General features: G+C 41.7%; 1 protein-coding gene and 1 pseudogene across 5 annotated transcripts; both read left to right on the top strand.

The window, feature by feature from the left end:
- Positions 1-32,153: 32,153 nt before the first annotated feature.
- Positions 32,154-132,143, top strand: LOC148029960 (uncharacterized). 5 transcript variants are annotated; one of them, XM_087686241.1, is made up of 12 exons: positions 32,154-33,102; positions 72,482-72,507; positions 72,627-72,707; positions 103,283-103,399; positions 125,631-125,719; positions 125,835-126,133; positions 126,219-126,295; positions 128,169-128,225; positions 128,318-128,385; positions 130,682-130,788; positions 130,905-130,978; positions 131,229-132,143. In XM_087686241.1, the coding sequence occupies exons 1-12, from the start codon at positions 32,184-32,186 to the stop codon at positions 131,310-131,312; spliced, it is 1,998 nt and encodes a 665-aa protein (XP_087542367.1). In that variant the 5' UTR covers positions 32,154-32,183; the 3' UTR covers positions 131,313-132,143. The 5 variants fall into 5 exon arrangements, 2 of the variants coding, with proteins under 2 accessions (XP_087542367.1, XP_087542366.1); XM_087686240.1 differs by having other exon boundaries at positions 72,440-72,507; XR_015692113.1 differs by lacking the exons at positions 130,905-130,978; positions 131,229-132,143 and having other exon boundaries at positions 72,440-72,507; positions 128,305-128,385.
- A 10,754-nt stretch (positions 132,144-142,897) lies between these two features.
- The window catches only part of LOC148029959 (adenosylhomocysteinase 1 pseudogene), a 4,325-nt pseudogene continuing 3,043 nt past the window's right edge, over positions 142,898-144,179 (top strand).

Below are 144,179 nucleotides of genomic sequence, written 5' to 3'. Positions count from 1 at the left end.
TATAGTTATTGAAAGACCCAAATATGACATGCTTAAGTGCAAAAATAGCATATTAGACCACTTAAAAATGGGAGTGCCAAACCCAAAAACATTACGATTGAGGATTGGGATGAACTGGATGAGCTATGCAAGTCCATAATCATTTGATCACTCTCTAAGCACATTCACTACAATGCTATAACTAAAAATCAGACTGCATATGAGCTTTGGACATAGATTAAGAATCTTTATGACAAGTAAAGTCCTGCATCTCAAATGTATTGGTTGAAATACTTGATAGAACTTCACATGAAGGAGGGAATTTCTATGTTTGCACACTTGAGTGAGTTTCACTCCATCATAAGCCATTTAGCTTTGTAGGAGATTGAGTTCAAGGATACTTTGCATCCTTTATTTCTACTTGGTAATCTACCTGAGTTTTGGGACACTTTTTGTATTGTTCTATGTGCTAGGATGGGGCTGAAATTGTAGGATATTGAGAGTGCCCTCTTGACAGAAGAGGTGAATAGGGAGAATATGGATGCTTTCCATACGTCACATGCATTAACTGTGAGAGACCAACATGATGTAAATGGCCGTGGTAGAGACTCTAATAGCTATGAGTCTTGGACACGTGGATAGTCTCACAGTAAGTCCTGTAGCCATAAGTCCGGTCATACTTGTCATTATTGTAGAAAAGTAGGTCATATTCAATCATAGTGCCAAAAAATGCGCAAAGAAAAATGCAAGGAAAAGAGAACGGGTAAAGTGTAAGAAAAGAATGATATATTGTGCCTAGCAAGTCTAGTGTTAAGATTACGGAGATTAATGTGGTGTAGCGTGATGTATCAGACGATCTTATCTTGGCAGCTTTTTCTTTGGATGCTTCATAGCTAACTAATGCTTAGTCAAGATATAATCAATGTTGGTTGTTGATAGATTCAAGGGCTTCCTTTCATGTGACCCTTCATAGAGAGTGGTTTCACTCCTATCATAGTAATATGACTGGATCTGTTCGTTTGGGTAATGACCTAACATCAGAGATAGTTGGTATTGGTGATGTCTAGTTGCATTTTGGTTCAGGAAACATGTTTACTCTTCATGATGTATGTCATGTACCAGCTCTCACGAGAAGAGTCTTATCTTTGCTGGCACCTTGGGTGATGCAGGTTATGCTGTCACTTTTGATCATTCCTTATGGAATTTTACTCGTGGAAATCTTGTTATTGCACACGGTACTAAGTCTAGTCTCGAGGGGATCACTCATGAATATATGTATATATCACGTGAGTTCAAACTAAAGGGTTTTAAAAACACCATTTTTATATATTATTTACATATAGAAGGGTGTTATATAAATGGGTTACTTATAGATTAAATAACAAAGGATTATATTTTATTTAAGAAAACTGCACGGATAAGGATATTTATAAATAGGCCTTGAATGCACGTGATATAGAGGATATATATAGAGTGAACTTCCCGAGAGTCTAGTACCCTTTATCCTTTGCTTGTATTTGGGTTAGTTGACCATGTTTTGGTTGTGGTTGTAGTTCCACATGTATCTTTTTGGCATCGTTGCCTTGGGCACGTCTTTGAAAGGAATGAAAATGCTTATTAGTTTTTCCAGTATCTTTCACCACTAGATTATAAGCATTTTGAGTCTTGTAATCATTGTTTATATGACAAGTAGACACATATTATGCATAAGAAGTCTAGCATGAAGCGCTTGGGTGAGCCTTTGGCTCTTGATCATTCGGATGTTCCATGCCTTGTTAGTTTCGCTAGGTGGTGCAAAGTACTTTGTCACATTCATTGATGATTACTCACATAAGGTTTGAGCTTACCCTACTAAGCAGAAATTGGATGTCTTGTCTATCGTTCTGCTCTTGTTGAGAAAAAGTTTGGCTATAGACTGAAATGCCTAAGGTTAGATAATGGGGGTGAGTATGTCTTGAAAGCTTCTGAGCAGTTTTGTGATGAGCAGGGTATTAAGCATCAATTGATTGCCCCTTGCATCCCTCCCCAAAATGGTATTACCGAACGAATGAACATGACAATTCAGGAGAGAGTCCACAGTATGCTTAGCCATGCAGGCTTATAGTAATACTTTTGGGGGTACTGATGCAATTACTATTGTCGTAGACTTGATTAACCGGTCCCCTTACACTACTATTGATTACCATGCTGCAAAGGAGATATGGATTGAAAAACCTCCATCATATGCTCATTTGCATGTCTTTGGTTGTGAGGCATTTTGCCATGTTCCCAAGGACAAGCGCAATAAACTAAATCCTAAGTTTGTGAAATGCATCTTGCTTGGTTATGTGGGGATGTAGGTCAGATGGGCTATCACCTATGGGATCCACATGCTTACAAGGTTATCCATAGCCATGATGTAGTTTTCCATGAGAAAAATGTGCATAAGTAGCTTGAGCAGGTGGTTGAGGTACACACGATGATATTTAGGAGGAGCCTCTTGCTCCCTTAAAGCCAACTAGACAACTTGTAATAGTAGCTGATGCTCTAGTGGCCTAGGCTCCACTTGTTGTGCAGGATCTGCTTTTTTGAGATGCTCTACTAGAGCTAGACATTAGCCGGAGCACTTTACGCTCTCTATGGGTTATATTATGGTTTGCAGGTGACCCTCTCTCTTATGATGAGGCCATGCACATAGATGATAGTTACTCATGGGACATGGCTATCTAGTTGGAGTTTGACTCCTCATGATAGTTACTCATGGGACATGGCTATCTAGTTGGAGTTTGACTCCTCATAGTCAAACCATACATGGGATTTGGTTCCTTTGCCTAGTGGCAAGAAGGCATTGCCATGCAAGTGGGTATACAAGCTGAAAAGTATCCCTCAATGCCCCAAGCTTGCTTATAAGGCCAGATTGGTAGCTAAAGGTCTCAAATATGAATATGCTATTGACTTTGATGAAGTCTTTTCTTTTGTGGTCTTGGTACTAGCATTGGTTGCTCAGCTAGATCTGGACCTAGTTGTGATTTTGGTACTCTATGTGGATGATATACTTATTGTTGGTAGAGATCTTGATGAGTTGGATGCCTTGAAAAAACAGCTCAAGAAGAGCTTTGAGATGAAGAACATGGGATAGGCCTTGCATATTCTTGGGATGCACGTCACTTGCAATTGCTCTAAGGGGCTCATTTATCTGCATAGGAGTATGTCTAGAAAGTCCTTAAGCGGTTTCATATGCTGGATGATAAACCTATTGGCTATCCTCTACCTTCTCATGTGAAGGTTAGCCAGGTTGATTGTCCACAATCTTGTCTGTAGTTTGATGAGCAAATAGCCAAGAGGCCAAGTTTCCTTGTGCATCCATCGCGGGTAGTTTGATGTATCTCATGATAGCCACTCATCTTGACATAGCATTTGTAGTGGGAGTTGTGGCACACTATATGGCTATACTTGGCAGATGACATTGGGATGCTATCAAAGGTATCATGAGGTACTTGAAGGGCACAACAACTATGTGCATATGTTATGGTGGCTAGGATACAGGAGTTGTGGGGTACACTGACTCTAATTATGCAGGACATGTAGATAGTAGGAAATCCACATGTGGATATGTCTTCTCCTTTGTTGTAAGTGCTATTTCTTAGATGTCTAGGATATAGAAATGCATGATCCTCTCTAGTACTGAGGCCAAGTATGTTGTAATCACCGAGGCTTGCAAAAGGATATTTGGTTAGGCTGGCAGACCTTGGTATTACTGATATGGTCCCTACACTGCATTCAGATTCTATGGGTGTTATCCAATTAGCCAAGAAATTAGCCAAGAGAGGTCGTTGAGGACAAGTCTATTGACATTGTCAAGATCTCAAACAATTGACCAAAATCCTGCACATTTGCTTACAAAAAGTCTCTCAACGAAGCATTTTGCCTAACTTAGGAAGTTGATGTGTGTTGGATGAGATGCCATCGTTCCTCATCCTATTGTACTTATGTACATTTGTACTTTGTCATATTCTCTCCTCAATAGGGGCACATTCACCTTTAAGTGAGAGGTTGTTGGGGGTAAAGGCGCATGTGCCTAGCCACCCATGTATTACTACACTAACAGTACTACCCACACACCTATACATTGCAGGGGCCCATCACTATCACTTCATTCTTTATTCTTTTAGTGATGTTTGATTAAAGATAAGGCCAGTCACACATTGTGACTATTGGAGTTTCCACATATTCTCTCTCTCTCTCTCTCTCTCTCTCTCTCTCTCTCTCCACCATAGATCTTGCTTCTACTTGCATGCTTCCACTCTGGGCTCACTCCTTTCAACTAGGAGACCTATTGATGAAATGCTCTATTGTCTTTATAGCTTCAACCCAAAACTCATTAGTGAGACTAGCATTAGAGAGCATAGTATAGACCATTTTTTGAATCATCATATCTATCTTCTCAACCAATTGTACTTTTTGCAACATAAAAGTGAAGCATTTGAAAAGTTTTTGGAGTTTAAAGACATGGAAAAAAGGAAATCTAGGAGCTTTATAAAATACTATATATTGGATAATAGGGGACAATATGTCAAATGGGTTCTCTTACTATTTGAGAGACAATGGGATCAAAAAATAGGTGACATGTAGGTATGCACCATAGCAAAATGATGTGGTAGAAAGGAAGAATATGATTATTGTGGAAGTAGTAAGGGCAATGATGAATCAAATGCACATGCCCTTGACTTATTGGGATGAGGCAGTACATACTGCAATCCATATCATGAACATGGCACCTATAGCTTTGACTCATCACATGTCTCTATATGAGAAGTTGTATAGAAGGACACCTACATTGCATACCTTAGGGTGTTTGGTTGTGTATGTTATGTACATGTCCTTGATGATTTGAGGAAAAATATGGAACCAAAGGTCATTAAATGGATTTTTCTTAGGTATCCGTATGAGAAGTAGGGCTACGAAGGTTATGATCTTGTCACTTATTAGGTTTACATAAGCAATGATGTGAGATTCAGTGTGATGAGCATGAGTCTTGGTATCAACCAAAAGCTATAGTTGAGATGTATGTCTATGAGAATAGTGATGATGATGGGTATGTAAATAAAATTGTAGTACATAATGCTCAAAGAATTTGGCATGTTGTGTCTAGACCTCAAGATCATGAAGAAAGTAGTGTTAGTTATAGTTCATGGAGTGGCAGGTTGAGGAGTGTACAAAAGAGGATAGGAATTGCACAAGGAAAAAAGACAATGGATGAAATTTTTGAGGATGAGTCTACAGATAATAAGTTTGATACACCATATGTAAGAAATCTAGGGATAAAGAGTGCAAGAAATTATATTCCACCACATGTAAGAATGGTTGAGACATTGTTTAGTGCACCTCAATTGAGGAGATTGGATAGAATGAGGCATCTAATGGATAGATTGACATGTAATGCCTCCATGAAGATGCATTATACATACATGGGATTCTATGTTGAGCATATAGAGCCTACTTGTATTCAAGGGGTAGCTACAAACAAAGATTGAAAGAATGTTATGGATGTGGAAATGGATGCATTGACAAATAATAAGTCATGGGATCTAGTTGATTTGCCTTATGGCAAGAAGGAAATGGAATGCAAGTGGCTGTATAAAGTCAAGTGCAAATCTAATGGTTCATTGGAGAGATATAAAGCAAGGTTCATTGGAAATGGTTATGCTCAAACATATGGTTTGGATTATGAAGAGACATTTAGTCCAATGGCTAAAGATGACTACAGCGAGATTGATCATTGCATTAGTTTCTATCTATGACTAGAAATTATTCCAAATATATGTGAAGAATGCTTTTTTGAATAATGCATTGGAAGAAGAAGTAAACATGGATCAGCCCACCAACATGATATGTACATCCAAAACATCCACATTATGTGTGCAGATTGAAGAAGGCATTGTATGGATAGAAGCAAGCACTAAGAGCTTGTGGTGTGAGAGGATCAACAAGTTCTTATGCAGCATAGGATTTCAACAAAGAATGGGTGATTATTCACTTTCACTTTATGTCTAACATATAGAAGATGGAATGGCTGTTGTGATCATCTATGTCGATGATCTCATCATTACAAGTACTCTAGAGAGAGAGATTACTGAAGTAAAGCATGGGTTACATAAAGAGTTTGACATCAAGGACCTTGGTTTATTGAGGTACTTTCTTGTCATTGAATTGATTAACACTCCATGTGGAGTTTGGTTAGTGTAGAGGTAATACTCATTAGAGATGCTAGAGAAGTATGGAATGACCATGTAAGCCAAGGGTGGATACACTGTTAGATCAAAACATTAAGATGGTGGATGATGGACAATATGTGGAGAATGGTTGGGAACCTAATCTACCTAACCATAACAAGACCAGACTTTAAGTTATTCAATGGGAATCATTATCCAATCATGTAGAAACCATGCAAGTCACATTTGGATGTAGTGAGGAAAGTCTTGAGATATGTGAAGAAGATAGTGATTTTTGGCTTGTTCTATGAGAAAGGGATCAAGCCTACATTATTTGGACAGATAGATGCAGACTTGGTAGAAAGTATCATGGATAGGAGATCCACTAGTGGCTATGAATTTTCATTTATTTCAGCAATGGTAAGTTGGAATAGCACAAAAAGTAACCCACAATTTCTTTATCTAGTACAAAAGTTGAGTAGAGATCACTAGAGGCTATGCATTTTCATTTATTTCAGCCATAGTACGTCGGAACAACACAAAAAGTGACCCACAGTTGCTTTATCTAGTATAGAAGCTAAGTATAGAGGCATTGCATTGGCAACATGTGAGTAGACATGGTTGAGATTACTATTATGTGATATGGGGATAGAGATAGATGGTTGAATTATATTGTGATAACATAGTAGCATTATATTGGCAAAGAACCCAATCTACAATGCAAGGAATAAAGTATATCGAAGTACACTACCATTTTATCAAAGAGAAGACTATGGATGGAGAGATAGACTTGGTGCATGTCAAAATCAATAACCAAGTCACAAATATCTTTACCATTTCATCAAAGAGAAGATTATGGATGGAGAGATAGACTTGGTGCATATCAAAACTAATGATCAAGTCACGAATATCTTTACCAAAGCATTAGGTAAAGATAAGTTTGAGTACTTTGGAAGTGAACTTGGGATATTTTATTTGCAAGCTCATTTTGAGCTTAAGGGGGAGTGTTGAGAAATAAGACATAGACTAAGTCATATCCTATGCATGCATAAATAAAGTAGAGTATGTGTGTGAAGTGACTTAAAGGTCAAAAGATATCTATCACTTTTTAGGGCACTTTGTGTATACTTAGTTTGACAATGAGAGAAGGATAAGAATGAAGATGAAGAAGAAAAAAAAAATCTTGAGCATCCATATCTTGTGCCATTGCTCCTTCGATTGCACATCCTCTTCTATTCTTTTTAGATTCACCTTTGTAGTCATTGGAATTAGTGGTAGTTGACCAATGATCGTCTAGACCCTATATGTCATAATGTTATAATCAACACCTTCATTGAATAGGGGAGTTACTTTGTGAGATTTCCTTGTTATTAGAGTGACTCTTAAATAAGTTGCAGGTATGGTGTTTCCATCTTTAGGGTTGAGTTTCGGTGATTCTAATCACCTGTTTCGGTAGTGCCATTGGGAGTTCATGCAGCAAATATGCTAGTGGATAATATGTCTTGATCCAACTTCAATTGAAGAAGCCTATGCCTCTGTTGTTCAATCAAGCTCAACATTGATGGTTCTACTATTTGCATGCACTTGAAAAAGGCCTAGGCCTCAAACTTTCATCTTTTGTTTATGTCCCTTTATAAAGTAAAGCAATACTAAGTTGCCCTTCTTAAAATTTGTTGTTTTTTTATTTTGTTTAGTGGTGGCTAGTCCAAACTTCTTGGCCTTCCCAACATTCCCATACAGCCATTCCCAAGCTAGGGACAAAGAATTCAATTGGCACGATTGTATCAATGTACCATAGGTCAATTTAAAGGGGATTTGGCTAGTCATAGTCTTGTAGATTGTGTGATGAGGCCATAGCGTTGCCATCAGTTTATTATCCCAATCACTTCAAGAAGCAAATAGTATTTTGGTTAGAATGCTTATGATGGTTTTTTTGTAGCTTGAGCTTGACTATTTGCTTGTGGGTAGTATGGAAAATATTTTCAGTATATAGTCACGAATGTGGATAGCAAGTGTGTGATTACCTCATTAATAAAGTGTGTGCCTTGGTCGCTCATAATCTCAATTAGTGTAACGTGCACGTTTGTCCGCTTGCGGGACACGTCTTAGCAGCCCATCGGGAGGAGGGTCTAGAAGGCTCCGCCTAGCACTCCCAGGGAATGACACAGGGTTTGCGATCTAGGTCTTCCCAAGTCTGCCCCTAGCGGAAGTGTCCAACCATTTCCACTTGGGATCGAATTGAGGACTTTATTATCTCAACATTTGAGAAAAGTTCCCAGCTAACTGGGACCACCCTTCTGCACGACAGACCTAAGTCATGTCCACCGCACTTTCCTTGGTTTGCTTAAGTTATCTAATTACCTAACACATTACGTTTTGACATGCAAAATCAGCTCCTTTAATTAAACAAATTAATCACGGGTCCCTTCACGTAACTTAGGCACTAACACAAAAAGAATGTCCAGCAAGTTCCTTTTTCTCAAGCATCTATATTTATCATAATTTCGGATTGCATCCAACATCATGCCCGAAGGCCATTCCGGCAATCTACAGGATCGTTGTTCCAAGTTCCGCCCGTAGACTAGTACATGGGCCTCGAGATCCCATCTCGAGTAAAGTCGGCCTCTTGTACGGGATCCGAAGGCAAGGGATTTACAACCAGAGCCTCCCCTAGCACCCAAGCGTCCTCCTGCTCCAAGCAGTACCCACGGAGAGACCTCTCGCGGTGGGTTAGGTCCATATACCCGGCGCGGCTAACAACCCCCTTGGATAGGACCAAGCAAACAGTCGAAGGTAACTGTTCCTGCCTCTGCCTCCAGGCTTTCAACCTGAAGCATTAAGTGTTTTTCCTTGAATTAGTTCCTTGAGCAAAGAGATCGTATAATGCACCTAAGTACAAGCACGAACATTTCGGAAGTCACTTGAGCGACCGACTGCTAAGGTGTGACTCTCTTTTTTTCCCGGATGTTCCCAGCACCCAATCTTAGGTCTTTTCGCGACTTGGCGAGATTCCAATGATTTCAACAAGAGCAAATGGTCTTGGTAAGTTGACTTATATTTGCCCCTTTTCCTTGGGTTTTACCTTAGGGTATCTTAGTCCCTAACTCAAGCATTAGCTGGTTAGTCAAGGCAACGGACATGCCTTATTCACAACCCAACCAAGGGTCATTTAATCTCTAATTCCAACCAAACTCAGTTTAACACACATGGCAACACATGATTCCTCATTTGAACTTTCAAGATGCTGTCTAGATGCATGTGATCCTTCCAATTTTCTCAGTGCGGTTCTATGCAGGATTTCCCAACCATCATGCACGTTGTGCGTTAGTATAGTTGTACCTCTAAACGACTTTTATCTCTCTTTATTCCTGGCAATGAGTACGTATTTCTAATGCACCGAATCACATGTGACTTGCATCTATGAAAGTCTAGGGTTTTGTCTAACGATGCAAGTGTATCTTATGGATGGAAATTAACATTTCATGTGTTGCTTTTAACCATGTTTGCAAAATGTGAATTCTAAATGACTGTTCATGCACTAAACTGGTTAAAAAGCTATCATTTTATGTGAAGTAAGGCGATAACCCTATCATTTTATGTGTGTAGAAGCTATCATTTCATGTGAGGTAAGGCGATAACCTTATCATTTTATGTGAGTAAAATCTTATGCGAATTCAACCCTACCATTGCATGCAACTTAGCTCTTAGTATAAACAAAACCTTATGCATGACATTAATCCTTCCATCCCTTTCATGAGAAATAATTCCTAAATTAAATTTTTTAACGCTTAGAACCTTGGCTTGATTCATGTGTGCTGCGTTGGTCGTTTCGCTCACCCCTCCAGCATTACTGGTGGCTTGGGCACTTATGCTTCCCGTGACTTTTTTCTTGGGAGTCATTCACCTTGCGGAGGTTGGGCAATCTGGTCCTTAACGGTTTCGGTTTGACACGTTCGATTGGGAAGACCACCGGATGGGGTTCGTTGCCAGGAGAGTGATTTGGGTGACTTGTAGCGGTTACTCCCTTTCTCTCTCTTCTTCTTCTTTTCCTCCTCTCCTCCTTCTTTCTCTCTCTCTCTTTTCTTCTTCTTTGTTTTTCGTACTCTCCTACCCCTCTCCTTCTCTTCTCCTACTTCTATCTTATTCCTCTACTCTCTCTCTCTCTCTCTCTCTCTCTCTCTCTCTCTCTCTCTCTCTCTCTCTCTCTCTCTCTTCTTTTCCTTCTCCCACTTCTTTCTCCTTCTGTTCCTTCCTCTTTTCCTTCTTCTACTACTTCTTTCCTCTCTCCCTCTACTTCTTCTTCTTCCTCCTCTACCTCTCTCCTTTCCCTTCTTCTTCTCCTCTCCTCCTTCTCTCCCTCTTCTTCCTCTTCCTCTTCCTCTCTCCTACTCCTCTTCTTCTACTACTCTCCCTCTACTTCCCTCTTTCCAATCCTTCTTTTCCTCCCTCCTTCTCCTTCACTCCTTCTCCTTCTCTTCTCCCTCTCCCTCTACTTCCCTCTTCCCACTCCTTCTTTTCCTCCCTCCTCCATCACTCCTTCTCCTTCACTCCTCCTTCTCTACTCTCTCTCCCTCCTTCTTGCTCTTCCACCTCCTCCTTCTTCTCTACTCTCTCTTCCTCCTTCTTGCTCTTCCACCTCCTCCTTCTTCTCTACCCACTTCTTCTCTTCCCTCTCTCCCTCCTTCTCCTTTCCTTCCCACTCCTCCTTCTTTCTCTACCCACCTCTTCTCTTCCCTCTCTTCTCTCCCTCCTTTCTCTTCCCTCCTTCTACTTCTTATCCTCCCCTCCTTCTACTTCTTGTCCTCTCCTTCTTCTTTTCTCCTCACGGCTGGTCAGGGCGGCAACCAAGGAGGCGACGTGTTTGGGGGGGCCCGAAAGTGTCAACCAGGGAGGGAGGCTGTTTATTTGGAGGGCCCAAGGAGGGTCCCACGACTTCAATCAACAGGGGGTGACGTAAGGAGGGTCGTAGCCTCCGTCGGCTGCTAGCTATCATGTTCTTACTCCTTCACTTGGGCCCGCAGCTAGTGATCAGGGTAATGGTGGTTGTGAACATAGCCCAGTGCCATTCAGCAGCACGGTGGTAACTAGGGTGGGGCCTAGAGTTGAAGCCCAAGACCGTTCAGCAACACGGAAGGAAAGAGAAAATGCCAGTCAGAGGACCAGTAGCACCACCAGCGAGGGAGAAGGGGGGAAAAATCCTTAACTGATAGGGGGAAAAAAAACTCGCTTAGATGGCCCGGGGGGTGGTACAGCAGCAGTTAGAGGGGGTAACGTGGACGACGTAACCTCCTCCTTCTCTGCCAGGGGAGGGGAGAAGCCTCCCCCTATATAGGGGAGGGGAGGAGGTAGGTGGCATGGCCACCCTCCACCTGGAGACTGCATGCCTCCCCCCCCATCATCCACCACTCCCACTCCCTCTCCCCCTCCCCCGACTGCTGTCGGCGGGGAGAGAGGGGGAATAAAAATTTTTTGAACTTAATGAAAAAAAAAATTCCATTTTCCTTTAGGGGAGGGGTCCTATGGCCCATTACAATTGGGCAACCAAACTATGAGATCACTTGATCCCATAAGACTTTTGCTATTTTTTGTGCATTGTTCTTTTACATGGCCCTAGCCTCAGCCAATTTGGTTAGGTAATCAATAGCAATGATAATATACCTAGCCTGCAAGTATTAAGCTATAGGACTTATAAGCCCTACAAAATCCATTCCTGACTTTTCAAATGGTTGTCATGCAATCACTGGTGTTAGATCCATCATGTTCTTTTTTATTGGAACTTTTGTTCATTGACATTCATCATAGTGCTTGACAAACCTTGTAGTATCACGGAATAGAATTGGCTACCATAGTTGAGATTGCAAGATTTTTTGAGCCATAAAGTCTCTATCAAAGTATCCCTTGGTAATTCTTGTGTGAACTTTAGTGAAAAATTTGTGTATCTCATGTTTGCAAATGCAACATCTCGAGAGGCCATCTTGACCTAATTGATACAATTGTCAAACAATCAGTTGATAGGGTTATGCTTTGATTATGAGTTAGTGAAGTCAAGTCTTTTCAATTGATCAATCATGTATTCCATTTTCCTAGATCTCAACAGCATCATTAACCTAGTAGGGTGTGAAGTTAGCTTTAAAGAGTGTAATCGAGTAAAAATACCTTTAAAAGGCTAAGTTGTAACTAGGAAGTATATTTTTACCATTTTACAACATTTTTTGAGGTCTCAACCTTCCACCATCTAAGAGGGTGCATACTCTTGGCCACCATAGCTTGGGTTGCATACTATGCTGCAGCCTCTCATCACTTGATTCTCAGTCACCGTTAATGGTAATATCATTTTGCCTAGCCGCCTTGGCTATGGTTTCTTTCACTCATGGTACTCCCACAGGGTCAAACATGGCACTTACAGGTTGTGGACAAGTGTAGGAAACTTCTATTTAGAATTAAATATACTATTACAGAAAATTCTCTCCTAACACATATTGAGAAATTGATAGCTAAATTTGAAGAGGGGATCCTAAGCTTTGATTTGAATCAAAAAGTTTGTCGATCCAATATTGGAAGCTGAACTTATTGCTGATTTACTGTGAGTAGGTACATTGAGACGACACCCAGACAGCATATAGGGGGACACTGTTTACCATTGTTTCACCTAAAGTCTCCAACCCAAGTTGATATCTTTTGAAATATTTTTATATCCCCATATAATAAGCTTTCCACATAGCTATTAAACATTGGGATTGGTGCTAGATTATGAGAGAAACATGGGATTTATTGACAAACTATCTACTACTACAACACTGTCTTCTAATGGCCAAGAATAAGAAGAAAGACCCTATTATTGAAGCATTGAATGAGGGTGTCAGGAACTTCTAAGAGGATCAAAATTATACAAATGCATGGAGCCAATAATTTTGAGCAAATAGGTGAGGACCTAAGCATTGGAATTGCTTATAGCACACATCAAGAAAGGGAGGACACACATGCAGTGAATGATTACCTATTATTGTCAAAAGTGTTGGAACATGTGAATGAAGGCCTTTTTAAAGAATTGCAGACTTTGAATGAAGGCTTGAAACATATGAATTAAGGTTTGTTACAAGGGATGGCACAAGTAAACAAGGGTATCTGTGATCTATAGCAAATCAACAAATCTTTATTCCAAGAACTCATTTCAGCCATAAAAGAAATTGGGAGCAAGCCACAAATGGAACTCCAAATTATTGAAGATCCACATGCAACCCCTCTTGTTGGCAATTCTTCCCATCCAAACAAAGAAATTTCTCAGCCAGCTATGCATACTTTTAAAAGAGGAGAACCATCAAGAGTGAGAGGTAGCCATCACCCTTCACAAGTCCATGATTTTTATACCACAAGGCCTCAGTTTAGTAGCCTAAAGGATAGTCTTAGACATGAAGGGGAACAAGATAACAATCGATGGGGTGATAATTATCATGGATGCAACCCATTTTACAATTCTTTTTACCATCAGTCCTGTAATGTTCAAAAAGGAAATATAGTTAACAATCAAGTTCATGAAGGTGGAAGAAGTGATGAGAGAAGATCAACCCATGATCTTTCAAATAAAAAGCATGTTTCAAATGGTCAACCCTCATCTTATGGTTTTTTGGGCCACCTACTTTGAGGTAAAACTCATGGAACAAAGATTCATGGAAGCAACATTCTTATGGATAGCCATCTTACAATGAAAATGAGGAATGGATTAACAAGCTTGAATTGTACTTTACCCTTTATCCTCGAAGTGATGAAGCCAAGATTTATTTTACGGCTCTTCATATTGAAGGTTATGCCCATACTTGGTGGCATTACATGCACAAGATTGGGCAAAACTTTCTCACTTGGGAGGAGTTCAAGTAAGCAAAATAATTGATGTCTTCGTTTTCCCTTTGGAAAAAGAAAGGCTTCGAAGAAGATGATATGCATGTGCTCAAAGAGGAATGTCCATTAGAGAATACTCCAACACCTACTTAAATCTCTCTATGTATGTTGAAGTTATTTCAGATTTTGATAAGTTGGATAAATACATTTTTGGCCTTGATCCTACCCTATCATCGAAGATGAGAGCTCAACAACCAAAAACTTTACATGAGGCCATACAATTAGTTGAAAGATATTCCTTGAAATACAAGAGAGATGCAAGAAATTTCCAGCAAAGGAATGTAGGCAATAATTTTTCCAATCAACCTACAAATTATAGGCAAGTTTTTAGCCAATCAAGAGATACATTAAAGCAAGAAAACAAGGGTTATAACAGTCAAAATAGTTAAGTCCCAATTTTCCATATTGTTTATGCCTCTAAATAGAGTGAAAATTATTCACAAAAAGATGGGAAAATTTTAGAAATGTGGCTGAGACAAGATGCAAAATTTCAAGAACTGAAAATGCTGCTAAACTATCCCAAAACAATTCTAACAGTGACTTTCTTCCTCATGACAAGCTTAGAGAAATGTATGCCAAAGGATTATGTTTCAAATATGGGGAGAAGTGGTCACAAGCCCATAAGCTAAAATGCAAAGCCAAGAATTCAAAAATCAATATGGTAATCACTCAAGATGTTGAAGTTGAAGAAGAACAAGAATATGAGGGAAATCTATTGCATGTTGATGCTTACCCAATGGTCGAAGAAATTCATGAAGAGGATGCCACTAATGAAGAATTCTATGATCCCATGGATGGGTTTCCATTTGATCCGAGTGACACTCATGATTATCATTCTCCCTTGTGTACTATTTCACATGATGCATGGACTGGATGCAAAGGGGAAAGTGCACTTAGACTCAAAGGTATCATTAATGGCAAGGATGCACATATTTTATTAGATACAGGCAGCACTCATAGCTTCATCAATACCAAATCTTTAAATGGCCTGAAGTTGCTACCCATTGACATGGAATCTTCCTTGCGGATACAAGCTGCCAATGGTGCATATGAATCTAGTAAAGAAGTGTATCCATGTACTTCAATTGAACTGTTGCCCTCAATGCACAATACATGTGGATTTGATCACTTTGGATTTGGGGCCTATTAACATTGTTATTGGTTGAAAACCGTTGGCAAATTTACTCTAGATTTGGAGCAAATGCAAATGGAATTTAATTACCAAGGATAGAATATAGAATTAAAAGGCATAGACCACAAACATATAGAACCATATCCATGAAGAAATTCCAAAAGGAAATCAATGACAAGTCATGTATCTTCACTCTTTTGCTTGCGAAAGTAGATGAAGAGCAATCATCAAATTAACCACCTTCTTCTACAAAGAAAAGGGATCCTAAATTGGAAGAGTTATTGGAGGAATACAAGGATTTATTTCAGTTACCATCATCTTTACCTCCAAAGCGAGAGTTTAACCATCCTATTGATTTGTTACCCAATACAAAGCCCATCAACAAACCTCCCTATCACTTGTCCAAGTTTGAGGGGGAAGAGGTGGAGTGACAAGTCAAAGAATTGCTGTAAATGGGTTTAATTCAACCAAGTCAATCATTGTTTGCGTCTCCCATGCTCTTAGCCAAGAAGAAGGATGGATCATTTCATATGTGTATTGATTATTGCAATTTGAATAAATCAACAATTAAGAGAATAGGTATCATAATTTTTGAAATGATGATCTTTTGGATAAACTTAAAGATGCAAAGGTCTTTACCAAAATAGATATTCGTTCAGGTTATCATCAAATTCAAATGAAGGAAGGAGATGAGTTTAAAATAGCTTTTAGGATTGAAAGGGGATTATACCACTTCTTGGTTATACCATTTGGATTTTCCAATGCACCTGCTATTTTTCAAGTCCTCATGAATAAAATATTGCAACCCTTCCTATTCAAAACAATCCTTGCTTTCTTTGATGGTATCCTTATCTATAGCAAATCTAAGGATGAGAATTTGAAGCGTATACAAGAGATCTTTGACACATTATGAAGACATACACTCTTTGCCAAGTGGCAAAGTGTTCATTCATGGAGGATAGAGTGGAATACTTGGGTCATATTATGGGAGAGCAAGGTATTAAAGTGGACCCCAACGAGGTGAAATGTGTTAAAGAATGGCATACTCCTACAAATGCAACCTCTTTGAGAGGATTCCTTAGGTTATCATCCTTCTATAAGAGGTTCATCAAGAGTTATGCTCATGTGGCTTCTCCATTGATGGTGGATAGGCTCGAAAAAGAGGCTTTCTCTTGGGACTCCATAGCCGATAAAAGTTTCAAAGAGTTGAAATCTCTTTTAATTTCAGCACTTATCCTTGTATGCTTGGATTTGTCTAAGGCATTTATCATATGTGCGAATACTAGTGGAAGAGGAATTGGGACTATTTTATATCAACATCATGGAGTCATAGCTTATGAAAGCCGAAAGCTTGATGAAAAGGAGTTTAAATTACATGTTTATGAGCAAGAGATATTGGCAATATTGCATGTTATTAAAAAGCGGTATCATTATATCTATGGCAACTATTTAAAGGTCAAAAGTGATCATCATGTGTGTGCTAAAATACTTCCTTTCACAACCAAATTTGCCTCCCAAGTAACGAAGATGGTTAGCGACTATTCAAGAATATGACTTTGAGATATCTTATATAGCTAGAAAAGACATTGTGGTAGCAGATGTCTTATCAAGAATGTGGGCATGCTCTCTATCTCTACCATTTCAACCATGCATAAGGATTTGATCCATAACATTTAAGAAGAGTATTTGCTTGATGAGCAAGCATCCAAAATGATGAAGGAATTGCAGCAAGGCAAAGGAGAAGAGTATCCAAATTATAAATGGCACAATGGTCTCTATGGTATCAAGGACAGGTTTTCTTGAGTCCTTAATCACCTTTCAAATACCACATTTTGCGAGAGATACACTCTTCACCTTTAGTGGGACATCATGGTTTGTTCAAAACATTTGATAATATCCATAAGAGCTTTTATTGGAAAAGGCATTTGGTGAGATGTTAAAGACTATGTCATGAGTTGTCTTCTGTGTCAACAAAATAAGGATTCCATGCTCTTATCCAATGGTTTGCTTCAGCCAACCACTACCTATTCCTTATGGGAAGTTAACTGATATTAGCATGGATTTCATAATGGGATTCCCTACAACAAAACATGGGTGAAATAACATTTATGTAGTGGTATACCAGTTGACTAAATCAAGCCATTTCATTTCAACAAAGGCTCAATTTACAACAAAGCAAGTGTGTTAGAGAGTGAACTAGAGAGAGAGAAAGAGGAGAGAGAATATTGCAGAAGAGAGAGAAATACTGCAGGAAGAGAGAGAATAAGAGTGACGAGGAGAGAGAAAGACTAGATTTGGAGAGAGAAAGACAAGAAAGAGGGAGAAGCCATAGAAGTTGTGAGCAAGATGGGAGAGAAGGATTGTAATTGTATTAATGTATCAAAAAAATATATGAAAATTTACATGTCCTCTCCTTTTATACCAATGTCAGTGTGACATGGCATAATATCAATATTATTTACACTAAATCCTTATTTCCACCTTCTTACAATCCATCCCTTCCTAAAAGTTTTTGTCCTAAAAAACAAACCTAGAAGACTAGAAAAAGATGGATAGAACAGAGTACTACTCTGTTTTTTACAGCTTTATAAATGGAAAATGAATGAAGTATGACCAACTATATGGAATGAGATTGAAGAATGGAAGCAAGCCTCACCTATATACATGATCTGGAGTACTTCAAAAGTATATGGAGCTATAAAGTCTTCAACAAATAATCTCAAAACAAAGTAGACAGCTTGCTATGTAAACAGACTGTGCTGGACCAAATCTGCCATAACTTCTAGTAGAAGTGTCCAAATGAGACGTACAATATATCAAAATGAAGCTCTTGAAGAGTACTTTAAGCCCATGTAGATAGCTTAATTCTGAAAATTAGGTACGATAAAAACTGTTCTAAAATAGCATGCTGTCATGATCCTGTCTGCATCATCACTAGCTCCATAATCAATAGGCTTCAGTCACCAATGTATCCCTTAAGAAAGGAAACTCATCCAATATAGAATCAGGCCTCCAAGAAGCTTCCTAAGGTGGTAAACCTCTCCATTTGATCAAATATTCCACGATAGAACGAGATCAAAGCTTCTTCTTACACTGACCTATAATAGCCTTTGGGATGTACTGAATAAGACCTTCTTCATCAATAGGTGGCAGCTCATCAACTATATCCACTGGATCACCATAAAAGGGATTGAGCTGACTAACATGGAAGACATTATAAATCTTTGTGGAAGAGGGAAGCTCTAATCTGTATGTCAAATCTCCAATTTGCTTAAGGATCCGATAAGGGCCATAAAACCTGTGGGCAAGCTTATTACTAAATCCATCTTTTAATGTAGAGTACTTGGACTTGGGCACCTTTAGCAAAACCAACTCTCCTTCTTGGAACTCCAAAGGTCTCCTCTTCTCATCAGCATACATCTTCATTTGATCTTGAGCCTTCCTAAGATTCATCTTACATTGCTGAAGAAGGGTCTGCATTCTTTCTAACTCTTCCTTCCCATGAGGATTGATCCTTTCATTAAAGATGAATGTGGGTAAGGGCACCTTGTAACCATACAAAGCCTCAAAGGGTGAAACTCCGATACTAGCGTGAGCAGAATTGTTACAAGCAAACTTAGCCAAGTGTAACCAAGAATCCCATGACGTTTGGACATCATAACAAAAATGGCGAAGATAAGTCTCCAACCATTTATTGACTCTTTATGTCTGTCCATTAGTTTGAGGATGATAAGCCGTAGATGGAGCCAATTTAGTGTCCATAGATGTAAATACCACCTGCCAAAAGTTACTCATAAACTTTGAGTCTCTATCATGAACAATCACCTGCGGTAATCCATGTAGTCTAAAAATCTGCTCCATAAACTGACTGGCCACTTGAGAAGCAGTAAACTAAATCTTGGTTGGAATAAAATGGGCTGCCTTGGTGAGTCTGTCTACCACCACATATATACTATTCCATCCCTTCTTGGTAGTAGGTAAGCCAGTAATGAAATCCATAGTGATATGAGTCCATTTACCTGTAGGAATAGGTAATTGGCTGTAACAAACCTCCTGGCTTATGAGTACTGTCCTTATTCTGCTGACAAGGCATACACTTCATAACAAAGTCCTTGACATCTTTCCACAATCCTTTCCAATAGAAACTTTTGTTGATCTTGTCATAGGTTTTGAAAACTCCTAAATGTCCAACTAGAGGCGAAGAATGTAGTTCCTCCATAATTTTCCGCATAAAAGAAGAGGTAGAAGGAATAACAATCTTGCCTTTCAACCAAATAAGGCCATTTTTAAACTGGTAATGCGAGTTTTCTTCCATAAGACCTTGCTGTAATTTCTAAAAAATATGGCTGAATTCTTCATCCAGAAGATAAGCCTCCTGTAATTATTCAATCCAATCATTATGCAATTCTGTCATAGCTAAAACTTTGTAAGCCCACATACGAGAAAGAGAATCAGCCACTATATTATCTTTGCCCCTTGTATGAGTGATGTCAAAATCATAATTCTGTAATGTAGCTACCCAACGACGTTGCTTTGGAGTAAGATTGGACTGAGTAAGGAAATACTTAAGTACCCTGTGATCACTGTGTACTCTAAATCGACTGCCATACAAGTAATGGTGCCACTTCTTAATTGCATGCAAGATAGCTAACATCTCTTGGTCATAAATATTCATGGCCATTTCTTTATCTGTAAGCTTACGGATCTCAAAGGCAATCACTCCATGCTCCTATAGCAAAACAACCCCAATGCCACGGCCACTAGCATCACACTGTATAGTAAATTCTTTGGAAAAATCCGAGCATACTAAGATAGGAGCAGAGGTAAGGAGTTCCTTTAATTGGTTGAAGCTGTTATCTGCAAGAGCATCCCAAAAGAAAGCTTCCTTCTTCAACCTATGAGTCAAAGGAGTTGCAATGGCCGTATAATGCTTAATAAATCATCGATAGAATGAAGATAAACCAAGGAATTCTCTAAGAGAGGTAGTAGTAGTAGGTGTTGGCCAATCTTTTATACATTGCATCTTCTTGGGATCAACCTATATTCCTTTTTCACTGACAATATGTCCCAAGTATTCCACTTCAGTCTGCATGAAAGAACACTTCTTCTCTGTAGCAAAAAGCCTATGATGTCTCAATACATAAAAAACCCTCCTCATATGTGCCAAGTGATCTTGTAAAGTCTTGTTGTAGATCAGAATGTCATTAAAGAACACCAAGACAAACTGAAAGAGGAAAGGTTATAAAATGTTATTCATCAAGCTTTGGAAGGTAGTTCGAGCATATGTAAGCCCAAATGGCATCACTAAGAAATGATAGAACCCACGATCAGTCCTGAAAGCAGTCTTGACTTCATCACCCTCTCGCATGCGAATCTGATGATACCCTGACCTCAAGTAAATCTTCGTAAAAAATCGAGCCCCCTTAAGCTCATCAAGCAAATCATCAATCCTGGGTATCAGATACCTGTTCTTCACTGTGATCTTATTAAGATCCCTGTAGTCAATGCACATTTTGAAATATCAATCTTTCTTTTTTACTAACACGACTGGAGATGCATAAGGTGAAGAACTTGGCTCAATGAATCCCAGCTCAAGAAGTTCCTTGATTTGCTTGGCTACTTCCTCTTGTTCACACTTTGATCATCTGTAAGGTGGCTTATTGATTGTCTTTGAGTTGGGCTCCAAATCAATGGGGTGATCTACTGCTCTCTTAGGAGGCAATGAAGTAGGTACCTCAAACAAATCTCTATACTCCTCAAGAAGAGCTGTCAAGGCTAGATGGTTTGCTGAATTATTGGGCTGATCTTGCATTTCTTTATTCAAATGCAAAACAAATATTTGTGAGTGCCTCTTGTACTCCCTTTTGAGTTGTTGAATGGTAATAAGCTGAAAATTTGATCTACTAGGAATTCCTTGTAAATGGATAAGTTGTCCATTGAAGATAAACTCCATATACAACTATGAGAAATCCATAGTGATCCTGCCTAATGTCATCAACCAATCACAATCGAGTACAATGTCTATAGGCCCCATTTTCAAAGTGATCAAGTTTACTTTTGCTTCAAAATTTTCAGCCAACTGTAAAGAAAACTGTGGGCATATCTGTGTGCTGATTTCCTCTTCACCATTGGCCACTTGAACTCTAATGGGCTGCTATAAATCTGTCGGAATACAATTCAGCTTGTCCAAGATGGACTTACTCACAAAACTATGAGTACTGCCACTGTCTATCATAATGAACACTGGCTTTCCACATATGCTTCCCTTCATACGAAGTGTATTAGGGCTCTTAGATCCTGTCCAAGCATCCATAGAAATAGAACAATTAGTGGCAGCAAGTGGCTCATAACAAGTCCCACCTGGATCAAACGGAACACTTCCACCTGGATCAAAAGGAAAAGAGTCGGCTGGATCATATAAATACTCTTGCCCAACTTCTTCCTCAAGATCTTCATTTTCAGCATTAAGTGCAATTGCATTAGCTTCATCCATGTCATTTTCAAAATCCTCAAAAACTAACATACTCTAAAGCTTGGGTTTGACATTTTTGTATACACACTTTGAGGCATGATCAAGTATATACTTTTTCCCAAATTTGAAACATAAGCCTTTCTCCTTTCTTTCTTTATAAAGATCCATAGGAATAGATTTAGGATTTGTATTGGCTGAAATGGATTTAGGCTTGCTGTCCCCTTATTTTAAGTCAACTCTTGGACTGTTTCCTGTCCTGAAATTACTTTGAGGTATAGAAGCATTGAATGGAGGATAAGTTAGTACCCGTAAGCTCCAATTTGGCACATGATTGCTGCCATAAGTGTTACCAACTTGCCCCTGCTTAAAAACAGTCCTTGGCTGTCCAAAACCAAGCTGAAATGAAGATTCTTTTCTATACTTTCTTCCATAGCGCTCCACAAGCTCAATAGCCTTAAAGAGGGAAGTAGGATTTTGTGCCATAACATCAACTGATAAAGATGGCTCTAAACCATATATATGCTTATGGAGCTTAGCCTCATCACTGATGCTTTCCACATACATGGTTAGGTTGAGGAATTGGTTAGTGTACTCTCTTACACTTAGGCCCCTTTGTTCCAAACTATACCATCTCCGTGCTAATTTCTCTTTTTCAAGAGGGGAGACAAATACTTCAGCCATAAGTGCCTTGAAAGCTTCCCAATTCTCTACAAGTATGTTTTCTTTTTTTATATACCTCCACCAAGTATGGGCAAATCCCTCCAAATGCAAGGAAGCAAAATGAATATTCATGTTATCAATTTTAGGGAATATGTCAAAGTAGGATTCCATCTTAGAGGTCCACTCCTCTAAATCAAATGGTGAAGATGACTGACCATTAAATTTAGCTAGAAAAATCTTGTCCTTTAGCTCTCTTTCATGAAATGGTTGCTGTTCCAAAATAGGCTGATCATGAATACCATGTATGGAACCCCCAAATTGAGACGAAAATCTCCCACAACAGGTGGCTGAGAACCACTATGTAATCTTCCTGTTGGTAGAAAACCCCTAGGAATTTGAGTATTCAGCCCAAAAGCTTGGTAATTAGCTTAATTCAAACTGCCCAAATAGTCATCATGTCGTTGTGAAGTCTCTCCTACTTCATACTAGCTATTTGGGATGCCTCTTCTTCCAATAATCCCATGTCCATTACCATTTTGGTTAAATGACCGAAGTGGGACTGAAGGCTCACTATTTGAATAAGCTTTCTCCTTAGCTTCTTTTGATCCCATTTGCATTTGCATCCATTGGGAGAATTGTACCATAAGTTGAGCATTAGATTCCACCAACTTATCAATAGAAGCCTTTGTTTGAGTTGATAATATGGCCTCATGTCATTCCCTATGTCTTTGTTCATGGATGCACAAGGTATTATTGAGTATACTGACTTCCCCTTGTTGTTGAGGCTCTTCAGGGCTCTCTTGAGGTGTATTATCCAACATGGAATCCCTGACTTGCTGAGCATAATCGTCCTGGACCTTATTTTTACCCTTATGTCCCGCCATAATAGTGCAGTCCCGCAGTACCCCCTGTTAGAAAAATGGCTATAACTTTTGCTAGGGAACTCCGATTTCAAAACTTCTTAGTTCAAATCGGAGCCAAGAACGCCCTCTTCGAGATGAGCTATAGGACACTATAATAGATTTAGGACAGAAAATTTTGTAGCTAGATTTCTGAGTCTGAACTGTCCAGGCCTGCACCCTATCTAAACCTGTAAGTGCCATGTTTTCACCCTGTAATGCAAGATAGTAATCCCAAATGGTTATCAAACCCTGTAGAAGGCTGGATAGGACTTGCGGGTACCCTGTAGTACCTGCACCTGTACTTCAGTAATGAAGGGTGTACCTGTAACCACCTATAAACACCCTCTAAGTGCCCTGTAAATTCGTTGTTTTACCCTGTTTTGAACCTATAGGTACTTGAGCCTTTGGAAAGTCTTCAATCTTCAATTCTCCACTCATTGTACCTGTGTGAGGGATAAAACGGCATAATGCTCGCTTTTGTCATAATCCCTACCATATCATGGGGGATAAGGACATAGAAGCAAATTTTCTTGTTCAATCTCACTAGAATAAATAAATGCATTCCATTGTACTTTGTCCTGCTCTAGGAGTGAATACTTCCATTTTGGCTATCTTGGCCATACTTTCCAAGGATTCATGGTGAGATATCTACTTGCATCTATGTGATCTAATAGGATCCTCTAAAGGCATCATGGTCCACCTGGTGGGCCCATGTCTTTTCTATGCTACCGACCACTCAAATAAGGACTTTGAATGTTTGTGGGGGTAGAGGCTCCTTAAACTTATTGAGCACCTTCTACCGCTCTCTCAAACCACTCTCCATGAGGAGTCATATGGTTAGATTCCCCTGAGTCTATAATTGCACTGCCTGCTCTATGAGCCAAAACTGCAGAAAGTTGAACCAAATTGACTGCAATTGTGGATTTCTTTTAAACTTCAGGAGATAAATCATTATAATCTTGTTGTACTAGTCTTCTTAATCTAAACCCATTTACTGCTGGCTTGATTATTTCACCTTGCAAAGTAGCTAACACAAAAATTCCTTAACACATCTTTTACAACCTCATAAGGGCTAGTATACCTCAACTTTAGCTTTCCCAAATGCTTTCCAAGCTTTGAATTATACACCATAACAAGATCTCTCTGCTTAATATGTTGGTTTATCGATGTCTATATGTACGCATGCGCTCACGTGCACACATATTTTGAATGCTACATATATAGGCTCTATGCATTGAACCTAAGACTATATGATTTTTGAAAAATATACTTATGTTACAATTTGTGGAGGGGAATTTTTAGAAAATGATTGTATGTCTCTACAAGGGAAACTAAAGAAATATCAAATTAGAAGTAAGAACTGTATGTAAGCAAAAAGATGCATTATTGTCTTGACACTATTTGAGAGAGAGAGAGAGAGAGAGAGAGAGAGAGAGAGAGAGAGAGAGAGAGAGAGAGAGAGAGAGAGAGAGAGATTGCAATCTCTTTGGGTTTAGAATTTGTAGAGACAAGGATGCTTCAACAAATGGAACTCCTTGGAATCTAAGATGTTTTTAATGAATGGAATGTCTTGGTACTATAGGAAGTTGAACCATTCTAAAGCTCCTTGATTTTTTAAAAAACTTTGCTTCATATAGCACCCATTGCAGGGAAAATTATGCATATTGAGCATGCCTTGATTCAACTCCCTATATTACTCTTTTGTTTGTAAGTGCGAATGTGCAAACACAAACCCATATTATTATGTTAGCATACAATGCATTTTGAGATAAGAAGATTCATGTCTTGAAAGATGTGTTGAGATTTTTAAGAAATATGAGCGTTTATTTTTGTGTTTAGAATTTTATGCTTAACAAGTTATAAGCCATTATTTTTGAAAGGCGTACTATGGTTGGAGAGATTTAGAGGCATGTTATTTATATGTTTTGAGAGTGTTTATACTATAATAGAGACTAAAGTCAATATGAAATTAGAGTTTAATAGCATATTTATATTGAAAGCCAAAGAAGGTAATGACATAATAATTAGATATTTGATTTCTTATTCTTTCAAATCCAAAATGGGAAGAAAGGGCATGCATGAGATTGATTATATTAAGGAGTATCTACAACATCAAATTCCCTAGTCTCACCTTTGAAAAAGGTGTTTGTGGGCAATCTTAAAGAGTGTGGTCACCTTTCAAAGGCACTTGAGCACAATTAATATATCAATCACACATGACTAAAATGGTTATTCGCTGTCGCGAAGTGGCAAGCAAAGTAACCGCATGGCAACTTCACTCAATAATGCATTTTTCCTCTTTCTCTCCCCTCTTTTTCCCCTCTGTTTCTAATTTTTTTCTTCTCTTTCTCTCTCTTTTCTAATTCCCTATATCTAAATTATTTTTTCTCTTTCTCTCTCTATATTTTATTTTAGTTTATTTCCTCTCATCTCCTTGTTCTCTCTCTCTCTTATTGAGCGAAAATTTCTCTCTCCTCTCTCTCTCTCTCTCTCACCTTTACTTCTCTCCCCTCCCTCTCTTTCTCTCCTCTTTTTTCCTTTTTGATTCTCTCTCTCTTCATTCTCTTTAAATGTTTTTATTTTCTCTATATTTCTCTTTTAAATTTTATCTTTCCTCTCTCTATAATGCTCTCTCTATGTTCATATTCTCTCTTCTTCTTCTTCTCTCTCTCTCTCCCTGCTTTTTTTCTCCCCCTCTCATCTCTTTTTCTTCTCTCTCCTCTTTTTCCTTTTTATTATCTCTCCGTTATTTTATACTTTCTCTCTCTATAATTCTCTCTCTGTGTTCCCCTTTCCTCTCTCTTTTTCTTCTTCTTCTTCTCTCTCTTCCTTCCCCCCTCTCTCTACCCTTTATTTTAGTTTATTTTCTCTTATCTCCTTGCTCTCTCTCTCTCTCTCACATCAAACGTAAAATTTTCTCTCATTCTCTCTCTCTTTCTTTGCTTTTCTTCTCTCCCCTTCTCTCCCTGATTTTCTTCTCTCTCTCTCTCTCTCTCCCCCCTTCCCTCTCTCTCTCTCCTCTCTTTCCCTTCTCTCTCCCTCTCCTCTTTTTTCCTTTTTTTCTTCTTATTCTCTCTCTCTCTCTCTCTCTCCATTCTCTCTTTTAAAAAAATATTTTCTCTCTCTCTTTCTTTTCTTCGCCCTTCTCTCTCTCTCTCTCTCTCTCTCTCTCTCTCTCTCTCTCTCTCTCTCTCTCTCTCTCTCTCTCTCTCTCTCTCTCTCTCTCTCTCTCTCTCTCTCTCTCTCTCTCTCTCTCTCTCTCTCTCTCTCTCTCTCTCATTCCCTTTTTCAATCCTCTCTCTATCCCTCTCTCTCTCTCTCTCCCTCTAAAAGTATGTGAAAAACTATGTCAAAAAGTTTTTTAATTAAAAGAATTCATTCAAAATATTTAATTAAAAAAGAAAAATTTTAAGAATATTTTTAAAAAATATTTAATTAAAAGAGAAAAAATAATGAAAAGAAGTTTAACTTACACTACAAGAATATAGGGACATAGCGACAGGCAATTGTGACGCATATTAGCGGCATCGTTATTCGCAAATGCGATGCATATTAGTGGTGTCGCTATTTGCAACGCAAATAACGACGGTACTTAGAGAAAAAAAAGTGGGTGAAATCTGAGCGTGGCATTTTGCCACAAAGAGTGAAAGAGAGAGCGAATGAGATCATGCTTTTAGCAAGGAGAGGGAGAGGGAGAGAGAATGAGAGAGAATGAGAGCTTCTCACCACCACCACCACTACCGCTGTTGCTGTTCGCGAAGAAGAGAAGGAAGTGCATGAAGGAATAAGAGGGACCGTCGCGAAGAGGAGACAAATAATCCATCCTTGGGCCTTTTAGTGAGTACATTGCCCCCTCTTGGTTTGCTCTTGTTCTTTTTTATTTTCTTTTGTTTGTTTTTGTTGAGAATGAGGTGCATTGGGGGTAAAAGAGATGAAATAAAAAAGGGAGAATAAGAAATGAAAAGGAAGAGAGCACGAGAGAGAGAGAGAGAATAAACATGAAAGATAACAAAGAATGCAAGAAAGAGAGAGGGAGGGAGAGAGGAGAATGAGTAAGAAAACATGAGGGGGTGGAGAGAAACAAAGAGAGAGTTTGTCGCGAAGAGGAGACGAACAATCCATCCTCCTCTTGGTTTATTCTTGTTCTTTCTTCTTTTTTTAAATTTGTTTTTCTTAAGAATGAGGTGCATTGAGGAAGAAAGAGAGGAAATGAGAGAGGGAGAAGAAGAAAGGAAAATGGAGAGAGAGAGAGAGAGAGAGGCTTGCATAAGTTTAGGGATATAAATTTATAGATTTATCTATTAGTTAGTTAGTTTAGTTAGATACTTTGCTTTATGTTGTTTAGATTGCTGATCAATGATTGAGAGAGAGAGAGAGAGAGAGAGAGAGAGAGAGAGAGAGAGAGAGAGAGAGAGAGAGAGAGAGAGAGAGAAAGTTATATTAAAGTCTTCTAAATACCAAAACTGGCCTATGAGGCAAACTGTGATACAACTGATGAGGTCCAACTATCCAAAATAAAAGTGCTGAATGAAAAGCTAAAAACTGGAAACTGAAAATACAGTGCTGTGAGTGTGATAAGTGTCGTGTATGTGTATGTGCGTATGTAGCTCTGATACTCCAGATAATGGCTACAAAAGGAGAACAAATGTCGGTTGAGAGAGAGAGAGAGAGAGAGAGAGAGAGAGAGAGAGAGAGAGAGAGAGAGAGAGAGTTGCATAGTTTAGGGATATAAATTTATAGATTTATCTATTAGTTAGTTAGTTTAGTTAGATACTTTGCTTTACGTTGTTTAGATTGCTGATCGATTGAGAGAGAGAGAGAGAGAGAGAGAGAGAGAGAGAGAGAGAGGTTCATATTTTTAAAATTGTTATCTATTTAAATAATTGATTAGTAAGTTAGTAGGTTTGTTTACAATTAGTAAGTTTAGATTTATAGATTTCTAGTCATTTTCAGTTGATTTAAGGAGAGAGAGAGAGAGAGAGAGAGACAAAGAAGAGAATGAGTGAGAAAACAAAAGGGGGTAATAGATTTATAGATTTATCTATTAGTTAGTTAGTTTAGTTAGATACTTTACTTTAAATTGTTTTACTAATCAATGATTGAGAGAGAGAGAGAGAGAGAGAGAGAGAGGTTTGCATTGTTTAAATTATTATATATTTATATAATTGATTAGTAAGTTAGTAGGTTTATTTACAATTAGTAAGTTTAGATTTATAGATTTCTAGCCATGATTTCTAGTTGCTTTAAAGAGAGAGAGAGGGGGGAGGGAGAAAGGAGAATAAGTGAGAAAACACGAGGGGGTGGAGAGAAACAAAGAGAGGATTTGTCGCAAAGAGGAGGCGAACAATCCATCATCCTCTTAGTTTGTTTTTATTCTTTCTTATTTTTTTTTGTTTGTTTTTCTTAAGAATGAGGTGCATTGAGGAAGAAAGAGAGGAAATGAGAGAGAGAGAAGAAGAAAGGAAAATGAAGAGAGAGAAAGAGAAAGAGAGAGAGAGAATAAGCATGAAAGATAACAAAGAAATGGAGGGAGAGAGAGGAGAATGAGTGAGAAAATACAAGGGGGTGGAGAGAAACAAAGAGAAGGGCAACAGAGAAAGAGAGAGAGGGGGTTGATATTGAAAGGGGTGGAGTTCGAAGATGGCTTGAGTGTGTAGAGGAGGCAGAATCAGGTAACAATAACAAAAAGAGAGGAGGCCAATAATTCTTTGAGAACGAGGTGGACTTATTTTTTTGTGGTGACATGTCTATCGACTTTCCAATCTATGCAAAGTTGTGCTAGGAGATTGACATGGGACCATAGGCTACGTCATACTTGTAGCATCCGCCTACACAATTCATTGATGAATCATACTCTAGAATATGCATTTTAAGTAGCATAATTTTTTTTCAGAGTTATATTACCGTGCTTTGCTTGAATCTTTATATTGACTATGCTAACATCACTTTTTGTCTGTGCAGGTGACATTTGATGATATTTTGGAGAGCACGATGAGTCGAGGCATGAGCAACGAGGAGTTGTAGGATATATTTACACGTGTCTCCAGATTAGATGGCTTGATTCAGAGATATGGCGGATCAGGAGCTGTCTCGGACACCATCAGGCTGTTTCGTTAGATCTACAACACGCACTCTGATGCTTCGATTTCTAGTAGATGAGGTCGACGCTCCAAACTTGGGCCGGATGGAGAGAGTGGTATTGGTGGATGTTATGAAGATGTGGATGTAGTGAGCCCGCGGTTGGCTCAAGATACATGTGCTACTCCTCGCTCTTATGCAAGTTCGAAAGAGGGTGGCTCATGTGGTTGTTGTGGAGGTACCGATTTAGTGTCTCCGTCTCGTCGTTCTGGTGGAGTTGCATTACCCGTAGGATTTGTCACACCTGTGGGGACGTCTACTCCAATGACTTCAGCTTTTGCTTAGCCGTCCGCAGGTGGCACCTCTATGGGTACTACTCCGAGAGATATTACCCCTGTTGGTACACTAGATGTACAAGGGTCTCTTGGTTATGCACAAGAGCTTGGTCATAGATGGGAGAGGACTCATCTTAGACATACCCCAAAGGGGTATGGATACCTTGTAAATGATAGGGCAGGAGTCGTGATCATGAATGATGAGGAGAGGAGGGTGATGGCTCGTATGAGAGAGTTGTGCTAGCAAGTTTTTCAGCACAACGTCTTGGACCATCGGAAGAACATATTCGAGGGGAGCAAGGACTGCATAGTAGCATCTTTGCATGAGGAGTTTCTGATACTCATTGTGGCAGAGAGATTTTCCACAGGCTGGATGATGGAGCCCATGCATACGTACATGTCCCACAGACGATTGGATGCACGCAAGGTACTCAAGGGTAGTGCCTCAAAGCTCGAGTGGCTCGATGCAGATGACTAGCGGAGACTCAGGGAGGAAGCTGTAGATTCTCCGGGACATTAGAGACAACAACGCAAGGCAGTGAGGGCACGATTGGAGGCAGGGGTGGTTCATCATCTTGGGAGTGGGTGCCATAGGACTTATCCGGAGGACATTGTAAGTTTTTCTTTTGTTTTTCTCACTTTCTTTTTTGCAATATCACTTGTACTAACAATCGTGTTTCTAATAGTTGTATTTTGTTTTCTTTGTAGCACTCCATTACAAACCGCGATCCTATCAGCCTAGAGACTCAATATGCAGAGAGACATGGTCTCACTACATTGATCGATAAACTATGCATGTGGTGGCCCAGTAAGTCACTCATATTTCTTGTCCCTAGTTACTATTTTTATTAAAATGCATTATGTATAGTGGACTGATGTGCAATTGTTTTTATTTTTGCACGCTCTGTTCAATACTCCTTTGCGTCGGGACGAGCTTTCGAATGACGAGGATCTATAGCTCACGCTTGGATTCATGGAGTGTATGTCCTCTTCCTTTTTGGTTCTGTGATTTATGTAGGCATCTTCTATATACTATGTTATTATCACCCTTTGTATCTTGCCATGATTCCATGAGTTTTCATTAGTGATATTGCATATATTTTATGTTACAGTATTGTGGGTTCTAGTACATTTTGCACTCATTTTGACGACCGTTATACACTTAACATGTAATCCATTTGTAGTTGCCACAAATTTTTTTCTCTGTAACTGTCGCTATTAATGTCGCAAATTTATTTGCACGTGTTGCTATTGACGTCGCAATATGCGTTGCGAACCATCGCTCTTGGCGTCGGTATTGCGACACAAATAACGATGGTTCTATGGAGATGATAATACCGATGCATTTAGCGATGGTAGGGGCAATTTTTTTAATGAACATTTTCGTTTCTTTGAACGTCGATATGAGGCCTATATCTTGTAGTGTTAAAAAGTTAAGCTAATTGAAAGAGGGGGAGAGAGAGAAACTTTTGATTTAAAAAGGGAAAGAAAAAGACATCTCTCCACTTTTCTTCTCTCCCCTCTCTCCTCTATTTTTTTTCTCTCCCTATTCTCTTTTTCCTTTTTTCTTCTTCTCTCTTTCAAAATTTCTCTCTCCACTTTTTTTCTCCCCCTCTCTATAATTCTCTCTTTCCTCCTCCTCCTTCATCTCTCTCTCCCCTTTTCTTCTCCCCACTTTCTCCTCTCATTTTCTTCTCTCCCTCTCATTCTTTTTCCTTTTTCTTATTCTCTTTCTCTCTCTTCATTCTCTCTTTATTTTTTTCTTTTCTCTCTTTAATTTTTCTTCTCTCCTCTCTCTCTCTCCTTTTTTATTCTCTCTTTTAAATTTGATCTTTCCTCTCTCTATAATTCTCTCTCCTTTTTTTCTCTCCCCCTCTCTCCCCTCTTTTCTTCTTTCTTTCTCTCTCCCCCCTTTTCTTCTCACCCTCTCTTTTCTCTCTTTTCCTTCTCTTCCTCTTCTTTTTTTTCTTTTTTTGCTTCTCTCTCTCTCTCTCTTCATTCTCTCTTTAATTTTTTTCTTTCTCTCTCTTTTAAAATTTCACTCCTCTTTATAATTTTCTCTCTCTCCTTCCTTTTTTCTTCTCTATCACTTTATTGCCTCCCTCTCTCTTCTTTTTCTCTCTCCCTCTTCATTCTCTTTTAATTTTTTTCTTTTGTCTCTTTTAAAATTTTATTTCCTCTATAATTCTCTCTCTCTCTCTCTCTCCCCCCTTTTCTTATAGCTCCCTCTCTTTCTTTTTTTTTCTTTTTTAAATTATTTTTTTCTTTGAAATTTTATATTTGTTCTCTCTTTCTTATTTTTTTCTTCTCAAAAGTAAGTTAAAAAAAGCCCTTTGGAAGTTCGATGTTTTTCAAACCTACAACCAAAATAATATATTAGTAAGACTACTAAGATATAGTAAGATATTATTTGTTATTCAATCACATTATTAAAAAATTTTGCTTGGAGATTTAAATACCTTCGAAGTTTCCCAAGCTACAATAGATAACTACTTCGAAGGGGGGTTCTATTAATTGGAGCATTCATCGACCCGATGCATGTGTGACGGAATGGCCAGCCTGCACAGTTCAGACGCAGATCTCGACTTCCTCATGGACAGCTTCCCTTCGATCTCTCGGGACCTCATCGCCTCATCTTATACCGAGGCTCAAGGCAATGCTTTCATTGCTGCCGAGCTCATCAGTCGCCTCTCTCTCATAGAGCATCCGTCGCCTTCGCCAGGATCTGGTCGCGTCAGGAAAACAAGGGATTCCACAGGCATCAGGGAGACATTGTACAGTTGCATTGATGCCTATCACAGAGATGCTGTCGATGGACTCTCTCAGGGAAGCAAGAGCTCTTCAGATGACTTCTCAGCTGTGCATGACAGACAGCTTTCTCGTAAAAGCAAGGCCGCCTGTGAGTCTTCTGTCCACAGTGAGGATGTCAAATGTCTCGCGCTTGGCAGCAAGGTCAAGAAAGCGCATCCCGGTGATACATCATCTACCAGCGTTGTCTCGGCACGGCCAAGCCCGGCCATCCTAGAAGAGTATTTTCCCGTCTCACCTCCCAAGAATCCTTGGTCTGAGCGCACAATGCATCCCTTGGACAGGAGTGCTTCCTTTCTGTGTCATAGCCACATGAACGAAAGCAATGCCTTCGGAGAAGAATATCCCCCTCTTGGCCAGCCAGAAACCCGGCACAAAGTATTGCCACAGGCAGTGCAAGCTGGCTTCCGAGGCCATAAAGGTGCCTCAGTGGCCTGTGGTCTTGTTCCCAATGCTCGTAGGCAAAGGAGTACTGATCAAGTGCTCAAGTACTCCTACAGCAAAGATCGTGCCAGAGAGAATTCTTGCAGTAACTGTGATACATTGTGCAGTGAAAATACTTTGTGGCCCACAGAAGCCGAGGCATATCTGCTGTCAAAACTTGGAGACGAGGTTGAGCTTGGTGTTGAAGCTGTCAGAGATATTTTGAGTATGTCCTTTTGCAGAATGATGTATGTAATTGTGCAAGTATAGTTTATATGAGTGCTTTACGAGGTGATCTTGCCACAATGAGTTAAAACCATGGTATATAGTCTAAGTAAGCGTTCTCAGCTATGGAGTGTGTTAAGGTTGGAGATGCTAATGAGAGTGGGTGCAAACTGTTTATTTTGTAAAGAGACTGGCACCATGTGAAGCAATAGGTTGCAAAGGGAACACCTTGATCTGGTATTGTGTGTGGGAACCTTCAAGCAAGTTTCCCATGACACAAGTAGAGTTACTCAAGGTAACCCTTTAACATAGGCATATGCAAACCTTTTGGTATTTTGGGCCGATTTTGCTTGTTTATAGATTCCTTATCAAGGTTTCAACATTAACAGATTTCCATGCATGGGACCACTTATTTGTTCAAGTGTTTTGATGGTGCTAAGAATACATAAAAATAGATGTGAAGGGTTATTATATGTAATCACATTTGAAGCTAATATTCTTGAGAGCAAGTGTAGGATACATTGTGGGTATTGTAAATGTGGTGGTGATGGCTTTTGGATTTATTAATACAAATATCATCTCAATCATATGATCTTTTAGAAAAAAATCACTATTTTTGCCATTCACATAAAGTGTGTATTTATAGAGTTCTTAAAATACTATTTTCAAGTGTTGCTTATGCTGTTCTTCATCTTTTGAATGAACCAAAATATCATCAAAGAAAGTACTTGTAAACTTTTGATGTGCTCTAAAGATTCTTTTCATCATTCTATTAAAGGTTGCAAGAGCATTGGTGAGACCAAATGAGACTAAATCTTTCTTCTACACTAAGTGGGTTGGAGAGCAAAAATATGAGGAATTGAGTCCCATTAGACCCTTCTTCAGGAGCTCATTCACTTACTTCATAATCTTCAAGAGCTCATTCACTTGCTTCATAATCTTCTCTTATTGTGTTGGACTCGCATGATAGAGTGGTCTATTTAGTGTTTGCAAAATAATCTTTATACTCCTTTAAGAATCTCATTCACTCCTCATTCATATTGGAGATGCACTCTTCGATTCTAGACTTTTTGTTAGAATCATTGACAAAAATTAAGTATGAGGAAATAGAATTTTTTATTGCTTCATAAATTTATACATGGGATAGGGTGGGAATAGAGTTTCCTTTAAGGCGAGGAAGGATAAGTAAGAGGTGGTAAAAGCAAAACAACTTTGTTATGCCAATGGCAAGCCACCTCTCTCTTTCTCGTGAGCATGTGCCAATGATCGGAATTGAGAAAGAGAAAGTATAACATTGACCAAAGTTAATGAACACAAGAATACAAGAACTTTGAATGAATATGCAATGACACCCATAATGTGAAGCATGAGATATACAATATCTTATAACCAGGGTCCTGATACAATGATTGCCAATAGCAATGTGTCTAGTGGCTAGCCTTCCCATCTCCAAGGATGTAAGATGATACTGTGATACAAGAATGCATTTCAGTGGTGTATCTATAGAAGCCTCAAGACAAGATAAGAGAAGCCCTAAATAAGTTGCCCAATTGCTTTTGTCAGAAGCCCAATTGAAGACTAGAATTCTGTGTTTAATATCCATGATATATATCACTCTCTCGGACCATGGGTGATCAATGTGATAATATATATAATGATGGGAACCATAGAAGCCCCTAGGGACCACCAATAAGCTTGATACACTCGTAATGATTTGCTTGAAGTTGTGACGTTATAATACATACAAACAATGATGATCTACAAGGACCATGGATGTCCAAGCAATGGGTGATCAAGCTACCATTGGCATTGATGTCAATATCGGTTATAGTGGATCCTTGATTGGACAAAGTGGAAATAGTTGAATTTTGATGCCTATCACAAATACCCTACGGAAGTACATCATGGCCATGGATTTCTCTCCTTTAACCACATCCGTGGAAACCTGTGAAATGAATGGCTTCTAAGGTTTCCTCAAGGAAGGTAAGAACTTGGCCTAATGAGGAGAAGACTCCATGCTAGTCCAGAGTGTGAAACCCAATCAAAGAAGGATAACCAAGATAAAGAGTACCAAATAATCCAAGTTTCCATTTTGATTAATCGGTAGGTCTTGTACGGGTTAATGCCAACTTGAAAAGACAAGTTAAGAGTAAAAATGCCACATAAGACCATGAACACGCATACCTCAAAACTTCATGTTCTCGTTATGGCCTTTAATACACTAGGTCACCTTTTTTGAATTCTCTTTGCTTGACATGCTTGTCAAACTAGGCCTTCTATTTATCTTTCTTGCAATTAAGTTCATGTGTCACTAGTAGCATTGTTCCAGATAATCATTCTAATTTGATCAAGAGGTTAGTCCAAGCCTCTTGACCTTCTTATCATTCTTGCACAACCACTCTTAAGCTCGAGGCAAAGAATTTAATGGCATAATGATATTGCTATTGTATGTTAACTTAAATGGGGTTTGGCCTGTGGGTATAGTGTGTTGGGCCATAAAAGGATTCCCACTACCAAAAGATAGGCATGCTACAGAGGAAAGTATAGGAACATTGTAGTGAGTGTCACCAACATTTGCACCAAAGGAATTCTCCACCATCCCTTGGATCAGAGGATCTCTAGGGAAAGAGAGTGTCATGCGGACGTGCATTTTTAATGCTTAGTTTTGGTTTTTTAAGTTATGCATATGTGAAGTGTAGGTTGATTAACTCACAATGGTGGCCTAAGGAATCCAAGTGAATAGTGGGTGACATTGGCAAAAGTGGTACAAAGTTATGCTGGACAAGTACTTGTGGGTACTTGGTGTCAATTTGGGTCTAGGCCATTAATTGGGCCATTAAATAACCATTGGTGACATTGTGAGACTAGGCATTAATTAATTAATTAATGCTACTCTAGGACCAATTAATGTTGGGGCCGTTAAATGTCCCATGGGGGTTAGCACATTAATTGTGAATGGGCACTAATTGATTAATTCTTAGAATTTGAATTCTGAAAATTAATCAATTAGTGCTGAAAATTAAGACTAGAAGGCTGTCAAGTGGTAGAACAGGTTGCCACTTGTCAAAATTACCCATGTAAACTGGGAAAGAGCTTTTTTGGGGGGCTGGCTGAGGGTCATTCCAGCCATGCTGAGCTGTGTGAAGGCTGAGAGAGACAGAGAGGGTGCTGGTATAGCAGGCGCCAGCAGTCCCAAGGCATTTCTAGCCAGTACAAAGGTGATTCCACCTTGCTACAGCCATTAGGAGGCCAAGGAGTAGTAGGTGACAGCTTGGTTGGCCTCTCTAGAGCAGGGAAACAGCCATTTGGGGCTTCGGATTAGCACGCGACAGCATTAAGTGCTGCCTGTGGTTAGGGTAGTAGCTGGTTGAGGCACTTGTGCATGGTAGAATTGAGAAGTTTCTCTCTCTACAGCTTTCTCTATCATCCTCAGACAATCCCTCAACAATTCTCAGCCATGTCCAGCTTGGGGTGAAGAACATTGATCAATTGCAGAAATTGCTGTTGATACCCTAATTTACAGCAGAAATTAGGGTTTCCACAGCCAGATCCATGCTCAATTGCTGAAGACCTAAGTATTTGGTGTAGTGGTAGGTGAAGGCATTAATTTGCAGCTGATTTGAGGATAGACATTCTCAAATTATTGTGGTCCACATGCAAGAGATTGAAGACCTAAAATCAACCTTCAACAATCAAGGAGCAAATTGTGCTCGAACAGAGTTGATTATTTATGATAGACATTTGCAAACTCAGCCTTGATTGTACATCAAGGGGCAAATTGTGCTTGAGCAAAGCTTATTATTTATGATAGACATTTGCATTGAAGATTGAAGGAGATCAACCTATATCTAAATGTACTTCAACCTTATACCAATACAAGGCATTGGTCGTTGGGGCTAATTGGATGTGTCCAAGATTAAGTGGTAAAGAGTGTATTTTCAGATTTGTGTATTTAATGGTGGTTGTAATTTGAGTCAAATTAGGTTATCACTACCCTTGTCAAGAAAGAAGACCGGTTTCAATGGGCTTAATTGCTTTTGATTGAGCACTTGATGTAGAGGGCAACTCAAGAAGAGACGATGACTCATCAAGCCTATCATCTAGGGAGACAAGGAGTGCCCAAGGATTGAAGTTCATAATAGTGGCAGTAATGGAACAATCAGATAACTCCTTGGGTGTACCAGGAGTAGATGGTCTTGCCACCTTGTGAGTAGTGGATCTATCCTTCTAGGATGGAGGATGACCCCTTCTAAGTAGTGGAGATGGGACAAAAGTATCCTTGCCTAACATGCTCAAGTTTTTAGGTGGGGAAGAGGGCCTAGTCTTTGGTGCAAATTGCCTTTGGCCTTTGATCGACATTTGTTATCAAAATGGCCAACCTTTTGCCCATGTTGATAGTACTTGCCCTTTTTGGGGACGTTTTGCCAATCTGGCTTCAATCTTGGAGGGAAGCTACTTTGCTTCTCACTACGTGACTTAGTCTTGGTGTTTTTATTTCCGTCCCTTTTTTTTACCTTTTGGGAAGTCAAGGCAGGCCCTTACAGAATATTGGGGTTTCTTATGAAAATGATCGAACAACTGAGGATGACACAATAGCTAACACTTAAACTCATAGCAGATGGGTAATTGGGATTGTAAGATAACTCGTTGAATAAAATTGAAGTATTTGGTGGCAATTCATTCATAAACAAAGAGACTTGATTATCAATTGACTTGGATAAGCCAATGGTGGCGAATTTAGCAAGCAGTTGCATGTACTCCATCAACTTGACAGTTAAATCATCCTCTCACAGATTTTTGAGCTTTTGCTCATGGTCAAGGTTAATACGTCAAGTACAATTGCTAGCCACGTAATGGTTGACTAGATGTGCCCAATGTCGAGATGCAAGATCGAAGTGTTGGAATTGAGAGTGAAATTGGGGTAGAGGGTCTTGGATCAACTTTGTAATGAGGGGGAGATACATGAATTACGGGGACAATATCAGTCATATCGACGGTATTTAAGGTGTAAGAGGGTTAGGTTAGTCATCATGAATTAATCAATAAACTCTCTTTTCACCTTCACAACTTCCATGGCTTTCTTCTTGTTCTTTCTCTCTTTCTCTCCCTCTTTCTATCTTTCTCTCTCTTCTTCTAGTCTCTCTTCTCACCACTCTCTTTATAGATTAATGATGTGTATTACAGGTTACAACTTCTAGAGCATTGGAGAATTTACAATGCTTTTCATATCCATATTCTAAAGCCTTACGAAGAGCCTCCACCATTGGAACGTGTAGTAGAGGATGCACCTGAAGTAGATGAATAGGAGGAGATACTTCAACCAGAGCAAATAGTCTTTCATATGATCAGAAAATAAGGAAGAAATATTTCTAGAAAATTATTTTTGAAATTTAAAAACTACTCTCATTTAGATTTTAAATGGATGTCAGAAGAGTATTTTAAGACTATCCAAAAGTACTTGTAGCTTATGAAGAACCTGCAGGATCAGAAATACTTCAAGCAACGTCTTGAGAACAAGACAGATTTTAAGAGGGAGGGATGTAACAAACCTTTTGTATATCAATTATTACCAATACATATTGGCTCAATGATTCTAAATTAATCTGATGCTCAGGTACTTTGAAAGGTGATTTGTATTATTTAAGTATTTCAAAATATTATTTAAATGCTTATCTTTCTATTTAAGGGTGACCAATGGTTAGAATGCCCTATAATTATACTTGGGTCGTCATTGATGAGATGCGTAAGAAAAAGTAAAAGTTTAGTCGGGTGGTCAAATTGACCACCTCAGATAACTAAGACTTTTATACTCAGACACTCACATTGACTAGAAGCTTATATAATGAGTGGTTTCAGAAATTGAAACCAGATGCTCATGATTGAAGAAACAAATCATAAACCAATGAACCTATATAATGAAGCTCTCCAAAAGCTAAATTTGGTAGCTCTTAAAATTTAGGAGTTATTATTTTTAAAAGTTACTCAAATGGAAATTCTGTTCGCATCAAAGGCTCTAGAATTTCACAAGAAATAATTTTGTCTTCAGTAGCTATCTTAAATTCTTAACCATTAGAGAGATTTTTAGAGTAGAAGGTTTGGAAGCTTCTTTCTCTAGAAAAGTGACATGTGGTATCTAAAAGCTGACATGTGTCATTTTGAAGAGACAAGTGTCCTTACACTTGTCATTTGTAGCCTCTACCTTTCACTTTTAAGCACCTAAGGCCTATACCTATATATTGGAGGTCTCTCTCTTTGTTTGGGACAAGCTCTCATACTGAAGTTTCAGTTGCATGCTTTGTACTCTCCTATCTATCTCGCACCCAAGAAACACTTTCGACTTAGCTTGATCTAATCCAAGCACTAAAGAAGAGAATCAACTTGCTACTTGGAGTTTACAGAAATTAGGGTTTCAAAACCCTAGTTTTTAGAATTGCAACAAATTAATCCTTTTGTATATGGTTCAAGCATTTGGTGTTGCCTATGGTTTTGTTTCAATAAATTTCTGAAAAGGGAGAGGGGCTGGTTCCTCTCTCAACGTGGTGTCAACTCTTTTTTCTCTCTATCTTCTAATTTTCATGTTGATATTTGATCTAGTTGGTTAAGTTCAAAGTATTGTCATTCTCACATTCTTCCTCGCACTTACAGCTTTACGGCAGGGGCAGGAGTGGACGGTGACGTAAGGTGATGACTCGCTCGGCAAGTCTTTCTCATCTCTAGGTCAAGGTTAGGCTCCAGCTTTGTAGCCTTGGTGATGGTTGCAGGGGTCTCTCTTCCCGGTTGCTAGTATAGGTGATGTGGTCATCCCTCATGACTCCATTGCCAAAGAGGGAGTGTGAGAGGCTAGTAAGGTAGGGCTAGTTAGCGGAGCAAAAATTAAAGAATTTGAGGGAGATTCAAGAGGCCAGTTAGCCCATATTAGATTTGGGGCTTAATTTGTGTTTCAAGGTACAGACTGAAGGTCAATCCCCAAGCAAGCCAAGGGGCCAATTGGTTTGAAGGCTTGCTAGTCAAATTTGATAGCAAGAGGCACTTCGATTAGTGGGGGAGATCAAGGAATCTCAGTTGTATTCTATTCATTTGCAATACAAGCTAAAGAAATACTTTATGTGAATTGTTTACTTCTTGTAGCTATTATTAAATTAGGTTATTACCATTCTATCTAAGGCGGAAGGTTATTTTAAACACAGATTTCTTTCATAAAACTTCATCTTGTATCTTTGGGGCAATCTCTTTCCTTCTCTCATACATATCATTCCATATGCCTTTCACATTCTTTCAGCCCCTCTTGGAATTCCTTCACAATTTGTTTTTTTCACTATTTTTAATTGTCTTTTGCATTCCGTGAGTTTTTTCCTCAACTTCCCCAATCGCTCCCCCTCCCCACCCCCAACACACACACACACACACACACACACACACACACACACAGTATACCATGTGCGTCATTCCAAAGGTAAATGGCGGGATTGTGAAGAAAATACTCACATGGAAACACAAATAACACCGTATGACGAAGCACATACTGATAGAAGGACACAGTTAGGGTTAGGGTAACTTAGAGACAATGAACACAAAGAATGAATGAAATGATATGACTATTGAATATACAATGCTCATGTAGCAGATACACTATGTAGTGAATGAATATTGTACCTTGAACTCTTGTATCTCAAGGATCAGGGCAAGGTTAATGAGCTAGAGAGTGTGTCATACTTCGAACGGATCTTGAATTGCAGCAATGCAGTCTCTGAGTGTCAAACACTAGCAAATGCAGCCAAGGAATGTTAAATTTGATGTAGATGGTAGTGTAGGAGAGAGAAAGACTAAAAACGCAGGTGAGGAGAGAAAACAGTGAACATAGGTGAGGAGGAGAGAGAAAACAGCTACGACAGGCTAAGGAGAGAATCTACAGCGATAGTTGAGAGGAGAGAGAAAATTTGTAGGCCGGCAGCTGGGATCTGCAAATGCAGCAGTATGTTGATGTGGCAGACTGTTCGATAGTTGGATGACGAACAGCAGCAGTCACCTGGCTGGAAACAATAGCAAAATGATGATGGAGGGCTGTAAACAGACGTTAGATGAGTGAAGTCTGCAATGGATAGCTTGGATTGCAATGTTCTTCGTGAACGGGGTGTGGGCAGCAAGCTGAAAACACCTGAAACCTGTAAAAACGAGATCAACGCTGAATGGAGGGTAGCATATCTATTTATAGAAAGTTTGGGCCCTCCCAAGTGGGTTTGTGCTTGTGGGATATAGACACTCTCTAGGAATGCATTTCTTTTAAATAAACAAGGTTTCTTCCTAAATTAAGCATGTTTTGGGATTGTTTAAGTGAAGCTAATGCATTTTTAGTTCAACATCCCCTCTTAGGCCCAACAATGGTGCCATGAGAAGTAGGCCAGCCAAGCTTCCTTTATTTTCTTTAACTTTTAACCCAAGGCGTTCCACCCCAAAGCAGCCAGAGCATTGGACAAAGGGTGCATGTCGGCTACCCAATGGCCTACTAAGACTACAAAGGCGATGGTTATCTTATCAAGGGAGCCCAAGTGATCAGCCAAGAGAGACTAGGGCATTGGACAAAGTGTGCATGGTAGTTGCCCAGTGGCCTACCAAGTCCTTCAAAGGCGAATGGAATCAGCCATGGATTTTTTTTTCTTTTTTTTGAGGGCTTTGTAGTGTTGATAGATTTAACATTAAGCAAGGTTTTCAAATAATTTTTCGTCCTATTGAGTGTTCGTGCCCCAAACAGAAGAGTGATAAGGGATGGTCAAACCGGAGATGCTCACAAAACAAACATACTATCCCTACCATTATTGGGTGTCGGTGAAGAAGGGAAATGGCTAAGGTGGGGGTTGACACAAATATAGCAAAGATGTGAAGCAAGCAAGATAAGCAAAGCAAGCAAGTAAGCTAGGGAGAACTGCCTTGGAGATTGCCATATGCATTGCCACGAGTGCCCTTTTACAATCATGTCATCCAGACAGTGCGGATGAAGTTACAAATGTCCATAAGTACAATACAAAAGAATAAATGAATGAATGAATGTCTAAAAATTATAAGCATCATTACTGTCACTATCAAGAGAAGTAGCCGCTCTCTCTCAAACTGGAAGGGAAATCTTGAATCTACTCATCTACTCTATCAATATAGTAACCAATTTCTATGCAATAGTATATGCATAAAAATGCTTCAATGCATAGTGTTTATGAGAGCGCACAAGCATTTTTTAACATAAGAAAACAATAAGTGGATGTAGCAAACAAGCTTTTACATCATTTCATGACTTTTAACTACGTATTGTATTGATGTTGTACACATCCCAAAAGCATCGGGTATTCCTTACTTACGCTACTTCTGGGTACATATTTCACACATAATTGTCCTAAATATGATATGCAAATAAGAAAACAACACTCAGTATTTTTCATGAGAATTTAACATGTTCTTTAATTTAGATCACTATGCATGGCATTGTAGTCAACCCTATGCTACCAATACACATGTTTTGCGCTTGAAAATCTTTAGTCATTTTATTCATAAAAAATCAAAAAGCTCAAAAAAACCAATATTAAGTGCTGATAAAATTTTTATATATTCTTTTACATTAATTTAAAATAAATTTTCAATTGGATTTTATTTGTTATAAATACTAAGCCAGCTACCTATTGACCGCCTACATATCGTAACACTAATGAGACACCAAGTGGTTCCAAAGGCTGCTAATGCTTACCATAGCCGTTGACATGCTTGAGGAGCCCTCCATAGAGACTAAAAACATGTCATAAACCATTTCTTTCACATAGCTCTTACCTCTCTCTGTGTTTCACCTATCCCCCTTCTCTCATAAGAATAGCCATTATGCAAGAGGAAAGGAAGGAGAGAAAAATAATTGTTTTGAGAGAGGAGAGAGAAAGAATAGAAAATCGGAATTTCCATTTCTTCAAATCAAGCCATAAAACTTAGATGAGGATGTAGAGGATCGCAAGGAATCTTCATTTTTCATATTTCTCATGACAAACGATGAAAAATCTGCATGCAAGAATTATCAAAACCCATGAAATATGACACCCACTTTTTCTTGCTCTCTTTTCCTCTCTCTCTTTGATTCTTGCATGAGAAATTGCATGCAATAAGTGCGCCTTTAATCTTTGCCCATGTCCCATTAAAATTGTTCCATACACCTTCAAATCTTGGCCAATTTTGGGTCTCTTAGGCTACCCGGATCATATTTCTCCATAAATTGAGGTCTCAAGGCCTCAAAATCTGTCCAAATGCACGGAGTTAATATCAAAGTTATGGTTGGATGCTTCTTCATTATTTGTAGACTTGACTTTATACTTTATTGCATCTCAAACTTCAAAATACTCCGTCTTGTTCACCTTAACTGCTTTGCACCACGGACCACTTTGGAGCCTAAAATCTTCATTTTCGCTCATAGATGCCTTATACATTTGCCTAAATTTGACCAAAATCCCAAAAATCGCGCCTTTAAATCCGCCTCTTAGGGACGGCTAAGCTTGTTATACCTTATCATTCAGGAGGGATTGTTTGGCTTAGCGATATGCTTATGAGGATGACAAGGATTGGGGTCCTCTATCTTGGAAGTTGCTTTGATTGTGGCGGTAAGAAGGTTACAAATATGAGAGTTTGGGTGATGCTGATATGGATATTTGATCCCATTGGGCTACCTTGAAACTAGACGAGAGAAGAGAGGTGAAGAGACCAAGAGCACACATACAAAGGCAATGGAGACTTGAGTACACAAAGAGATAGGGTTGAAATATTCTTTTTCTTTCATACACAAGAACTAAGTCTACAATATAATAAAAGACTAATATGAAAGTACCACAACATATGTATATGCACTCACTAAGTGTAAACTTGCTAAGAAAAGAATAGGTGGTACAATAAGTATGCCATAACCAAGGGTAGACTATATGGGTATACTCTAGTTGTAGAATCACTAATGTATCTTCATGTTGGTCACCTAACATGCCAGTGAGTAATATCCTACCATATCACCAAGGTGTATAGTGGATACTAGCTCGTGTAGAGCTTGACATCTCAACACTCCTCCTCAAGCTCGTGAACTCTAAGTATAGTCATGAAGCGTTAAAGCTTCTCAACCCCCAAGGCTTTAGTGAAAATGTCAACAGATTGATCCTCTGTGCTGACATAAACCAAGTCAGTATCACTTGCCAGAACCCACTCCCAAATGAAATGGTAATGGACCCCTATGTATTTAGCCCACACATGATACACTGGGTTCCTAGCCAATTAAATGCTACTAAGGTTATCACAGTAGATAATAACCTTCTTATCCCCGTGCATTTTCAAATCACGATTCACTAAGTAACTTATGTAACCAAGATATCTCACATGCTACAATTGCAACACCTCTGTACTATTAGACAAGGCAACTATCGGCTGTTTCTTGTTGCTTCAAGTAACAACAACACTCCCAAAGAAAAACATAAAACCACTAGTAGATCTCTTGTTTGAAATACTACTAGCCCAATCTATATCTATGTAACCATGCAAATCCAATGGTATGCCTACATCATAAAATAAGATATAATCCAATGTGGACTTGACATAGCACAATGCGCATTGCACTACATCGAAATATGGCTTTTGTGGAAGTTTCATAAACTAGCTCTTCAAAGCAACTATGTAGTTTAGCTCTGGCCTAGTGATTGTCAAATAGATAAGATTACCCATAATCTTTTGATACATCAAGCCATTCTCAATCAAGGCATCCTTATGTGTACTAACTTAGCATTAATATCCAAAGATACAGAACTAGGCTTGTAATTAGCCATACCATAGAAACAGGGAACGGCCGTTCCGGCTTGTAAGAACGGCCTAACGCATTCCAAACCCTCCAAGGAGGTGAAACGGCCAGGGAACGTTCCCTGCCGTTCCCTGTTTGGAATGGCCGTTCCAGGCCTGTTGACTAAAAATTGACATTTTTTTCCTTTTTTTTTTTTTGCTTGGATCACAGTCCTTCTACCACATATTCACCCATCTCCATTGCCTAATGTGCACACACTAATCTCTCTCTCTCTCTCTCTCTCTCGGGTTGAAGATTCAAAGTGTCAAGACAACCCACAAGCTAATTAGGAGTCCATGCAAAGTTCAAATTTGATGCATTATGAACTCTTGCAAATTAGAATCAAATTTCAGCCGATCCTCAATTCCAAGGTATTCATCCATTTATATTGTCTAATTTCAAGGGAAATTAGGATAATTGAGGCAATTCAAGGCAATTTGGAGCTATGGGGGTAATCGAGTCAATTTTGGGACATTTGGGTCAATTTCATGCATTGACAAGTATTGGGGCAATTAGAGGGACATTCTTTGGGGCAATTTGGGTCATGCAAGGCATATTTGGGGCACTTAAGACATGTGCCGTTCCCCCCGTTCCCGTTCCCCGACCTTGGACGTTCCCCCCGTTCCAGGGGGTCCCGGTCCCGTTCCCGTTCCCTGTTCCAGGTAACTATGAGCCATACCATACTCCTTCAACATATCCAATGCATGCTATCTTTGTGATAACTCTTAAAGGTGGTGATAATTAGTGATATTGAAAGCAAGGGTCATTAATAGCGCATTAATGAGCCAATGAGTGTAAGAGTAGTTAAGATCATTGGTACAACACATGGACAGAGAAAATATCGTAGCAGGCAACAGGCTATATAAAGGAGAATCTTGCTTAAGTAGAAGACTAGAGAGGGACCAAGGGATCAAGGCTCAACTGTTAGTTCTTTAATGTGTTCCTTTAACTAGTCCTTGGTATCCTGAGTGCTACAATAGTAGCAGAGTTGTCTCTTTTATATATTCTCAATCATGAGTTTTAGCAGCAGTACTGCCATCGTATATGTATCACTGGTTGTCTTGAGTCTATGAGACTTTGTTGTTCCTCCATTGATTGTTCCTAACTATTTTATCATTATCATTTCCGTCTCTATTGAGACTGTTGTACTAGTTCCATATAGCAATATAAAATTAGGAATTTCTTTGGTTGAGTACTTTGCATCTGTTCTCATTGTTTTGACTATGTCAAGTTATGTACACTGGATGCTGACTGTAGACTAGGATGTGGGTATCCACCTATGTTGGCTTTGAGTATGAACTCTACTTTGTGGTGGTGGTGCTTGGATACGATTACACATGGCAACCATGATTATTGTTCCTCGATGTGCTAAGTTGAATGCATATACGTTTGAAAGGTCCGATCGATGTAGTAGACCAAACATGATGGTCTAGGTCTGATCAATACTAAACAATATCATCTTCGAGGCTCCTTCTATCCTCAAAGATGATGCATCCAAAGCGCAACAACCCTCTTCACAGTTTGTGAAAGTATTATTCACATTTCACTTCATAAACTCATAGCACATCTGTACTTTTGTCTATTACTCCCACTACTCCAGTAAACCTAACGAGTTGTTTCTTGGCTTTTGTTCAATCAATTGCTAAGGCCTTCATTTGATAGTTTAATGTTGCTTACACGGCTAACTTCCCTGGTCAAGTCAACGAGCCTCACAAGTTTTCTCTATTCGAATCTTCAATGTGGAAAACGACTGCGGCTTTGGCTAGCGGCAGAGCATAGATGGTCAATGTAACCAGCCTTCCTTTCATGGATGGGTGGTAAATCCCTGATTACAACTAAATTACAGTAGCAAACAACTAATACAAATCTGAAAATACAAATTTACCTACTGATCTTGGACAATGCACACCTGATAGGCTCCAAAATTGGCGCCCCTTTCGGTATTTCTTTAGCTTTATTGAAGAAAAAGTTGATTTACAATGGGATTCTTCCAATTCTTTTTGGTATTCCAACTCCCCTTGCTATGATGAATCACCAATAAGTCTTTAATCCGATTTGCTTCTTGATTCGGGCAATCAATTGGCCTTCACCCGCTTTGATGGAAATGGAAAATGCCCCAAATTCAATTATTTGCTGGTTCCTCCACTTGAATAGGCTAAAAAGAGATTCAACCTTGTTCAATCCAAGCCTTGGAGCTTCCAATTTTTGGCACGCTTCCCAAGGCCGTTGCTAAACCCTAATTTCTGTTGTAAATTAGGCTTTACAGTAGAGAAATTTGCAATTTCTCAGTCTCCAAGGGTCCAAATGCTGAGATCTTCAGAGAAAGGCTATGAAATGGCTAGGAGATGAGAGGGAAAGCTGTAGAGAGAGAAAATTCAGAGTTTTGTCGCGAAGAATGATTGAAAATCAATCAAGTGCAGCTGCTGCCTTGCCATAGCAGCATGTAGATTCAAAGTACTGAAGAAAATCAGTCATTTACTGCTGTTGCTTTGCCTCAGCAGCTTGTAGATATTGTCTCTTGTTGTTGATTGGTCTTCTTTTGCCCTTGACTGCCTCAGAAGGTCTTCCAATGGCTGCAAATCAGACCAGTAGCCTCCTCTCTCTCTCTTGCAAGCTGAATTTATAAAAATGCTTCTCTCTAGCCTCTAAAGACGTTTTTCAGTCTTGCATGGGCATTTTTGACAAGTGGCAATATTTCCAAATGGTTTTTTCAGCATTTTTCATAATTAAATATTAATTTTCAGTCTTTAAATACTGAAAATTAATCTAATAATTATTTTGGTGCCCTGAAAAATAATTTGTCTAGCCAATAATTAAATTGGCTAGGCAACTTTCATTCCCGAGTGTCTGTGCGCCATCTTCGACCATCAGATTGGCGTTAGTCACCATTAAACTCCACTTCTCTAGTGTTACACCAACTGACACTTATGGCCAAATGGATGACCTAGGCCAACAACTGGCACTAGATACCACCCAGTACCTGTGTGGTATAACTGATAGCGACTTTTGCCTTTGACATTTCGTGATTTCTTTGGGTCGTGGGCTCGTAAATTTACTTTAATCCCAATTGCACCTTACATGTGCAACATTTACTTAATCATGTGATTAGAAATTAATCCACATGTTAAGTGAGGTTATAAAAATACATGTCCTCATGACAGCCCTCCCCGTTGAAATCCTTGCAATCGTTCTTGATTGCACTGCCAAATGCATCAAAAGCAAAGTACTACACTGGAATTTTTCATAGGGCATCATAGTCAACACAATATTGCGCACTGCTGTGCAACCATTCCATATGCCCAACATATGCCGAAAATTACCAGCCAACATAACATGACATAAGACACAAAGAATCTCAAAAACATTGCTAGATTATCATGTGACACGGCTATTTCTCATGAGCTCAACTTATCTAGCAAGACCAAACCATAGCATAGCATAACCAAGCATAAACCATGGCTAAAACATCAATGGCATCATAACATATGCTGTTGTCCATGAAACTAGATGTAAACCATTGAAAACTAAGCATAATCTGATCATAAACTGATCACTCGCTGATCTGAGAACTGATCACAAACTGCTGCAAATGTGACCCCAAACTGGTCACAAACTCATTGCAAAAACTGACCAGTAATCAGTGCAAAAACTGATGCACAACTGATCCAAAAAGTGACCATAAACGGCTCTCAAGCTGATAAAAAACTGAGCCGAATACCATTGAATATTAATGATCATATGCTGAAAACTAACATTCGATAATCAGCCCCTGATGATCATTAACTGATGCTACACCAAGCATAACCAATGCCATACTAAGCATAACTGATTACACCCTGAGCATAACAGATGCAAATGTACAGTTTCAGAGCTGCAGTGAAAACCATACCGATTTGCATACCAAACATAGTGACTAGTACATTAAATAGTGATCTCCTGGCAAACATACTGTTTAGCTACAGTACCTTGAATGTATGCTGAATATATCCGAGATCCACTACATATGAGAGCTGCCCATAACTGGAGGAGTAGAAGTGCTACCTCCCCTTTGAGCATCAGGCAATACTCCGGACCCTTGCTCTGCTGAACCTGACGGAGCCCGAACTAAAGTTGGCTCTAACCGAAAGGCATTTAGGTAAGGCTGTAACAACTGAAGATGGTGTGCCAAGTCATCCTCTTCCATCCATTTGGCATCCATAGGTGAATAATTTTGGAATTTCACCAAGTATCTCCTGGAAACTTTACCTTTGACCTTTCTTTCCTTATGTGCCAAAATTTGCTCAGGTACCAAAATCTCATTTAGCTCCTCACCCTCAGGCTGAATTTCAGCAGACATATCCTGTGGCACATCACCATGAAAAGGCCTCAACAAACTGACATGAAAGACATTGTGTATTCGCCAATGTGGAGGTAGTTTCAGCCGATATGCCATATCGCTGATCTTCTCCAACACCTGGAAGGGCCCATAGTATCTCATACTCAACTTCAGATACAATCTTTCTCTTCCTTGCATCTTTTTCAGCCTTGCCTTTTCAAAACACACCAATACATAATTATCCTCTGCAAACTGCAAAGCACGTTTGTGGCAATCAACTGCCCTTTTTTGCTTTTCTTGTGATCTCTGAAGTGCATATTTTATCTTTGCATAGGCTACATCCAAGTTTTCCACATAACGATCAGCCTCAAAGATCTTATTCTTAGTTTGCAGAATAGGTGGTATCTTCTTGTCACCCTCAACCACTTCAAATGGAGCTTTTGCCCATAGAACTATGCACTATATTGTTGTAAGCAAACTCAACCAAGGGCAAATATTGCTCCCACTGTGTCTTGTGGTCTGAAACATAGCACCTCAAAAAATCTAACACTGTGGAATTTGCTTCCTCAGATTGATTGTCTGTCTGCGCATGGAAGGATGATGAGAATTTCAGCGTGGTACCCATATTCTCAAACAAGCCCTTCCAAAATAAACAGGTCATCCGGGGGTCTCGATTACTAACGATCGACTCTGGCATACCATGATACTTAAAGATGTGCTGCAAAAACAATCGTGCTATATGATTACTCTTTATTTGTGAGAGTGCGTTGCGGAAGAGGGAATACAAACACTGAGAGAGAGAGAGAGAGAGAGAGAGAGAGAGAGAGAGAGAGAGAGAGAGAGAGAGAGAGAGAGAGAGAGAGAATAAGGAAGAGAAATCTGCACTGACTGAATGAATGCTGAATACAAATGGGAAGGTGGAAGGAGACTGATCAGTCCCTGCACGCAGCCCACAGCGTCAGTGAGGGCACTAGATCAAGCTGATGAAGTTGGCAGCACCACCACGGGGGAGAAGGAGTGTCAGAATCTGCAAGAAGATAAGTGCTAAGTGGGGAGGGGGGCTGCCTATAAATAGGCAAAAGGACAAACCCTAACCCTAATCCTAAAACGGGCGCAAACCCTGAATATGCCCTAAAATGGGCGCCCCACAACAGTGACGAAAAAAGTGGCCGGGCAGCCAGTGGCTGCCCACTAAAAGACGCCAAAAAGAAATACACATCCTAAGACAGCCAGTCAAGAGTGACTAGCCTCTCCCATCATAACACATGATAGACATGTCAGGGCTTCTAATGTCCTCGTCTGACTCAGACTGAGGCTCACAGGCAGGAGATGACAAGGCATGACAAACATGATTGCTAACACCCCCTCTCAGATCTTGGATGTGGCTGAAGGTCGAAGAGGAAATAGATCTTGGGGTGGTAAGAGGAATGCTAATGTCGATGAAGTCCGTCGATGTAGACTGCCGCTGAAGGAGCTCCTCACGATCCTGGGAATCCCCCTCTAAAACACTAGGGGCCAGGGAATCCACAGCGGCATCACCGAGATCGTCCCCCTCTGAAAGGGATGGGGGGTATGAGGGAACCACCGGAGGAAAAGATGGGGGATGGGAAGGAACCTGTGGAATAGAAGGTGCACAAGCAGGAATGGGTGTAGCAATAGACTGCCTCGGAGGACTTTGCATCAAAGAAGGGGAATGGAGCCTGTAAAGCCCGCTCTCGTGCCAACCTGTAGATAAGACAGCTCCTGTAAAAGAATCCTCAATAGCAACGGCATGCTCGGTGAAGATCACTCGTGTGCCAAGCCTTGTAAGGCCATAAACTGAGAGGAAGGGAAGGCCCAAATCCGAAACATGTAGGGCCTGTGAAAAGGAGCTCGAAGGTCGGGGCGGTAAACAAAGGCAATGTGCCAACGCCACTAATAGGCACCGATAAAATGTCACCAATAGTGACTGAACCCTTTGATGCACGGAGATTCTGTAACAAATCACCTTGGGGAGTCATATGACTCGAAGCACCACTCTCCACTAACCAAGGCTGCGCACAAGACACTGTAGCCACGGAAGAAGAATCCTCCTCCTAAGCATGGATATGAAGAAACACTGATTCATGGGTAACAGCTGGTGTAGAGGTAGAAGAAGGCTCCGATGTAGATCCACCCTTCGCTCCCGGACGAAGGTGAGGGTACTTCTTCCAGCATTTCTCCTCGGGATGTGTCCCTTTCCCACAGTGTGGGCACTTCGGTCTCTTTGAATCTGAGTCAGAGCCTGAAGAATTGTCCTTCTTCTTAGCCTTTGACTTCTGCTGCTTCTTTTGTCCTCCCGAACCTGCAACAAAGGCTCTAGTGGAGTCGGATCCACTAGCACTGACCTCTTTGAGTCACTCGTCATGCTCCAAGACAAGTGGGGATAGCTCCTCCCATAGAAGCTTCTCATGGGTCCTTGATGCAAGAAGGCTGGTGTAGAAGACATCAAACCGAGGCGATGGCAGCTGAGTTAAAAGAATCATAGCCATGTCTTCAGAAGATATCGTCCGACCGAGGGAAGCAAGCTCATCCCTCATATCCTGTAATTTGTTGATGTGGTCCTTCATGGAAGGACTATCATCAATAGCGAGCAGCCGCAACTTCTTTTCGAGAGATATCCGGTGGGCAAACGTCTTCTGGTGATAGAGAGACGCGAGCTTTCTCCACACGTTTTGCTGCAGTCTTCAACCTGTGAACATGAACAAGGACAGAATCCTGCAAACTCAGAAAGAGGAAATATTTGGCTCTAGAATTGCGTCGATCCCATAAGGCTGCACGATCCATAGATGTCCCATCTGCGGGATCCACCTTAGGCCGAGGAATAGGAACAGAAACAAGCTCCCAAAGATCGAAGGAGTCCAAGATACACTCCACCTTGCAGGACCATAGAGAAAAGTCGGAGCCATCCAATCAGTCCTCTTTGGGCAGCTGAGGAAGTACGGGTACCTGTACAGGGGGTACCAAAGGTTGCATCTTCGGCCCACTGGAAGGGGCTCGCCGAGATACATGAATAGAAGGGGGATGGGAAAGAGGAATAGACTCCGGACGACGGTCCTCGTGATAGAAATCACGCCTCCGTTCAGATGAGTGTCGAGACAAAAGCTCGTCAACTGAGTCATCAAAGCCCGTAAACTGATGAGAAGACATCTTCCAATCTGCAAAACACTAAACTCCAAAGAAAACTTGCCGATGCCGAATAATGACCAGCAGTATGGTCACCAATCACCAAAACGCAGGCGGGGGAGGCCTACAGACACCCGGAGCTGCAAAACGCAAGGTTGTCTGATGAATAGCACCAAGATAGAAGCCGCCAACATCAAAATGCAGCCTGGGAATAGGTCGCGAGCAGGAAAAGAGCCACCTAGAGATGGAACGACAGCCTGAACAGCAAGGTGCAGGCTGGAGGAGTGTCGCCCAGCTGTAGGAGTGGCCGCCCTGACTGAAAACGCAAGCAGAAAGTGGTGGTTGATGACGTGGCAGCCTCTAGAGGGGGGCGCCTGCAGCAAACGCAAGGTTGGTGACACGTGGCAGCCTCTGGAGGGGCCGCCTTGATTGTTGGGGATGAGGCCAGCAGCAAACGCAAAGATTTTGGGTGATCTCCCGCGTAAATCTCAGCTCCATGTACTCTCCTTCGGCTTTGATACCATGTGAGAGTGCGTTGTGGAAGAGGGAATACGAACACGGAGGGAGAGAGAGAGAGAAAGCAGAAAATAAGGAAGAGAAATCTGCACTGACTGAAATGAATGTTGAATACAAACGGGAAGGCGGAAGGAGACTGATCAGTCCCTGCACGCAGCCCACAGCGTCAACGAGGGCACCAGATCAGGCTGATGAAGATGGCAGCACCACCACGGGGGAGAAGGAGTGTCGGAATCTGCAAGAAGACAAGTGATCAAGTGGGGAGGGGGGATTGCCTATAAATAGGCAAAAGGACAAACCCTAACCCTAACCCTAAAATGGGCACAAACCCTAAAAATGCCCTAAAATGGGCGCCCCACAACAGTGACGAAAAAAGTGGCCGGGCAGCCAGTGGCTGCCCACTAAAAGAGACCAAAAAGAAATACACATCCTAAGACAGCCAGTCAAGAGTGACTAGCCTCCCCCATCATAACACATGACAGATATGTCAAGGCTCCTAATGTCCTCGCCTGACTCAGACTGAGGCTCACAAGCAGGAGATGACAAGGCATGACAAACATGACTGCTAACATTATTTTCTTCCCCACTGGAATGAAATGGGTTTATTTGCTAAACCTGCAAATGATAGTTCATATCCCATCATTCTCTGTAAGTGCCTTAGGAAGCTCAAAAATAAAGTCCATTGCAATGCTCTGCCAAGGCCTATTTGGAATAGCCAAGGGCTGCAATAGACTCGGCATCTTTTGCCTATCATGCTTTACCGTTTGACATACGATGCATGTCTTAACAAATTGTTCTACATCATACCTCAAAGCTGGCCAATAAAAGAAATGCTCCACTGCCTTGACCGTGGCATCAATACCTCCGTGTCTTACATACGGAGGAACATGACTTTCAGTGATAACTTTAGGCCTTAAGTGCTTTGTGACACAGTCATCCATGCATCATCAGAAATCCATCTCTTAGCACAAAGTGTTTATGCCTTTGGCCATTGCAAAGCTGATCATAAACATTAGCAAAGTCCGAATCAGCAACATATTGCTCTTTCATGGCATCCAACTCAGTGTGATAAACCATGCTGATGGCTGAAATTTGTGGCTTGCGTGACAGTTCATCAGCCACAGCATTCTTTTAACCATCAATATGTACAATCTGAAAATGAAACATAGAGAGAAAATTTGCCCATCTCATATGCTTCTTTCCTTTAGAATCTCCGTGATTTTCTAATTTTCTAGCTTGCTGCCTATTGGGACAGTTCCTTGCAATGTGTCCCTCCTGTTCACAAATAAAACATTTATTTGCAGTCATCAATTCCCTACGTTGTGCCAATGTCTTCAAGCCCTTTCTTTGTTGTTTTAGCCTCTTTTCAGGCTGATTTTCAGATCTGCCCATTTTCTCAGCCTTAAATAACATTTTATTCGGCTTCTTTCCACTCTCTAAGAAGCTCGAATCCTTCCCACGCAGCAAAGCATCGGCTGTAGCAATAGTCTCTATAAGCTAAGACATGCTAGACATGGTGGATTTAATGCAAAAATCCCTGATTCCTTTGGGTAGCCCACAAACATATTTTTCCACTTGCTCATGAAGGGGTACGAGGCGATAAGAAGTAATAGGCAGCAAGGCATCCCAAAACTTCTTATTATATTGCTCCAAATTCTTACATTCGTTAGCATCCAACTTATTCCAAGCTATCATGATGTCTGCCTCAAAGGTACTTGTCAACCAATTCAATGCAAACATTTGCTTGAATTGTACCCATGTTGATGGTGCTCTACCTTGCATCAAAAGAGTGGACCACCATTGTAATGCATTCCCTTTCAAGAAAGTGGTTGCCTTTCGAATCTTTGAGGACTTCGTGAAGTTTCCCCCCGAATAGGTTGCATCAAACTGCTGAATAAAAGCAAGTGCTTTCAGCCTATCTCGTGCACCACAGACTCAAACTTCACCCTTTGCCCACCTTCATCATAGTCCTTTGGTGGACCTATGGGAGTCAAGTTATCATAAATGGGCTACTGCAAAAAAAGTGCATTGGCTGTATTTGCATAAAAACCAGTACTATCTGAAGCACCTACATAACCAGCACCAAATCCTTGTACTCCAACAGTCCTTAAGGGTGTCGATACATAGCCATATGACCCGCTTTGTGCCCCAAGCATTATGCCTATGCTGCCATACATAGAGTTAAGCATTCCACTTGCATTACCGAGATACATTGGGTGTTGTGAGCCATGCATTGGCTGCTGCATATCATAGGGATTTATGCCATACATTCCCGTATGCGGTGCTTGTCCAATCATAGCATGAAAAATTTCTTTGACATGTGACTTGGCATCATTATCGTGGAATCTTGCATCCTTTCCACGCTGCAATGTGTCGGCCGTAGTAGCAGTTTCTATAAGCTGAGAAATGCTGAAAACAGTGGACTTAAAGCGAGAATCCCGAATACCCTTTCGCAAACCATAAATATACTTCTCCACCTACTCATGGAGGGGTACTGTGTGATAAGAAGTAATTGGCAATAATGCATCCCAAAACTTCTTATTATACTAATCCAAGTTCTTGCAATATTTGGAATTCAACTAATTCCAAGCTATCAGAATGTCTACTTCAAAGGTACTTGGCAACCAATTTAAAGCAAACATTTGCTTGAACTGGACCCAAGTGGTAGGTGACTTCCCTTGAAGAGGAAGTATAATCCACCACTGCAATGCATTTTCCTTAAAAAATGTGCGTGCCTTGCGTATCTTAGATGCCTCTATGAAGTTGCCTCCTCGGATAGGGTAGTAAATACCTGATTACAACTTAAGTATACCAGTAAACAATAAATGCGAATCTGAAAATATAAATTTACTGACTTATCTTGGACAATGCACACTCGATTGGTCCCAAAATTGGCGCCTCTTTCGGTATTTCTTTAGCTTTATTGAAGAAAAAGTTGACTTACAATGGGATTCTCCCAATCCCTTTCGGTATTTGAACTCCCCTTGCTGTCCAAAGTGACCAGCAAGTCTTCAATATATTTTGCCCCTTGATTCGAGCACTCAATTGGCCTCCTTTCACTTCATAGACGATGGAAATGCCCGAAATTCAATGGTTGTCTAGTCCTTCACCTGAATTCAGCAGAAGTTTATCTTCGGCCTTGTTGAATTCAAGTCTTGGAGCTTCCAATTTTTGGCACGCTTCCCAAGGTTGCTAAACCCTAATTTCTGCTGTAAATTAGAGTTTACAACATAGAAATTTGCAATTTCTCAGTCTCCACGTGTCCAAATGCTGAGATCTTCAGAGCAAGGCTATGAAATGGCTAGGAGATGAGAGGGAAAATCGTAGAGAGAGAAAATTCAGAGTTTTGTCGCGAAGAATGACTGAAAATCAGTCAAGTGTAGCTGCTTCCCTGCCACAAGAGCATGTAGATGTAAAGAACTGAAGAAAATCAATCATTTACAGTTGCTGCCTTGTCTCAACAGCTTGTAGATTCTGCCTCTTGCTGTTGATTGGTCTTCTTCTACGCTTGGCAGCCTCGGAAGGTCCTCCAATGGTTGCAAATCAGACTAGCAGCCCCCCCCCTCCCTCTCCCATGCAAGGCTGAAAAACGTCTTTAGAGCTTGGAGAGAAGCATTTTTATTAATTCAGCCTGCAAGAGAGAGAGAGAGGAGGCTGTTGTTTGATTTGCAGCCATTGGAGGACCTTCTGAGGCAGCCAAGGGCAAAAGAAGACCAATCAACAGTAGGAGATAGTATTTACAGGTTGTTGAGGCAGGGCAGCAGCTGTAAATGATTGATTTTCTTCAGTTCTTTGCATCTACATGCTGTTGTGGCAGGGAAGCAGCTACACTTGACTGATTTTGAGTCATTCTTCGCGACAAAACTCTGAATTTTCTCTCTCTACAACTTTCCCTCTCATATCCCAACCATTTCACAGCCTTGCTTTGAAGATCTCAGTATTTGGACCCTTGGAGATTGAGAAATTGCAAATTTCTTTGCTGTAAACCCTAATTTACAGCATAAATTAGGGTTTAGCAACCTTGGAAAGCGTTCCAAAAATTGGAAGCTCCAAGACTTGGATTCAACAAGGTTGAAGGTGAATTTATGCTGAATTCAGGTGGAAGACTAGCTTGCCATTGAATTTGGGGCATTTCCATTATCTATGAAGTGGGTGAATGCCGATTGAGTGCTTGAATCAAGGGGCAAAATAGATTGAAGACTTGCTGGTCACTTTGGATAGCAAGGGGAGTTCAAATACCGAAAGGGATTGGGAGAATCCCATTGTAAGTCAACTTTTTCTTCAATAAAGCTAAAGAAATACCAAAAGGGGTGCCAATTTTGGGGCCAATCGGGTGTGCATTGTCCAAGATAAGTAGGTAAATTTGTATTTTCAGATTTGCATTTATTGTTTGCTGCTGTAATTTAGTTGTAATCAAGGATTTACCACCCCTCTACGGAAGGAAGGTTGGCTACATTGACCATTTATGCTCTACCGCTAGCCAAAGCCGTAGTCATTTTCCACATTGAAGATTCAAATAGAGAAAACTTGTGAGGTTCGTTGACTTGACCAGGGAAGTTAGCCGTGTAAGCAACATTTAACTATTAGATGAAGGCCTTCGGATCCCCATTAGAAGATCGAGAGAACTTGTCGCGAAGAATGATTGAAAATCAGTCAAGTGCAGCTGCTGCCCTGCCACAACAGCATGTAGATGGAAAGAATTGAAGAAAATCAATCATTTACAACTGCTGCCCTGTCTCAACAGCCTGTAGATGCTGCCTCTTGTTGTTGATTGGTCTTCTTCTGCCCTTCGCAGCCTCAGAAGGTCCTCCAGTGGTTGCAAATCAGACCAACAGCCCAATCCAAAGATGAGATGTTGAATACCTTGTATGTCCAAGGTCTCAATAAGCCAATCCAGAAATATTTTGCTTGTGATGACTTGTCTGGTAGTAGTATAGACCCATTTTACAAGAAAGCCCTTAGATTAGAATAATTTTTATGGAAGGAAAAGTCAAGAAAAGGAAAGAAATCCAAGCAGCCCACAAGAAGATGCTAAGACACATGCTGACTAAAACGAGGCTTTAGATGTACCTATAGTTAGTGCTTGGAAAGTGGGGAAACAGGACTCTAAGCCCAAGACTTTAATCCTTCGGTTTGGGGACATGGAGAAAAAAAAAAGACCTTCGCTAAGAAGAGAGCCCTCAAAGCTGAGAAGATTCATTTGGATGAGAATCTTACCCCAACACAAATAGCATATCGTAGAGAATACATGCGCAAAGTATTGGAAGCTTGGAAAGAGGAAAAATGGGCTGTTTACAAGGATGAATGGATCATCATCACTGATAGGACTGCAGAGCGGTATAAGGCCTATGAGACACTTAGGATGTCAGTATGGAATTGTAATGGAGCCCTACGCATGGATATTAGTTACTTTGAGGATAGCTTCCGAAACATAGACATAGCTATGTACACGGGAACACACCAATGTAGAGGTAGCTGACTAAAAGACGTGCATGGATACATGTGGGAAAGTGCATTTCATCCAATAGCTAGAAAACCAAGAAGTACTAGGTGTTTTGGAGGTTGGGCCATGACCTCAAAGGGACGGTGCATGTAACAAAGAGAGATGATGTGCACGATACTTATGGATTAGGATACATGCAAGAATACGACGGGATATATCCATTACAATAGGCTACTTCCCTCCTGCATACTCGCTCTATGCCACACGGGATGGATCTCCCTTTGATGTACTTTATGAGAATATTACGAGATATGATAGCATTGGGGACTTAATATCAGTGGGAAATTTCAATGGACTCACTGGAGATAGATAAGAGTGACTTCTATATGTATGATAATGCCATGTTGAAAGAGATTGGCATAGATAAAATAGGCCTATGCAAGGAAGCCTAGGATAAAGAAGTGAGTACCTATGGAACACATCTATTGGCTTTGGAAAGTGCAGATAGACTAGCCATCTTTAATGGTCTACCACAATGGCCAAGATTTGATACTTTGACATGTTGGAATCATAAAGGAGGGGCAAGTACTGTGGATCACATGATAGGCTCACCATATTTATTACTTCAGTCTTGTTTACTGAGGTTCCTTTATTCTTTTTTACTACCTCAATCCATGGGCTGGCCTCTTCTATTTGCTTCTGTGTTGTCTTTGCCACTTGTGCCCATGAATGAACCTCCCTCTCACATACCTTCAGTGCCTCTTTCTCTTTTTGTAATTCTTCTTGCACATTTATTTCTTTTGTCTCAAATGTATTCAATTCTTCCCTCAATTCCAAGATTTCATATTTGCAAGCATCTACCACTTTTTGCATTTCAGTTTTCAGTGTGTGCATTCAAGACATTATTTATGCTTGCAATTCATTCTTAATCTTTATTTGCGTATCTTGCATTTCTGCCTTTTGGTATGCTATTAGTTTGGCCTTGACCCGCCCTCATTTCTTCTTGCACATTTATTTCTTTTGTCTCAAATGTATTCAATTCTTCCCTCAATTCCAAGATTTCATATTTGCAAGCATCTACCACTTTTTGCATTTCAGTTTTCAGTGTGTGCATTCAAGACATTATTTATGCTTGCAATTCATTCTTAATCTTTATTTGCATATCTTGCATTTCTGCCTTTTGGTATGCTATTAGTTTGGCCTTGAACCGCCCTCATATTTCTTTTTCCAACTCCTGTTTCATAATTTGTAGTTCAAAGTGAACCATGAGATGAATTTCTTCATACTTCCTTTCATTCATAGTGCTTGAGGTCTTTCCATGCCTATTAGATCCTGGGGAGACGATGGACCCTACGGCCATACGTCTTGTATCGTGTGTTCTTAGAAGGGATGTTGAACATTGCTTCCATGGATGGTTGTGTCAATTCTCGATCAGATTCATCTCCCAAATATTCATTTTCCACTGTTTGATGCTTTCATTTGTCTGCATTATCTATCCCCAATTGCAATCACACAGTGTGCCAGACCACTCAGCTTGTACTTTGTACACATCAGAACAGGCTAGTAGGCCACCACAGCCCCAAAGACACTCAGCACTTGCTGTCATAGTCATAGTCACTGCCATAACAGGCGGTGTCACTTTCAGGATAGTCAATTGCTGTTCCAGTGCCAGCATCACATGACGGAGAGAATGATCCGTCACTAAAACTGTATCAAGTTAGTCATCACATCCCAGTCACTCCATTCCTGTCACTGCAATACTGTCACTGTATGGGGAGACTGCAAGATGGTCAGCAAACATGTGACCCGAGTCTGTTGCACTACTGTTGAGTATCACACAGCATATGACTTCTCAACAGTGTATGATCTGCCAATTGTGTCAGTTTGAGTTGCTCCGTCATGACATCATTCACAGTATTCAACTCCGTCTAAGCATTCAGTCACAACCTGAGACTTTCAGTCATGAATGCATCTCATTTCATTACGATGAGAACATTCACGGTATTCAGTGCCAACATTTACATTGTAGTCAGTCATGTGGGGACGTGGATCAGCTGGGCATGGATGATGAGCTTTGCATCTCTCTGTGGCTGTGTCTAGGGTGGTCCTGTGTGGAGGGGCTGCCAGTCGGTCTGGTGAGGGCTCTGAAGTGGAGGGAGTAGTTGATGCTCAGGGTGGAAGGGAGATCTGGATTCTGATTTGGGCAGAGGGCATTCAAGGATGGAAGGGAGATCTGGATTCTGATTCGGGCAGAGGGCATTCATGATTTTGAGGAAGGTAACAAAGCAGGCAAGTGCTGCAAGAAAGCTGTTGGTCTGATGGGCACGAGCACTTTGGAGTTTGCGTAGCAGGGTGAATGTGCTCCTCTGTAGGAGTTGGGTCATTTTATATTTGAATGTACTCATGATCCTGAGGGATCAGAGTATCATATGAATCTAGAGGATGAGATGCATATGCAAGAGCATGAGCCTCAAACTTTGTTCTAGGAGCAACACGTAGCAACTCTTACGCCTATTGGGCAAACTGGAAGTAGGAAATTTATATGATGGCAAGCTTGTGGATGAGCTTTGTCCTTCCATGCCTGCAACAGGTGTGATGGATAAAAGTTCGTTTTTTGCCTTACGATTTGATGCTCGGGAAAGATTGCTTCCATCAAGGGATGCTTTTCATCCTCAGCAAAAGTAGTATCCTTCTCGGGCATTCAATTGCTGGTTTGTAGAGGGATAATCTTGTGGATGTCATTCACAGTGACATGGAGAGGTTCTAGGCTGGTAAAATTGTAGATGCCAAGGGGAAAGCATTGCAGCAATTGTTTCTTCTTGCTTGTTTATCATGAGGATAGCATTATGGAATGTCAAGGGTGTCTAGTTTGGGACCAAACAATATCAACTGTGGAAGACTATTTTTGCTTTGATCACTTATTCAAAATGGATGAAATGTAGAGTCCAGGTTCTTCACGATGAGCAATATGCGAAATATAAACTGTTGGTTTGCTTGGATGCTTTGTATGATTATGCTTGCCAAACTCATCAGTTTTTTGCTTGTCTTTACCGAAGATATATGCACGAGAATATTGTGCACTTGTTGGATACACAGGATGTTGTGCTCACTGAGCCTTAGTCTATAATACAAATGTGTCCAGAATACTATAAATCTTTGTTGGGTGTACTAGCAATTGTCATAGATCAGGTTCATGTTGCTCATCATTATATATTAGGCATGGTGGGTGGCTAGGTGAGGCCTGAATGGGCAGATTTTATGGAGGCACATATTACTAGGCAGAGGTCAAGGAAGTATTGTCCCATTTTCCGTGCAGGAAAGCCCTAGTTGGGATGGCTTGCCTAATGAACTCTTTTTTGCATATGTTGACAAGCTTAAGGATCCATCGGGCTGACTTTGTCAGCAAGTTTGGACATTAGGTTGCATGCCTTCAGATTGGAAGATTGTAGTGCTTTGTCTATTATTGAAGATTCCCTCCCCCCAAACTTTGAAGTAGTGGAGACTTATTGTTGCTATGGGATCCTTGTATAAAATCTTTTCTAAGATCATCCCCAATAGATTGCAAAAAGTATTTCCGCAATTGATTCTCTTGTAGCAGTATGGTTTCGTTAATGGCTGGAATATCATGCATAACATTCTCAATGTTCAATTGGGGATAGATTATGCCAAAGCCTCTGGAGAATAGGTTGTTATGATTTGGCTAGATATCAAAAAGGCTTTTGATCATGTTAGTTGGTCCAATAGTTAATGACTATGACGGGTTATGGTCCTGGAATGACATCTCTTATTGATACCATCAGCATGTATGCAATGATGCACATAACGCTGAATGGAGGAGTGATTGATGAGATTTCTCGTTCTCACTCCCTTCATCAAGGATGCCCCCTTAGTCCCTTGTTTACATTAGTGACACATAATGTTCCCCTTGCTTGCTTGATAAGTTGGCTATTGATCGTGAGTTTGTTGGATTGGATCTTCCAAATGGAGAAAAACTTTTGGGATAGTCTAATGATTCATTTGTATTTCTTAAGGCTGAAAAGTTCAATTTGGATAGGGCAATGACTACTTGGAGCCTATTTGGTCCCACTTGCGGCATTGCAAGTCAATGCATAGAAATCCACTCTCATTAATTGAATGGAGAGTGATTTGAATGATTTGGGTTGATAGGGGGTGTTGTTTATAGAGGAGAGAGAACTTGATACTTGGGTTATCCCATCGGGTTGGATATGGATCGTCGTGCTTTGCTCGAATGGATGTCTTCATATATTCATGATAAGTTTGTGTATTGGAAATCCTAGGGTTGGCCTCTACATGTGTGATTGAAAGTTGTGCAAACAATCATGACTACCATGATCTCTTATTTCTTACCTTGGATTCCTTGGATGCAAAAGTCATTGCATGAACTAGTGCAGCGCATATGCGTTATGCTCTAGAAAAAGCAAAGAAATTAGTTGGGTCAAGTGTGGGTCTCCATGCAACATGTTACTGTGCCAAAATGGTTAGGTGGTGCTGCCTTGATGCTTGTTGGATGTCAAAATTCTTATGACAGCCTTGTGGTTTGCACTCTTGCAATCCTTATGTGCTTAGCACCATTCTTGGATAGATATTGTCATGTTTTTTATTGAGGATATTGGCGTTGAGCATGAACACACTAGTTTTTAGGCCTCATGGTGGAATGTTTTGAATTCGACACAACCATTGAAAACTTCAAAGTCTTTTCTTCTTATCCACTTGATTACATCATGCCACATGGCATGAGATTGTTCACTTCATTGTTTGGCGCCCTCTTGATTTTAGAAAGGAAGAAAATTCTTTACAAGCAGAGGTTTTGGCTATGTCCAAGTTGTTTGATTGGCTTGACAAGCACATGCAAAGGGATAAATTTAACAGGATGGCAAGATTGGGCTTTAAGACTATTTAGGACGCTGCTATTCCAGGTCAGTTTAGGGTTATTCTTTCTGCTGTATTCATCAGTACTTTCGGGTATCTCAAGGATACAAGCTGATTTGGTCGACCTTGGAAGACCAACTTAGGAGGCATTCTCTCTTGCATGCTTTTTAGCCTTTATCACCATTGTTGGATTGGGATTTTGTGAAATTAGAGGACTTTCTGAAATGGTCAGCCAATTAGTTTTACCACAAAATGGACAATAAGAGATAGGTCATCGAGAAAGCAAATAAAGTTTGGATTGCTTGTGACAATAGAGCTAAGTGGCGTGATTGGCCACTTTGTCTATGGAAGTCTAAGCTTCCCTATCATATGGGGGACTTCTTATTGGGGTTCTTCCCACTAGCGATGTGCTGTGTGATTTCTGGTGGCAGATGCGTTTTTTAGACTACTTATGATGAAACCCTTGTTCATCTTTTCATCATTTGCTTGGTTGCTAGACAGGTTTGGGACTTTATTTCAAGAGTATGGACCTTGTTGCGAGATTAGAGAATGCCCATTTGTTCTTGGGTTTTGGGCAAGATGCTGTCAATGGCTAGGTTATAGTCCCATCATCCCAATTTGTTTCATGGACAGGCCTTTAGCACATCTAGCGAACTCACAATGCTTTTATCTTTGATTTGGCCTTGGGCATTCATGGTCATGTGTGCTCGTGTGCGAGGCTTGCTATTATGGCAGATTACTTTCATGCCTTCGGGTGGCTTGATACTTGGAGAGGTGCTTGCTTCAAGCGTGGATATTGTTTGCTCGACCCCTGTTCTGCCCACTTCATGATCCCCTTTTTTATTCTCGTAGTGTAGTGTTTTCTTAGCCTTTTGGCTTCATGAGTGTTTGTTGTCGGTCTTTGATCATGCTCGGTTGGGTAGAAGGCCTGATGTGAATATTTCTTTTACATTAATTCGAACTTCTTCATGAGAGAGAGAGAGAGAGAGAGAGAGAGAGAGAGAGAGAGAGAGAGAGAGAGAGAGAGAGAGAGAGAGTGTGTGTGTGTGTGTGTGTGTGTGTGTTGTAAAGAAAAATACCCTAACACAAAAACATAAACAGAAACCGTACGACAAAGCATAGATTGATAAAAAGAACACAGTTAGGGTTAGGGTTAGAGTAACTCAGAGACAATGAACATAGTGAATAAATGAAATGATATGACTACTAATAATACGATGCTTATGCAGTAAACACACTATGCAGTGAATGAATACTGAACCTCGAACTCCTGTATCTCTAGGATCAGGGCAAGGGTAATGAGCTAGAGAGTGTGTCGTACTCCGAACGGATCCCGAATCGTAGCAAGGCAGCCTCTAGATGTCGAACACCAGCAAACGCAGCAGTGAGAAACTGGATCTGATGCAGACAACAGTGAAGAGAAAGACTAAAAAACGGAGCCTGCAGGAGAGAGAAAGACTAAAAACGGAGCTTGCAGGAGAGAGAAAGACTGAAAACGCAAGCAAGACAACCTGTAGAAGAGAGAGACAAAACGGAGCTGGTAGGAGAGAGAAAGACTAAAAACGAAGCTTGCAGAGGAGAGAGGAAGACTGAAAATGCAGGCAGGACAGCCTGTAGGAGAGAGAAAACTGCAGTGACTGCAGACAGGAGAGAGAAAACTGTGAGGGCGGCAACTGGAGCCTACAAACGCAGCAGTTTGCTGGCGTGGCAGGTTGTACGACAGCAATGCAGATGAACAACACTTAGTCGCCAGGCAGAAACAACAGCAATCAACGTGTGGAGGGCTGGAAATAGGTGCCAGACTGTAGGGAATAGTGATGGATAGCAAAGGTTGAGATGTTCTCCGTGACCGGGGTGTGGACAGCAAGCTGGTAACACCTGAAACTTGCAAAAATGAGATTGTGAAAGAGTGGAGGATTGGCTGCTAATTTATAGAAAATTAGGGTTCTAGATTCTCTTCCACATAACTTTCTTGATCCGCTCCTCATTTTAGGGTTTTGGATAAAATAAGCCTAAAATAAGCATGTTTTGGGGCTGTTTAAGTGGCTAAGTGCATTTCTTAGTACAACACCTCTTAATTTTGATTTACCCAAGGTGTCCCATCCCAAAGCAGCCAGGGCATCGGACAAAAGGTGCACGTCGGCTGCCCAGTGGCCTACCAAGACTACAGAGGCGATGGATATCTTACCAAGGGAGCCCACGTGATCACCCCAGAGAGGTTAGGGCATCGGACTTGTTGGCTGCCCAAGGGCCTACCAAGGCCTATAAAGGTGGATGAAATCAACAATGGACTTGTTTGTTTTGTTTTGCTTTTGTTTTTTTTTGAAAAGTGGTTTGAAAATATATAAGTAATATAGGGGCAGGGCCGATTAAGTGACAGATAGGAAAAGATAAAGAGAGTTTTAAATCCAAGTTAGTCACAAAACTAGCAAGCCAATTCCTCGCATTGACGAGGATAAGTGCCTAAGGATGATACAAGTGAGTGTATGTGCCAATCATGTGTTGAATATGTCAGAGGCAAAAAAAACGATGGGCTTAGCAAGACAAGCAAAGCAAGCAAGCAAGCAAGCAAGCAAGGGTAGGGAAACTGCCTTTAGGAGAACTGCCATGAGTTATGCTACGAATATGGTGGATCCTAGAGTCGACCACTCCAAAAGACCGAAAATGGATAAATGCGCACAGATGCATGTTGACATGAACAGAATCCAATGCATAGGGTAATGCAAAGGGAGATGCAAGATGTCATGCTCATGCAGTACGCTATACAATGGTGCCATAGAGAGATTCTAGGGTAGGTGAAATATGGATCTTACATTTTCATAGATAAAAGTGGGCATTTAGAGTGTAGGAAAATCAACATGAGAACCCTATTCTTGTACGCAAGGAGAGAAGCAAAACCAAACTCGGGGAGGAGGTGTGGAGGTCCCCAAGCCAAAGCTAAGCTCCTTCGGTGTGAATTTTTCGTGTATCTATATGCATATTCATCTCTTTGCTGGATTGCTCGAGGGCCAGCCGTCTCCCCTCTCGCAAGCCATCTCCCTCTACAATCAAGAGTAGGAGCCGCCCCCTCTCAAATTGGAAGGGAAAGCAAGAGGGAAGCACCCTCGCCCCACCAAGGTGAAGAAGTAGGGGAGGGTGTACCCAAGCCGATCCTGGGTAGCGGATACTGAAGAACCAACCGGTCGATCGCTTTGGTCAAGATATCAGCAAAATTATCTGATGAAGGCACAAACTCTAGGCGAATAGTGCCTAGCTCAACTTGCTCTCTGGAAAAGTGGAAGTGGACTCCCACATACCGTATCCATGGTGTGATGATCGGATTGCCCGCAAGGGCAATGGCACTTTGGTTGTTGCAGTAGACAACTGTGGGAGAGTCACATGGAAAATGAAGCGCCGCCAGTAAACTCCTCAGATAGATGGCCTTGGTGGTGCCATCGAAGAGATCCCGGTACTCAGCCTCGGCCGTGGAAGCCACCACCATCTCTTGCTTGCGGCTGGATCAAGAAATGGGAGCCGTGCCCAAGGTAAAGAGGTAGCCACCATGGGAACGCTGGGTGTCAGGATCTCTTGCCCAATCAAAATCAGTGTACCCCTGCAAACATAAGCCAGAACCATATGTCAAGCCATAAAAAAAAATACACCGCATATAACGCAACACACGAAGACATGCAATCCAATGTGACATCCTAGGTACTGTGAAATACTGATTGAGTATGCTAATTGAGTAAGCTAAATCTGGCCTAGTGTGAATTAACCAAAGAATTTTTCCTACAACAGAACGGTAGGTGTATGCATTGAAGGGGTGTCCTAGGGTATCCTTCGACAAGTGGAGAGTAGGATCAATAGGCGTGGCCACTGGCCGTGTCTGATCCGAAGTGTACTGTTCCACAAGCTGAAGTGTGTACTTCTGCTGTTACACAAAAATACATCCTCTAGAACGAACTACCTCCATCCCCAAAAAATAAGACAACAAACCAAGGTCTGTCATTTCAAATGTAGCTTTAAGCTTAGCCTTAATTTCCGCTATGGTAGCAGAATCTGAACTTGTGATGAGTAAGTCATCAAGATATAGCAGGATATAGCTAACCTCCTATGGAGTGGATCGAATATATAAGTTCGGGTTTAAGGGGTAGAATGGTATCCATGAGTCTGTAAGAACTCATCCATTCTATGGAACCAAGACCGCGGCGCTTGCTTCAGCCCATAAAGAGCTTTTTGCAAGCGGAATACCGTATCCCTGGGGTTCCTTGAGGGAAAGCCCGGTGGCTGCTCCACATAGATTTCCTCCTCTAAGTATCCGTTCAGGAAGGTACTCTTGACATCCATCTGATGTATCGGTCAGCTGTGGTGAGTGGCGAGCGCGAGTAGCAACCGAAAGGAAGTCAACTGTGCAGTAGGGGCAAAGGTCTCTTCATAATCAATGCCGTGCTTTTGTCAAAACCCTTGCACTACAAGGCGAGCCTTGTACTTGTCTAAAGTCCCATAAGCTTTTAGCTTTGTTCGAAAAATTCACTTTGTCTCGATGACCTTCTTGTGGCTCGGACGATCCACCAATGTCCAAGTCTCATTTCGGTCAATACTCTCTAGCTCCCTTTCCATGGCCTCTCGCCATTGAGGGTGTTGAAGAGCCTCCTGCCAGGTAGGAGCAAGCCAGACAGATCTTCTAGGTCCCTCCGGAGTGGAATCCGGTGATAGGATCCCCGAATCCCGCATGGTCTGCTGGTACGAGTGAGGTAACGGGTCTCGTGAAGGGGGCTTGGGAGGTGAAGAAATTGTGGGAATGTCAGGAGCGGGAAGTAGACCAGGCTTGGTAGACACGATCTTTGATGATGTAGAAGGAAGCGGATTGGAATCCGGTGCAAAAGACTACACAATATCCCTGTCGTCAAAGACAACATCCTGTCTAATGATCACCTTGTTTGTCCGAGGATTGAACAAACGATAGGCTTTCGCTTTAGAGGAATATTCCACAAAAATAAGGAGATCAGCTTGGGAAGTAAGCTTTCCTATCTTGTCATCAGGCGTATGTGTGTACACACGACACCTGAAGACTCTGAAATGGGAAATAACAGGTCGAGAGCCAAAAAATGTCTCATACGGGGTCTTCTGAGGAAGAGCCGCAGTTGGGCTCCGGCTGAGGATGTACACTAAAGTGTTAACAGTCTCAACCCAAAGGCGCTTAGGAAGCTCTGCTGTGAACAGTATAGAGCATGCCATTTCCATGACTATGCGGTTTCTACGCTCTACGACTCCATTGTGAGAGGGGGAGTTGGTAGAGGTGAGCTGGCGATAAATGCCATGCTTCTGTAGAAACTCGGAAAACTCGTGGGAGATAAACTCACCACCGCTATTACTCCTCATGCACCCAACACGATGACCAGTCTGGTTATGAACCAACAACACCTAAGTAGAAAAATATGTGAAAGCATCTGATTTATGCTTGTTGACTTGTGACTGGGAGTTTCCTTGAGAATCCCCAGATTGATTTAACTTTTGAGTTTAATTTTGATTTTGAGTGGAGGTTTGGTTTGGTTTGCCCTTCCCTTGTTGTCCTTTCTGAGAATGAGCAAGAAGAGCCCCCTCTGAAGAGGAATTCATATGAAACTGATCGAACAACCGTGCGTAACGCAACAACTGACACTCAAATTCATAGAATGTAGGCATGGTAGGCTTTGAAACTATTCCTTCTACAAAATTGAAGTATTTCTTGGGGAGTTTATTTAGGAACCATGTGACTTGATCGTCAGAGGACTTGGGAGTCCCCGTAGTGGAGAATTCAACGAGCCAACTTGACTTTCAAGTCATCCCGGTCAGTGATTTTGAAAAGCTGAAGCTCATGGTCAAGATTAATACGACGGGTCCTATCTCGAGCCACATAGCGGTCAGTCAAGTGTGCCCATTGCTCTGACGCTAAGTCAAAATGTTGAAACTGAGAATGAAACTCTGGCAATAAGCCCTGCATCAGCTCGACAATAGCGGAGGCATTCCTAGCCTTCCATGAGCGGACGACCTCGTATGGAACAAATGCGAGATGGGTTTGGGGTTCCAACGTCTACACTAGATCCCATAGGTTCTGTGAATCAAGGACATGTCTCATCAAATTTGACCTAGTAGTAAAGTTTGACCCATTAAAATGAGTCTTGTCATTAAATGCATTCTTGGTAGAAGATGAGCTAAAATCATGAGGTGTTGGGTGGGTGGAGTAAGATGATGGTGGGAAAGATGGTGGAGGCGAGAGTGTCTGATAAGAGTAAGAAGGAGGGGGAAGAGGTGGGTAGGCAAAAGTAGGCTGTGAGTGTACAATGAGTGTCGATTGATGCAGAGGCTTTGGAACACGAATGTTTCCATAAGGTGCTGGTGTAGGTGGAGGCACTGGGACACAGTAGCCTTGTCCAAAGTAAGGCTGGGACACAACATTATGACCAGAAGGTCCACTAGGCAATGCCATGGAGGCAAACTGTGGAGGCAACTGATCTACACTCGGGAGAGATTGAGTGGGATATCCAGACTGCAATGATCCCAAAAGTGTGTATGAGGTAGGTGGAACACTACTCGGTTGAGGGAAGGATGAGGTCTTAAAGGATGTGCCTATGTTTCCATAACCCCTTGGAGTGATGTGCAGTGCGACATGAGGTGTCTGAAATGGAAATGTAAATGGTGTAAATGGGAGTGTTGAAGTAGCGGAAGGATGTGGTGGGATGGGTGGGTTTTGAAAGTGAGGTGTATGAGGTGCAGATTCTTTTTGTTTATTTTTATCATTTAAAGACTGAAAATGAAACTGTAAAGATGATGATACACCATATAATGAAGGGAAAGGAACACCAAATTCATTCTGATTATGTGAAGTAGACGGAAATGAAGGAAGGATAGAAGAAGAGTTACCTGACTTTTTCTTATAATCCCCGCGACGTGTGTTAACATACAAAAATTGGTCCTCTAGAGGACCTTTTCCGTAGTCAAGAGACTGGACTCTTTCTTCCACATGATCTCTACCAATATATTGCAAAACAGAAGAGGTAAAAGAAGAAGGCACAAAAGACGAATTAAAAGTACCTTGTACCAGAGAGGACGGAGGAGTCTGAAAAAATGGAACATACTCCGGATCTTGCTCTCCAAGAGGGGGGCCCATCCCTGATGGAGGTCTCGACGGCCCTGCAACATCATCAGACTTACGTGCAACATCTGAAGAGTGAAATCCATGCATACCTTCATTTAGAAGCTTTTTTTGAAGGGCAATCCTTCGGTCAAGCTTCTCAATCTTCTTTTGTCGATGGGCTATGATCAGTCTATATTTCTCAGAGGTCAGCTTGCCTATCTTTTCTTCCATGTACTCAGATGTTTCTCCCACCATGTCGGAACTTTGTGGAGCAAGCTGATCGGCCTACTCTCGCTCGGTTCTCGGCATAGGCTGATCTGGAGATTGAATCGGTGTTGATGTGTTCTAAGTTATTTGAATCTATTGTTGTTCTTGCTTCTTGCGAAGAGCTTTCAAATCAAAGGCCTAGGTTTCTCAGAGAGTACCAGGCTCTGATACCATGTAAAGAAAAATACCCTAACACAGAAACATAAACAGAAACCATACGACAAAGCACAGATTGATAAAAAGAACACAGTTAGGGTTAGGGTTAGAGTAACTCAGAGACAATGAACACAGTGAATAAATGAAATGATATGACTACTAATAATACGATGCTCATGCAGCAAACACACTATGCAGTGAATGAATACTGAACCTCGAACTCCTGTATCTCTAGGATCAGAGCAGGGGTAATGAGCTAGAGAGTGTGTCGTACTCCGAACGGATCCCGAATCGCAGCAAGGCAGCCTCCGGATGTCGAACACTAGCAAACGCAGCAGTGAGAAGCTGGATCTGATGCAGACAGCAGTGAGGAGAGAGAAAGACTAAAAACGCAGGCAGGACAGCCTGTAGGAGAGAGAAAGACTAAAAACGGAGCTTGCAGAGGAGAGAGAAAGACTGAAAACGCAGGCATGACAGCTTGCAGGAGAGAGAAAGACTGCAGTGACTGCAGACAGGAGAGAGAAAACTGTCAGGGCGGCAGCTGGAGCCTGCAAACGCAGCAGTTTGCTAGCGTGGCAGGCTGTATGACAGCAGTGCAGATGAACAGCAGTCAGTCGCCAGGCAGAAACAGCAGCAATCAGGGTGTGGAGGGCTGGAAACAGGCGCCAAACTGTAGGGAACAGTGATGGGCCGCAAGGGCTGAGATGTCCTCCGTGACCGGGGTGTGGGCAGCAAGCTGGTAACACCTGAAACTTGCAAAATTGAGATTGTGAAAGAGTGGAGGACTGGCTGCCAATTTATAGAAAATTAGGGTTCTAGATCCTCTCCCACATAACTTTCTCGATGGCTAAAATAAGCCTAAAATAAGCATGTTTTGGGGCTGTTTAAGTGGCTAAGTGCATTTCTTAGCACAACATGTGTGTGTGTGTGTGTAATGTTAAGATCTTTGACGCTTTTGTAAGCTCTAGAGAATCTTATCAATCTGAACATGTATAAGATTCTAAATTATTCAAAAAGAACTAGGCTCAAAGTTCACATGCAAGTGTGTTATCCAAGCATAATTGTTCAGGCACCAGCGTTGACCTACTAGGGAGGCTCTTGGTTTCATGCTTGGAATTGTGTGTAATGGGTTTGGTACCATAATAGAATTAAAGAAGTGGTTTGAGTTGAGATTGACCTTCTTGAGTATTCTGCTGTTGTCTATTCTAATAGTCACAGAACCAATCTTTCAGATTATTCATGTGGCTGAAAGATTAAATGAACAGCGCCTTTTCATTTGCTTCACATGCACGTTTTTACAAAGCCTTAAAAGTTGCTACATTAAGCAGCAATAATCGAATGGAGGACTTGGTTTAGGTCCTTCCCAAGCACATAGCAATGTAGAATGGCTATATGAGACTTAGTAATATAGGAGAAACCAAGACTTAACACTGGATTCTGCAGGGCTTATTCTTCTGGTTGTATCCATGTAGCTTACTAGTTTACCACGATTTTCTGTTGCTATAAGTCTTCTTAGCACAGAGTCTGTCTATTATTGAAATTTACAATTTAAAGCTAAGTGATGAGTGTCAACTTTTACAATCACTGGCAAGCTTTCTGTCAAATAATATTAGTTAATGCATCATAGGGAAAGTGTTGCTGCAGCTTTACTTCCTGAAAAGATGTGAATGCCTCACAGGGAAACTGGTGGCCATATCAAAGTATTGTATTTTGTTTGCAGGCCACTACAAAGGGGATGTGGAAAAGGTATGCTGGATTGCTGGATACTAATTCCTCAGCAGAAGTCTCCTTATCCTTTCTTTCAGCTAACAGGGATTTCAATCAATAGATTACTTTGTCAAATATGCCAATGTTTTCTCGTGCAGACACTTGAGGTTTTACTTCAAATGAAATCAGCATCCTTATCTGAGACTGTTGATGATTCGAAGAAAGAAAATTCAGTTCAGGTGCGTGTTTTCTTTGTAGCTTGTTCTTATCTTATTTGTGGAATTTTTGGAGCTCTCGGAAGTTGACATTTTTGTCAGCAGTCTAGCTTGACATGCAGCAGTTTTTTATAACACACACACACACACACACACACACACACACACACACACACAGCTGAATGCTCACAATGGAGGGTGTCTCCCCTTCAAATATTAGCTGAGAGGGTGGGCAAGAGGTATGCTGGCATTTTTCCAATGCCCACATAGGATTATAGCTTACAAGTGAAATGAACAATAAAGCTTGATCACATTGGGAGCATCCTGAGACACTCTATCAAGGAGGAGAACCTTGATCACATTGGGAGCATCATGAGACACCCTATCAAGGAGGAGAACCTTGTAAAGAAATGCTTGGAAACTTACAGAAAAACGCAGAATGTATGACAACATGATGAACCCAGTTTGTAGAATGCTCAATGGAGATGAATGATATGAGAATGATACATGGGGGTCTTGAACCTCCTTGTCTCAAGGAACAGGGCAGGGGTGAGCTGAGATGGTGTCAGAGATGCTGAGAACAGCTCTGAGAGTTGTCATATTTGTGATGGGTCACAGAACGCAGTAGTAGCAGTCCACTGGTGATGATGATGTCATGGGCAGCAAAGGAGGGAATCAAACGCAGCCTTTGGGAGATGGGATATTGTGAGGTAACTCTGGGCAGCAAAACACAAGGCAAGGTTTTCTAGCTGTATGGAACCTCCACAAGCAGTAGAGTATGGAGGAGATGAAGGCATCAGCTGGCTACCCTCCTTCGCGGAAAGCGCAATCGCAGATGATGAATATGTAAGATGTCAAAGAACATTGATGGCTGATAATGATCAGGATCATTGGGATGCTCACATTAGGTTCTATTTATAGAGGTTTTTTGGGCATTTGTCCTACTTTAAGAAAAAATCCATTTATTTTTGGTAATGCTTTTTTGGGGCTACTTTAAGGATTAAAAGTAGGCATTAATGCATGATAACTTGAGATTAATGTGCACCTTAGTTTTGTTAGCTCAACAGACCCTTGGAAGTGTCAAGTTGGCTAGAGCCTGCACTTTCACCTTGTGAACATAGGTGTCCAACTGATTGATACACCTAGGAAGGCTTGAACTGCCAACCCGATTATGGGTGCAAATGCTAATTGCTAAGCCATCACCCTTGGGATAGTTATGACCTAATACTCATGCAGTCCAAGTGTATGAGGAAAATTACATTCCAAGTCAAATAAAGTCTAGTGAAAGAATGGAACTCGGGACTTCACATGATTTCATGCAATTTACTTATTTCCATATGGGATTCTGGAACTCCATGAAGCTTTTACTCCAAGTATTTGGATCTTTTAAACAAGGATAAGTATTGTAGAAGACATGATGCATTTTAGGAGAGTGCTGCTGCAATAGCAAGATGAAGCTAGCAAGGAAATTGGGAGTGTTTATGACTGGTGATGCTGAGAACCGGGGCCTATATAGGCAGCAAAGGCCAGCAGCAATGAAGGACCTGATGTTGGCTATGAAGAGTGCAAGCTTGAAGCACAGATGTAGCAGGCCTGTCAGCAACAAATTGTAAATCTGCAGTGTTTTTGAGGACAGTAGGAGCATTACAGTAGGCAGCACATCTCTCTTGTGTGAGGATGTGTCAATGGAGCAGTAGGAGGGAGTATGGCAGGTTGGCATTCCAAATGCGGCATTGGAGAATAAGGTATTGTGATGGATGGCTGAAACTGGGGTGTGTAAGCTTGGCAAAAGTCGAAATGCATGATAATTTATCTAAAATTAAAGACTTTAATTTTCCTTGCTCCTTGGAGCACCTCCTTGTGGTATGGGACACTAGTAGATTCAGAGTAAGGGCATGGATGTATATAGCAATTCAACTTGTGGATCAGTGAAGACAAAAGTTGAAAGAAATTAGTCCATGCATTGGATAGATTGTGCATTGAAGTTGGCTATTTGTGAGTGGCTAGAGATCATGGTGGCTCAATATGGTGGAGTAGAACATGATAGTATTATCAAGGGATTTGACTCTTGGGAAACCCTAAACCTTCAAGAGACCCATAAAGACACAAGCACAACAAAAATCATAATGGGGTGCTCGCTTAACTCAAGTCCCAACCATGATAGAGAGAAACACACACCTTCAAGCTGACTAGTATCATGTGATGGCCAATAGAAAACATGTGTGACTATTCTCCCATGGTGTCAATGTGTTTTAATAAGCACATGGTGATTTTCAACCCATTGATTAGGGCACTATTAATGATGTAGATACTGATGAGAGGGCTGTTATTTGAGAGGCCGAGAGTTCCTAGATAGATGTTGGATACATTGTTGGAAAGTAAACAGCCCGTTCCACTTTCCAATAGAACTAGATTAGCCATTCACATGCACAGAGTAACTTGGTTGTGCAAGCACTTGTAGCTCCTACATGCAACAAGGGACATGTTTCTTATTAGGATGCTTTGGAGGATAAGCATTGGATGGCAGCCATGTAGTCAGAGTTGGATTCCATTGACAATAATGGCACATGGGAGTCCTTGCATGGTACGAGAAGACACATGCTCATTTAATTGCTCTTGGTTTTAGTAACACTCACACTAAGAGCACGCTATATGTCCACAAAAATGGAGATGATCTCTTAATTCTCATTATTGATGTCGATGATACGCTATTGATGACTAGACCCCATGAGACGCATATTGCAGGCTTTAAGGCTGAATTACAACATTCATTTGGTATTACAAACCTTGGCCATTTGTACTACTATCTTGGCATACAGTTTACTACACTTGAGGAAGGCATTGTTTTGAGACAGTTTAAGTACATTGAACAGCTCCTTTAGCGTTTTCAAATGCAAGATTGCAAGCCTATACTCTACTGTATTTGAGACAAGCCATAGGTTTTTACACTTACATGAGATCCATTTGATACCTCTCTCTACATTAGGAAATTGTTGGTTGTCTTTTATACCTGTGCAATACATGATCAAATATTCAGTTTGTGGATTCTTAATCGGCACGCTTCATGCCCATCCCTAGCAATAAGCATCTGAGGTTGACTTGATCTATATCCCTACATAGGCCAATTTGGAAAATATATTTATTAGAGCTCTTTCGAGAGAAAAGTTTGAAGCCTTTCGCAAGGCTTTAGTCTTTATACCATTTGGGGATTGATCTACCATTCCCTATATACATCCATATTATTCACTCCAAGGGGTTTGTTACACTTATATAACCTTAAACTTTAAATTCTAGCTTCAAACTTCAATGTCCTTGCATAAGACATGTTTTTGCAAAAACAACATATTTTTTGTATCCAGGACCCCAATGTTTAAATGACACAATGATCAAGTATGTTTATCCTTTTCCATACATGTATGAAGTTATTCATTTCCCGCATCCGATTCAATCAACCATTTGAGTATGATTCCAACCCTGCAACTAATTTCTACTACCCATTGAGTCCCATGCATGCCAATTGGCGATTTGGACTTCAAGGCCGGTCAACTTTCATTTTCTAAAGAGTTATAAAACCTTAAACTTTAAATTTTAGCTTTCAAACTTTATTGTCCTTGCATACGACATGTTTTTGCAAAAACAACATATCTTTTGTATGTAGGACCCCAATTTTTTAATCACACAATGATCAAGTATGTTTATTCTTTTCCATACATGTATGAAATTATTCATTTCCCCCATCCCAATTCAATCAACCATATGAGTATGATTCCAACCAGGCAACTAATTTCTACTACCAATTGAGTCTCATGCATGCCAATTGAAGATTTGAACTTCAAGGCCGGTCAACTTTCATATAGATCTCAAGCCTAGTCAAAGTCCATATCAAATCACATTGCTGTTCAGTATGTGTTTGCCGCTGTATATCCGGAATAGGTTTTTGATGATGACCCAAGTTTGGTGCTCTTTGCTGAAATAATGGTGGCAAATTGTCAACCATATCCATTGGACCAACATTTGGCCGATTCTTGTAGTCCTTGAAGGGCCGACGAGTATGTTTAGCAAATACCATATCCTTTGGTGACAAAACGTTTGCTCGTTTGGTACAACCAACGCCCTTCACTTTTGTTACTATAACCAATGGAAAGGTGTTTGAAAACTTTAACTTGCAATGTATGTTTTTGTGGTTGTTGCACCAAAGCATATGTTAAACAACCAAAGGCATTCATGTGTGACACCATTGACTTCTGACCATTCTGAGCCTCATAAGGTGCATGTTCAACCAATCCTTCTGTGGGGTAGCAATTAAGTTTATATGTTGAACATATGATACCATTTGGATTTCGACTAAAATTTTGGGGTTAGCTTGTTATGAGTTAGCATACATCATGCCATCTTCACGAGAGAGGCTTCTTTCCTTTCAGCCACACCATTTTGCTTAGGCATGTAAGTGTAGTCATTGATGGAGAATACCTTTCTCAACCAAGTTCTTTTGACACATAGAACTTCCCTTTCCCTTGTCATAACACAACAAAAAAAGAGTTTGTATCCTTTCTATTATTTTGTATATTTAATTGTTTTTAAAAATATATTTCCTTTGCACTTACTAGATATAAAGAAAGGTGTATTAGAGTTGGTCAAAGGTTATGGTAGACCCACATAGTGGATTAAAGAAACGTAGTGTATACTTTCACCTATATGATCCGATTGGGTGCTTGTGACAAGAACTTAAGCATATCAAGGTTAGGCTTGCACATAGAAAGGATTAATGCCTTTAAGTGTGGGCTAGATACGCTAGACCAAACGATTATAATCATCTATATGCATGATCATGAAATATTTGTGCTTTGTGTATATGTAGCTGAAAGCTTAAAATGCACGTGTCTTTCCATAGAAAACTCATATGAAGATTTTAATACTGTTTTTGTAATGTACTCTTAAAGAGCTTTGACTTGCTACCCATATGGGGGGGTACATCAATTTTAGGAGTCCCGCATTGGTCTAATGCTAGTCTTAAAAATAGGGATTATATTCTTAAAATAGTAAGTTTTGTGTTTTAGCAAATACTTACTAAATTTGGTTGTTTTTAGTCTCGATAGTACTCAACCAAAAAAGAAGGCTATAGACAAGAGGCAAGTGTCATGACACTTGTCACAAAAGCTTCCAAGTGTCCTTGCACTTGTCACACCTCATAATATGTGGTTGGACAGTTGTCTTGAGTTACTTCACTTTTTCTTTTTGCACTAGCTCTTCTCTTTCTTCTATAAAGAGAGCTTATTTTTCTTCATTCTACATCAGTTTTTTTGATTGTAAACTCTTATATAGTAGGTGAAGATAATGTAAAGTTGGCCCTATCCATCTACATCTTTATCCTTCACTCCACCATCAAATACCCCCATATTCTAGTCTTCTTTTTAATTTTATCGTCAATTTCAAATTTATATGGTTGTGACAAATATAAAGAAAAAGAAAAGATTAAGTTTGTAGCTCTACATTTGACGGACCTAGCCTACACTTAGTGGATGGGGTTGGAATACAATCATGCTACCCCAAAATCTTGGTGGTTCTTTGTTCGCATGATACAAGGTCAATTCTTTTCTATTCATTTCAAAAGAGATGTAAAAATGGAATGAGATCGGTGTTGGCAAAAGAAGAATGAGTCAATTGAAGACAGTTGACTACACAAAGAGGTTTTGGAAGCTACTCTTAAAGGTTCAACATTTCAAGAAATTTAGTAATTTTGAAAAGCTTAGAAAGTTCCAAGGAGGTTTGCATTTTAAACTTGATACTGCTCTTAATCATTATCATTGTTTTAGTCTTAGGGAACTCATCGACCATATTGAGGCATGGAAAGTGGAGCATAATGGCAACAAATCATTTCAAAAGAATGATGAGAAGATAGCGCTTGATCATGAGAGGAGTATTCATCCCCAAAAGAAGGGCAAAAACAATAGTAAAAGCAATAATTAAATCAAAAGAAAATGAAGCCCTATGCACCTCTAAACGCTTCTCAATTCCACTTCAATCTATATCCATAAGCCAAGCAACTTTTTGAAGAAGAAAAGTAATACTTCATGAAAGAAGGGAAGTGTTCAAATATAGGCATATAAGTCACATAGTAAAGCAATGTCCAAACAAAGAACAAAGTAAAGTTTCCGACAATAAGTCCAAGTGACTAATGATAATCAATGTTGTCAGTGATGTATTTGTTAAAAGTTGTGAATGTTAGCAATCATGTGTGTCTTGTGGTCATTTCGTGTGTGTGAGCCTCAATCTAAGTCAGATAAGGATATTAGGAGCTTTGACATCGTATTTGTCTATCATTTTATGTGTTTTAGATACTTTAGATGAAGGGCACATTAGTGCATTTGTTTTTAGGAACTTTTGTCCATTTTTAGGGGTTTGATCATATTTAGGGTTTTGCTACTTTTTGCTTATATATAGGTGGCATGCCTTTTCACTCTCATTATCCATCATTAATCCTTTGTGATTAGTTAGCCCTCCTCATTGTCTCATCTCCTTGCTACTGCTTACTTGTATATGTTAGAAGTATCCACATCACTGCAGAGGTTTGGTAGAGATCGATATCTCTCTATTGGATCTAGACATTTGGACATCGCTTATCTCTCGAGTTGGAGCTACGACATATTTTTGTTGCATATTCCGCTACGATGAGGTATCACATCCATAGCTTGGAGGAGCTACAGGATGAGCTTGCATCCCTTGGTATGGGCATTTCTTCGGAGGACCTAGTTGTGATATTTCTTTCACATTTTTTGTCAGCGACATATGATGTGTTCTACATCAGTCTTCTTACTTCTCGTAGCCAAGAGAGACTCACTTGGGAGGAGCTAGTCCCATTGGTGATTAATATGATGTGCATCTCAGTGCAACAAATTCTTGCGGAGCTTGTGTATATAGCCGTGCTTATGTATCTTTATCTCCAGGTACATGACAAGCCAAGTAGAAGGAATAGAAAAGAAAGAAGTTGGAGTCATCTTTTGATGCTGATACAGATTTTTGTGGGGAAGCGTCAAGGATATCCCACGTGTTCTCATTGTGGGAAGACCTCGCACCCTGAGAAAAAGTGCTAAAGGAGATACCCTCACCTTCATGTGAAGGGTTAATCTATAATGAAGCCTTCGTCTACCCTCTACTTCCTTGCTCGCTATTACCACCGAGTCGATCTTTCTATACATTATTGGGTGGATAAGCCTTCTTTGACTGTCTCATATTCTAAGCAGCCTTGGCTTCTTGACATTGGTGGATTGAGTCCTATGACTCCTCGAGGTGATTTATTGTAGGACCTCCGTCCGTTAGAGGGTATTGTCACTATTGGTGACATTTCTATGTTGCCTATTAGTGATGAAGGCACCATGCTTGTATTGTCTGTTTGAGATGTGTTTGCAAGGCCCTATATGTTCCGCAGTTGGGCTTCCCTCTCCTCTTTATTTATGGCTTTTCTAGCCTTGGGACCCATGTTTTCTTCATCGAGACGGTTATCTTTGTTGAGGATTTTTCTACAGGAGCCACTTTTGTGGTAGTTTGGTAGGAGGGGAGGCTAGCTATTCCCCTTCCATTGTACAGGGCCTTATAAGGCAACTTTCTATTGGCCCACTCATTCTCAATTGTGTACCATTTATCCAACAAGGTCCATTCCATCCCCTACCGTCTCCTCTGGTTGTTTCCTCTTATCTCCCATTCCTTTCATAGAGAGACGAAATTGGTGATGTGGCTGTGGATTTCTTGGCCTTTGTGTTTTAGAGGGGGACTTCCTAGGATCGTGAGGAGTTTCCTCGGGGTTTCTAGTCTACTTTGGGCCTTTCCTTTATGTGGGGCTCTATTTTCTTCGTCATTGAGCTACCATTCCCTATTGCTTGGCCCTTGGTCCCTATTGTTTCTATGCAGCTTGTGGCGCCTTTGATAGTTCCTCGCTATTCTCTTAGCTGGGTTAGAAGCTTGGCTTATCCATCCTCAACTGGAGTTTTCAGGAGTGATCTATTCGAGGTCTCTCAGTTTCCCTTACCCTTTGGTGGCTTTCCGTTTGATTGGATTTTTATATGGAGAGGGGGGTCTTGCTCTTTGGCTGGCTTTCTTCCTTGACAAACTTCGTCGGCATTGACACTCTTCTTTCCATCCTCGGATCCGCATCTCCTTTGGCCTAGCTCCACATCTAGGATTTGAGAGGGGGGTTAGGAGTCGTGTGTTTTTGTGGTTCTAGCCTGAGTCTTAGTCTGCGTCATACGAGGACACTAGGAGTTCTTACATTGTATTTGTTCGTCATTTTGTGTGTTTTAGACACTTTAGATGAATGGCATATCAGTACATTTATTTTTGGGCACTTTTGGCCAGTTTTGGGGGTTTGATTATATTTATGGTTTTGTCACTTTTTGCCTATAGATAGGTGGCATGTCCTCCCACTCTCATTATCTGAAACCAGCCTTCCTTCTGTGGATGGGTGGTAAGTCCCTGATTACAACTTAATTACAGCAGCAAACAATAAATGCAAATCTGAAAATACAAATTTACCTACTGATCTTGGACAATGCACACCCAATTGGCCCCTAAATTGGCACCCCTTCCGGTATTTCTTTAGCTTTATTGAAGAAAAAGTTGATTTACAATGGGATTCTCCCAATCCCTTTCGGTATTTCAACTCCCCTTGCTGTCCAAAGTTACCGGCAAGTCTTCAATCTATTTTGCCCCTTGATTTGGGCACTCAATTGGCCTTCACCCGCTTTGATGGAAATGAAAAATGCCCCAAATTCAATTATTTGTTGGTCCCTCCACTTGAATAGGCTAAAAACAGCTTCAGCCCTGCTCAATCCAAGTCTTGGAACTCCCAATTTCTGGCACGATTCTCGAGGTTGTTGCTAAACCCCAATTTCTACTGTAAATTAGGCTTCACTACAGAGAAATTTGCAATTTCTCAGCCTCCAAGAGTCCAAATGCTGAGATCTTCGGAGCAAGGCTGCGAAATGGTTGGGAGATGAGAGAGAAAGCTGTAGAGAGAGAAAATTCAGAGTTTTGTTGCAAAGAATGATTGAAAATCAGTCAAGTGCAGCTGTTGCCTTGCCACACTAGCATGTGGATGCAAAGAACTGAAGAAAATCAATCATTTACTGTTGTTGCCCTGCCTCAACAGCATGTAGATGCTGCCTCCTGCTGTTGATTGGTCTTTTTTTGCCCTTGGCTGCCTCAGAAGGTCCTCCAATTGCTGCAAATCAGACCAACAGCCTCCCCTCGCTCTCTCTTGCAGGGAGAATTTATAAAAATACCTCTCTCCAGCCTCTAAAGACGTTTTTCAGTCTTGCATGGGCATTTTTCACAAGTGGCAATCTTCCCATATGGTTTTTTCAGCATTTTTTATAATTAAATATTAATTTTCAGTCTTAAAATACTGAAAACTAATCTAATAATTATTTCGGTGTCCTGAAAAATAATCTGATTGGCCAATTATTAAATTGGCTAGGCAACTTTCATTCCTGAGTGTCTCTGTGCCATCTTTGACCATTAGATGGGCGTTAGGTACCATTAAACGTCACTTCTCTAGTGTCACCAAATGGCACTTCTGGCCAAATGGATGACCTAGGCCAACATCGACACCAGAGACCACCAAGTATCTGTGCGGCATAACTTATAGTAACTTTTGCCTTTGACATCTCGTGATTTCTTTGGATCTCGGGCTCGTAAATTTACTTTAACCCCAATTGCACCTCATATGTGCATCATTTACTTAATCATGTGATTAAAAATGAATCCACATATTAAGTGAGGTTTCAAAAATACATGTCCTTATGACATTATCCATCATTGATCCTTCGTGATTAGCGAGCCCTCCTCTTTCTCTCATCCCCCTGTTACTGTCTAGGACCTACACTGATGGGTATAATGTGAGTGACCCTTAGCAAGAATAAATTAGAAAGCAAGTGAAAGACTTTCTCAATCATGGGCTAATCGGGCCATGTAGTTCACCATTTTGTTCACTGGTTTTTCTTGTTCAGAAGAAGGATGACACATTCAAAATATGCATTGATTATCGACTCCTCATCCAAATCAATGTGAAGAATTTATTTTCTATTTTTAGAATTGATGACATTTTGGATTGTCTAGGAGGCTCAAAGATTTCAGCTATATTGTTTTGAAGAGTGGGTATTACCGAATTAGGATAATATCACAAAATGTATACAAAACTGCTTTTCGAACTTCATTTGGTCTTTATGAACTCATGGTGGTTCCTTTTGGATTAATTAATGCACCAGCAACCTTTAATCGAATGATGGAGTGCATTTTTAGAGATTATACATATCGGTACTTTCTTTGATGATATTTTTGTTTTTAGTAAGAATGAAGAAGAGCACTATCAATACTTTAGAGATTGTTCCACAATTGCTTCGACAAAATAAACTCTTGATAAATGGTTTTAAAAAAAGTGAATTCTTCATGCATAAAATAAACTATCTTGGGCATATAATCTATTCTCAAGGGATTTATATGGATCTTGAAAAGATCAAGATAAATCAAGAATGACCTGATCTTTGTGACATACATGAGGTGTGATATTTTTTTGGCTTATGTTTCTATTACCATCGCTTCATCAGGCATTTTGGACAAATGACTTGGCTAGATTGTCCTTGACTTTTTTTTTTCATTTTTGGCATGAAAAAAGGGGCTAGCTATATTAGTCAGGAGAAATTACAATGAAGTACATGTGCTAAATAGACTAGGTGGAACCAATACAAAGTCATGCTGAAATCACATATATAAGCCTCTCAAGGTGGTTTGGGGGGAGTGGGGGATAGAAGCCACAGAGAAGGAGAGTATCGCCACTTGGGGTTGCTTGCCTGTATCGTGAAGAATAGATCATGACCACCCTAGGTACGTAATAAGTGGCATTGGAGCTCCTTACAAGCTTGAGAGTCACCCCGCACTTGATCCTAGTGGCCGCAGAGGGAGTGGATGCTTGAGGACTATAGCTTTGCCAAAGTTGTATATATAGATAGATACTCGCCGCCTAGAACCAATTGACAATGTGCTTGTTGGAGGTAAAAAATGCATTACATGCTGCTTAGCCTCTTACATAGCCTCAAAACATGCTTATTTAATGAAAAACGTAGAAACAGTGTACGACTCAAGAGGATTTTTTGTGAAACCTTAATTTGGGAGGGTCCATCCACATCTATAAATAGATAGGTTGTCCCCATTCAGACTTTTAGTCTTCATTCTTTTATGCTGGTTTCTTACTCTACTGTGCAGATTTCAACCATCAACCACCTACCATTTGCTGTCCAGCTATCATCGATTGTAGCTCATCGCTATCCTGCCGTAGGTGGCCTGTTTCGAGCCATTGCCCTATTGTTTGGAGATTTTCATTTGTTGCATCATCATAGCACCTAATTAGCTTGCGTTTTCAGCATCTGTTGCCAAGCAACAGGTTTTTGCCATCTCTCTCACCAGGCGGCTATTGCAGTACTTGCATTGTTACTGTCCAGTGGGTTGCCGATATGAACTAACACCTCTCTTGTTGCTTGACAGTTCTCTACCTCGGTGACTAGCTTTCAACCTTCTGTAGTGGTACATTCTTGCATTTACCAAATTTCAACCTTCAATAGTTGTGTTTTGGTGACGAGCCTGCTGGCCTTCATTACTTAGCTCTCTTTCATCTCTTAAAGCTCTCGAGATCCGTCTTTGGTGAATGTCACACTTCCACACTCTATTACTCTCTCTTGAACATTCTGTACACTCTTATATTCATTTACTGCATTGATTCATTGACGTCAGAGTTCTTTTCTCTTTGTTTGTGTTTGTGTTTTTTGCATTTTGAGTTTTGAGTTTTGCGATTTGCATTTAGGGTTTGAGTTTTGCATGTCTGTGTTTGTATCATTATGTTTTTGTCGTGGTCATATACTGTGTTTCTTTGGTGCAAACCCTAGCAACTACTCTACAGTTTTCTTCATATGGTATGAGATCCGGTGCTCTTGTAAAGTGTATCTTGCGAATATTGTGGAGTGCTAGGTTTTGTGCGAGGCACATGAGTGATTCAGAGGCCTTGAGGAGGCATTATGGACTTCGCGAGGAAGATGACATCCCACCTTTTTGTTCTAGATTTTAGTCTCATGACAGAGGAGTTTGAAGAGTACTTACTCGTCTCGTATAGCCGAACTTACACCCCTCCTACTAGCTTTGCTACTCCATGTTGACCGGTTGGTGAGGTTGGCCACCCCTCTAATCATAAAGGACATACACATTTGGAACGATTGGGGACCCATATTCTTCATATCAGCTAGGCCCAGTGTCAGGTCCGTACAATGCCTTTGAGTCATATGAATTAAAACTGTCTCATGTTTCTCCTTTCGGTGCACAGGATCACGATGATTTTCTATATATAAACTTCAATAGAGGGGGCTCTTGAAGCACACATCCTTCATTAGGTGTATCTACCTCTTTTGTTTCATTTGAGCATGTAAGCCACTCTTCTCAAATCCCTACTATCCCATCCTAATCTAGTCCCCACTTCAATTTGCTCGCTTTTTCATTTCAAAACCTTGGATTACACTCCACATCCGTATCCTTCACAGTGGGAGTTGGAACCTCCATTTCTGCTCCTAGCACATTTTCATTCTCCGTTCCATATTCACACTTAGTTACTATTCACATTGCAGTGTATCGTTATAGGTAATGCCACCCTTTAACTTTGTACTATCCACTTACCCTCAAGTCACTGTACACCATGGGGCTTTGGTACCGAGCATGCCACCCTTTAACATAGTTTGCTCCACCTTTACGCAAGTGACCATGTCGTTGGGACTTGAAATTTTGAGATGCTTTAATCTTGCTGATAACATTTGATTAAGTTATTAATCAAATGTGCAAGGTTGTTTAGCACATGTGATGCGCATGCCAGTTATTTCATGGTAACAAGCCAAGGACCTCGAGGATGTAGTGGGTGTCAAATGTAAAAGTTATGATAAGCTATGCTAGCTGGGTTTTGGGGGTTAGTTGATATCAATTTTGACCTTGGGATAGTTATTTGGCCAATACGTGTCGGTGATGACACTAGGGACTAGCATTAATCAATTAATTAATGCCAGTCTAAGGATCAATAGATGTTGGGGACCACTCTAGGTTGCAAATGGCCTAACCAATTTAATTATGAATGGGTACATTTAATTTTGGGCAGGGTCAAAAGGGTTGAAATTAATTTTCAAAATTGTTTAATTTTGAAAAGTAATTAAATGGTTGGATAATGTTGAAAAATGGGTTTAGAAGACTGCTAGTTGGCAAAAATGTCATGCAAGATTGGAGAACGTTTTTGGAGCCTAGAGAGATGAATTTAGTTCATTGAGAGAGAGAGAGAGAGAGAGAGAGAGAGAGAGAGAGAGAGAGAGAGAGAGAGAGTTGTTTGAACGCAAGACGCGACGGCGATGGCAGGGAGCTCGATCGCGCTGGCGCCGCCTGGTTCTGTCGCCCTGCCGAAGGTCGTCTGACCTGTCCTGTTCCGCCCTCCGCGTCCGCCTGCGCCCGTTTGACCCTGTGAGTCCCTACGCCCGTCGGGCCTTGCGTGCCAGTCTGCCCCTGCGGCCGTCTGGCCCTGCGTGCCCCGCCCTGTCGCCGCCCCTCTGACCTGCGCGCTTGGCGCCGCCCTGACCTCTCCCCTGTCGCTACCCCCTGTGCCCCCTTCGTCGCCCCCCTGCGCGCCTTTCGTCTTTGACCCGCCCGCGTGCTGCGTCGCCTTGCCCTGTGATTTCTTCGCCGTCCTGCCCTGCGCGCCGCCTGGCCCCTTCCCCCAGGGCAGCGCAGGCTTGACGGGATCCTGCGTGAAGCTGGGGACCAGCAATCCGTCCTTGCGCAGGATCGACCTCACCTAACCTAGCTCGCCCTCTGCCAGGACGAGTGTGAAGACAGCAGTATGGCTGGCCTGGATATGGATTTTCTTGACCGGACGTTGGCAGCCCTTGGCCTTGATTCCGATGCAGAGGAGCCGGAAGATATGGTGCCATGCACGGAGGAGTTGCCGCCGAGTTCTGAACTGCCGCCTGCTGGCAAACGCTCCAAGCATACGCTTGATGAGCCAATGAGTCCTCCGGAACGCTCCTATGCGCAAGTGGCTTGTGATCCTGTGGACTCGCAGGAAATTGACTGGGAGCATTTGCTGGACTTCGCCAATACTCTGCTCGGCGATTATGTCCAGCATAATACCGAATCTTTTTCTGTTGCGGGAACGGATGATGTGCTGGACGCCACGGTGGACCCCAAATCAGTCTTGTGATCCTCCTCGGTGTTTTATGACCGTGCAGTTATACTTTTCTTCACTGGCAGGATCCCAGTGCTTTCGCATATTCGCCAGTGGTTGCACCATCTATTGCAAGGGGAGTCTGTTGAGGAGATCTTCCTTGGACCTCGCGGCTTTTATGAGGTCCTGCTGAAATCGGAAACGCATCGCGCTGAGCTCCTGTCCAAGTTGCCGCTATTCTTTGATCGCCGCCTGGTCCATGTTGTGCCATGGCGCCCCATGGCCGACTTCCAGCGTCTGCTTCAACGCGAATGCCCGGTGTGGGTGGAGGTGGAAAATTGTCCGGCGGTCTATTGGCCCATGTTGAAGGATGTGATGGCAGTTGTGGGAACAGTGCTGGTTTCCCCAAGCCTCAGGGCGATGAACCGCAACCGTTTATGCATGCTATGGGACACGGCTAGGAAAAGGCCCGCGTGGCTTCGCCTCAATTGTTCGGGCATGCATCCTTTGTATTTTCGCTTAAAATGGGGCAACTTTGCGGGCCACTGCTTTTCATGTGGTAAATTGGGGCATTTCATGGCCGAATGCCCTGAAAAGCAATCGTCTTCGGAAGATGCGCAGGTTGTGCTGCCCAAGGACGACATGCTGCTTGATGCCACGCCCCAGGAAGCCCTTCAGTCTCCTCATGTCATGGATAAAGGCAAACAACAGGTCCTGAGTGTGGACTCCCGTCGCACTGACTGGATTGAGGCGCGTCCCAAAAAAGGTAAAAAGTTGGATGCAGGCCTGGCGGATCCTGGGCCTACCGCGCCCCAGGATTCCGTGCGCACGTATACGCGCCGGAAAGAAATGGCCACTTCACAGCAGGCTGCGCGTCCTACGGCCCCGTCTGCCCCCGTAATCAGTCTCCAAGGAGAGCCTATACCGATGGCCCCAAAGGCCCACCTGCCAAGCTGGCGTTCGATGCCAAAGGAAATGTTATTACACCCTGGGATCGGCGTTGTCCTCGCCCCTCTCCCAGGGCAGTGGATTTCCCTTCTACCTCCAAAGCAGGTCGCCAGAATTCTTTTGCAGTATTGGCTGATTTTCTGGATGAGGGTGTCCTGGATACTCTCGCGGAAAAGGTGAAATCGAGGCAGCAGGCGCCTCGTTCCTGACTTCCTTCTTTGAGGATACATGAAGATAGCCACGTGGAATGTGCGAGGCATTTGCTCTCGCCATAAGCAACATGCCATGTGGACCGTCTTGCATGAGAACCAGTGGGATGTATTGTGTGCAGTTGAGCATAAAAGTCACGGTGAAGCAGGAAAAGTGATGGATTGTCATGGATTCCGTCTGTTTTATGCAGGGACCCATGCTACGCACTATTCGGGCGTGCTGATGATTGTCCATGAGAAATATCAGCCTATCCTTGTTAAAAATGATGTGCAGGGCCGCTTTCTGGTGATCGAAGTCTTATTTGAAGGAGAGATTTTATGGCTATTGGGCCTCTATGCTCCGAATGATCCCGCATCCCGACGGGATCTTTGGTCCACTTTGCAGGGCTCCATGTCACTCGGCCGAAGGGGGTTTTTGATGGGAGATTTCAATATGTGTGTTGACTCTTCTCAGTCCACTTCAGGGCATTCGGTAATGGATACGCCGGAAAGCCGGGTGTGGAGTTCCTTTGCTTTGCACGTACTCAAGCAAGATCTTTGGTCGTGGCTTCACCCTTCTTTTTCAGGATTTACTTTTCATTCCGCACAATATGCAACTACCTGGTCGCGACTGGACAGAATGTATATCATGCAGGGGGATGATTTTCTTCCCGAGATGCTGGAAATGAAGGTCTTGCGGCAATATGCGTTGTCGGACCATTTCCCTCTCCAGCTTGAGATGCGGGCACACTCTATTGCACCTTTTGTGCAACTGCTGGATAGGCTTCCTTTACGTTTCAACTCCTCTTATTTGAAGCATTCAATTTTCCAGGGCTATATGCAGCAGCTGATTGAGAGGTTCTTATTGGACTTCGCCTCTGAGGGCTTGCCTTCATTTGCACGGCTGCTCTCTAATGTGCAGCGGGTTGCTCGCCAGTATGGGATCCATCATGCCTCGCTTTGCCGCCGGCGTCGACATGCAGCAGAAGACTTACTGGCTTTCGTCCGTTCCTTGCTTCTGGATTCCCCTGATGATGATTTTCTGCTGTCTCTGGAGAGGCGGTTGGCCCATCTTATTCAAGTGTTTCAGTTGAAATCTTATCAACAGGCCAAGCTGCACAACTTGACGGACACATTGCAAGATAGCGCCTGCCAGTCTCATAAGTTCTTTCGCGCCTTGCATGCGTCTCCGGCTCGCGAAAATATGACCAGACTCCAGGATTCGGAAGGTCGCATGGTCACGGATCCGCAGACCATTGTCACTATGTGCAGAAACTATTTTATGGAACTTCTTGGTTCCTCTTCCTCGCCTTCTAGCCAGGTTACGTATGCCCGCTCGGTCTTCTATCATCTGGTCCGCCAGCAGGTTCCAGTTGATATGCAAGCCACTTTGGAGACGGATATTTGCGAGAAAGAGGTTATGGACGTCTTGTTGCACCTGCCAAAGGATAAAAGTCCTGGCTGGGATGGTCTCACGAATGAATTCTTTCAGACCTCGGCCACGCAGTTGGTGAAGCCATTGGTGGCCATGTTTCAGCAGGTGTGGGAAACGGGGGTCATGCCCTCCTCATGGAAAGAAGGCCTTATCAAACTAATTCCAAAGGTCCCTTTGCCGTCAAAGTTGCAACACTGGAGACCAATCTCTTTGATGGGCTCCATGTATAAAATCTACTCCAAAGTGCTGGCGAATCGGCTTCACAAGCACCTTCCAGCTATTGTGCATCCTCTCCAATATGGTTTTATTAAGGGCCGCAACATTCTGCATAATATCTTAAATGTGCAAATGGCTATTGACTATGCGCGACACTCCGGTCAGGAAGTGGTATTGATCCAATTGGACTTGGAAAAGGCGTTTGATTATGTGGACTGGTCTTTCATTGCAGACCTCATGTCGGCTATGGGCTTTGGTACCCGAATGTCCCGATTGATCTACACCATTAGTGCTGAGGCTTCCTCCAGAGTTATGCTTAATGGTGGAGTTACAGAGCTATTTGTCCTTGCACGCTCGGTCAGACAGGGTTGTCCTTTGAGCCCTCTCTTCTTTGCCCTGGCGACTCACCCGGTCCTTTCAATGCTATCCTCCATGGCAGCCTCTGCTCAGCTGGCCGGGCTGTCTCTTCCGTTGGGTCAGCACTTCGTTAGCCAATCTTTGGCTGATGACACCTTTATGATTTTGCAGGCGGACAGGGACAACATTCGAAGGGCATTAGATGTTTGGACGCTCTTTGGTCAGGCCTCTGGGCTTCGCATCAATGCCCTTAAGTCATCCATTCTCAGTTGTACGGAGCTTGATTTACAGTCCTTAGGCTGGCAAGGCCAGGTGGTTTCCCGTGGCTCCATCGTCAGGCATCTTGGATACCCATTGGGGGTGGATGTACGGCCAAAAGACCTGCTGGAGTGGATTTCACAAAAACTGGCGGCGAAGTTTATGTATTGGAAGTCGCAAGCGTGGCCATTCCATGTCCGCCTCAAAGTGGCCCAGACAATCATGCTTCCAATGCTAACGTATTTCTTGCCTTTGTTGCCATGGACGCCTACTACTTTGAAGGCCCTCACTCATCCCATCCGTTTCATGCTGTGGAAGAAGGATTCACTGCAGGCCGGCATTTCCTGGATTTCATGGTCACACGCATGTACCCCTAAGCGCATGGGTGGAGGAGCTATTTTGGATGCACACACTCATATGGTAGCTCTCCGTTGGTCCCTTTTTCGTGCCATGTGTGTGGATCATCACCCATGGACCATCATAGCCCGTTATTTTCTTGAGGACAGCGGGCTCCGCCATGGCAACACACGGCTTCGGGCCTCCTGGTGGCATGTCCTTAATGCTGACTCTCGTGTTTCCAGTCCCTCTTCCTCTTTGTTACTGCTCTTGGTCGGCTCTTGGAAAGTGGTGCTCCAAAAGGCCCGTTGGCACCCAGTAGGGGACTGCTTGCAGACTAACTCCTTTCAGCTGGAATTGTTGGCAGTATCGAGACTCCTTTCATGGGAAGATAAACATCAACTCAGACCAAGATTTAATCGCATGGCCTGTTTAGGTGTGACGTCGGTTGCAGATGCTACCCTTGCCACTCGCAATGTCCTCGTATCGTTTCGGACTGCTCGGCGACTCTTCAAGATCCCGCGTGGATACCGTGATTTATGGGAGCAGCTTTCGTCGGAGCTTCAGGGTCGGCAACCCTTTCCTGCCTTGACTGTGGATCGCCCTTGGCAGGACTGGGACCTTGCAGGCCGCCTGAGTCTGGAAAAGGCCTCTACTAATCAGGTGTATCATCTTCTTGTTCAAGATCACCAATGGCTGGGAGAGAAAGCTAATACTGTTTGGGGACTGCGGAAATCACTGTCATGGTGGCAGAAAACGCTGATGGAGGGCTGGCTAAATAAGACACCTTTCAAATGCAAGGTTTTTCTTTGGCGGGTGATGATTGGTGGTCTTCCTCTGGCCTCGGCCCTTGCCAAGCGTCGCATCTCGAATGGCAATTGTTTCTTCTGTACCACACCGGCGGAATCGGCCCGACATCGTTTTCTCTCTTGCCCGCTCGCCAAGAATATCTGGTCACTCTTGTCGCACATTTGGCGCGCGGTGGTGGGGTCCTCGCTAACTCCTTTCGACTGGGTTTTTGTGCGCCCGAAGTATCCCGCACCGCCACAGTTGCATGAGAAGATCTTATTTCACTTTTTCAGATATTGGGGATGCTGGCACATTTGGACCACGCGCAATGCTTTTCTCTTTGATTCGGCCTCTAATGTACCGCGACATATTACCAGGCTTAAAGGGCTCTTGCATTGGCAGCTAGATATCATCCGACACTCCAACTTGCTCCCTCGGGAGGATGTGCATCCATGGCATATGGCAATTGTCTCTGGCTCGTTGCCATGATTGGTGTAACCTTTTCAATGCATTATTACGGGGCTTCCCCACATGTTGGCCTAGGGCCCTCGTGTATCTTGTAATCAGAAAAAAGAGAGAGAGAGAGAAAGAGAAAACCTCTTCACATGATGGCTTTGTGTCATCATGTATCTTGTAATCCAGTAATCTTGTATTTTTTTCGTAATTAATACAATTACCTTTTACGAAAAAAAAAAGAGAGAGAGAGAGATGCAAATGGCTATTGACTATGCAAGGTACTCTAGTCAGAAAGTGGTATTGATCCAATTGGATTTGGAAAAGGCTTTTGACTATTTAGACTGGTCCTTCATTGCAGAACTTATGTCTGCTATGGGTTTTGGTACTCGGATGTCTCGATTGATCTACATCATTAGTGCTGCGGCTTCTTCGCGTGTTATGCTCAATGGTGGTGTTACAGAGCCATTTGTCCTTGCACACTCGGTGAGACAAGGTTGCCCTTTGAGTCCTCTCTTCTTTGCCCTGGCGACCCATCCGGTTCTTTCAATGTTATCTTCAATGGCAGCTTCTACTCAGTTGGCCAGATTGTCTCTTCCTCTGGGACAGCACTTCATTAGCCAATCTTTGGCTGATGATAGCTTTATGATTTTGTGTGCGAACAAGGACAACATTCGCAAGGCGTTAGATGTTTGGACGCTCTTTGGTCATGCTTCTGGTCTTCGTATCAATGCCTTCAAATCCGCCATTCTCAGTTGCACGGAGTCTGATTTACAGTCATTGGGCTAGCAGGGTCACGTTGTTCCCCGTGGCTTCATTGTCAGGCATCTTGGGTATCCGTTGGGTGTTGATGTTCGGCCAAAGCAACTCCTGGAGTGGATTTCACAGAAACTAGCAGCTAAGTTTATGTATTGGAAGTCGCAAGCGTGGCTCTTCCATGTCCACCTCAAAGTGGCTCAGACAATTATGCTGCCAATGCTTACATATTTCTTGCCATTGCTGCTGTGGACTCCTACTACTTTGAAGGCTCTCACTCGCCCCATTCGTTTCATGTTATGGAAGAAGGATTCATTGCACGCAGGTATTTCGTGGATTTCGTGGTCACATGGATGTACCCCCAAACGCCTGGGTGGTGGAGCTATTTTGGATGCTGAAACTCATATGTTGGCACTTCGTTGGTCTCTTTTTCGCGCCATGTGTGTGGACCATCACCCGTGGGCCATTATAGCCCGTTATTTTCTTGAGGACAGTGGGCTTCGGCATGGTAATACACAACTTCGGAGCTCCTAGTGGTATGTCCTTAATGCAGACTCTCGGTTTTTCAGTCCGTCATCCTCTCTGTTACTGCATTTGGTCGACTCTTGGAAAGTGGTGCTCCAAAAGGCTCGTTGGCATCCAGCGGAGGACCGCTTGCATACTAACTCCTTTCAATTGGAATTGTTGGTAGTCTCGAGATTACTTTCATGAAAAGACAAATATGAGCTCAGACCAAAATTTAACCGCATGGCCCGTTTGGGTATGACTTCAGTTGCGGATGCCACCCTTGCCAGTCGTAATGTCTTCACATCGTTTTGTACTGCCAGGAGACTTTTTAGAATCCCGTGTGGATACTGTGATTTATGGGAACAGCTCTTGTTAGTGCTTCAGAGCAGGCAACCCTTTCTTGCCCTTGCTATGGATCGTCCTTGGCAAGACTAGGACCATGCTGGCCGGTTGAGTCTGGAAAAGGCCACTGCTAATCAGGTGTATCATCTTTTGATTAAGGATCATCAATGGCTGGGGTTTAAAGCTAATACTGTATGGGGATTGCGGAAATCTCAATCATGGTGGAAGGCAACTGTGATTGAGGGCTAGTTGAATAAGACACCTTTCAAATGTAAGGTCTTTCTTTGGCGGGTGATGATTGGTGGTCTTCCTCTTGCCTCGGCCCTTTCCAGGCGTCGAATCTCGAACGGCAATTGTTTCTTCTGCACCACTGCTGTGGAATTGTCCCGATATCAATTTATTTCTTGCCCGCTCGCTAAGAATATCTGGTCGCTCTTGTCATAGATTTGGCGCACGGTGGTGGGGTTCTCACTAACTCCTTTTGATTGGGTTTTTGCGCGCCCAAAATACCCCACACCGCCACAGTTGCATATGAAGATCTTATTCCACTTTTTGAGATACTGGGGATGCTAGCACAATTGGACCACTCGGAATGCTTTTCTTTTTGATTCGGCCTCTAATGTACCGAGACACATTGCTCGGCTTAAAGGTCTCTTGCATTGGCAGATAGATCTCATTCGGCACTCGGACTTGCTCCTTTGGGAGGACTTACTTCCTTGGCATATGACAATTTCCTCTGGGTCCTTGCCATGACTTGTGTACGTAAACGCCCCGAACAACGTAGTATGCTTAACAATTATGATATTCACTTGTTTTCGAGATTTAATATAAAAGAGAATGAACACTTAAAGCTGAAAATGAAAATTACTCACAAAATTACAGCCATGAAAATGTAAAAGTAATGGAGATAAGATTGAGGGTTGAAGATGGGCAACCCCCCCCCGAAGAAAGATGTACAAATACACATGCATTATCTATTATGTAATGATAAGAACTGATTTCTTTACAGTATGAGAGAAGAAAGAGGGGAAATCAGCCTTTCTTCATCGTTGATCAGCAGCACATGAATAGGGCTTGCTTCTTGTTGCTAAAATGGAAGAAAGAGCTCGAGGAGGAGGTGCTGTAATGAATTTACAGGCTTGCTGTCCTGTAAAACAGCAGTGATAGAAGAGGGAATATGGAGGAATTTGATAATGGAGAAGTGGGGGATGATGATGGGGATGGATGGGGCCAGTTTCTAGCTATCTGTGGGTGCTGTACACGAGTTTACAGCAAAGAAAAATGATTCTGAATGAAGAAAAACGAGCTCTTATTTATAGGAGAGGGAAGAGCTAGTACAATAGGGGAAAGTGGAGTAGCACAAGACAAGTGTCTAGCCACATGTCATGAGATGTAACAAGTGGTGGGACACTTGGAAACTTGTGTGACAAGTGTCTTGACACTTGTCTCTTCTCTATGGCCTTCCTTTTTGGGCTGAATACTATCAAGAATAGAAACAACCAAATTTAGTAAGCACAGTCAGAGTACAGAATTTAATATTTTTAGAATGACATCGCTATTTTTTAGGACTAGCATTTTTAGGCTAATTCGAGGCTCCTAAAATTTAGAGACCTCCCAATATGGGTGTCATATGAAAGCTTTTTCCGTGTACATTGCAAAAACGGTATTAGAATCTTCATGTCACTTTCCTATGCAAAGAAATGTGCATTTCAAGCTTTCAGCCCACACATGCACATTGTACAAGCATTTCATGATCATGCCATCTTGTTGATTGTAATTGTCTGTTCTGGCGGATCTAGCCCACACTTTAAGGTATCAATCCTTTCTGTGTGCGAGTCTAACCCTGATATGCATGAGTTCTGGTCACAGGCGCCCAATTGGGCCATATAGGTGGAAGTGTGAACTATCTTTTCTTTAACCCACCGCGAGGGTCCACCATAACCTGTGACCACTCATCAGTGGCCAGCTCCAATGCATTTTTCTTTATATCTAATTAGTGCAAAGGAAACAAATTTAATAAATCATTATATGGACAAATTAATGAAAAAGGATACAAATTCTGTTTCTATAGAGTTGTGACGGTGTAACTTTTTCGTGGCTTTGTACTGGGATTCTACAAAAGAGAGAGAGAGAGAGAGAGAGAGAGAGAGATTACATGCGATGGCTTAGAGCCATCGTGTATCTTGTAACCATGTACACCTGTATTTTTTTTTCGTAATTAATACAATTACCTTTTACGAAAGAGAGAGAGAGAGAGAGAGAGAGAGAGAGAGAGAGAGAGAGAGAGAGAGAGAGCTCCGACTTACTCCCTCGGGAGGATTTACTTCCCTGGCATATGGCAATTTCCTCTGCGTCTTTGCCATGACTTTTGTAACTCTTTTGTTGTTTAGTATTGAGATTTTACACACAATGGTTTAGAGCCATCGTGTATTTTGTAATCATGTAAACTTGTACCTTTTTTTTGTAATTAATACAATTACCTTTTACGGAAAAAAAAAGAGATCTGGTCATCTATACAGGTCAGACTTCAGAGGTTCTTTCCTTTGCATGCGCTATAGCCATTGTATCCATGGCATGATTGGATGTTTGTGCTTCCTGATGATTTGGAGAAGAGGTTTGCTAACCAAATATATCATCAGATGGTGGAGGCTAAGAGGTGGGTCACTAGAAAGGTTAATAAATTATGGTATATTCGGGATGGCAAAAAGAAGTGGCAGGAAAGATTCACCCAGCTTTGGAAGTCTAAGGTTCCGTATCAAGGTAAAGTTTTCACGTGGAGACTGTTGATTGGTGGTCTTCCAATTGGGGAGGTGTTGTGTGCCCGAAAGATCTCTGCTGGTTGTTGTGTATTCTACACCACATGTGATGAAACATTGCTTCATCTCTTTGTCTCTTCCACGATTGCTCGACAGATCTGGAGTTTTATTTCCCGCATGCGGTCCTCGACGACTTAGCATTGGACAACAGCCCGCTCGTGGATTATGGGAAATATGCCCTTTGTGTCTCTTTGCATTTTGATTACTCTTGTCTTTTCCATTTCCTTAGATGGACTGCCCTGTGGCATATTTGGCGTACTCAGAATGCCTTTATTTTTGATTCAATATTGGGCATCCATGGTCATGTGGCCCATGTTCGAGGTTTAGTGCTATGGCAGATTTCTTGTATGATGTCAGTTGACTTGGTCATTCTTGACATTCCTGCTCCTTGGTTGGCTATTGTTCACTCTACTCCAGCTGTCCTTTTTGCGTGATTTCTTTGTGTTAAAGTCTTGTTAGAATTTCATCAATTTCTTTGATGACTTGATAGTCTGTTGTAAATATTTACTACTTAATTCAATTCATGAGAGAGAGAGAGAGAGAGAGAGAGAGAGAGAGAGAGAGAGAGAGAGAGAGAGAGAGAGAGAGAGAGAGAGAGAGAGAGAGAGAGAGAGAGAGAGAGAGAGAGAGAGAGAGAGAGAGAGAGAGAGAGAGAGAGAGAGAGAGCGGGCGTGGAGATGGCGGTCGTTAGCGTGCTATCCCTGCGCCGTCCGCCGAAGCCCTAAATCGCCTGTTTCGTCGCGTCCTGCCTGCGAGCGTCCTCCTTCACGCGGGCGTCTACCTGTGGAAGCGCAGAACTCGCCGTCGACGCCCGTGCCTGCCAGTGCGCCATCGTGTTCTGCCTGTCATCGCGCTGAACAACCCTAGTCGTCCTGCAGCCGTGTGGGATCTGCGTTTCCACAAGGCTGCGGCAGTCACAGACTAGGAGCGACAGTGCCTGAGGAGGGTCGTGCACAGTCTTCCTTCCTCTTTTCAGTCCTGCGGAGGGTCACACCTGCCCTGCTTGTAAAACGTGACCTGCCCCTGCCGTCCCTGAATATACTACTGGTCGACTTGCAGTTTGTTCTCCTTCCTTCTTGTGGTGTCTCACTGAACGACTGCGACAGCCAGAAGACGGTTCACAGCTACTGCACCTGTGTAGAGAGTTTTCACATAGGGCCTGAAGAACGGCGTCCAGCTCCTGTAAACCCTAAACCTGACCGTCGTCAGAGAGGCAGCGTCCCGGACAGCCTGCCCACTGATCTGTAGAGAGAGAGAGAGAGAGAGAGAGAGAGAGAGAGAGAGAGAGAGAGAGAGAGAGAGAGAGAGAGAGAGAGAGAGAGAGAGAGAGAGAGAGAGAGAGAGAGAGAGAGAGAGAGAGAGAGAGAGAGAGAGAGAGAGAGAGAGAGAGAGAGAGAGAGAAGCCAACAGTGATCTGCACTGTGCGTCAGTCCTTCTTCGAGATCAGCTTTTTTTTCCTCACACAAGATGGCTGGTTTGGATCTGGATTTCATTGACCAAACGGTGGCAGCACTTGGCCCAGACTCTGATGCTGAGGAACCGGAGGATATGGTTCCGTGCACTGAAGAGATGCCCCCGGGCCCTGATATCCAGCCTGCGGGTAAACGTACCAAGCATACCTCGGAAGAGATAGGTGTTATTCAAGATTGTTCCTATGTGCAGGTTGCTTCGGATTCTGTGGAATCTCAGGAGGTGGACTGGGAGCATCTGCTGGAATTTGCCAACACTCTGCTTGGCGAATATGTTCAACATAATCAGGAAGCCTTCTCAGACTCTGCACCTAAAGATGTTTTGGAAGCTTCGGTCGATCCAAAAACTGTCCTACGCTCCTTCTCGGCGTTTTACGATCGCGCTGTGATACTCTTCTTCACTGGTCGAATCCCGCTGCTTTCCCGTATTCGCCAATGGCTGCAGAGTCTGCTACAAGGGGACTGTGTTGAAGAGATTTTTGTTGGGTCCCGGGGTTTTTTTGAGGTCCTCTTGAAAACTGAGACGCACCGTGCTGCTCTCCTGTCTAAACTACCTTTGTTTTTTGATCGTCGGTTGGTTCATGTGGTTCCATGGCGCCCGATGGCAGATTTTCAGCGCCTCCTGCAACGTGAATGCCCTGTGTGGGTAGAAGTGGAAAATTGTCCGGCTGTTTATTGGCCGCTATTGAAGGATGCCATGGCCGCTGTGGGCACGGTTCTGGTCCCGCCCAGTCTCAGGGCTGTGAATCGCAACCGCTTGTGCATATTATGGGATACTACAAGGAAAAGGCCTGCTTGGTTACGCCTCAATTGCTCTGGCAGTTCCCAACAAACGAAAAGAAAGTATCCCCTTACACATGTATCGTTATTTGCTTAAGGGAAAAAAGACTCAGAAAGGGGAGGAAACCACCTGGAATGGCCACAAGAAGGTCCTCTGTAGCAAAGGCTCCTTCTAGCGACTTCATCAACCTGTATGATGCAATCACTAAAACAACAAACCATTAAACGTACCTATACCAAAGGGACATAGGGTCTTCTTGGCCTAAAGAAATAGTACATTTATAGTGCAAATTAACTGGCCCTCTTGGCCTAAAGAAATCAAATATTAAAACCTTAAGACAACTAGCCATCTTGGCCTAAAGAAATCAAACAAACCAGCTCATATAGATCCCCCCTTGGAAGAAGGCAGATATACGAAAATACACTCTATTTCAAGGGGAAAAATAGGGCTCTCAGCCCTAAACTAAATGCATCAAGTTGTGACCCATACCTCTTGCATATATAGCAAGAGGTGTACGCATAATATGTCGTCTGACCAACCTATGGGTCCAGGATAATAGTGGTAGATGGGTCTCGGCTACTCTTCGCATTACCCATATCAACCATCGCGTGCCATATAACGCGTGGTCTGATAACATTCCCCACAAGCGACCAGGTCCTGTCTCGTTATCAAGAGCAACATTCGGACTAGGACCATAGTTGAAGAAGAGGTCCTCTTCATAAGCAAAATTGGCTAGTGAATTCGCAAACTGATTCCAAGAATGTGGAATCAGCTGAAGAGATATGCTCTCAAATCAAGTAGGGTTATAGCAGTTCGATGATATATACAAAGGATAGGATTGCGGGCTGTATATGTCTCATTGAGTTGATTTAAGATCAGCTGGGAATTTCCATTTACTAATACCATCTTTCTTGGCAATATTCAGTCCCATAATCAAGGCTTTATACTTCGCCATGTTGTTAGTGAATCTTACCTCGAGATAAGCAGCTAATTTCATTGTAACTCTACGTTGGGGATCTCGGATAACTACTACAACACTCCCTTTTTTATTAGGCCCCCTAGACGTCCCATCAAAATATAATGTGTACGTCCACAATGTGTTTACACAGCAAGCCATCCAGACCTCCCCTATTCGTAATTATGGTAGTCAAAATTCAACATATTGAGAGGATGAACTGACGGCTCCATCTCACCTTCATCATTAAAGACTATAGGGACGCTCGTTAAAATCTACAAACAGCAATGACAGAAGACCTTAATCTCCCAAACGAATGTCTTGTCGTCTTGCTTAGTCACTTTATAGCCTTTACTCCACCAGATGAGCTTTCCCTGATGATATCGCTGCTCTAAGGATGGGTGCTCCAAATAAGGGATCAGTCGACCCATCAACCTCGCTGTTTCCTTGCAGATGTCTGATCAATCACGCATAGACTTGCAAGGTACTTATGTCATTAGCATAGTCAGAAATAATAAGGTTTAATCTTATTGAGATTAATCTTATTCTTAAACTCCACACCCTCAAGATCTGCCAATAATGATGTGGATTTATTCTTTCCGATCTTGACAATCCTATAAGGACCATTCCATTTGGGCTCCAACTTTCCTAGAAATAATTCTCTACGCGCATCATAGTACAACACTAGCTGTCCTTTCTTAGAAGTGTATTTCTTTGCTTTTAGGTCATGGAGCTACTTCATTCGACGTTTGGTCACCTCCTGATGTAGCAAGCTCTGCAATTTAATCGCATCGAGGTGTGCTAGAGTCTTAAAGTGCTCTAAGAGGGTATCCCCGTCACCGAAAGAATGATTGATCGCGAATCTTATTGTCGGCAACTGGATCTTTAGAGGTAGGACGCACTCCTCTCCATATACTAACTTGAATGGGGTATGGCCATATTGCTACGTACAACTTTTTGTCCCAATCTCGTTTCTTTTCCAATACTACCTTAGATAGAATGCCCACAAGGTGCTTGTTGGTACTCTCGACCTGCCGATTGGCTTGTGGGTTATAGGGGGTGGTTGTATTGTGCTTGATGTGCCAAGCCTCAATCATGCTTTTTATCACTTTGTTCAGAAAATGCGTCCCCCGGTAGGATACTATTTCTTTTGGCGGACTAAATCGATATACATGGTGTTGTCGCATATTCTCATGGGGATGTATACTTCATTGGTAGTCATGATGTTTCAGAGACTAGAAAGAGTGCAAATGTATTGGCATCCAAGTGGTGCTAGGTAGTGCAGGCTGTTGGGGCAGAAAATATAGTGTAGTTTGTGGTAGATGGTGAATCTATAAACAGGGTAGTAGAAAACATTTTAATGGCAATGTATCCACATATCACCTTTAGTCTATGAATGGTGCATTGCTTGAATAACTTGTTGAAGGATATTGGGGACTCGCCATGGATTGCATCTCTTGTTGCGAAAGACAATAAGATTGTCACATTTATATGTAATCATCAATACTTGCATGCTGAGTTTTGCAAGAGAAGTGACAAAGAACTTCTCAAATACTTGGATACACGATTTGCATATAAATTTCTTATGCTTGGTCGATTGCACTATTGCAAAGGTGTAATTAGGGAGCTAGGGTAGTGATGAGTATGAAAATTGGACTGGGGTTGCCTCTACTACTGCTGTGTTATGTAATGCATATGTCTTTGATAGAAATTTTTGGGATGAGGCGAATCACACCAACCAAATGGTTGATCCTATCATGCACATGTTGAGGCTTGCAAATGGCATGGATCCATGCATTGCGAAGATCTATGAAGGTATGGATTGCATGATTGAGAAGTTGGAGAGTTTGGAACCAAATGCAGATAGGTATGAGTAGATCAAGGAGTTACGCATTAGCAGATGGAATGAGTATGACTCTCCTATGCATGCTGCAGCATATGTGGTTGATCTTGAGTGTCAAGGAAAGATGCAAGAAAGAGACCTTGAGGTGGTCAAGGCTTGGAACACATTGCTTGCAAGGCTTTATCCTAGCCGTGAAATGCAACACAAAATTAAAAATCAGCTCTCTTTGTATCGGCAAACATAAGGGATGTTTGGTATAGAGGATGCACTAGAGAACATGACAACTATTGGGGCTGCTTTATGGTGGGAGGACTACGGGGCAGAAGCTCCAGAGTTGCAGAGTTTGACTGTTCATATTCTTAGCCAAACAATTAGCTCTTCTTGTTTAGAGCAACTATAGAGCCCATTCAATCATATTCACTCAAAGAAGAGAAATTGTCTTGGTACAATGAAGATAAATTACCTAGTTTATGTGAGCTCCAATCTTCGCTTGCTAGCTTGTACATCAGTTGCAAAGGCTGATTCTTTTATATGTTGGGAAAAGATGACGATGATGATGATGATGGTGATGGTGATGGTCAAGATGCTGTTTAGCAGGATGAGCATTCAGATAGTGGAGCCATCTTCCATGAATGAGAGCACTTAGTGGTTAGCCTCTTGGAACTTTAGAGTTTGACTTGGAAATTGGAGCTCTTGTAACTTGGATCTTTAGACTTTAAAGTTTTGTGCATATTTTGTGTCTTTGCAATGCACACTTGTTGGACTTATGCAACATTGTTGATTACAATGTTTTGAATCTTTATTATTGTTGAAACTTGATTATTATGCCTCTAATTTCACGAATTATGGTTGATATCTCTAGATTCTAAGACTGAAGTGTTGATTCTCTCTCTCTCTCTCTATATATATATGTGTGTGTGTGTGTGTGTGTGTGTGTGTGTGTGTGTGTGTGTGTTCCCGTTCTTGATAACTATGGTCATACTTCCCACCCACTTGCTTCCCTTTTTATGCAGTGGAAGTCAAGTCCCCCTTTGAATATGGCAGATAGTTTTCCTTGTGAACCTGATCGAACAACCTTGCAAAATGCAATGCACAAAACAAATGGCCACATTGCTATTTTGCACCCCATATTGGGTTCAATGCTCCATCCAAAATTTGACTGACTTGTGTCAACTCTACAAGGTTCATGCTCACAGCAAAAGGTCTCGAAATGCTTTCGAGCAATATAAGAATGTTCAAAGATGCTTGACTATTACAAGTTTGGAATCAAGATAACTCTCTTGCATAGCAAGAAGGGATGAGAAATAAGAACATTGAATGGGAATGGGGAAGTTGGAGTCCGCAATAGAGCACATGTTTGATGAGATGGCATATGCAGAGTCAACCACGTACATAAGAACATTCAAGTTGCCGATAGAACAAGTAAGCCCTTAAGTCTCTATGGCTAACATTGAGCTTGTAGAGGCTATGAACATTAACTCACATCTTTAGCTGGCATTGTACAGTTACCTCTCTCATGTGAAACAAGAGAGCATAGCAACAAGAACCAGTCATGTTCAGCCGTTAGGAATGGCGAAAATGTGAATGTCCTCCCATTCCTACTCCCATTCCATGTCTCTAAATAGTGTGAGTAGGGACAAGGAATAATCATTCTCAGATTGCTTTATTTAGTTGAGGCACTTCACATATTTTAAATGTTCTTACCATGTTCTATTATGTTTGAGCATAGGAAAATCCTTTTTAGTCAGTTTCTTTTCTTCTGGTTTGGAGTTAACAGTTGTGCTTTTTTAGTTTATCAAGTTTGCAATAAAATGTGTAAAGTTCTTAGTTTGAAATTTGTTTAATCTAAAAGATAGATGCTCTTGTAACAGAGAAAGTCAATGTGGATGCAAGAGTAATGTGTGCCATGTGAACATGCAGATGGATGCTTGCATCACAAGTCAGCTAAATTCTAATCAAGAAAAGGACATGCAAGCACAGCGTATATATCAGGAAAGAGTGAATGAAATGCTACAACAAGATAACTCAAGTATGAAGGTAAGTAGATGCATAGTGCTTGCTCTGATGGATAGCTCTACTAATTTCTAGATATGCATGTTGAATGGACATTGTGTTAGATGGTTGGCTAGTCATGCAACCTTGAAGTTTATAGAAATATGCTACTGCTGGCACGTTTGTCCTATTTTTTGGAAACATAGAGCCGTTCATTCCTTGTAATAGTACACCCTTATGATCTTTCATTTGTGGAATATAGGGTGGCAAGGTGATGCATTGATACTATCAAAGAAAAAACTTAAAAAAGCAGCTCTTATGTTGTATATAACGTCATAGTTGTCAAGGGTTTCTGAAATGGGAGCTGTGAAACGGGTTTCATATGAGTTTCCTAAACACTAGAAAGGAGTTTCGTTTGTGGAATAAAACTAGAATGAGACTTTATACATTTAGAGTATGACTCATATAATGTAATTTATCATAATTCATTATCCTATGTAATGCAAATGGAGATTCAACATAGCATCGATATGTACCTGCATTGTGGTCCATTATTCATGATAGTATTAGTTTTAATTATAGAAGAAGCCATTGATGTATACATGTGTCATAGACAACTACTCAAGAAAAATTCTTACAATCAATGTCAATGTCCATGTCAGTGTGTCAAACGAATTCGTGACAAATTCTGATTATAAAACTTCAAATGCATTTTTAGGGTAAAGCTATTTTGGAAATTTAACTTAGGTTGTTTGTTGGTTTCTGAAATGGCCAAGTATGCAATGAGTTTCCTAACCTTATGAAACAGGTTTCTTGGCGTGTGCTCGTGCAGGTCCACGCACGCACGCACACACACACACACACATGCACACACCCCATTCACATGTGAGTAGACCCTAGGTCTCATGGACTGCGCCGACACGAATGAAGTGATCTGTGCAACTTGTTAGCACTTAATCACAAGATGTCCCGGTTATGGAGCCCAAGTTGCTATATGCACATGCGCTAGCTAAATGTACCTTTATGCTATCAAAGCCAAGTCGGTGATGATATTCCTATCTCCTGGCTTAAAATAGCAAGCCTCGATGCTGCAAGCCAACCATCTACTAGATCAAAACTGAAACCTTGATTCATATTTGTTGCAGTGCCAAGTAACACCCCGCTAGTTGGTAGGAAAAAGTTGACATTTGTCCTAGAGAACCAAAACTTCCTGTCGCCCAAGATCCTCCTAAGATCCCACTTGCCTCAGGGCACAAAACCTCCCTATTCCTGCCTTGCTGTGACTGATCAGTGCACATTTTGTCATCACTAGATCCTTGCAAATCCTCAGAAGAATGCCTCAGTGTAAACTTTCATTACAGTTTCATATTGAGATTTGTAGGTTCTCATAATTGGTGCACCATCATCTGGTTTTGCAGTCTATGGGAATTACCTTTCCATCTGAATAGACGGCAATTTTCTGCTTTTCCTTGCTTCTAGCACTTTTAAGCATGTTTTCCTTCTTATATCCACTAGGGTTGCAGTCATCATCCAAGTATACTTGCTCTCCTTTTAGGGACCTGCTTTTTCCCAAGAAAGCTTTTCTATGTCCCATATCTGCAAATCTTAAAATTAATGGGTTTATTGCAGCATTGCTTCTACTAATTCTCCCCATAGTTGCAATACGGATATCAATTGCCCCAATTTTTAATGCTTGTGCCTTTGCATCCTCTCGTGGGGTCCCTTTTTTGGCCCAACTTACCACCCTCATAGGTAAGGCACCTGTTCTTGTTTGTGTCTCCTCCTCCAAAGTTCATGCATTACCTCCATGTTGTTGATAGGTGTGGCCTTCCCTTTTGTTTTCCATGGATTCATTCCAGCAAGCTTCTTTACCTATTTTTGAAACTTAAATGAAAACACTTTTTTGCTTTAGTTTTCAAATTCTTCCTTGAGTGTTTCGTATTTTTCAATGCTCAAGTCTTGCATTGTGTGTTTAATCTCTTGCACCATGTGATTGTGGATTCCAGACCTTTGTGCTTCCATGGCTTCATACATTTCCTTCATAATCTCAGGCTTCAGTCTGCATTCCTGCAACTCCTTCGTTGGTCATCAACTGAAGTATTCCGTGTGTCTGATTGTCTTCAACACGAGGATCTTTTCCACTCTTATTAAACTTGGAGAGATGATGGGTTCTTGGAGTTTTCTTTGGAATTGTTGCCCTTTTTGGGGGACTGAGGAATACATTTTGCTTGCTTTCATCATTCTGTAGAACTTTATCCATTTCATGCAATTGTCAGTTCAATTCAATAACATGAATGTTGGCTATGTAATGCTCAATATTCGGTAATATTTGTTGTAGTGATGCCAAAAAATCAGTAAACTCAAGAGACATATATTCACAATTTTTCATTCACTTTCATTTTCCACTATAGCAAGAATAACCAAAAACTTCTGACTTGGGATTTGGTCTGGCGCCAGGAGAGTGGATATGGATTTAGGAGAGGAGAGAGAGACGATGGAAGAGAGAGTGTCGGAAGACTGACGAAGAGAGAGTGGGAGTGACAGAATGAAGGATCAGCTGTTAGGTATGAATGAGAGAGTGGCCTATAAATAGGTACAGTCAGTCTAGGGTGGTGCCCCTTTTTGGGGCTGCAGACCCTAAATGCAAACCCTAAACACAGAAACACAAAAATGCAAAAATGCATTGGTAGAGGATGTAACATTTCCATTGTTGCTTCCTTCTTGTGCTTTAAGTTGCAACTTCTCCTCCAGTAGTGATGCACGGAATTCCTTAAACGTCAATGCTCGAGGTTTCACTTGAGTATTAAGGCTGTTACCGGTCCTTCAAAGTTTGGTGGACACATTTGACGATGCTATTGAGCCACAAAATTTAGGGTTTTCATTAACCATCATTAGTTCTCTTTAAACCATTCCTAAAAGCACATTAATTCTTGATTATTAGTATTGAATTGCATATTTTTGGCAGTATGTCATGTGCACGCCAAATCCTCTATAAATAGGGGCCCATGTGGGTGCATCCCTTGTCCTCATTCATTCTTTGAGGCCTCTCCTTGCTGTCTACACCCCACTCCTGGTGGATACCTCAGTTCGTGGTGGTACTTGAGTGTTACCTCAGTTGTTTAGCACAGCCTATTAGCCAGGTGACATGATTTGGGGAGTCTTCCTTACTGCCTTGCTAGTTGTGGTTGCATCTACTTCAGCCTTGTGATCTGTTTCTGATCACTTATCAGGCACATCTTCATCATTAGCAATCGCTGCCAGTTATGCAGGATCATCCAGTAATCTATCCTCTTTAGATGCCTTGTGTTTATTGCTGATTCATGCCGCCTAGCACTTGGTGACTGTCCTCCAGCTGTTTACTTTCACTAACCTTGCATTTGCTGACAGGTCACCAACACTTTTTTTCAGCAGTCTGGACTGATGCACTGTTGCTGCATTCACTCAGACATCATTAGAGACTGCTTGGTGTGTTTCCGGATCTGTTCAAAGTATGAAACTGTCTTGAAGTTGTCATTAGTCTCTCCGACTCCTCTCTAGCTCACCTTATCCGTGCTCCACCTGAGACACGGAGGTTTGATGCCCATTGTATCATACCCCAGCATATAGTTCGATCAGTCATTGATTGATTCATTACTCTCAGTTCTCTTCATCTTGAAGTTCTACTGCTCAGTATTTTGTCTTATACTTTTAAGTTCTCTATCTCTGCTCAAGCATTTCTTTACATGGTATTAGAGCTCGATATGCTTTGAGATATTGCAGCTTTTATAAGAACACATAAGAGAAGGATGTCTCAGCCATCTTCACCAAAGAAGTCACCCCCAGGGCCTATCTATTTGGCATTGACACCTATGTCCGTGGAGACTATAAGGGATGGTGTCATATTCCCGAGATGCAAAATCCTCTACACAGCATGTGAGGTACTTCATCCAGAAGTTTGTCTCCACTCACTAGAGAAGAATATATTGGTTTTGAGGAGGAGAGACCAAAGAGGTACTCAAGGATTGGGCATATCTTGGAGCACATTTAGCACTATGCCTATCCTTTTAGCATGACTATCTAGAGGACCCCAGGTCCAAACACCGACATGGGATGTGTATCGTTCTTCAATCGGAATGTATCATAATCAGTGAAAGGTAAATAAGTTTGATTTTTTGGTCCTCCTTTGTTTAGTTCCGCTGGTGTGCAAGCTATGGGTACAAGTGTTAATGATAACCTTGGACCCATACAAGCATCTAAACATAAATAAAGGTGGCTTAAGAAGAAAAAGATTAAGTAACACCTCTTTTTCAGTCCCTGATTTAGGGGATATTTTTTTTGGTGCATCAAATACATCCATTTCCAATCCATCCCATTCACTTCATTTACTCATTTTGCTGTACATACATCTATGTATGCACCATTGACACATTTTATTGCACTAGGGGGAACATAATACACACACACATATCCCTGAGAATCCTATGTTGATCCTCAACCAAGTGGTGGAGATCCAAACCACGCACCTTCCGGGATTTATTTGCAATGTATCGAAGCATATCAACCCCTTAGTATTGTCTAGATGGTTCCACGGATGGGGTGTGGAGGAGGTGTCCACGAATGCTCCCCTTTTCGTAATGACAATTGTCTTATGCATGTCAAGTGCCATCTTGGGATGGGAAGAGCATCCTCATTCTTTATCGTTTCAATTGTGAAAAGATTTAATGGTAAGGATGGCATGATTGCCTTGCTAGTATTGGCTTTCCAATTGAGGCAATTCAGGTACATATATGTATTCCACACTTGTGTCATCTTTGGTCAGTTTCATTTTTCTTGTGGTGAAAGTCATCTTCCGTCAAACCAAGTGCGCATTCTTTAGGCATGATGTAGCTTACTGCAAAGCTTGTAGAAGGCTTTCTTATCTTGCTCCATATACAAACATTATCTTATGAATAACCTAATTGAAGACTCTTATTTGAGACATCACCAATTAGGTTTGCTTGGTCCACCTAACCAGAGGCCTACAATATGTAGAGTTGACATCAATCCTTTAGGTATCCCTATTGATGCTTTGGTACATTATGTTGAAGAACCTTACAGAAGATGAGGAGTACACAAACCCATACGTCTCTTATAATGAAGAGGACAATCTTGTCCTCATGGACTATTGTCCTATGCCAATCATGATGTTGGGACGTGGGAGGGGACAAGGAATGATGCAACCTGTTAGACCCTTGCATGTTGGAGTTGTGGCCACCCAGGGCATGTATCATCTACATGTCCTTAGAAACACTACTAGCATAGGTGATCTTTGCCCCATGTGTATCAATTTGTCATGAAGGGACTCTTCGACTTTGCTCTCTGTGCAAGCTCGCTAATTTCATGCTGTTCCTTGATTTTCATGATAGGTGGGTAGAATCGAATGAGCCAAATTGTGTTTGCATCGTTCTCTGTTAGGATCTTTAATAGTTTCTCCTAGATTGGGATGCTTTCGAGGAAGACATTCATGGTCTTCCAATGTGGTATGCTAACGGGACATGACCTCAACTATATCATTGTTCATAAAGCCCATGTCTATCATTTGGTATATCCTTAGTAGGGCTTTGAACACGGCATCAAGTTGGGCAAAGCATTTTGTCACTGAGATTTTTGTTCTCTGCCAATTCTTCTACCGTATGAAAGGTTGATCTTTGTGTGTATAGGACAGTGATGTGCCTAGGATTTAGGCAGTCAGCAGTCACAAAAATCTGGGTTCATATTGGGCTGTATTAGAGCATCTTGATAGCGCATCATTGCTTGGCATTCAACATGACTGGACGACAGTACTACAGAAAACACATGTATATTTAATCACAAACAGTAGAGCAGATGTGCCTTGGTAGGAAGGTGGGAGTTGGGAGCTATAAGCTTAGGTTGGAGATGATGACAACCAGCTGTTGGAGTGTTCTCAAATCAGGCAGGTGGCAGTTGTAAAGAGGTCATGATTCTGGACAGCAAGGGCAACACTTTAATAGACTCCACAAAATGAGGTATCCTTTGGAAGGGGTGCAGACAGAAGTGGGTATTGAGAGGGCTGATAGTAGCTGGCTGGAATAATGAATGAGGGATGGGTTACACAAACACAAGATTCCTATGCATAGAGGATTGGGGATGCATTTGTTCTACTATCAAAATAAAGCCATTTATTTTTGGTAATCTAGCATTAATTGCCTTTTGGGGTTATTTTAAGAAGACCAAATTAGGGATTAATTTACCATAATTATGATTGTATATAAATTCTAATATTAGGGGCTCAATAGGTGAGGTCTCTCCATCCTATTTTGAAGCTCATAAGGGATTCCCATGCATAGCTTTTTGACGAGCATACCTAGAGGTTGATAGTGGGAAAGCTTCTTTGTCTCCTTCATACTAGGCCAAACCTATTATGTCCTTGGACATCTAGATAGGTGCTAGTAGTATTGGCCACAATGGTCATGAAATGGCTTCGTGTGAATGCACTAAGGAAACTTTGAGGTTAGGAGTCTAGTCCAATTTTATAGGACTCAAGGCCCTACTGTGCATATCATTATGTGATCACCACTCTTGGACTCTTGGCTTGTAGGCCTACACATTTGTACATTGGGATGGTGTGGATTGGTGGTATGGGATGCCAGTTCTTGGCATGTGGTTGTGACTTAAGAGTATTGTTAGCTCCCAAGCTTGAGGGTGAGCCTATTTGATTGTATGGCTAGGAGATGAGTCTAATGTTATGTTGCTTTATATTCATCGATATAGCTTGTGTCATGCCTTGAGGATTGTTCACCCTTCGATATCAGAGAAACTAATGTACACATATTAGCTTTGAAATTTAGTAAATGTTTTCGTGATCCAAATGTTGTTACTTGTGTTTTTTTAAATTGAACACGTCTTTTTGTTTGAATCACTTAACATATTTCTGCCGTCTTGCAGTACATTATTCTATAAGATCGAGATGCTACTTGGTAGCCATCTTCCCTCTTGGCAACCTTATAGATTTACTCTGATAGAGAAGGATGGGATAGCTACGAAACTTCATGACTATCTGAATAAGGATTTTATTGAACCTAGTAAATCTCTGTGGGGTGTACTTTTCCTTCTCACTAAAAAAGAAGGATGACATGATGTGCTTCCATGTTGATTATAAATGTCTCAATAAGGTAACCCTCAAGAATAAATATCTGTTATCTCGGATGGAATCTTATAGGTCAATTTTGTGGTGCATAATATTTTACCAAGATCGATCTTAAGTGCCGTTATTGTTAGATATGGATAGCTTCGGAGGATGTTCCCGAAATTGCATTTCGGATATGTATGGACACTATCAATTTTTGGTTCTATTTTGAATTAACTAATGCTTTCAGAACTTTTCAGCAAATGATGCATGATTTGGTTTGTTAGTATCTCGGAAAGTGGATAGTTGTTTTCCTTGATGATGTACTTATTTATAGTAAGTCATTGGAGAATCATACGAATTAGTTGGATATTATCTTACGTCTCTTAAAAGAAGAGAAATCATTTGTAAAATTATCCGAGAGTGAATTTTTTTACACGAAGCTCTTAGGCTGAGGCAAAGGAGTCCTCATCGCACGTGAATCAGAGACCGAGGCTGAAGCAGATGCACTTGCAACAGGATGTGATGCAGCCCTACTTCTCTTTGACGGTCCAACCACACTTGTGCTATCCTCTTGTTGCTGAGCTGTGGCTAAGTCTTGGTCCTGTTCTGCACCAACTGTTAGAAGACCAAGCCGTTGCCTCCTCCATAAATCAAGAGAAAGCTTCACATCTCCTGGCACATTTGCATTTGCACATGGAGCTGTGTCTCTTCTTGGCACATGATCAAGATGGTCTTTTACCCTAGTGACACTCCCTGTTTTCACCATGCCACAATAAATACATTTCCACTTTTTAGATCCACCTGACTCCTCATATGAGGTTATGAGAGTAACATGGTGCCAATTAGGATCCAGAGCCATGGTATTTTCTTGGCTGCAAGCTGTCCAAACATCAAACAAATAACACATAAGGCTGAAATAATGTGCACATGGCTGGCAAGACAAAATTTTTGTTATATCTTGGCTGAAATTTGCAAAAATTCAGTTCTGAAATCTACATGTGCCATGAAAACAGGCTGAATGTTCACAAACAAATGACACATAAGGCTGAAATGTGTGCACACAACTGGCAGGACAAAAAATTTCATATATCTTGGTTGAAAATTGATTATTGCAGACATTCAGGTTTGAAATCTGCATGAAACAGGCTGAATGTTCACAAACAAATGACACAAGGCTGAAATAGTGTGCACACAACTAGTAAGACAAAAAATTTCAGATATCTTGGCTGAAAATTGATTATTGCAGACATTCAGGTCTGAAATCTGCATGAAACAGGCTGAATGTTCACAAACAAATGACACACAAGGCTGAAATAGTGCACACACAACTGGCAGGACAAAAAATTTCATATATCTTGGCTGAAAATTGCAGACATTCAGGTTTGAAATATACAGGAAAATAAGCTGAATGTTCACAGTTGAAGGTTACCTTTCGAGAAGAGAGCTTTCAGCATTACTGAGTGACTATGGGCTGATGTGCAGCAGTTCAGGCACGATTGCTTCAGTTCGAGCAGGTGTAGTAGTAGGAGAGTCCAAAACGAGCAGGGGGAGAGATGAAATATGTAGGCGACTAAGAAACGCAGCCTGTTTTGGGGGTTTTACCGTGCTCGTCCCCTGTTTGGCAGAAATGCCGTTTCCTAGAAACGGAAACGGCTAGAAACGGCCGTCCCATTTTTGGGCACCAGAAACGCCGTTTTTGGAAACTATGGGATCAGATTGGATATTGGGGACTCGTACCTTGGAGTTCTCAATGTCAATTTCCCTATTGAGGTTAGGGCACGCAGTAGGTTCCAGGTGGAGATTGCAGCAGGTCTCCTAGAGGTGGACTCCTGGATTGTTGGAGGAGACTTTAACAACCTAGAGGCCTTAGAGGACCAGCAGGGCAGAGGCATAAACTACTAGGGCATGGCTAGGGAGGAGCACGAGACATGGGAGATCTTCCTACTGGTAGTAGGAGCACGGGATGCTTGGAGAGACCCAACTTTTCACAGGAGGGAGAGGTCGCTGGACTTCTCCTGGGGATACAGGCGGCTAGGCGGAAGTTTGCTGGAGTGGCTGGATAGGTTTTATGTGGGAGTGTGGGGATGCTCTTGTGGAGGCCAGGTAGGGTAGTTAACTAGTACCACTTTGTTCGATCACTGCCTGGTTCTCCTGACACTTGATGCCCCAGCCTCTGCCCTAGACACACGATCCTGTTAGATCCCTGACTCGATCTACAGGAGGGAGGAGAAGAAGAGACTGATTGAGTAGATTTGGACTAGGGAGTGGGGCAAGAGGGACCGGATCGCAGAGTTGGTTGCAAAGGTCCTAGCTAGGTCGAGCAGTATCTGCTAGGAGGTAGCCCTACAGGCCAGGCAACAGAGCTGGGAGGAGAGAGCACTCCGGCAGGACCTAGCAGCCACACAAAGATTATTATAGAGGCACCAGGAGATCCCATCCTTTGCACAGAAGGTACATCACGAGTTGCCCTCACTGGCCTAGAGGACAGGTGCTCGGAGTTCTCATTTCGCACCTCAGCAGCCTTTTTGGCGCGGAAGGGGGATACGATGTGCAGGAAGTTTTTCCAGGTGCATGAGACTCGCACCTTAGGAGAGCAGATACGCAACCTTCGGGATTAGTATGAGAAGATTTGCTCTAGCCGAGATGAGGTGATAGAGATTTCCACAAACTACTATAGACACCTCTTCTAGCAAGAGACAGCCTCAGCCAGAGGACAACGATGTAGACAATAGGTCTGGGATCACATCTCGTCCCTTGTCACAAAGGAGATGGGATGCTCCCTCCTAGACCCCTTTACAGAGAAGGAACTAGAGGAGGCTTTTCATACACAGGACGAGCAGAAATGCCCGGGAGAGGATGGCCTTTCTAAGGCTTTCTTCACTATCTACTGGGAGGTGGTAAATGACCCCTTATTGTTAGCCTTCTAGGAGATCTTCAATTCAGGACGGATGCCAGGGAGTCTTTCGGCAGGTCTTATCAGTATCCTTCCCAAGGGGAAAACCAATTGGAGCTATCCTAGTGGAGAACGATCACCGTGTTGTCAGTGGCCTTTAAGACACTGGCAAAGATGATTGGTAGGCAACTTTGCCCTGTGCTTCCAGACATCATTCATGATACACAGACAAACTTTGTCCAGGATAGGAGCATCCTAGACAATGTCTTCACCTTCTTTGAGGCAACAGAATAGGCCCAGCACAGTGGTCAGGGATTGGCGGTACTACTCCCGGACTTCGAGAAAGCCTATGATAGGGTTGATTGGGACTTCTTAGAGGGCACCATGGTGAGGTTGGGCTTCCCCTAAGCATGGATCCGCGGGGTCTCTACACTCTACAGATCGGCTACCTGCAGGGTTCTCATAGGTGGTAGGCGAGGCGAGGAGTTTTGGCTGGAGAGATCGGTCCGGTAGGGCTATCCTCTGGCCTTGTATCTGTTCCTACTCTTTGCAGAGGCGATGTCTCACTTCCTCAAGTCACATGTGAGTGGGTTACATGGCCTCCAACTTTCGGTGAGGGAAGAGACGGAGCTGTTAGAGTCAGAGTATGCAGATTATACAACACTCTACATAGAGGACGATGAGGTGATGCTAGAGAGAGTGAGACTAGCTCTTGAGGTGTTTTGCACTATAGTGGGAGCGAAAATGAACTAGGAAAAGTCGGTTGGTTTCCTCCTGAACCCGGACTCTAGCATGGAGTGGGCGTCCACTTGGGATTTAGATGGGTGGGTAGAGAGTAGACGGGTCGTTACCTAGGGTTCTAGGTGGGACTCGACATCACTCCTGCCCAACAGTTTCTTCTAGTCCTCGACTATTCGAAGAAAGCTGACCTATTGGAGTACTGCTCGCCTTTCCCTAGCGGGCCAAGCCTTGGTGGTTAACCAAGTCCTCCTAGGGACGGCCTTGTACATCGCCTCGTGTTGGTGCTTCTCCTCGTCGTGTGTAGTTCAGCTTCGTTGCCTAGTGCGGAATTTCCTTTGGGCCGGGACGGTTCCAAGGACTCTTGGGCCAAGGTGGTGTGACCGATCATCATCTGACATCGGTCAGAGGGAGGGCTTGGGATCATAGACCTAGAGTATCAGAGTCTAGCCCTTTTGGGCAAGCTAGTAGTCCGCAGTCTCACACCAAGAGGGCAGATCTGAAAGGCCCTATTGCAAGAGGGTCTCCAGGAGTGTAGACCGAGGCTTGGCGGTGATTGGAGGCCGTCCTTGAGATGGATCTTCACGATGGCCCAAATCACACCCCCCAGATCCCCTTTCCTACATAGCCTACTTCGTGTGTGGTAGGGCCTTCGTAAGGCTCTAATTCAGAGCCCTCCAGGTTTTGCGAGGAGGAGATAGACCGCCAGCCGGTGATCTTGAACCCTGAGGTTAGAGATTGGGATGGGGTACAGATTGGCGAGCGCCCCCCCATCCAGTGGATTGGTTGGGAGGCCGGGCTAGCTCGTATCATTAGGACATGGCGGGAGGTGTACAGGATGGTGGACGAGATGTTGCCATGGGCATCAAGTTGCCAGAGAAGAGTTGAGTTGAGGAGAATGGAGATTGATGCATCAATACCTCAGGAGTGGCTTGTCCCCCCGATACGAGAGCCGGTAGAGCCCAAGGAGGTATGGGCCGCTAGGTTTTCACCAACAAGTATCCCGCTATAGGTGGCAGGTAGAGTGGGCACTGCCTCACATGGGACTTTCTTCAGCGTGCAGGAGGGGGGGTGTCTAGTCCTTGAGAGAGAGCAGCAGGATAGTTGTCCTTTCGTGGAGGAGGATTTGGGTGGTTGGCCTCCAGGGAAAGACATGGCGGTTGGATCCTTATGTGTTGGCAGGCAGAGTGGGCGCTGCCTCACATGGGACTTTCTTTAGCGTGCAGGAGGGGGGGTGTCTAGTCCTTGGGAGAGAGCAGCAGGATAGTTGTCCTTTCGTGGAGGAGGATTTGGGTGGTTGGCCTCCAAGGAAAGACATGGTGGTTGGATCCTTATGTGTTCTAGGAGGAGCTCCGGGAGTGGTGCCTCTGGATATGGGAGGGTAGGCCACTTGAGGAGTTGGAGTGGGATTCGAGAGAGTGGCTATGACGGTCGCCAAGAAGCCACCGAGGTTCCTGGAGTACACAGTCAGGATTGGCACACACGTACTAATGCAAGAGGACATGGACTAGGCGCCGTCGTGCAACACGTATTGGGCGGAGCACAACATCACGGATGCTTTCGGCAGACTTTCTGGCGCTGCCTATGGGACAGTTGGAGGCCGAGGAGGGTATTGTATTTCTGATGGTTGTTGGCACATGGAGGCCTGGCGGTGGGGAGTTGGTTAGCCCAGCTATAGAAGGATGGTTGTAAACGCTGCACACAGCAGCTTCTGGAAACTCCAAAGCACTGCCTTTGGTCGTGTGAGGAGGCGCAGCTCGTATGGAGAGGAGCATGCTGGATTCTTTGCCGTATAGCACCCAGCCTTGGATGTATCTCATGGGAGGCTTTTTGCTAGTAGGTAGTCAGCTAGGGCCGTCACCTTCTGTATGAGGTTGGGATGCAGGACACAATATTTATGATTGAGGTTGGGTCGTGTATAGTGGTCGGAGGCTCTACCCGTCTGCTAGGTATTGGAGCCCACAGCAGACCGCTTTGAGGTATGGGAGATTATACGGAATCTCACTAGATGGCACATGTGGAAGGCACAGTGTCAGGAGGTTTTTGGCGGGGAGAGACTTTCAGTACAGGCGACTTTGGCAGAGCTCTGGACCTCCATCATCCACTCCCTCCACGGGCGATGGGACTAGGTGCAGGGCGAGTCTCGAGCTCGTTAGGAGCTCTGCTTTCATTTCATGTGCACTTGGGGCGGCCAAGACCTGTTTTTCGTGATGCAGGCAGGCAGCCCCAGATGGCGATACACCCCCCCCTCCATGGCTTCTTGCCCCCATCCCCCCTAGACCGCCCGGAGAGGCTTGTATACTTGACATATCTGTGACTCTGCATCAGCTCCAGCTAGTCTGTAGAGCATGAGCACTTCCTAGTATTCAGGTTTTCTGAAGTAATATAATTAGCCACACTTTATTTGCCAAAAAAAAAAAAGAAACCCTGATTCTTCAGCCCCTAATCTCTTGCCTTGCCCGTCCACACTAGTTGCAGCTGTTTTCTCTCAGATTTGCAGCTGTTTTTCACTAATTCCAGCAAGCTATTCGTATCTCTCTTTGTACTTCACTGTCTGCACTCGTTAGAGCTGGTTTCCCCCCCTTTTGCTGTTGGTTCTTTCTATTTCCAGCAAGCCATCCATGCTGAAGGACACTCTTTTTGGGTCTATATGATATAGTACGCGTCTATGATTGTCGACATCATTTATGATACTGTAGCAGGGTTGCATTCTGTGCAGGTATGGTATGTTCTGTATGGTACCGCATAGTTTGCGTGCGTTCAAACTGTATTAAAAAAGGACCATTTAAAATGTTTGTTGGCACATTTTTCGAGATTCTACCCATTTTTTTGGGATGTTATACATTCAAACTTCTCCTCTCTCACACTCCTCCCTCTTCTTTTCTCCCTCACCTCAGCCTTTACAAAAGGGCAGCCCCCTCCCCCAGCTCACCACACAAATCAGCCTCCATCTTTATCAATCTCCCTCTCTTGAGCTCAACTTTCATCTTCTTTAATCACCCTACTCTTTGTCTCCCTCTTCCTTTCCCTCACCCTCTCTTCCTCCCATCCCTATCCCTATCCCTATCCCTCTTTCTCTTCCTCTTTCTCTCCTTCTGCCTATTCCTTTTCCTTGCCTTCTCTCCCTCTCCCTCTCCCTCTCCCTCTCTTTCAAGTTTCATTCATACATATTACATCCTTTGCCTTTCCTTCTCTTTTTTCTTTCGTAAAAGGTAATTGTATTAATTACGAAAAAAGGTACAAGATTACATGATTACATGATTACAAGAGACACGAGGGCCCTAGGCCAACGTGTGGAAAATCCCCGTACTAATCGACAAAAAAGGTTACACCAATCATGGCAACGACCCAGAGGCAATTGCCATATGCCAGGGAAGCAAATCCTCCGGAGGGAGCAAGTTCGAGTGCCGGATGAGATCTATTTGCCAATGCAAGAGGCCTTTAAGCCTGGCAATGTGTCTCGGTACATTAGAAGCCGCATCAAAGAGAAAAGCATTGCACGTGGTCCAAATGTGCCAGCATCTCCAGTATCTGAAAAAGTGAAACAAGATCTTCATATGTAACTGTGGCGGTGTGGGGTACTTTGGGCGCACAAAAACCCAATCGAAAGGAGTTAGCAAGGATCCCACCACTGCGCGCCAGATTTGCGACAAGAGTGACCAGATATTCTTGGCAAGCGGGCAAGAAAGAAATCGATGTCGGGCCGATTCCGCAGTAGTGGTACAGAAGAAAGCCTTTCCCTCTCTCTCTCTCTCTCTCTCTCTCTCTCCCCCCCCCCCCGCCCAAATCCCTCTTTCCTCTCTCTCTCCTCCCTTCTCCTCATTCTTCTCCACAATGCCTAGGTGTCATCATGATCCATCTTTAAGTTGCACATTTTATGTGTGTAGGCTGATTTTATATATAAGGTTATATGTATTTTTTTAATGAACGTATGAAACAATGTATTTTATTCTTAAAGTTTTTGTGTATGTTCCATACTATACTTATTCATGTATTGAACGTATCATGGTAAATGTGCGAAACCACCTTGCAATGTAGTCTTTTATATCGATTTTTGAATCTTGACCTTGAAAGTTTTTGAAACTCATGTATTGTGATTTTACAATCTTTGGTAGAATCATGTATGCTCATCAAATCTCTTCTAATGCTATATGTATACTCTATATTGTTTAGGAATTTAAGTGTTTTGGTGCAGAGATTCAAGTTACAAATGGTATTGCTATTTCATCTATGTCTAATATTTGAATATTCCTAGAAATCCATATAAAATCCATTTCCCGGTTGAACTATTTGGGCCTCGGGTGATTCGGCCTCTAATGTACCGAGACATATTGCCAGGCTTAAAGGGCTCTTGCATTGGCAGCTAGATCTCATCCGGCACTCCGACTTGCTCCCTCGGGAGGATTTGCATCCCTGGCATATGGCAATTCCCTCTGGGTCGTTGCCATGATTGGTGCAACCTTTTTAGTGCATTAGTACGGGGATTTCCCACACGTTGGCCTAGGGCCCTCGTGTCTCTTGTAATCATGTAATCATGTAATCTTGTACCTTTTTTCCGTAATTAATACAATTACCTTTTACGAAAAAAAAGAAGAGAGAAGACTGCCACAAAAAAACCGAGTAGACAACAAAAAATTGAAAATAAATTACAGAAAACTGCAGTGGACCATAGCAAATGTGATGAAATAAAGGCAAAAGCAGCGCGCAGCAGTCAGGCAGCAAAAATGATATGTTTCATCCAAACAAGAAGTGGAAGGGGTTGGTCTCCACCCCTTCCACCCTTGATTGTTTCCTACAAGAGGAATGGATTAGGAAAATTCCTACTTAGGAAGAGCTGTAGGGAATGGTAGCTGAAATCATAGTTGTAGAGAATTTCGGAAACGGGGAATCGGACATGCATTTCAGAGTTGCAAAATGAAGTTTCAGCATGCACGTGGTCCAAATGTGCAAGCATCCCCAGTATCTGAAAAAGTGAAATAAGATCTTCATATGTAACTGTGGCGGTGTGGGGTACTTTGGGCGCACAAAAACCCAATCGAAAGGAGTTAGTGAGGACCCCACCACTGCGCGCCAGATTTGCGACAAGAGTGACCAGATATTCTTGGCGAGTGGGCAAGAAAGAAAACGATGTCGGGCCGATTCCGCAGTAGTGGTACAGAAGAAACAATTGCCATTCGAGATTCGACGCTTGGAAAGGGCCGAGGCAAGAGGAAGACCACCAATCATTACCTGCCAAAGAAAGACCTTGCATTTGAAAGGTGCCTTATTCAGCCAGCCCTCCATCAGCGTTGCCTGCCACCATGACAGCGATTTCCGCAGTCCCCAAACAATATTAGCTTTCACGCCCAGCCATTGGTGATCTTGAATGAGAAGATGATACACCTGATTAGTAGAGGCCTTTTCCAGACTCAACCGGCCTGCAAGGTCCCAGTCCTGCCAAGGACGATCCACAGCCAGGGCAGGAAAGGGTTGCCTACGCTGAAGCTCCGACAAAAGCTTTCCCTATAAACCACAGTATCAGCGCGGGATCGTGAAAAGTCTCCTAGCAGTCCGAAACGGTGCGAGGACATTGCGAGTGGCAAGGGTAGCATCCGCAATCGAAGTCACACCTAACCGGGCCATGCGGTTAAATCTCGGTCTGAGCTGCTGTTTGTCTTCCCATGAAAGTAATCTCGATACTGCCAACAATTCCAGCTGAAAGGAGTTAGTCTACAAGCGGTCCCCTACTGGATGTCAACGGGCCTTTTGGAGCACCACTTTCCAAGAGCCGACCAAGTGCAGTAACAAAGAGGAAGAGGGACTGGAAAATTGAGAGTCAGCATTAAGGACATGCCACCAGGAGGCCCGAAGCCGTGTGTTACCATGGCGTAGCCCGCTGTCCTCAAGAAAATAACGGGCTATGATGGTCCACGGGTGATGATCCACACACATGGCACGAGAAAGAGACCAACGAAGAGCCAGCATATGAGTTTCTGCATCCAAAATAGCTCCACCACCCATGCGTTTAGGGGTACATATATGTGACCATGAAATCCACGAAATGCCTGCCTGCAGTGAATCCTTCTTCCATAGCATGAAACGAATGTGATGAGTAAGAGCCTTCAAAGTAGTAGGCGTCCACGGCAGCAATGGCAGGAAATACGTTAGCATTGGTAGCATAATTGTCTGAGCCACTTTGAGGCGGACATGGAATGGCCACGCTTGTGACTTCCAATACATAAACTTCGTCGCCAGTTTTTGTGAAATCCACTCCAGTAGGTCCTTTGGCCGTACATCCACCCCCAATGGGTATCCAAGATGCCTGACAATGGAGCCACGGGAAACCACTTGGCCCTGCCAGCCTAATGACTGTAAATCAGGCTCCGTGCAACTGAGAATGGCTGACTTAAAGGCATTGATGCGAAGACCAGAGGCCTGACCAAAGAGCGTCCAAACATCTAATGCCTTTCGAATGTTGTCCCTGTCCGCCCGCAAAATCATAAAGGTGTCATTAGCCAAAGATTGGCTAATGAAGTGCTGCCCCAAAGGAAGAGACAATCCTGCAGCTGAGCAGAAGCCGCCATTGAGGATAACATTGAAAGGACCGGGTGAGTCGCTAGGGCAAAGAAGAGAGGACTCAAAGGGCAACCCTGTCTGACCGAGCGTGCAAGGACAAATGGCTCTGTAACCCCACCATTGAGCATAACTCTTGAAGAAGCTGCAGCACTAATGGTGTAGATCAATCTGGACATCCGGGTACCAAAGCCCATAGCAGACATGAGATCTGCAATGAAAGACCAGTCCATATAGTCAAACGCCTTTTCCAAGTCCAATTGAATCAATACCACTTCCTGACTGGAGTGCCGCGCATAGTCAATAGCCATTTGCACATTTAAGATATTATGCAGAATGTTGCGGCCCTTAATGAAACCATATTGGAGAGGATGCACAATAGCTGGAAGGTGCTTGTGAAGCCGATTCGCCAGCGCTTTGGAGAAGATTTTATACATCGAGCCCATCAAAGAAATTGGTCTCCAGTGTTGCAGCTTTGACGGCGAATGGACCTTTGGAATCAGTTTGATAAGGCCTTCTTTCCATGAGGAAGGCATGACCCCTATTTCCCAAACCTGTTGAAACATGACCGCCAATGGCTTCACCAACTGCGTGGCCGAGTTCTCAAAGAATTCATTAGTGAGACCATCCCAACCAGGACTTTTATCCTTAGGCAGGTGCAACAAAACATCCATAACCTCCTCCTCGCAAATATCCGCCTCCAAAGTGGCTTGCATATCAAGTGGAATCTGCTGGCGGACCAGATGATAGAAGACCGAGCGGGCATGCGTAACCTGGCTAGAAGGCGAGGGAGAAGAACCAAGAAGTTCCATAAAATAATTTCTGCACATATTGACAATGGTCTGCGGATCAGTGAGCATGCGACCTTCCGAATCCTGGAGTCTAGTCATATTTTCGCGAGCCGGAGAAGCATGCAAGGCGCGAAAGAACTTATAAGACTGGCAGGCACTATCTTGCAATGTGTCAGTCAAGTTATGCAGCTTGGCCTGCTGATAAGATTTCAACTGAAACACTTGAATAAGATGGGCCAAACGCCTCTCCAGTGACAGCAGAAAATCATCATCTGGGGAATCCACGAGCAAGGAATGGACCAAAGCCAGTAAGTCCTCTGCTGCATGTCGACGTCGGTGACAAATAGAGGCATGATGAATCCCATACTGCCGAGCAACCCGCTGCACATTAGAGAGCAGCCGTGCAAATGAAGCCAAGCCCTCAGAGGCGAAGTCCAATAAGAACCTCTCAATTAATTGCTGCATATAGCCCTGAAAAATTGGATGCTTCAAATAAGAGGAGTTGAAACGTAAAGGGAGCCTATCCAGCAACTGCATAAAAGGTGCAATAGATTGTGCCCGCATCTCAAGCTGGAGGGGGAAATGGTCCGACAACGCATATTGCTGCAAGACCTTCATTTCCAGCATCTCGGGAAGAAAATCATCCCCCTGCATGATATACATTCGGTCCAACCACGACCAAGTAGTTGCATATTGTGCGGAATGAAAAGTAAACCCTGAAAAAGAAGGGTGAAGCTATGACCAAAGATCTTGCTTAAGTACGTGCAAAGCAAAGGAATTCCACACCCGGCTTTCCGGCGTATCCATTACCGAATGCCCTGAAGTGGACTGAGAAGAGTCAACACACATATTGAAATCTCCCATAAAAAACCCCCTTCGGCTAAGTGACATGGAGCCCTGCAAAGTAGACCAAAGATCCCGTCGGGATGCGGGATCATTCGGAGCATAGAGGCCCAGCAACCATAAAATCTCTCCTTCAAATAAGACTTCGATTACTAGAAAGCGGCCCTGCACATCATTTTTAACAAGAACAGGCTGGTATTTCTCATGGACAATCATCAACACGCCCGAATAGTGCGTAGCATGTGTCCCTGTATAAAACAGACGGAATCCATGACAATCCACAACTTTTCCTGCTTCACCGTGACTTTTGTGCTCAACTGCACACAATACATCCCACTGGTTCTCATGCAAGACAGTCCACATGGCATGTTGCTTATGGCGAGAGCAAATGCCTCACACATTCCACGTGGCTATCTTCATATATCTTAAAAAAAAAGGAAGTCAGGAACGAGGCGCCTGTTGCCTCGATTTCACCTTTTCCGCGAGAGCATCCAGGACACCCTCATCTAGAAAATCAGCCAATACTGCAAACGAATTCTGGCGACCTGCTTTAGAGGTAGAAGGAAAATCCACTGCGTTGGGAGTGGGGCAGGGATAACGCCCATCCGAGGGTGTAATCACATTACCTTTTGTATCAAACGCCAGCTTAGCAGGTAGGCCCTTGGGACCGTCTGTATAGACTTTCCTTGTAGATTGATTACGGGGCGCAAACGGGGCCATAGTATGCGTAGCCTGCTGTGAAGTGACCATTTCTTTCCTGCGCATATACGTGCGCACGGAATCCTTTGAAGCATTAGGCCCAGGATCCGCCAGGCCTGCATCCAACTTTTTACCTTTTTTTTGACGTGCCTCAATCCAATCAGTGCTACGGGAATCCAAACCCAGGACCTGTTGTTTGTCGGGGCATCAAGCACCATGTCATCCTTAGGCAGCACAACCTGCGCATCCTCGGAAGACGGTTGCCTTTCAGGGCATTCGGCCATAAAATGCCCCAATTTACCACATGAAAAGCAGTGTCCTGCAAAGTTGCCCCATTTCAAGCGAAAATGCAAAGGATGCATGCCAGAACAATTGAGGCGAAGCCACGCAGGCCTTTTCCTGGCCGTGTCCCATAACATGCATAAACGGTTTCGATTCATAGCCCTGAGGCTTGGGGGAACCAACACTGTTCCCACAACTGCCATCGCATCCTTCAACAATGGCCAATAGACCGCCGGACAAATTTCCACTTCCACCCACACCGGGCATTCTCGTTGAGGCAGACGCTGGAAATCGCCCATAGGGCGCCATGGTACCACATGGACCAAGTGGCGATCAAAGAATAATGGCAACTTGGACAGGAGCTCAGCTCGATGTGTTTCCGATTTCAACAGCACCTCATAAAAGCCGCGAGGTCCAAGGAAGATCTCCTCAACACACTCCCCTTGCAATAAATGGTGCAACCATTGGCAAATATGTGAAAGCACTGGGATCCTGCCAGTGAAGAAAAGTATAACGGCACAGTCATAAAACACCGAGGACCGCAAAACTGATTTCGGGTCCACTGTGGCTTCCAGCACATCATCAGTTCCCGCGTCAGAAAAAGTTTCATTATTATGCTGGACATAATCGCTAAGCAGAGTATTGGCAAAGTCGAGCAAATGCTCCTAGTCAATCTCCTGCGAATCCACAGGATCAGAGGCAACCTGCGCATAGGAACGTTCCTGAGGACCCATTGGCTCGTCAGAAGTATGCTTGGAGCGTTTGCCCGCAGGCGGCAGTTCAGAACCCGGAGGCATCTCCTCCGTGCACGGCACCATATCCTCCGGCTCCTCTGTATCGGAATCAGGGCCAAGGGCTGCCACCGTCCGGTCTAGAAAATCCATATCCAGGCCAGCCATACTGCTGTCTTCTCTCTGAAGAAGTCGTCAGGCGGCAGTCGTCAGATGGGTGGGTCTCCAGGCGGCGCGCAGGTCTAGGCGATCCTCTCTCTCTCGCTCTTGGCTTCCTTAGCTAGGGTGCGTTGAAGGCTGCCCGGACAGCAGGTCTGTTTCTGCCTAGGGCAGAGCTCTCTCTCTCTCTCTCTCTCTCTCAGGCAGCAGACACAGTACGGATGCCAGACGGGGCAACAGCTGGGGTGTACTGGTTAGCGGGATAGCTGGCGAAGCCTGTTGAAGAGGCCAGGTGTGCAGCACGTGATCAGCGAAGAAGAGACTGCCTGACGAAGAAGAGAACCAGACGTCAACGGTGTTGCAGCGAAGAAGGGAACCAGCACGTGATCAGCGAAGAAGAGAACCAGACGTCAACGGTGTTGCAGCGAACAGGTGATCAAGCGACGGGGATGCAGTGAACAGGCGATGATGGTGCAGCGAACAGGCGACGGCGCAGGTCCACAAGTCAACGGGGAGGGGGGCGCAAACGGTCGACAGGTAGGTCAACCAAACGAAACGCTAACGGCAGGGTTCGACGTCGACGTCGACGTCAGGGGCAGGAAGCACGTCGCCAGGTCACAGGGGCGCCAGGTCCGCCATCACTGCCAGTCTCTCTCTCTCTCTCACACACACACACACACACACACACACACAGATAAAATAAGCCTTCTCTGATTTCCAGCAACCATCAATGACATTTGTGTACTAGTCAGAGGTCAATTTCAAATTAATAGGAAATTCTTCCTCGTGTGGTTTTAGATTTATTTGTAAACAATTTTCAATATGCCATTCCCTCCCTAACCCAAAAGGGGGCTTTTGCATTCTTGAGCTATCCCCAGTGAATGTTCCCTGTTCCCCATTCCTGATAGTGTATGATTATCGATGTATGGTCCATTTATGATAGTGTATGATTATCGATGTATGGTCCATTTGTGATAGTGTATGATTATCAATCTAGAGAACCTTTTGCAGAAGTGTTGCAAAATGAAAAGGTTTATTCTGCTAAGAAATATGTAGGAGAGATCGATTGGATGTTAGTTTTTGCTCAAGATGATGTTAAGAAAGCACAAGATGGATCTAAAGGTTATGAAGACGTTAAGAGACGCCTGCTGGATTTTCAGGAGGGAGATAAAATGTACTTTACAGTTCTGGAACGATCTGTCTTTAAAGACTTAGGTGTCATTATTCTGAGCATCCTGTCTCTGAGCTGGATTAAAGCAGTTTGCTGCTCTGCAAATTTTGATGTGTAGAAATTTCAGTTCCATATTGTTTTGGACTTGTCCTTGCTTTCGTCCACTGTTTACTTTTGTCAATTCTTGTAGAAAGTGCTTGGCATGGAATAATTTTCTTTTCTAGGGCTGGAATATTACACCATGATTCAAGTACTGTTCTTTTGATCCTGTTGTGCATTTTCAATTCTTCCCCTTTTGATGTTGTGCAGTGGGCAATTGATCGCTTGCAAAATCAATTTCCTTCATTAGATTCTTTGACCTTGTTAGAAGCTTTGAAGGCCACAGAATTCAACTGTAGGTATGTAATCTATTGTTCAAGTTGTGTGCTAATTTCTTAAGATAACATTTGTAAACATAATCAAAATTGGTATATTGCGTTCACCTTTATAGATTGATTTTGTGTTTCTACAAAGTGATGCAGAAAAGATGTTGCGCGAGTCTCATATGGACCATTGTTTACATCGCGAATCAAAACCTGAAGCTCATGATTTACCAAGCCAGATATTGGAGTCAATTTTCTTCCGCCAGTGCAAGAATAAGGTAGAAGAGACAAAGGAACATGACGGAAAAAAACAATCTAAAGCTCAAAAGGCCGCAAAAAGCTCAGTCTTGAAGAAGCCATCTACAGTTGTTGAGAAGCCTGAATGGAATGTGGTAACCAGTTCTGATTTCAGTGCTTCTGAAGAAACTACTGAGCTTCCATCATTTTGGGGTATGTACACAGAACTTTTGTGTATATTATCAAAGTTTCCATTCTCTTTTCTGGGGTTGTACTCTCTCGTTCTTTCTTTTGGAAGGTAGTGGGGATGACTATAACCAACATCATCAGAGTGCAAAAACTCACTGGCAGACAATGAGAGCATATCTCAAAGTGGTGAGTAATTTCAGTAAGTTGGGGATGTAGTTTGGAAGTTTTCTGAATTTCTAGAAGGTGCAGTATGCCACCCTTATCATACAGTTGTAGTGATGCTAAAAAAAGTTCAACAAGATACCCATGTTCTTGATTAGTTGTGTACACAGTGTGCAGCATATGCATTTGAAGGATCAATATGCGAAATAGGTTGAAAAAATCTGTCTACCAAACTTATGACACTTGAGTGAAATGAAAGTTTCTACCTCTCACACACACACTCTCTTTATGGTTGCATACTAATGAAACCTTTATGAAAGCATTGTTACACTAGAATCCATTAACATTTAAAAGAAATGTAAAGTTGAAATTGTGATTTCGTCAGGAAAATGGCAGCTTGTATTCTTTCTAGTCCAATAGGTGCATTAAGATCTCAATTATGTTTATCCTACCAAATAACATCAACTCAATATAGAAATATTTTATTTGAAATGAAGGCAGTAAATACTAGATTTCACAGGTACAAGATTAAAACTCTTTCTATATAATAAGCATAAACACTGGCATTGTGTGCAAGTCGAATGCTAATAGCTAATGGCAATGTGTGCACTATATAGTAGATGATGCCTAATTGTCTAAGCACGCCATCTCTATCAGTATAGCAGTTGTGAATCCCTAATGGGGCTGGGTGCAGAGCATTGAGTAGAAGGGTCACCATAGTGGATACACATTCGAGGAGGGGGCAAATGTGTGTGCAAAGTCACACTTAGCCTCCGGCTCTCACTTTAGAGTCCATGGTGCCATCACTCGTCCTCTACAATCTTACAACAATGACACAAGAAAAAGCCAAGGAGTTGAGACTAAAGGGTTATCTGTTGAAATGGCGATGCAATGTGGCTGAATGGCTTCATGCTCGTAGGTAGTCACACTAGGCCTTGCATCCAACGGCTTCAGCTCAAGCATTGATACCTTGAGCCACTAGTGTCATAGACCCTAATCGATAATGCTCTTTTATATTTAATATCATGATGTGTTATTACCTATAGAGTTCTTATATATCATATCATTATGTGTTAAGAAGTGCAAATACTGCTTGCATGTGCTAAAATGGTATGCCACAAGAACAATGTGTATTTTATATTTGTCACTTCATCCATTACAAATCTAGAGAAGGTGTGCTTTTCTAATGTCAAAACCATGATCTGAATCATGAGTGAATGTAGTTACAAGTTGTATGAATCTCTCACTTCAAGTGCAGTGGTGGGACTCAACAATTCTTTTGGCCTCTTTTTGATGCCAGTGCTGATTCAAAATTTTGAGTTTCTACCCCTGAAGTTCTTTCGCTGGTGGCCATGCATGCATCAGCTATGCTATTTTTTTTAGCTGGCATTTCAAAATTTTTTCTAAAGAAGAGGGACTGCATGCATCACTGCCATGCCAGTTCTCATTGTTTTCTTCAGAATTATTATGTCTGTTATAATGCTGGCAGTCATGAAGTGTCGTGATCCCTCTAGATGAACCAATACCTTTTCCTAGCCCCCCAAGGCTGCCTTGAAAGAGACCAGGATATTTTATCTTGTGCAAGTAGACATGATGGAAAATGTGTCTGGAGGCCTATCTTTTGAGGACTTGTTACAAATCTTCTAAGGTTGGTATGTTTCATAGGATTCCAAATCGTGTGATAAAACTATGACACCAGTGCAGAATCATCAGTAGTCAGGATATGATATGGTCAATATCAATATTAGTGCTCAGGATACAGCAAAAAATATATCAGTATTAATAGTCAGGGTGAAAGTTTTTTCTCTTTAGATGGTTTAGATTTACCTTGTACACAACAGCTCACAAGATGATGTAATAGCTAACTTATGCCTGAAATGTTCCATTGAAAGTACAGGCAGCTGAAGCATATGATAGTGGGGATTTCAAAAAGGCTGATGAGTTGACTGAAAAGGTATAATCTAAGGAACCTTTATGCTGGTGTAGAGTAGTTCTAGAGCTATTGATTGATTGATTGTTTCCTCACTGGAAAGTTACTCTGGAAAGGCCAATGTGTGTAAGGAGCTTTCAGCAGAAGCGAAGATGAGAGCAAACAATTATCTTTCAGAAATCAGGTGAGTGTTACTTGAGAAATGAATGAATCTGACAGGCAGCTTTCATTTGCTTGTATTTGGCCTTCTTGAGTAAGAAACTATGTTTAATCTTGCACTGAACTGGACTTCAATTGGAGTATGGTATGGTATACAAGGTTGTTCTGAATTTGTTACTTGTGAATTTCAGCATGAAAGGATCTCTTTTGTCTATCTGGACATTTTCATAAGACTAATGGGAGGTGAAGAAATGTTTGATGACATTTGCATGCTACCCTAAAGCAGCTTGTTCCAGTGTTTGCAGCAATTTCTGTATATTTTCAGATCTTACAAGCATTGCTTGATGCTATTTAGGGGTGGTCCTGTTTAAACTGGTACGAGATAGATCGCATTGCATGTGCAGGTGGAAAACATTTGTAGTGATAGGTTTACATCATCATTTGATCTCACTAAGCAATTTGCCAGCATGGCTTTAAATCTGTTGCGTGAAGTAAGTTTGGAGGATGCACTGGACTTTGCATGACCAGAGAGAGTAATTGGTCCTATCCAGCAGCTTGCAAGCGGGGAGAGAGGGTAGAGTAAGCACCTGAACATGTGGTGCCATGATCGCAATCATGGACTTGTTGAAGGTGGTTGGGAGTTGGCCTGGCCATGCTCCACCTGTTGATCCGCGTCACAATCTCTTTCATGATCTCTGTGGGCTTCAGGACAATCCTCACCATCATGGCAATTGAAACATGCGTCTTCTCAGTCATCTCGGTTGTCACTTTGGTGGTCCTCGTGGCCTCGATTTGCACAATGTGCTGTCAGAGAACTTGCAAAATAGGCACAAAAAGTACTGCTGGTATGATGCCATCAGCCTGCAAAAGATGTTACTTGGCTGCTGTATGATGTAGAATGGCCAATGACAACAATAAATGCAGGCAGTGGGAATTGCTGGCTGCCCTAATGCAGCAGAAAAAGAGGGCAGGCTGCAAAAATTAGGTACAAAATGGCCATTGCTGTTGAAGACGCAGCACTTGAGATCCTACCTGCTGAAAAATGCAGCACTGTAGCTCTCGAATGATGTTGCAGAGCAGTATACAGCAAGGGAAGATGCTCCACTTCAGTCGTGCCTGGCTCCCAACTTGGTGAATGATACCATGTGAAAGTGCGCAGCAGAAAACAATACCAACTCAGAGAAGGGAAGATATAGACAAGGTGAATGCGGTGTAATCGAAGGAACAAATCAGACTGAATACAACAGTACAAGGCTGCAATCTGTTAGCCCCTTCATGCAGCTGTGTCAACGATGGCACCAGACAGAGGTAGGAGATGATGGCAATAGTGATGAGGGAGGTTTGACAGAATGTGATACACAGCATGGTGGAGTGAGGGCTGGAATAAGTAGCTTTACTCCAGCCAATGCCCCTAAAAGCTGGCCAACCTGTATTTAATGTAGGTTGGACCAGTGAAATGTTGCCACCTGGTCTGAATGAGGCTGCTCGGAAGTGGAAAATCAGGTTGCCCAGAGATGCTGCCCATCATTGCATGCACATAGGCTGAGAAAGTCCCACTAGCAGGAAGGACCTCCACCTAAAATGCCTAGGAGATACGAGCTGACTGACAAAGATTGTGTCAGAACACCCCCGCACCCCCCACACCATGTGAACATGTATCCTATCGAGTGATGTACTTTGCAAGACTTGAACCCATAACCTCATGGTTATGAGCTCCAAATGTTAACCACTAGGCCATCACCACCTGTAGGCTAAGCCAAGGATTGAGACTACATCGAGAGTTGATAATATATATTGATAGGGATTCAGAGTTGATACTGTTAGTACTGATATGGACAGTTTTGACCAGTGCTGAATTGCTCCGTGCAGCCATCAGTCCTGTGCATCATAGTTTAGTGCATGCATGTCCTGGCTGGTAGCAGTTGGCTATTGCTGTGTCGAGCACTATATCATCAGCCTGTGCTGTGATGGAACATTTTGATCTGTTTCAGCTCACATCCTGGCTACATATGGTGTCATTGTGACTGTGTTTGGCCAGTGCAGCCAAATGATAGCGGGATGGACATACATGATGCATTAGTTTGTACAAGGGTTGAGTCCCTTTTTTCTCAGTGAATATAATCATTCCTTTTCTCTCGTCACAGAAAACTAATAACTGCAAATTGCACGTCCAACGTCAATTATGGTCTTTGATAAGCTTCTCCAAATTTGGTTTCCATCAGGAATATTTAACAAGAATGTGCTTGACAAAGACACTCTGAAAGCTGTTTCAAATGTCAATCTATTATTAAATATTTGTACCCTGCATCTATGCTTTTCAGGAATCATCAACGTGAAAGTGAATTTACGCTTGATCTTCAGGACCAACGCTCGACTGGTGCCTTGAAGTTATTGAGATATCATTTGAAAACATTTTCTCGAACAACTTGTAAGAGGCCAGTTGGCTATGTTTGCCTATCTCAGTTATGTAAGTACTGAATGCTGGCATTTTTGGGATCTGGATTCTTCACCCAGTCGAAAAATGTTGTATTTGTGCATGTTCAGCTTTCGATACTCTCAGGGTCATTACTGGATCGGTGAAATGTCTGGAGTCGAGGCATATCAAAATGAGAGAGGCGGTGAGTGTTCCATCTTATATTCCACTTACCTACTATTTGGTAGTCCACATTCGCGTATTTTGTCTCACCAGGTTAGGCTGCTTTATCAATCTCATCATCACTCTGGACCGGTGCAATGCTTACACTGATAGTTTTTCATCACATAACAGTCAAACATGCTCAATCAAGCTCACAGTTTCAATCTGCTTGCATGTTGGGTGTATGACACGAATGTTAGCATTGAAGAGTTGTCTTCCATCTTTGCATGCAGGTGATCGGCTTTTTGGAGGACAAGGGCATTAAATGGACTGAAATAGCTCCATTTGACATTCAAGTTCAAGTTGGGCAATCTTGACTGTACCTCTTTCAAGTACGGATGCATCACAATTGTTACTGAGGCTATTCCAAGGTTTCAAAGAACCAGAGATGCATCACTTTGGTTACTGGAGTCTGGATCTATTTCAACGTGTTGATCAACCAAATAAGCTTTCTAGGGTACTCTTCTGGCAACTACAGCCATTGATATTCAAAGCATTGCTTGCTTGCTTTTAGCTCTATAGCGTGGAAAAGCTAAACTCGTTGTGTGGGAAAATCATGGTTCACACAACCAATCGACAGTAATAAGAATCTTCTACTGGAGTAGAAATTTGGGGGAACGAATAAAAAACTCTGTATTGGTCCTTTTCTGCAATATTTTGTTTTGGTCGGGGCGTGGAGGCTGCCAGCTTTGTAAGGCTGGAGAGAAATTTTGTTTATTGATGGATGTTTAAGGAATGACTGCAGCCATAGTTTCGAAATTCTGACGATTCTGCAAACACCTCCCAATCTCATTCTTCCATAGATTGGTTACTAGGGCTGCGTGGGTCTGGAGTGTATCGCTTCGCCTGTCTGGAAGGGGATAAACAGTGGTATCATGAGGCTGTATTACCAGGGTGCCAGATTGTTTGAGCCTCCCTTGGTTTTGAAGGGTAATCCTATCTTGTTTTTTGAAGGGGAAAATTTAAACATCCCATTGCGCACTAATCAGCAACCCTTCGTTTGAAGGGTAGAAATTTTCATATCTCCTTTTGGGAAGGGTAAAAACGCCTTGATAAGGGTTTTGCAGCCTTCAAATCCAAGACCTTGTGCAAAGCATCGTAGCCTAGACAACATGATGGAAGTTCTTATAATTTCGTGCCTTCAAAGAAAAGCTTTTTATTATTCTGTGCTTGTGAGAAATTATGCAGTGATCTGCCTTCTTGGTGTAGAATAGGTATTACCTTGGAAGCTTTGCTTTAATCCGTTGAGACATACGCACGAACTCGCAATGTGCACGAAGAATGCATGATTGAATAGCACGAATTGCAAAATACAAGTGTTTTGATGGGAAAATCCTTATTTGAAGGTCATGTATTTCTTTCAAGTTTGTTTAGCATGACGAAAGGATTGATTTTTAAAGTAATTAGTTTTTTCTAAGCTGTTTTCTTTATTTTTAAAATATTTGAGTTGGTTGAATGCTTGTTTTGATGTTAGCCACAAATTGTACAAAAGAAATGGTGCATTTTAAATAATTTACTTTTTCATGACAACATATTTGTCCTTGCTAACAATAAGAAATGGTTTGTATTTATCATAATTTCATTCTCCATAATTATATGTTTGCCAAAAAAAAAAGGGAGCAAAAATCACAAGAAAAACATAAAGCTACATTGACTTAAAACAAGATTTGTACGCACAAATGTCGATAATTGGAACCATTTTTGTATTGTCAATATATAAGGTCAAGATCAGTATTTGCTATATAGGAAATATTGATATGCAAGAGTGATTAGATATAGACATGGGAATTGAAGACCACACAACAGAAGAAGAGTAAGAGTTGGAGCATGAGGCATATATTGTCTTGATACAAACACTAAGAGCTTAGTCAAAGAAGATAACAGAGCACTCTGTTTCCCTTGAGCTCTTAACGTTGAAAGAGGAAGAGAATCCATACGAAACTGTATAGAGGTAGTAGGGCGAGCAACATTTCAAAAGCATGGTTGAAATTAAATGTGCAAATTTTGGCCATTCATTCAACATTATGTATATATTGAATTGGTAAATAATTAGAAGTGCCATTTCATAATCTTATGAAAATCAATGAGCCATGATATAATTCTAGTAGAAAATTTTTGGATTAAAAAATGGACCCTTAAAAATAATTTAGTTTAAGACATAGGCCTTTTGAATTGTCCAATAGGAAGGTTGGATCTTATCATTCATGGAGTGGATTTTCTTTCCTCAAATCTTGGGTTTTCAATTTAAGAAAGGGATAGTAGGGGATTTTAAAAAGGATAGAATGAATATTGCATAAATTTGGAGTTTCTTTGATATCGTACTTGTCTCTGTTTTGGTGAATTTTTAATCTCTTTTCCTCTCGAAATTAGCTTGATTTACATTGAAGCTATGCGAAGAGATTAATCATAGTTTTGATCTCTCAGCTTATCTTTGTATTTTTTTCTCCATATAAGTTTGGGCAAAACATAGGTGTTGATTTGTTTTAGGATTCTCTTTTGTGCTATTTTTTCAAGAGGTCTTGATGTTGGTTTTGGCTTTAAATGGTTTCTCACATATAATTTTGGACAAGAGGCATAGATATTTCTTTCTTTCTCTCTTTCTTTGTGGTTTAGGGTTTGTTTGATATTGTATCTAACTCTTGTCTTTTTACAATAATAAATTTTAGAAGAGAAGTGCTTGCGCGCGTACACACACACACAGATGTAGGTTCTAACTTTTGCTTGTCCTCTTGCAAAGATAATTTTGGATCAAAGGCATATGTGCTTGTGTGTGTATGTGTGTGTGTGACTTTTATGGTTTTTTAAATGCTTTTTTTAAAGAGCTTAAAGTTAGTTTTAACTCATATTGTTCTCTTTTTACGAAGGCTATTTTGGTAAAGATTGCATAGATGCATTCTCTCTCTTTTTCTTTGTTTTTATATTTTCTACTAGTTACTATTTTTTTGCATAGCTTGATGTTAATTCTAACTTTTGGTATTATCTTATAGAGATCAATTTGGGCAAGGTTGCATAGGTGCTTATTTATGTATGTGTGTGTGTTTTCTCTTTTCTACTATTCACATAATATGATTTGATATCGATTTTTTAATTTAAAATCAATTAGTATTGTAGTAATCAACATAAGGTAGAGCACATATCTTTTTTTTCGCTTGAGGAAACAACTCTCTTCATTTCTAGAAAAAAACTTACAAGTAAAATTGTCATTTTATGTGTTGCTAAAATTCATATGATTGATTCGATATTTTTGGTTATGAGGAATTGATGTTTTTCAATATCTATACTTTTGAATAGGTTGTGATGATTATATTTGTATAATCAAGTATTCTTTTATAGTGATCAACACATATCATCTTATTTTTTACAAAATTTTTATAGGTGAAATTTTGTTGTATTTGTGTTGTCATAACTCATGCGATTGTGTAGTTATTTTTCATTTTTATTAAGATAGTATGTTTTATCAACATGTAGGTGCAATATAAGATTTAGATGAAGCATATAACTCTCAATCGACTTTGCTGTGGTGAGTTTTTCTTTTATGCTAGATGGATTCAATGTTTTGGAGGTCAATGTTAATAAATTCTTTGAAGTGTCAATTCCTTGGGTCTATTTGGATTTACATGTGACTTGGATGCTAGCCTTGTAACTCTTGTGTTATACTATACATATGTTAATACAATATATAGATTCATAGGATATCTTAGTTGTAAATCAAAAGTACCCATTTGGATTCGCATATCATTTGGTTGCATCCTTGTAATTATTACTATGTATTATCCATACATTCATATATTGTATTGAGTCAGTGAGTTTATTTAATTAAAAAAAAAAACCATCGTTTTGAGTATTTTTGTGTTCATTTTATTTTATTTCGTGTAAATATGATGATCAATGTGGTGGTTTTAAATTTAATCTATGCATGTATCGATGTACATGAGGATATGTGTTTTCGTTTCGGTGTGTGGGTTTGATTACAAAAGGGTTGATACCTCTTTATGTCAGGGTTGCTTTATACAACATAATTGTGATAGTTAATTTGTATTAAGTATCTTATTATTTAGGATTTAACATATAATTCTTTACAGGAATTGTCTAGGTCATAATGCTAAAGAAAAGAACAAATATTCTCTTAATGGAAGTGCTCAATAGGAAAGATGTGGAAGGGAATCAGATCATTACCACATATTATTGTTTAGCTTGGGTGTATATATATTTAAGCATAAAGGGAGCTTTTAAGTTGAAAGCATCTACACTATGAGATATAGCAAAGCACTTTGTTGCTTAGCTAGCTTTTCTTTTCAAATGCAAATACTTTGTCCCATGCCGAACTTTATGATTATTATTTAGGTAGTATCGGAGATGGAGGATGTTGAAGGGTGAATGATTATGCCTTGACCAAGACACATGATAGTACAGATATGGATACTATTATTATTTGAGAGAGTCGTGAGCCCCAAGTATTGCAGATGGAGGATGATTCGCACTCGAGTATAATGTGTTAAGAAGTGATATTAACAGAGAATCTACTTGCTAACATTCGATTTCAAATTAAATGGTAGGAAGAAAGATTCGAAGCCAAGCTTAGAGTACAATTACTAATGAAAAGTGTGTGGCTCTACACCATCATAGAAATTTATGAGTCTCCTTAAATATCCCAAACTTCATATGTTGTATTACGAATGATTTTGAATTTCAAAATTTTGGCTAATAGAATATAATTTCTTTGCAAAATGTTATGCTTACAATAGATTATAAGCACTTTGTAATATCTTGAAATATCTTACACTTGTAATAGAATACAAGTACTTTGCAATGTCCTATGCTTACAATAGAATATAAGTCATTGTATTTTTGGCTAATAGAATACAAGTAATTTGCAACATCCTATGCTTGTAATCCTTTAAGTTTTTGTTGTTTTTCAACTTGTCATATTGTCAAGCACATTATTTGGAATTATTTGAACATGTTTGTGTATTCTTATTTCTTAAAAATACACATGCATTCGAATTCCATTGAGAAAGAAGAGATACCTATGCTAATTTGTATTTTTAAAAGTGTATGCATGTATTTTTAAATTGAGATAAGAAGTATACGCACTAACATGTCATGTGCTCATGTACGTTATTTCCAATTATTTGAACATGGCTATGTGTATTCTTTTTTAAAAAAAAGCACATATAATTGAATGTCCATCAAGAAAGAAGAGATATCTTTGCTAATTTTCACTTTTCAAACGTGTATACATGTGTTTTTAAATTAATATAAAAAACATATGCTCCAACATCCACTAAGGGTGATAGAAGAAATGTAGGTCACCTCCAAAATTAGCCAATAGACTATTTGTGTATTCTCGTACTTTACAGTGGTTTCACACACACACACACACGTGTGCGTGCATAAATACGATACATATAGACATACATGCACATGTGTCCTGGTGGAAGGGGGGCGAAAGAGAGAGGGGGGACTTCCATTTGAGATTAGCCAATACGTAACCAAGTGTCACATTCACACATTGATATATGCATATCACAATTTTAAAGGCATTAATTGAAAATGCAAATTGACATTGTATGTAAACAGATTGTTTTATTTTGTAATTTAGGAATTTTAAAGGTAAATCTAATTTACTTTTGGTTTCATTGTTTCATTTCACAAACTCTCATCTCTTTATATATAGTACATCCCTTCTACCTATTGCAATGGATACTCATGCACAGTTCAATGAGTGGATCCTTGATATGTGGTTCACTAGCTAGTGTGATGAAATCTTTGAGATATTTTGGAAGGTCTTCAGCTTCGTGTATATTTGATCTTAGTGCGATATCTCAATCTCCAAGTCATGGAAGACTTTATGAGAACCTTTACCACTCACTTGTACTCTATTGATGACTCAAACCTATCATGGGTGCCTTTGGATTGGCTAATGGGCATGCAAAGTGGGAAGAACCGGGAAAAAGTGGTTAATAGGTGCTTGGCCCATGTGGTTCCATGGCACAAAGTCTGCAATATACCTACCGAGCAGTGCTCTAGATATGTCACCCTTTGAATGTGTGGAGCATGACATTACCTTGGCCGTCTACTTGCTTGCCTTTTGGACATACCCATAGAGGAGAGGAGTAATGAAGATGCAAGTTCAATGTCTCTTAATATTTCTTATAAGGAAGAAGAGCTCATTGAAGAGCCCATTGACCTTTAAGAGGAGTACTATATGGTGATAGAGCGAGGCTTGGCTCTCAAGGTGCCATCATTTTCAAAAGAGCCAATCCCAGACGAGTCCAATCTCATCTCTTTTGATGCCTATAGAGATAGATAGTGTACTATACTTAGTAGTGTAAGAGATTCGATGGATCACATTGTTGACTACAACTATATGAATGTCTATCTAGAAAGGGTAGATGCTAGAACGTATGATGGCACAAGTGTAGACATAGTGAGTATAACCATAGTTGCCCAAGACATTGCTACAAGCTAAGGCAAATTATAATATTTTCGATGTTGATTTTGAAGTTTTGTGTAAAGAAGGAAATTTATTATGAACAAGAAATACTCAAAAATATACCAAGAAATCATGAAATAGCCATAACTAGGGTGTCCATATCTAATGCTCATATTATCATATAGAGAAATACAACAGTGAAATGGATGAAAGGCAGCAAGTTATCCGCCTCTTGTTGTGGTGGAGCAAGGAATGCACCCCTTTGCAAAGGTGGAAGGTCCAAACTTGGAATCCTGAAGAAGGAAAATTGATTAATGAGCAAAAAATGTGCAGATGTTACATTTTCAGCGTTTTATACTAAACTCTAACTCTATGCTTTATTATAAGCCTACTTGGCCTAAAGAAGCTTTGTCCTCAAAGCTTGGGATTTGGGAAAGCATTACAATGAGAATATACAAAGAAAGCTTTGGAGGATGTGGATCCACACTAAAAATGAAGCCCATATGTTGTAGAAGATCCCCTGCAATCAATGAAGTACAAATAAGTGAATGTCTGCAGACACTATAGTAGCTCGTCCAACCATAGAAGTTGAATTTTGGCCAAGTTATGATAATTTACTTTATGACAGAAATTTTATACAACAAGCTCCCACGTTCAAGAATTCACTATTCTTCATGTAAACGTAGAGAAAAAGAGTCAAATTATGACAATGGCTTTCAAGTGGACTCTTTCTTAGGTAACACCAACCATTTTATAAGATATTCAAGCACTAATCGGTTTCTCTAAACTTTCTCTCTCTTTCTAGTGACCTCGGATTTATATATAACGATATTGTCTTCATCCATAAGACGCAACTCTTCTTAGACTTGAATGGTTGGACCCATATACTTCTTTTATTGAGAAACATGGAAAATATAATGGATTCACATTAAAGAAGGTGACTCAAGTCGATTCACCAACTTGCTGCTTTGATATGGCCCATAGAACATATGAGCCAACTTGTTATGGCCTCCTTTAAAGGAAACATACCTAGATTTAGCCACAATGAGTAAGACCTAGTCACCTTCTTCAAACTATAAATGTATCCTTTTCTCATCCGCATAAGCATTCATGACATCTTGCACTTTGCAAATGTTTTCCTTACATCAACTGATCAATGCTTCCATCTTCTTAAGTTTAGCTTTGGCTCATGGGTGCACATCTTTATGGGAAAAGGACGAGGGTATTTGCACTTTGTAATTGTAAAGCACTTCAAATGGCAACATGCCTATGCTCATAACCATAAATCCCCTTGAGCCGAAGAGTATTTTCACCTCTACATCCAATCAATGCATCATGAGAAATATGAACAACATCAAAGAACCACCTAGGTCGAGAATGGAAACCTATCCATTAGATCATACAACTCCTCATGAGAAACATCCTCTTCTTCATGTGGTTCTTCTTAAGTGGTAAGGATGCCATTTGAAATATATAGTTATCATTTTCTTCTTCATCCAATCCTTCCTCAATAATCATGTTAACTTTAGCATTTCTTGACTTACATTTTTTTATGTGGTTGGGAGTCTACTTCTCCCCACACTTGAAGTATAAACCTTTGGTGTACATATCCTTCACCTTATCATTTAGTATATCCTTGCCTTGCACATTATTGGCTAAATGTTTACCACCAAAATCTACCCTCTTAAAGTCTAGTTTTTCCTCAGCATTATGCCTAAAGTTAGTGCCATGTTTTGGTTTAGAAACTATAGGATAAGTTGAGAGTTTGTTGTGGGTGTTTTGAAATCTTCATTCTTCTTGCCTAAATGCCTCTCTTTATTGTGACTGAAGTTCTACCCCAATCTTGAGGACTAGTTTGATGAAATATTTCCCATAGTTCTAGGTTGAAAAGAAGACATATCTCTACGATATTTTTGGCTTTACCATTTAACAATCTTGAACTTATTTTTGCAAAGTTGAGGGTAGAGGGTAGAAGTATTTGTAAAATGGATCACAACCATGATAATCATCTTCAATCCTAAGGTCTTCTTCTTGCCGAGCATAATTCCTTGGGCTGAATTGTGGCCTTGCCTTATTCTTGCCTTGTATTTGAGATAGATGAAATGTACCCTTTAATCTTGATGGTTATCCCTTTTAAAAAATAAGCACGTTGGGCTAATCAGGTTGTCTTCTGATGGGATTACCATGCTGGACTAGAATGGAGTCATGTGGGGGTGGAATAGAATCATGGTGGGTAGGTTGAGGATAATGCATCTTGCTGCCCAAAATTTGATGACTGCTGCAATCAATTCGTCAAACCTACTTTCCATTTACTTAATGAGATGATGAATACCACCAACAATGCCCACATTCATGTGATTCAACTCCTTTGACAATTGTAGGTAATCATTTGACCCTTGAGAAGCATGCATATTCTCTTTCCTGTGTTGAATATTATGAGCATTAAGTACACTTTTTTCCTCATCTTGTTGATGGTGGTTGAGAGCTTCATTTGATTGATTTGGCTTAGGTTGATATGCTCTAATATCTTCATTAATGGTTTCCATGGTTTGGTCATTTTGTTGTTCTTAGCCATATGTATAAGAGTGTTGTCTATAGTGACCATAGTCACTATTTTGCCAATAACTTTTGATTCCAATACCTAAATGAATAGATTTTTAAATAAAAATAATGGTGGTAATTCCCTCTATCAATTGATTTACATTAGAACACATGTACTCTGTTTTAAAATCAACTTTTTAAACTTGTCTAGAATAGGACAATTGTTTTAGCCATGTTTCAACCTGTATATCATGTGTAACTTGCAAATATTTTGTAATAACACTGAGGGACTTGTGGGGAGGGATTTAGGTACATTTGTAGAAGGGTTAATAACTTGCATATCAAATTACTGTGTAATACCCTTGCAAGGCTCTTGCAATACCTATAATTGACCCACCTATAATATCTTTCTCTCGTGCCTTGTTTATGCTTGTAATCCTTGTGGATGATTGATTTACTATTGAAATGTTGATTGAATCAGCCCCAACATCCAACCAAATGATATCCTTGCACTTGTAATTATTTTTGTGGGCTTTGGATAACCAGGGGTGGGTACCTACATGGCTGGGATTGTGCACCCTCTATAGGGTCATAAAAAGCAAGATAGGGTCAACTTGACATTTACTTTGTCCTTGTGGAGGGTATTAAATATGCATGTAGTGGAAATAGCATTTTCAATCTTCTATGCAACGCAATAGGGTTGAAATTGAAGACATTAATGAAGGGAGTGAGCTTGGAGTGGAAGCATGTGAGTGAAAGCAAGAGCTATGGAGAGAGAGAGAGAGAGAGAGAGAGAGAGAGAGAGAGAGAGAGATGTGGAAACTCCAATAGTCACAATGTGTGATCGGCCATCCCTTTATTCAAATGTTATTGAAAGAATAAAGAATGAAGTGAAAGCCATGGGTGCTTGCCACCTATAGTGTATAGGTGTGCGGGTACTATCAGTGCAATAATACTTACATAGGTGGCTAGGCACATGCACCTTTATCCCCATCAACCTCTCACTTAAAGGAAAATAATGTACAAATATGCATAAGTACAATAGGATGAGGAAAGTCGCCGTCTCATCCAACACCCATCAACTAACTACATGTCCTGCATAATTAGCGTTAGTGTACTTCATGACTCTTGTATCCTAGACACTATAACATATGTGCATAGCTTTTGAACTCTTCAGGTACCTCATGATACCCTTGACGACATCCCAATGCCGCTAAGTTGCTAAACGTAGCCATATAGCATGCCACAACTGCTGTTGCAAATGCTATGTCAAGATGAGTGGCTATCATGGCATACATCCAATTTCCCACAATGGATGCCTTTTGCTCATTAGATTGTTGCAGATAATCGGCCTAACTAACCTTCACATGAGAAGGTAGAGGACACCCAATAGGCTTACCATCCTGCATATGAAATAACTCAACTCCTTTTATGACAGATAGAGGAGCCCCTTAGAGCGATCGCATGTGATACACATTCCAAGAATATATGAGGCATGTCCCATGTCCTTCATCTCAAAGCTATTCTTGAGTTGAGTTTTCAAGGTATCTAACTCATCATGAGAGCCCCAGCAAATAAGCATATCGTCCACATAGTGTACCAAAATCATAAAGTTGCCATCATGAGCCTTCTTCATGTATAAACATGGATCCATAACACTACATATATATCCTTGTGAATGCATAAAAGCATCAAACTTGTGGTACCATTCCTTAGGTGCTTGTTTAAGGCCATAAAGACTCTTTCTCAACTTGCACACTAGGTGTTCCCTACCTTTTTCTTCAAAGCCCTTAGATTGCTGCATATAGATCTCATGTAAAAAAGCCATTTTTATATCCATTTGATAAAGTTCCAACAACCAATGTTAGCACCAAGCGTAGGGTTGTCATTTTGACCACAAGGGAAAAGACTTTATTGAAGTCAATACCATGTTCTTGCATGAAACCCTTAGCTACCAATTTGGCCTTATAAGCAAACTTGGCGTGTCCAAGGATACTTTTTAGCTTGTATACCCACTTGCATGGCAATGCCTTTTTGCCACTAGGAAAAGGGACCAAATCCCACATATGGTTAGTATACGTAAAGAGTCAAAATCCAATTGCATAGCCCTATCCCATGTGTGATTATCATCTCTGTGCATGGCCTCATCATAAGGGAGAGAGTCACCTCTATTAGTCATCGTAACATAATCCATGGAGGATGTAAAGTACTAGAGTTGATGTCCAGCACTAGTAGAGTGTCTCAAAGCAGGTTGATCCTACACAACATGCAAGGTCTGGGCCATTGGAGTATTAGCTATCTACAGGTTGTCTGGCTGGCTGTATGGGAGCATGAGGCTATTCCTGAAAGATCAATTTGCATATCTCAATTAGTTGCTTAGGTTGCTTATGCATCTTTTCCTCATGGAAAATGACATCATGTGTAATGAAGGAGACCTAGGAGAGAGAAGGAGAGAAGGAAGAAGACTACAAAAGAGAGTAGAGGAGAGAGAAAGACTAGGAGAAGAGAGAGAAAGACAAGAAAAGAGAGAAAAAAAGAGAAAGAGAGAGAAAGAGGGGAGAGAGAGAGGGGAAGCCATGGGAGCTGAAGGTGAAGGTGAGGAGACAGATTTGTATTTATCAAATGGTACCCTAATCAGGTCCTTGTACACCTTAAGTACCCCATCATTGTAATCAGGTATTCGCATGTGCTAACCCCGTGTAAGACCCTCTAATCCCATTCTTTACATTCCATCCCGACCCGGAAGGTTTTTACCCTCAAAAACAAAAAGAGGACGTATTGGTATGGCTGGGTGGGGGGGGGTTGAAATCTTGTGGAATGGTGGCCTATGAGCATGCATGCAGTGTGAGCATGAGGAGAGAAGGTAATTCAGTACAAGGATAGGCACCAATTCCAAACAAGAAGGGCTGGACAACACTGGACAATATGCTGTCTCGAACATGCCTGCAGTGGAAAACTGATCATAACTTGCCATGGGCAGCTCCAAACGAGACGTTCTACATGTCAAAACAGAGCTTGTTGAGCGTACTTTCAGCTCAGGTAGGCCATGCATGGATGCAATTAATGCAGGCCTAAAACTGTTCAAAAACAGATGGTTGTCTATTGCAAAACAGGCCCAAATCGAGTTGTTCTTCAGACAAGGTTGCCACCTCTAGGTGAGGGGACTGCACACAGGGGGAGTGCTGATATAGATATTTTTTCAACCCCCGTGATCAAATGGATAAGCTGCATAATAAGCATCAAGAGCACAAGGATCATCCATACAAGCATGGGTCATCGTACTATCACCGGGGTCAAAAGGATAATTGTGATCCAATGCATCCGCTGTATCATAGAAGTAATTTATGGTGTCATCTTCAAGCACTGATGGTAGCACAAGATCCTTACCGATCCATACGGTAGCATGCATTGACTTGTCCATAAAATCATTGGGAACCACTAGCTAAGTCGAACTGGAGTAAATGAGGCTGCAATCACTATAACATTCACTGCATCAATCCCTAGGCATTTCATGTCCATGAGTTCCATATGCGTGGCTACTACTAGGCATTCAAAGTTAAGGGCCTTGGGTTGATGGGGCACCTGCTCATGAGCCTGCAGCAGTGAGATGCTCCCATCATGGCATTGTTCTTGAGAAGTATCATGTGGTTCATAAGGATGCGCATGTTGCTTATAGCAATGATCAAGTGGATGATGATGTTGAGCACTCTGTTGCTGATAATGATGTTGCTCCCCATGTACATACTCATATACATTTGCATGATGTTGTCCATGTACATAGTGCTGTCTAGATGGTTGTCCATGTATGTGACCAAAATTTAGCTCATAAGAACATACATAGTCATCAGATGCATGTTGCTCAAAATATTCACAATCATCATATGCGTGTTGACCATAAGTAGATGTATGCACTTACCTTTGCACATCGAACCCATGCTAATGGTCGTGGTACTCATAATGTTCGTGAGAATGGCCATACATATCTTGTTGACCAAAATGTCCATTCGTGCCATACTGCTTGCTGCCCATGCAATACATGCGAACCAAACTGAACATTGGGGCCTTGCTGCCCAAAATTGCCATGTGCATGCTGCCCATTGCCATGTGCATGTTGCCCATGTACACCTTGCATTCCGTGCTGCCCAGAATTTGCATTAGGCCCTTGCTGGCCATTCCCATGAGTATGCATATAGCTTTCATTACGAGG

Source organism: Lygodium microphyllum, chromosome 10, assembly GCF_053477565.2.
Source record: "Lygodium microphyllum isolate KBCC chromosome 10, Lygodium_microphyllum_v1.1.10, whole genome shotgun sequence".
Taxonomy (NCBI): Eukaryota; Viridiplantae; Streptophyta; class Polypodiopsida; order Schizaeales; family Lygodiaceae; genus Lygodium; species Lygodium microphyllum.
Note: the sequence above shows the minus strand (reverse complement) of the source record. Positions and strands in the feature narration are given on the sequence as shown.

Coding starts and splice junctions, on each gene's coding strand:
- LOC148029960 (XM_087686240.1), top strand. CDS start 32,184: ATGTGTGACGGAATGGCCAGCCTGCACAGTTCAGACGCAGATCTCGAC. Junction 103,400..125,630: donor AAGATAACTCAAGTATGAAG/GTAAGTAGATGC, acceptor GATGTTGTGCAG/TGGGCAATTGATCGCTTGCA. Junction 130,789..130,904: donor AACATTTTCTCGAACAACTT/GTAAGAGGCCAG, acceptor GTGCATGTTCAG/CTTTCGATACTCTCAGGGTC.